At 42.2% G+C, this 108,830-nt stretch overlaps 4 protein-coding genes across 5 annotated transcripts; 1 reads left to right on the top strand and 3 right to left on the bottom strand.

Annotated features, from left to right (window-relative positions):
- Window positions 1–11,999: 11,999 nt before the first annotated feature.
- On the top strand, window positions 12,000–16,226 carry LOC147624545 (putative inactive receptor kinase At2g26730). Its single transcript, XM_086819561.1, has 2 exons — window positions 12,000–13,767; window positions 14,968–16,226. The coding sequence occupies exons 1-2, from the start codon at window positions 12,435–12,437 to the stop codon at window positions 15,996–15,998; spliced, it is 2,364 nt and encodes a 787-aa protein (XP_086675687.1). The 5' UTR covers window positions 12,000–12,434; the 3' UTR covers window positions 15,999–16,226.
- A 21,041-nt stretch (window positions 16,227–37,267) lies between these two features.
- Window positions 37,268–96,906, bottom strand: LOC147624542 (DExH-box ATP-dependent RNA helicase DExH18, mitochondrial-like). Its single transcript, XM_086819560.1, has 3 exons — window positions 94,321–96,906; window positions 37,412–37,568; window positions 37,268–37,330 (listed from the first exon to the last, which is right to left on the bottom strand). Exons 1-2 carry the CDS (start codon window positions 96,614–96,616, stop codon window positions 37,522–37,524), a joined length of 2,343 nt encoding a protein of 780 aa, XP_086675686.1. The 5' UTR covers window positions 96,617–96,906; the 3' UTR covers window positions 37,268–37,330; window positions 37,412–37,521.
- LOC147624544 (pyrophosphate-energized vacuolar membrane proton pump-like) lies at window positions 39,927–41,487 on the bottom strand. Of its 2 annotated transcripts, none has more exons than XM_086819987.1 (3): window positions 40,727–41,487; window positions 40,366–40,519; window positions 39,927–40,280 (listed from the first exon to the last, which is right to left on the bottom strand). In XM_086819987.1, exons 1-3 carry the CDS (start codon window positions 40,741–40,743, stop codon window positions 40,206–40,208), a joined length of 246 nt encoding a protein of 81 aa, XP_086676113.1. In that variant the 5' UTR covers window positions 40,744–41,487; the 3' UTR covers window positions 39,927–40,205. The 2 variants fall into 2 exon arrangements, with proteins under 2 accessions (XP_086676113.1, XP_086676112.1); XM_086819986.1 differs by having other exon boundaries at window positions 39,927–40,275.
- LOC147624543 (uncharacterized) lies at window positions 41,674–46,178 on the bottom strand. The gene is made up of 5 exons (XM_086820024.1): window positions 46,168–46,178; window positions 46,043–46,119; window positions 43,379–43,480; window positions 43,150–43,229; window positions 41,674–43,023 (listed from the first exon to the last, which is right to left on the bottom strand). Exons 1-5 carry the CDS (start codon window positions 46,176–46,178, stop codon window positions 41,674–41,676), a joined length of 1,620 nt encoding a protein of 539 aa, XP_086676150.1.
- Window positions 96,907–108,830: the final 11,924 nt, after the last annotated feature.

The following is a 108,830-nucleotide window of genomic DNA, read 5'->3' as shown; positions in this document are numbered from 1 at the left end:
ATTCTTCACTGGATCTTGGTAAGCATTTTTGACAACATGATTTGTCACATACAAGATGGAATCATACACTCTCTTGAGTTTATAAGTGCTTCAATGGTTGTTGTTTATGCTCAATAAATCCATGTATACATCCTCTACAACATAGGAGAGAATGATTTAACAAATCCATGTATACATCCTCTACAACATAGGAGAGAATGATTTAACAAATCCATGTATACATCTTCTACAACATAGGAGATAATGATTTGACAATTAAAGCTTCAATGATTGTTGTTTGTGTGCAACAAATCCATGCACATACATCCTCTACAACACATGCATGGAACCCATAATCCAAGAACTAGCAAGAATGATGCGAAATTATTAGATTTACCCTTCTCAGCTAGAATTTTGCTGCCAAACTGCTACTCTCTTTTGATGCTTTTGACTTGATTAACAATGCCCTCCTTTGATGTGTTGTTGCCGCTCTTTAATTTGATGTACCAACTCCAAGTTCAACCTTCTTGAAGAGAATGAACCAAAATGCTTTGATTCTTGATGATTTTGGAGCTTGGAAAAAGAGGGAAAATTTCTTGAAAGTTAATTTAGAAAACTAATTATCTCCTAATTTAAGCTATCCTAAGGGTGTATAGCTACTCAAGGATGATGGGCGGCTTTGATACCAACTTGAGATTTACATCTAGAGTTGATTAGGTGTGTAGAAATACATTAGAACAATCAACATCTTAGTATGCTCTAAGCAAGAAAGAGATTATTAATGATAATGCTAATGATAAAAATGATGAGATAAGAGCTTTAGCTAAAAGCTCATATAATTAATCCATTAGATTGACTGCATTTTTATTTGCTTGAGTATATCTCCACCAGCCATTAAACATAGCATTTAAGCTTGCTTAAGTATCCACTAATGTCACATAGCTTTAACAAGTTAATGTCACATAGCTTTACCAAGTTATGTAGAGCTCGACCGGATATGGAGCTCGATCGTTGGAGAGCGATCAGCGAGTGTGTTCGGGGTTCAGGGATGAGGCACCTGGGTCAGAGGAGCATAGGTGCCAAGGAGTGTGGAGCTTATCCATAATTCCTCTACAGGGTTGGGTGGCGAACAAGAGCCCTCCTCTCCTCCCTCATCCCGATGGCTATGCTTGTCTTGCTGACAAGCAATGCAACATTGGTATCAGAGCACATTCTAATGGGCTTTCCGCATGCTACCTTGCTCCAAAAACAAGATAAGATGTTTAGTGGTTGAAAAATCTCATCATTTTTCTTGGGGGCTATGTGGATATTGTTTTCACAGGAGGAGGCAGCATCAAGGAAGTGCTAGCCTGGTGTTAAACAACAAGGAGACAGTGGTCTCAGCGCTAGCCACATCAGCCACCAGTAGAGCAAGGAAAATAGAAGCAAAAATGATAGCCAAGTAATGCATGGCAACCAGAGGCCACACAAGCACCTAAGCACACATGTTGAGCTTGGTTGGGTGGCGTCGTCCGCAACGCGTGTGCACAAAGTTTTGTAAGGCAGCTTGTCCTAATTTGGGTGTTGGACAAAATTCTAATGAGACTATGCGAAACCTTCTAGGCAAGTACACCTGGTGTGCAGGAGTTGTCTCTCTAGATCGCAAAGTTTAGGGAGGTGACAATCTGTCACACTGATAGCACACATGCATGTAGTGTTGTGTAGGCAAGGTGGCAGCCGTCATTTGGGCCACATGATTTAATCCGAATGCACGTTTCAATCAACGATCATAGATTCATCATAATGATCAATGACAGTGCCACACACAATTTTCTTAACTATACGTTAGTTAAGAAATTGAAATTACTTGTTCACATAGCGATTATAAGCCCATGGTCTCATTGGCAAATTGCTTTAAATAGACTGTTTGGGACACAATGGTTTTAGGAGTGTCTATATCATTCCAGGGTTATGAGACCAAACTTGACTTTCAAGTGATGCACTTGACTAGAGCTGATGTGATACTAGGAGGAGGGAGTGGTTAGTCCACTTGGGCCTTAGCCTATGCCATAGTTACTAGAACAATAGCTTTGAGTTTATGCATGAGGATAGTATCATTGCATTGCATGGTAAGCATGATGTGCTGATGTCACCATTGATTTCTTCCATGGAGTTATACCATGCCATTGAGCACAACCAGGTTGATATATTCTTGTACTATTTGTTTTGATGATGTTATTATTTTCGTAGTTGAAATAGAACACATTAATGACTTTGGCAAAGATCCACTATTTGTAAACCCTATTTTATTTGATTGCGATCAAAACATAAAATAGTAGAAAGTCGAAAATGAAAATTTGAAAAATCAAAAGTATGTAATTACTTTAAACTTGTTGATATAAGAGTTTTTCCCAAAGACTTGCCAGATGGTGTTCCCCCATTGATGGTTTTTGATCATACCATTGAGGTATTGCCTGGTTTAAAACCAATAAGTAAGCTTGCTTATAGGCTTAGCCACTTTGAAGCACAGGAGGTGGAGCGGTAGTTGATTGACTATTTGAAGAAGGGTTTTGTTAAACCTACTTCTGGGTTGTTGCAAGATCAGGGTGTCCAGTTTTATCCAGTTTCTGCTGGACTGGGACAATGCTTGGAGAGCAAATTTTAGGGAGCAAGGTAATTAAAATGAGATCAAGCAAATAATAGAAAATATACTTGCCCTTAAATTAACCCAATATAACTTAAATTAATATAAATTAGTCTAATTAATCAAAATTAATTAAAATAATGATGAAATGATAAACAAATGATCTTTCCATACTTAGAGTGAGAGTGATCCAATTTATTTTTTCGTAGACACACCATTACAAGTACACTAGTCCCTATAGGTTTTAGATGATTCACATCAAAAATGTAATTTTACTAATTAGATTATTAATATTTGCAGGCCTTCTGATAGTCTGGAAGAATTTTAAAAAAGAGATCATTAAAAATCCAACCATTGGATTCGCAATTTTCACTAACCACCACATTCTACTAATGTCTCAGTATCTACCCACTCTTTTGATCTACAAGATTGAGGATTTTAAGTGGTAGCTATTGTGGGTACAAAAAGTGGCGTATATTATAACACTTTAAAGACCTTGAAATATTTAAAGAAAATAGACAAATATCTTAAAATTTTCTTAAAAAATCAAGTTAAGCTCCATATTATGTGAAGATCTAAGGTACAAAGTGGGAATCTCATATGAGTTTATATGTAAAAGATATTAGCATTTTATGGAATCAGCTCAAATTTGGGACAGGGTGTATACATTGACTTTGTACCTAAGAAAATGAGGACTTTTGACTATCTAATGCTTAATCAAATTATGCAACTATATTTCCAACTTTGAATATGATGTTCCAACAAAAGAACTTGAAACGAAATTCCTTCATTTACTAGGAGAGATTAGCCACTAAAGGTAAACAAATGCCTGTTTTTTTACTGTTTACAGGGTGCATGAGTGGACAAAACTGGGCACCCTGATCTTGCAACCACCCTTCTTTGCCTTGGGCATTGTCCATTCTTCTGGTAATGAAGAAAGATGGATTTAAGTCGATGTGCATAGACTACTATGCTCTTAATCAGATAACGATTAAGAATAAATATCTAATGCCTAGAATTGATGAGTTATTAGATCATCTCACTGGACCCGATATTTTACTAAGATAGATCTTAGGTCGGGTTACCATCAGCAGGTCCATATACAGGAGTAGGATATTCCCAAGATTGCATTTAAAACACTTATAACATTAACATCTAGTTTTTGAATTACTTAGGAAAAATTTACTATTTGTGAAGAAAAGCAAATGCGAATTTTTTGCTAAGGAGATTCACTATCTAGCCCATATTGTGTCCGCTTGAGGGAATTCGGATGGACCCAGAGAAGGTGGGATCCATTCTCAAATGGCCAAAGCCTAAAAACCTAGAATAATTACAAATTTTTCTTGGTTTGTCGAGATTTTACCGACAAAATATAAATGACTATGCAAAGATCATAGTCCCATTGAGACTGATCAATTAAAAATCAATTCGTTGGGAAGAACTTCAACAAAAGAGATTTGAAAAGCTTAAGGTTGTGATTTGCACTGGCACATGTTTTAAAAATAGTCGACCCTAATCAGCCATTTGTCATAGAAATAAATGCTAGTGGGGAAGCCATTGGGGCGGTTTTAATGTAAGGGGGATGCCTAGTTGCATTTGAAAGCAAAAAGCTTAACTGTGCCCAACTTAACTACTCGGCCTATGAGCGAGAGTTACTTACAATAGTTCATGCTCTTAAAAAGTGGCGACATTATTTATATGATGTTACTTTTGAGGTCCATACGGACCATGAAAAATTCTAGTCAAAATAAGTTAAAAGGTAGAAAAGTAAGGTGGGTGGAAATCCTACAAGATTTTGATCTTCAAATGTTACTAAAGAGGTAAATCTAATGTAGTAGCAGATGTGTTGAGTTGCACGCCAATGGTGAATGAGACTATATTCAAGAACAAGTTCTTGGATTCACTATGTGGTTTGTGTGAGCATGATCCATCTTATTTAAAGGTTTGGCTTGTTGTACGCGCGTGCACTTACTAGTAGCCATTGTCTTCCTTATCATCAGAAAGGAGTGCTAACCTGGAGCATTTAGTCGAGATTTCTGCAAGAAGAAGAGGGAGTTCAAGAACAGAGAGACTAGATAGGTCTCTTGGGTTATGTACCGAGACGGAGAGCTTGGGAGGATGGACCCCCTTCACTACCATTCGACACTGTTTCGAATGGAGGATGGATCCCCTTCACTACCATTTGACACTGTTTCGAATGGAGGATGGATCCCCTTCACTACCATTCGACACTGTTTCGAATGGAGGTGACCAAAAACTATCATGAATTTATTTTCATGGACAAAAACTCTTCTTAAGGGGGAGGAAATGTCATGTAGCTTGTAACAAGTTATGTAGGCTCTACTGGATATGGAGCCCAATCGTTATTGGAGAGTGATCGGCTAGAGTGTTCGGGGTTCAGGGGTGAGGTGCCCATGTCGGAGGACCATAGGTGACCGGGAAAGTGTGGGCAGGCAGGCCATTACATAAGCCCGACAAATAAGCCCAACAATGCGGAGCTTATCCACAATTCCTCTATGGCTTGGGTGGTGAATAAGAGCCCTCTGCTCTTCTCTCACCTCTATGGCTATGGTGTCTTCCTGACAAGCAATGCAACAACTAATCTTTTCTAGATTTGGGCACCGCCTCCCTTGAAGTGAGCACCCATTGGGCATCCTTTCCCACTTCTTCTAGGTGCCTACTTTTAGCCTCCATAGAGGCCAACCTTCCTCATCCTTTGGGCTCCCTTTGACCCTTTGACCATAGTCTATGACTTATGTAACTCTTACAAATGTTTGAGGGTCCCTCTTGGTCCAAACATTTACCACACATCACTTGCTATTTTAACATAAATTCCTTCATATTTTATCTTTGGAGGATGGTTGAGAGCCTAAGTGTCCTACATGGTGCTAAGGAACCATTGATTTGATATACAAAGGGGGAATATTGCATTTGATGTAATCTAGTCAATTGAAGCACTTCACTACTTCCTTCATGTGCATAGAAATTCTTCCATGCTCTGGAGGGGATGGTCAAGAGCCCAAGTGTCCTACACATGGTGATGAGAATCATTGATTTGATGTAGAAAGGGGGGGGGTATTACATTTGATAAAATTGAGTGTAACCAAGACAATTGAAGCACTTCACTATTTCTTTTACATGCATGGCTATTTCAATTTCTTACAATGTGAAGGGGTCAAGTGTGGGAATCATTAATGAGACTCTTAGTACTCTAGTAAAATCTTTTTTGTCCTCTCCTTCAACTTACATATCCTAAGCCTTGTACATTTTTTTTAGGAATTAGTGACATTTGGGTTTTGTTTTGGTAGCTAGTTCCCACTTTTTTTTGGTGTGGCGTGCTTTTATAAACCATCTCCTCAACTCTATCCTTCTCATCCTTAGACTCAATTTACTTATCTACTATTATTTTATGTGCTTCAAATACTTCTACTGGCCAATTGATTTCATATTTCAATACCTAATTGGCAAAGAAAAACTTAATTACCTTTGGAGATCCCAGATGCTCCTCCTTGATGCTAATATTTGTACTCTCCTCTTACAATTTCCACCTTCCATCTCATATTGAAAACATATTCAATTTGAAAATGACACCACATAAAGGAAAATCGTCAATTTGAAAAAGACTCTAGATAAAGGAAAACGTTCAATTCATTAAACTTCACAAAAAAATGATTTGATTTAAGATAATATTATCAATAAACACACACACACATACATGCGTGCACTCTATCTCTCTCTCTCTTACACACACACACACACATGCACGCACGCACGCACGCATCCACACACACACACACTCAAAACTCCCTACAACTTGAATGCACCTCTCCTATCCTCATTCCTCAACCACTAGGATCTTGTGCAGTGTAAGGGTGACAAAGACTGCGTCTCCCTTTGTGTGTACAATAACTTCAACTCTTCCTCTTTGTGGAGGGGCAATGATAAAGGACTTGCATGCATGTGTCCCTCTCCATATAAAGGTTAGGTGGCCACTAGCATAAGATAATTAGAGACGTGCCCTCACCACCAAAAGGAGACCACCAAGAAGAACACCAAAGAAGATGTGAACAAGATAGTTAGAAATGTGCCCTCACCACCAAGGAGAACAACAAAGAAGCAAAAGGCACCCCAAGCCTCACTAAGCCTCTCACTATTTGGAAGGAAGTATCAGTGTATATGTAAAGAAAAACACACACATATGTGAAGATACTCTCTCTCTCTCTCTCTCACACACACACACACACACACACACACACACACACACACACACACACACACACACACACACACGTACACACACGTGAAGATACTTTGAAATGGAATCTATTGGGGCCTACTCTCTCTTGTCAAGTGGAAATTCCTAGAAATGAGTGAAATTAGTGGTGGTGAATTGTTAACACCATTTTTAAAACCAAAAGAGGAGACATCATTATGAATCATGTCACCTTTAGGCAATGTGATGTTACCTTCAAGAATGGTCTAACTTATACTCCAATAATAAATACTATAGTGTATGCAATAATGATTCATGGATAAAGTAAGTTTTATATCTTTCCATTTTATGAAGCTAATTATGCACATAACTTTTATGAAGCTAATTATGCACATAACTTTTATAAAGATGGATTCAAGACATTATGGGATTATCTTTGGAACTATCTTTCATAATTCACAATATCTTGCTTTGTATCATAATTAGAGGGTACATATTTGTGACGCACTTACGAATAAGCAATGATTTCCTTTAGTCATATCTATGAGACATGCATACTTTATCTTATTTGTGCAAAACTTTTTAAAATATTTTAAATGTATAGCTAATAAAACGTTACTGCTATGATGCTTCTTGGCTTCACAATTTTTCTGAGTGCCACTTGTATATTAGTTTTTCAAAACCTTAATCATAAAATGACTACCAGCACTTGAATCACAATGTCAAATTATTAAATAATTATTATAATTGATTGTAAAAAATTTACAAGAAGACAACAGAGAGTGATGGAGCTAAAGAAGAAATTAAGTGACATGAATACCAATTTTATTAGTGGTATTGGTTGATCATATCTTTGGAGTCAAGATTTTTCACTTTACAAGTAGCCCTTACACAATCATTAACTTACAAGTGGTCCCTTAACTAATCATTAACTTACAATTTCATAAGACAATTATTGCCAATTAAGTATTTATTTGAAGATGCTAACTCTGGTGCAAACTTACTTAATGAACATTAGACATTGTTGATGTGCATTCACATTATAATTGCTTAGTTGCAAAAATCAATAATGAGTTTGAATAGCTACCACTTTTTTTTTAGAAGATATCTTTTTATGAGGGGAAGTTGTTAAGAGGTAGATAAGTTGTTAAGATAAGTTTTAAGTACGTGATAAAAATATTCCCTAAATTAACATAAATGGTGGGTCTAAACACTTCAAGTTGCAATCTAGCAATGTCTTTTTCCCTCATAGTAGTGAACGTAATTTTCCTCATAGGTAATGCTTTAAAATCTTTGTAGGGGAGTAACCTTACATTAGCTTATACACTTGATGGCTTGTTTAAACTGGATTCTCACTTCTAAATATTAACTTTGGGTTTGATAAGCAAAAGGCTCTCTCCTTTGGAATACAGGAAGGTATGAAGCTTATTACTTCTTTGTAATGGAGTATCTTAGATTAGCTTATACATTTAATGGCTTGTTTGAACTAGATTCTTGCTTCTAATTTTAATTTTGGGTGAGATTTAGTGACCAAAAGGCTCTCTTCTTTAGAAGGTAGGAAATAAAGGATTTGGCTTTACTATGTGATTTCATGGTCAATTGCTAAGGTGTTGAAGGAAAATCATTCAAAAGTTCAATCTTAAATCTTGGATGAAAGCATGGTACGGTGGATTTAGGCAAACATTGCTCCTCCTTCTTGATTAGACCATCATAAGCATTGAATGAAAAAATGAAGTGCTTTCAACACTAGTTATACTTTAACTAGAGGTAAAAGGCTTCTAAATCTTAATAAAGAGCATCTAAGATGCTTTCAACACTAGTTATACTTTAACTAGAGCTAAAAGACTTCTAAATCTTAATAAAATGAAGTGCTTTCAAGACTAGATATACTTTAACTTAAGCCAAGAGACTTCGAAATCTTAATAAAGAGCACAAGGATGAGTTATTATTCTAGTTAAGCATTAAATGAGAGTTGTTATCTTATAAAATAAGATGACAAGATTTGTAATTTTTTTTTGGTAGAAATATTAAGACATTCTATCATGAAAATTGGGCTTATCAAGTGATGTAAATTGGTTGGTGCATTCATATATGGCATTTTATGTATTATTTGACTAAGCTCAAATATGTAAAGGTGATAAGTATTGGATAAAGTTGGCTAAAAATTGGTAATAGGGAGAAGGCAAATCTAAGTTTCAAAAAGAACATGTGTCTTTGTTTCATCTTTTTCTTTGACATGTGTTTTTGTTTATTCATATTGCAAAAGTCTATAAAAGATATAATGGTATTATTTTTATTTAAATGTTTGAAATTTTAAATGCATCTTGGATTTTTAAAAGTAGATATCATTAGAAAAATTTGTTTTTTTTTCATAATGTGGAGCATAGATTCATTTAAAAATTTTAGTAATAGTATTAAAATAAGTAACAAAGTAGCAAGTGACTAATTTTTTCCCTATGACATGTAGATGTCAACAAAAAATTGATCAAGTTTCCATTTCATGTTATCAAGCTTTGTGATTGGCCCATATGATCATGTGCCAAAAAATCTCTTTAGTTAATAAATAAAACTTTAATCATTTGTAGTCATCACAACTCATCTTCCTTTACTTGTTTACAAAGCATTATCATAACTTGTAGTCATTGTCCTCATCGACCACCTTTGGAAAAAGGTGCAACTAGTTTTATAAAATTTTTGTTTCAAGCATGCCAAATCTATAATTTCACACTTTTGGAAAGGATATATGGCCCAAAGTTTACTTTCATAATAAAAGTAAATGATGCATCTGTCTTAATCCAAGTTACTTTTTGAACTTCTCTAAAAGGAAGCCTTATCACTATTCCTTAAGGGGCAATGTGAAAATGCTACACCGAAAAGAGGGCAATTTTTTACGTGCATTTTAGAAATTTACAAGTATTTTACTCTCAAAATGCTTAAAAATGGGCGTGAGGCCCGTCAAAAAGCAACTATTATGGGCCACATAACTAGAACTTCGTAGTGTTCACATGCATTAGTTAGTAATAAACACCCTTACCTCTTTTGACCTTGTTTTAGATTTGGTACAAATTGTTAGTAAAAGGAAGATTAGAATGTGAAGGGTGACCTAAGTTTTCATTTGAGGTCTAGTACGTGTTTAAACTTTTAAGTCCATAATTAAGATAATTTTTGAAGGCTAGTATTTAAAAAATGTTGGAAGTTGAACCTGTATTCAAAGGGTTGCTTTTGGTTTACCAAGAATGCATGCACATGCATGGGTAGGCACCCACACACACACACAAACACAAACACAAACACAAACACAAACACACTAGGGGTGCCATTTGATAAAATGTATGAACATGAGAGGGGCTTCTAATGATGTTTTTATGTAGTGTGTGTATATATATGCATGTTAGTGCATTTGCTTATATAAGGGAGCTCAAAATCCATGCCAAGAGTATGCCATAAGAGATTATTGTATATGTTCAAAAAAATATGCAAGATAGACCTTGTGGACAAGGAGGTATCGCGAGAGAGAGAGAGAGAGAGAGAGAGAGAGAGAGAGAGAGAGAGAGAGAGAGAGAGAGAGAGAGAGAGAGAGAGAGAGAGAGAGAGAGAGAGAGAGAGAGCACCCACATGCATATGCTTGCTGTGCGAACAAAAAAAATGCATACACTTTGTGCACCTTTGGGCTTTTTGACTTTGGTTAAGAAGGCTCCCTTATGGCCCTTTGGTTACATTCGGGTCGACCTTTGGACTAAAATGCAACCGATCGCATTTTCGACATGCCACTGTCCTAAACGTTTTGCTTGTCTGCTGGGGCAACCATTGCTGAGGACAAGTCCTCTCTTCTTTAAATGGTTGTGTAACCTTAACCTACAAGAAGGGAAGGTGCATTTGGGGGTAAAAGCAAGGCATATTCCTACTTCTTTTTTTTCCTCTTGGGCTTTGCTAGAAATTTGAAAGTACACTCTTCACACCACTAGATGCCATCGCTTGTAGAGGGGGAGATGTGAACCCATCACACCTAGGGACTCTCAAACTCCTTCCTTGCCATCGCAAGATTTGAACCCATCACCTAGGGACTCTCAAACTCCTTCTTTACCCCACCACTAATCTTGCACCCATCATCTATATCATCTAGGGACTCTCAAACTCCTTCCTTACCACCAATGCGCGATTGGCAAAGCAAGGCATATTCCTGGTATTGTAAGACAAATAGTGAGTAGGATACCACGTCAGCTCAAGGGTGGCACTATGTCCGAGAGCACATGGATGAAAGCATGTGTAGTGAAAAGAACGAGGGAGGCTATTCATAAAAGGAGGGCAGCGGGCATGTGAAGAGGGGCTTTAGTCTTTGAGCGAGTTGTTGACTCACTCAAGCAAGGGCGAGGTCTTGTGGAATCCGGCTGCTGCGTCGGGATTTGAAGCGTAGCGTGCTAACAGTCAACATGCAGAGTTCACGTAGTAGTAGAGGCCCAACAACGAGGCCATGTGATGCCACATGGCGCGCTCTGCCTTGAAACCATGAAATTTAGGAGACTGCTTGCCTAGGAATCCTTATAGAGTTAATTCCCCAGAAAAAGAGAAAAAAACCTCTGTAAAAAAAAATTCACTCGAGTTTTTTTAATTTCAATTCAATTTAGTAACGTTGGTACCATAGGGTAGAACTAGATGAATATGTATTTTTTTTATTTGACAGATGTCGGTCATAATGACTGATAAAAGTCGTTGGTACCATAGGGTAGAAACGAGATGAATATGTATTTTTTTTAATTTGACAGATGTCGGTCATAATGACTTCTCAACTGTGTCCTTCCATTTTTTTTCACAGGAGCTTCAATATGGAGGTTGTGCCTTAGTACCCTGTCCACCTGGATTTCTTCAATTATCATGAAGGGCAGATTAAGGTACAAAGCGTTTATACTTTGGAGATTTTAAGCACTGCGCACTGCCAAGGGTTGAAATTTGCAGGCCTGCCCAGCGCCCAGGACTTCAAACTTCTACAAGGTACCATGGCCTTGCTTGGCCTTCTTCATGTGAAACTAAATTTTACTTTGGGGGACCAGTGCCCGGCGCTCTACTAGGGGGCCCACGTGTGTAGGGACCTGGAGAGGAGTGCGTTATGAGCTGGCACTGGGATTAGTTGCTCGTCTTTAGAAACTAAACCTCAATTAAAACCCATTTAAGTGAGAGGTTTTTTGCAATTAATGAAAGAGGCAAACCTCCACTCCGCATTGAATCCCCCATTTACCGTTGCCGGCCCTCCTCTAGAGTGCGCTCAACTCTCTGATTTTAATTCTATCAAACGTGGAGCGTGCAGCTCTGATGATGAAGGTGAAATACTCCATGCTGGTACATGATGACGTAGTTGCATTCTACATAGTACACACACACACACACTAACATCTTTGTTTAGTATGCACCTTCCTCTCTTCGTCTCATGATTTACCACCCTTCTCCTCCTCTAAGCTCTTCCTCCTTATAAACTTCTCAGCCCTCCTGTGGTACTGTGTACTCTAGCTTTTTCGCATAGAGCGCTTCTCCTGTTTCTCTTGTGTTTTGGATTATCTCTAGAGTGCTATTTATAGATGAACGGAAGCTCATGATCAGCGCTTGCACTGTGGGCATCATATCTCCATGCGGCCTTATCGCTCCTCCTCATTTTGTATGCTACTCCTCCTCCTTGGCTTCTTCTGTGATGATGGACTAGCAGATCTTCATGCAGATGGGGAAGCCCTGCTTGGCTTCCTTAATGGGCTGCAAGGAGCTTCAAGGCTACTGAATTGGAGTAACAAAACAAGCCCCTGCAGCTGGGTGGGGGTGCAATGCGCTGCTGCACAGGACGGTGTGCTAGCTCTCAAGCTGCCTGGAACAGGGCTCTACGGTGCCATCCCCGCGCGCACCCTCGGCTTGCTCTCCCACCTGCAGATCCTCAGCCTCCGATTAAACCATCTCTCTGGCCCGCTCCCTTCTGACCTCTCCAATTGCACCCAGCTCAGAAAGCTCTTCCTGCAGAACAATCATTTTTCTGGATCTATCCTCCCCTTCAATGCCAACTCCAACCCTCTCCTTAGCGTCATTGACCTCTCCTTCAATGGGTTCATAGGTACCATACCACCCTCTCTCCCCAACCTTCACCACCTCAAGATATTGCTGCTGCAGAATAACTCTCTCACAGGCAGCATTCCCTCATCGCTTGGCGCCGTGGCTGCGTTCAATGTGGCTAACAACAGGCTTACTGGGAGCATACCCCCTGCCTTGAGGGGCTTCCCCAACTCCTCATTCTCAGGGAATGTGAATCTATGTGGCCCTCCTCTCTCATCACCTTGCCCCTCCCCACCAATTGTCCCTTCTTCACCCTCCACACATAAATCTCCACCGGCCCACACAACACAGCCCAATACTACTCCAGAGCACAAATCAAGAAAGCAGCTCAGCACCCTAGCCATTGTACTCATAATTGTGGCAGATGCAGCTTTCCTGTTCCTCATCAGCGCCTGCTGTCTGCTATGGCATTATAGGAAGCATGGATCAAATACATGCGGAAGCACAGGGACGGCAGAGAAAGCATCAAAAGAGAGGGGGTTCGCAAAAGCTGTGGGCGACATGGATGATGGCAAGGAAGACTACAGCTCTGCGCAGGAGCCTGAGCACAACAAGCTGGTTTTTTTCCATGGAGGGCAGCTGAGCTTTGATTTAGAGGATCTGCTGAGGGCGTCTGCAGAGGTGCTAGGGAAAGGCACATTCGGGACGTCTTACAAGGCAGTGCTGGAGGACGGGCCTACCGTGGTGGTGAAGAGGCTAAAGGAGGCCTCGGTGGGCAGAAAAGAATTCGAGCAACAGATGGATGCTGCAGGCAAGACGAGGCACTGCAATCTCGTCCCCATGAGAGCCTACTATTACTCCAAAGAAGAGAAGCTCCTTGTGCACGAGTACCTGCCCTTTGGGAGTCTCTCTGGTGCTATTCATGGTGAGATTGCCCCTTTTAACTACCTCCATCAATTCCAGCAGATTAATTTGGTTCATTTAAGGTGTTTTAGCCGTGATCTCTGCCATGCCACTGCAATCAAACCTTGGTTTGTTTTCTTAATCCCTTGTTCTGGTTTGCATTTTTAAAATTATGTGTTGTCATGTTTTCTACCGGATGGCAGGGGTTTAGGTGTTTACAGATTCACCTCCTTTCTTTGATCAGTGTTCAGGATTTTTTTGGGTGAACCTTTACGAATGCTTCTCATTAAAGAGAGAGAAATTTTAGACAAGCATTTTTTCATAATTTCATTCAATTATTAATTTTTTTTTGAGAAATTAGAGGAAACGCTTTTTTTCTTCCTCAAAATGAGGTGAATTTTTCAAAAACTTTTCCTTCTTTCTCAAAATAAGGCGATGTTTTCAAAAGTTGAACAGGCTCCAGGATTAAGAGAACCCTCCTTTTCCTGAACGCTGGATTCTAGTCCAACCCTCCTATTTATCCTCAAAGGGGTGAAATCCCAACCCTCTTATCACTCCACAAAGGGATGAAATCCTGACATACCCTATTCTTCCCGCTCACTTCACAGAGGGGTGAAAGAGTGTACTGTTTCACCTTAGAAAAAGATTCTTTGTGGGCCCTATATTCAATCCACATTTCTTTTTCAATAGGTTGGACAGGCATTGTACTATATTTTTTTTTCTCAAAATTGTGCTTTTCTTTTTTGAAGCTCAAATTTCCCATTGGAAAGATACCGAACCTTCAAAATTTAGGCTTACTCTAGAAGGGTACGGACTGTGTCACTTTGTGTTGGTCTGTCTGCCAAATGGCTTCAGCCTTTTAGGCATGTGCCATGATGGGCGGCTGTATTGCTCCTCAGAGCCTGTATGCACTCGAAGAGAGCCTTGTTGCTCTAAAACGTATCCCAAGTTGTACTACACTGCTACTTAACTTTTGCACTTGATCTCCATTGCTGCAGGTTGATGTATGAAGATGGATTTGTTAACTTGTAATAAAAAGTCACAATGTTAAAATGTGATGTGGGTAATTAAGGATTCCGGCTAAGGTTGGTTATGCACAGGCATGGTACCAACCTAGGCTATGTATGAAGTTTATAGGCCAATAATGTGTGGGCAGATGTAATATTCTAAAGCTATTTATACAAGCTTGGCTTACAACTTCTTAAAGCTTTGCATGATGCAGGTCGGAAGAGCTCTGGGGAGCCAGCCTTAGACTGGGAAACGAGGCTCAAGATAGCTGTGGCGGCGGCAAAAGGGTTGGTTTACCTGCACGGCACCAGCAGCAAGTGTGTGCATGGGGACATCAAACCCTCCAACGTGCTACTCCATCGACAGTACGAAGCTTGCATTTCAGACTACGGCCTTGCTCCTCTCTTCTGGGCGGCGGCTAACAACGCAACAGCCGTCGCCGCCCGCATGGCGGCCGGGTACAGGGCGCCCGAGGTGGCCGAGACCCGCAAGATAACGCAAAAGTCGGATGTTTACAGCTTCGGGGTTGTGCTGTTGGAGCTGCTGACCGGTAAGGCGCCATCGCAGACCTCGGCGGAGCAGGGCATGGACCTGCCCAGGTGGGTGCAGTCTGTTGTCCGGGAGGAATGGACCTCGGAGGTGTTTGATCACGAGCTCATGAAGTTCGACAACATTGAGGAAGAGATGGTTCAGATGCTTCAGATTGCATTGGCGTGTGTCTCCCCCACCCCTGCGCAGCGGCCCACCATGGCGGAAGTGCTCAAAATGATCCAAGATGTCAGGCACTTCAGTGATCAAAACACAGTCGATGAGGAAGCCCACAGTACTACTACGACTCGCTCCACTTCTTCCCCTCAAGAACAAAGCGCCCATGATTCGCCAGCAGCTGCATACACTATTGCTCCTACGACCACCACAATAGAGGCAGCAATGGCTCCTACCACCACCACAACAGAGGCAGCAATGTTTTCTATCACTCCTACCATCACCACGACAGAGGCTGCCATGGCTTCCATTACTCCAACCACCACCACATCGGAGGCAGCAATGACATCTATTATTCCTACCACCACAACCACCACAGAGACAGCAATGGCTTCTACCACTGCCTCCACCACAACCACCACAGAGGCAGAAATCTCTTCCACCACCACCACCACAGAAGCAGCAATGGCATCCTCTCCTGATCACATTGAGCCCTCCCAGATAGCTATAACCAAAAACTCCACAGACCAATCCATCTAGCTTTTTGCCTAAAGATGCCACCAGCTAATAACCATCCTCTAACCATCTCCCCTTGCTATCTTCTAGCTTCCCCATTTTTTTCAATTTTTTGAAGACTCCTTTGTACTCCCCTCCCCCTGCTCTTCCTTTTTTTTTTTCCCGAGATCACTACTTGTGCGCTGGCACCAGCATGCATGTATTCTGTCGTTATTTTCCATAAGAGGAATCAAAAGACCCAATTATATTTTAGATTTCTATGCTCTATCATTTAAAATAAAGTGGTATCTTTTTAGCCTTCCAGGTGTAAGTCTCTCTCTTTTACAAATTTTAAGGGACATGTTTTTTTTGCCCTGCCTTCGCAAGAAGGGAAAAAAAAACATGTCCTGGCACATTTAATGTTTTCATGACCATACATCTGATATGTAATTCAATAGCTTACCTTCTTGCTTTCATTTACAAAAAACCAAATTGTGGAAAATATAATGCATAAGCAAATGAATGAAATGCACACTTCTTGCAGTTCTCCATTCAAGGAGGTATTTTCACATTCCATTTGATAAAGTGATGATCCATTAATAGATATTAATATAATTGCAATTCTAACAATGGTCATCTATGTAATAGGTTAAAATGTTTTATTATAGCTCACCATATGTTTTTTATGCCTTTGGTACATAACCTAGACTTCTTGTTTTCATTGATTGAACCATTTGCATTAAGCTTCACTCTATAAATCCATTTACATTCAATGTCCTTCACACTTTGAGATAAATAAGTTTTTAAGTAACATTGCTCATGAGGGCTCTATGTTCTTTATCCATTGTTGAGGCTCATAATGCACTTTACATTTATCGTGACTATTACTTGTGAACTTGCTAAATAAGGTGTATAAGCCAATCTTTGAGTATAAGACTTTTGTTCACGAGATGTTATGTGTATTATCTACTCTAACCTAGTAGTGATTTGAAAGATTTGCATTCGTAGAATGCTCAACATTTATCTTAATTTTTCTTTATGCTACCTAGTTTTATTGTGGAGTATAAAGCATGTGTTGCACAAGAATATAAGGCTCTCTACAAGGCTTTGTTACTCTACAAGACTTTGTTACAATAATGGGGGTTACTGAGCTCCTACCTAGTTGACCATCAAGGATTATAGTGACGGATTACCAAGCTCCTAACAAGTTGACCATCAAGGATGAGTTTCTAATGCCAGATGGATTGACATTTTCAACCAAATTGATTTGAAAAGCAAGTGCCATTAAATTTGGGTAGCACCAATGCTCTCCCAATGCTTTCCACCTCAAAGTCTCATGCTACTGGGTTGCATCGTGTCACTAATAAAAATAGGTGAGAGTGCCTATCCATCTCTACATTATATAAAGGAAGAGTTTCACAAAGTTGCCACGTGGTAAGAATTTGGAGGTTCAAGAGGCAATTTGGAGGTTTGAGGAGAGGTAGGCTCCTATTCCTTAAGAAATTTGAAAAATATCACGATGGGAATTACATACGTGTGAAGCACGAGTCAGCCCACTCGTCCATAAAATAATAAGCTACTTGCAACAATTAATTAGGTGACACAACAATTAATTAGGTGACACATGGCCATTATCTAGCATTTGGGAGTAGTTTTGTACCAATTTTGGATTACCTAAGAATGTGTAAACTAGCATAGTCAAGCGGGAAGGATTGGGCTTCTTTTTAGCCTTGTATGGATGTGTTAAGTGATCTTTATGATATCATTTTTGCAGTTACAAAAGGCCAACCCTTGAGTTATACAGATAAGAATTTTGCACTTAAGATTAGAAAGAGTAATCCGATATGAGGTTCATTTTGATGATACTGCATCTAGTGAGGACTTAAAGGATCAAAGGCATGAAAGTGATTTACATTTTGGGTATGCAATAATGGAAGGAATAGCCAAAATATCTAACAGCTTCATAGGGATAGCCTTGAATTACTTTGGGTTGAACCTTATTATTGAAGATATAACTAGAAGATGAAGAATTAAGGGAGGATGCAATTTCAAGAGACCTTAAAATTGGCTTAGATCAAAGGCCAAGGGCCTATGAGAGAATAGTAACGTTTAGCTTTAAAATTGTGCAAAACAAAAGATGTCTATACATCATCAAAAGCAATAAGAGCTGGAGGAAAGAGCTGTAATACATCTTAGTAATGGAACCTAGTCAAACACCACAAACCTAGAGCAAACTATAGACAAAATTAATAAATCTATGAGATAATTTAGTAAACCTATATATCCTTAAGTTGTAAGAGCCAAGTCAATGGAGAAAGAGCGGAAATATAATTCATAACTGAAACTTTAGTTGCATCAAACTCATTGGAAACTTTTGGTGATACTAGTGCAAGAATGCCTTATGAAATGGGTGAAGCATCAACTCTACTTCTTAAGAAGTAGAATGCTTTATGAAATGGATGAAACCTCAACTCTACTTCTTAAGAAGTAGAATGCTTTATGAAATGGGTGAAACATCAACTCTACTTCTTAAGAATTCTTCAAAACAGAATGTGGGAAGAGGTGTAGAAACATCAAAAGTGAGATGCACGGTCACAATAGGAGTAATTGTAGAACTATGAGAGCACATACTTTTGTATTTTGTGACCATGTTCTATCCACAACAATGGGGTTTAGGCTTATAATGATTGTTCCAAATAAGCAATGATGACTGCAATAGAAAGGCATATAGTTGTTACCAGAGGAGCTAGTGTTGCTCCATAACATTTCATTTTGTACCTATGGCATAATGCTAGCTGGTGGATACATACCAACCCTACCAACCCCTCCAATTGCAACCCCAAATACAATATATATATGTTAAGACCGAAAGAATAAATAGAAAGGGAGGTGGTAAGAGAAGGTTGGAGAGAAACACGAAGTCATCAAATCAAGCCAACTCACGTGGCTAAATTGATGAACATGTTTCATGGTGGTGACACTGATCCTAGATAACATTTAGAAATTTTTTGCCCGTGTGACAAAAGTCAAAGCATTCAATCTCACTATGGATGGAAGAGTAGGTGATTGTATATATCTCTAAAGGAGGAGAAAGTTATCTTTGAAATTTTAAAAGGAGCTTTTTCTTGTTGGATTTTTCTAGAACAAGAGCAAAATGGATTGTAGCAACGCAACATTTGGCAATTGACTTTCATGGAAATTGTTTTGAACAACATCATAGTTAAGACTTAATCCTAGCTCTTTTTTCATTCTTCTTGATTTTTTACATGTCCTCCATGCACACCTAAAGAATTGGGAAGCTCCCCCAACTTTGCAATTACAATTTTGGACTTGTTTGGGGACCACATTTGTTGATATGCATAGTTTATGTGCAATTTAAGAAACATGTAAAAAGGTATAAAGTAATTAAAGAATTAATTACTTTAATTAAATTATTAATTCAAAAAGATATTAAAATGAAAAATTTCAAATGAGAAGGGAAATATAGCCTTCTAATCTATAGCCTTCATGATTTGATTTGGTCTCAATGCCTCACAATTGCATGCATGTGCATCACCATTCTTGCAAGTTACATCTTTGTTACCCTTTGACAACTTATACCTCACAATTGCATGCAAGTTCATCACCATTCTTTGACAACTTATACCTTCCCTCACAATTGCATGCAAGCTCATCACCATTCTCCCATGTCACTTCTTTGTTGCCCTCCAAAAAATTATACCCTTTCATACAATAAGGATATGAGTAACTAATAGTCGCGTTGGGCTTGTAAGCAGACATGCATGACTTGATGGTTTTGAGATCTTCTCCTCTCAACAAGTGCCAATATACTTTCAATAATCTTGCTCCCTCAACATCAAATCATGTCCACATAGAGTGGTGTTTGAAACAACCAATAAAAAAAGTCACATGTTTCTTTTGATATCTTAAACATAGCTAGCCACCATATATCTTTTTTTGGTATGATGTCTTCTTTGTCGCATCTTTTGCATAGGCCATGGATTGGTTCTCATCAAGGTCAAACTAACCCTCTTTATATTGTGCCCTTTTACTATCTAGCATTTATCCATTTAAAGACAATTTAATGGTATCACCTCCCTATCCTCATATAAAACATATCAATGTTTTCTTAGAACATCACATAGAGGATTTCTAGTGTTTAACACGTACCTTGAAATTATGGTACCCCATAAAAGGTAATCATAGCACAATAAATCTTAGTGATAAAAATAAAAATATTACTAAACTTGGAATAGTGTTTTTTATTTGTCTTTAAGCTTTTGTCCCTAGTACTTTCTTATGGTCTTCAACAAAAAAATAATTTCTAGTGAAGTTTGTGATTGACACATTTTGACTCTTTTGATCAAGTTAATGCTATAACTACCTTATCCTTTAAAAAGACATATTTACAACTTTAAATATTTTCCATAGCTTACACTAGCAAAATTATAAGCCACCTATACTTTGTTTGCCTTGTACTACTTTTTATTCAGGGCAGCAAGTTAAAGTTGTATATGTTATAGATCTTTGAGAGTCGAAATAAGATGTACTTTATTTAAGAATGCCTTTAAAATGTCAAGTTCTTCAACCCATGCTTCTCTACTTGCATTGTTGAAGAAGTTCCTATCAAGGATAACATGGAATAAAGAAATTAGAAAAACATGCAATTTTTTGAATAGACTTAGTGTACATCTTTGTCACCTTAAAGCTTGTACTTGTCTCTTTTGAGTACCACCATGCATTGCAAGGCTATCCATTGTAACCAATGTAACTGCTTCCTTTTCTTGAGTGATCAATGCTCATTCCTTGTTATTAATAGCAAGTTGGGATCTTTTCTCTTCTTAAATGGCTTTGAACTTCTCTTCATCTCCCTTTGTCTTAGCAACATGTTATCAAGACTCTTACACAATAATTTATGTGTAGATCTTTTAGAATCAAAGTGAGGTGGTGTGAGTTCTTTAAGTATGCCTTTAGAGCTCTAGTCTTTCATCCACTCTGTCTCCACTTGCATTGTTCTTTAAGTGTGCGTTTAGAAGCTCTTCATTGTTCAAGAATTTCCTACCAAGTCGATATAAAAACACACAAACTAGGAAAGAAATGCATATGGTTTTCAATAAAAATCAATGTACATATTTATCACCTTAAATCTTGCACTTGTCTCTTTTGAGCACCACCATGCATTGCAAGGCTATGCATCATAACTTATGACTACTTCCTCTACTTCAGCCCAAAGGAATGAGTGCATTTAAGTAATACAATACTTGTTTTCAAGTTTTGAACACTTATTTATTACTTGTTATTCACATTTAAGAGGGATTTTTTTCTTGCCACAAGCTCTTTTACCTTCTCTTCATCTCTTCTTTGGCTTACCAACTAGTCATCAAGACTCGTAGACAATTGTTGCTCCTTCTTCATAGTAAGCCTTCGTGTATTCATAGGAGGAAGCTCCACTGATTATTGTTATGCTTGTAGTGCTTATTAAGTTTCCATTATTATTTTTTGCATGAGATGCATATAATGTTGTGCATTTGACAATTGTGCATGCATGGTTTGCCATGCTAGAGCATTTAAACTATTGATGCATAGTCTTTTTAAAAATACCCACGTAGCCCATGTTCCACCATCACCAACATACCTCATAAAGGAAGACAAATTTTAAAATTAAGAATTTGCATGGTATAAGGGATCTTGAGGATAATTCAAAAGTTTTACACAAAAATCAACATACCTCATTTCGTCTATACTATTTGTTGATGCATCAAGTCTTCTTATTGCGCCCACATCTACATACACCATACTCTTCACCAAATTGGATATGTAGAATTTTTTTTTTTGCATTTGATTCGTGATTTTTACAAGGTAGAGTACAATGGAGAGAGAGAGAGAGAGAGAGAGAGAGAGAGGTGAATAGACAAGAAAAATGAGGAGAGGAGACAATGTGCAAGACATGAGGGGAGGAAGGAAAGGAGTCGGATGCATTACACCATAAGCTCAAATGATGGTGAGGGAAGAGAAAACTATAGCATATCTGATAGGTGTGCAAAACTTGAGAGGACTTGCGGAGAGGACACCTGTGCACTGTGTGGAGATGAAGTTGAGGGAGTGAAAAATATGAGGGGAAGGAAGAGGAGGAAAGGGTGGGAAGGAAGGAGCAAGCCATTGAATGTGGACAAGAAATGATGGTTCCATGCATGGGGGAGGGGGGGAGGGGGGGGTTAGGGGGATGTAGAAAGGACCAAGGAGAAAAAGGAAGGGAAGAAGACCATAAATGTTCGGAAAAATAAAATTAGAGGTTATGTCTTCATTTATGTTTATTGAGAAAAAGTCACAAATAGGCATGGGAATGCTTTTTGGGGGCTTGTGTGATAAGTTTTTGGGGAGAGATTATTTAAAAAGTTTAGGTCTTTTTTGCCATGTTAATGATGGGGTAGATAAGTTGGATAGGGCAATGAGAAGGCAGGAAGGGGGGCGGAGGGAGTCTAGGTGACGGGACTAGGGAACTAGGGAGTAGGGAAACAAAAAGTAAGGACTAGGGAAGTAGAGGAGTAGGGAGTATGGAAGTAGGGGAGTAGGGAAACAAAAAACAAGGAGTGGGGACTAGGAAACTAGGGGAGCAGGGAAACAAGAAGATATGGGGCATCTCCCCTCGTTTTAAGGACTCTAATCACTTTTATAGGCTTGCTATAGCACCTTTCTTATGGGGTCATTTTTTAGTCCATTCCAACCCTTATGCCTCAATAACCTTCAAGTTCAATGCCATCTAAAGATAATATATAAAGATAATCGCAATTATGTAATGATGCAGGGGTTGCACACTTATTGTGCTTAGTCATCCCTTCTTAGTGTCAAAAAATGATGATTGAGTGATTGCAGCACAATGAATATTTTGTTGAAAGCGACTACAATGATCTTCTCTCTCTCTCTCTCTCTCTCTCTCTCTCTCTCTCCACCTACACCTGCCGGCATATTGGGCTCTGGTCCTTCACTATATGTGGATAAGATCCTCACCATGACTCTCATCAGTGAATTATGAATACTAAATGTAGGGGGCTAATTATAGTCATTTAAGCTAGGCAACTAGGGCTAGCTAGACTATATCTAGTTGTGCCTAAAGTAGATCGCCCACTAGTATGCCAAAACAATGCATAAAACGCACATCGCACGTGAACAAGCCAAGATAATGGATCATCACGTGTGTCACACCTTGCACGCATGAAAAATCACCAAAGACACTCATAGCGTGTGAACACACCTCATCAAACACCATGGGTGAAAACAATCTTCTTCAAGGTTAGTGTAGGGAACGTGTGGAAAAAAGAAGGAAATGGAATCAGCTAACGGTGGAGATGATGGGGTTGGAAAATGTGAAAGGAAAAGGAGGTAGAAGACCACCCTAGTGTGAAAGGGTAATGGGCTAATGAAGGTGTGGAATGTGAATAGACCCAAAATGTGAAGGGAAAAGTGCAACCCTAAAGATTTAAGCTAAGAAAAAAACCTTCTCCTCACTTAATTCTCATGTGGCAGCCAAGTTGTCTCATTTCCTGCCATTAACGTCTGCTGAGAGCTCAACTAGCTCAGTGATGCAACTTCTCTTTGCGATGATCATAAGTTATCTAGAGTCGACGCTCTCTGTGATGCACTTGATGTGCTAAACGCTCGTGTGGTTGGGCTACAGTCCGCCTGTAGACGCCATTGGCAGCTAGCTGTTATGCGGTAGAGAGTAGCTGCTGAGCCTTAGAAATAGAGCGAGTAGCGACTGCTGCTGCTCATGGCGAAATGCTGAAGCTGAGCCGAACTCGTATGTTGAAGGCGATGAAGCTTGATTGTGAACTCTCTGTGATGCCTGTGTTGAACCTTAAACAAGCAAAGGTAACGAGGAGAGAAACGATTGTGGCATGACCTTCCATTTGTAGTGTGCATTAAAAGTTACTGATAAGCTGGATCTACACTCTCTTTAGTGTCGGTGATATATCCAGAGCACGTGCTACCTCTGGGGGGAAGGTCTTTATGAAGATTTGTAATGTCTCTCAACAAGATCACTGCAAACTTTTGCACGTACTTGAGTTTTGTTCACTGTAGGGGTGATGCTTGATTGTGCTTGTTGTCTCATCTCTAATGGTGTAGCAACAAAAAAGAAAATCTGATCTTCAAGTCAATTCCAATCTCCTTTGTAATGTAGGCCAACTCATATGTGCTCTTTGTAGAGGACAGGTTGCCTCTTTTGTCACAAAGGCACTCTTTTTGTAGAGCAACACCTACTTGAGTTTTACAAAATAAACTTTCATCTCTTCATTCTTCTTGTTATTGCATGAGTGCCGTGTTATCATATAGACAACTTCTCTTCATTCTTCTTGTTATTGCATAAGTGTTGTGTTATCATAGACAACTTGAATAGGAACTTTTTGTTAAGCTTGTAAAACAAACCAATTTTGTATCACATCATTTGCATCCTGCACTTGATCTGTACTTGTTGATTATTACATCTACATCTTGTATTTTGTTTGTTGGAGATTTTTGTTGTTATGTCTTCAAGTACATCATCTAGGATATCAACACAACATAAGTGGATAGACTTAAGCAATCTCCATGAGAGATCCATTGTCAACCTGTTTTCCTTTTTCAATGAGAGCTTAACCAAAGCTCTATGATGAAAAGGCTCATGTATTATGTTGTTGTAGAACTTAATCTTGATTTTATTGTCAAGTTTATCATTAATCATTCTAAATTAAGAATCTTTATATACAAGTTAGGAGAACCTTGTGGTGTATTCGACACACTGGCTCACACCAACGGACTAGGTTCAATTCCCCGTAGGACATACTCTGTTTGTATCAAATAAACAATAATTTACAATGTTTTTTACATTAGGCTGCGATTTGCACTCAATCTTTACCAAAATTGTACTTTCTTTATCAAGACAACACTTCTGTGACTTATTTGCTTGGATTTTTTCACAAAATGAATACTAATCTTTAAAAATTAGTATCAATCCACTTAATTGGATTGTAAACAATCTAATTTGAGAATAATCTTCACAAATCACTATAGTTTAATATTGACACTTCAATTGCTTCTTGGTATTTCATAGTTTTTTGATATTTCAATTGTTTTTTGCAAGAATTCAACAAGACTTACAACAAACAACAAAAAGATGCAGAGCCTGCGTAGGACTTTGACAATATTACATATAACTATGAATCTTTGCTTCAATCTTGCTTTTTGCACTTGAATCTTTAATTCTACATTGATTCTTGAAATAGATCTTCGATGTTCTTCACTTTGCACTAGAATTTTAACTCTGTGCTTGAAATTAGATAACAATGTATTTTGCAACTGTATTATGTAAAGTTTCTTGAAATTGCATCAAGATTCTACACAGTAATCTTCTTCTTGCAGTACTCTTCCAAGAACTCAAAGATTTAATAATTTAGGGTTTTAATCTTAAAGAAATAAGAACTATAAGGATTAAGTAAATAATGCAAGAAATTACTCAAAATTAGTTATTGAAATTTTTGTAAACCTTAATTTCAAAAATCAAGAGTTTTCAAGAAATCAAAATCAGGAACTTTCAAAAATCAAGCAATAAAGTGAATTAGGGTTTTGAAAATAGTGATTAATGTAAATTCAAAAATGATTAACAATATAATGATAATAAAGAAAATGTATTCTTAAAAATCGAATTAATAGGTTTTTGAAAATGATTATCACTAGTTATGATTAAAAAAATATATTCTAAGAATTGAATTAAGAACAAATTAATCTCCTAACCAAAGCATCATGATCTAAGCCAAGAGCTCTGATACCAATACAAGATAGTGGTCCACTCAATACTTGGAGTTGACAAGAAGGGTGTAGGTTACCATCATAGCTTCTCAAGAGAGAGAGCTCACCATGGAGCTTACTCTAGGTAACCAAATGGTTAATGTGTCACAATGTATCAAAAAAAAGATACAGTATCCTAGGGCTGGTGTTTTTTATAGTTCCAAGGTTCCCATATGCCCTACACAACGTATGTGCAGATGTCCCTAAGTCCCATGTGCCTGGGACTATCCCCCATATGTATGTGCTCACTAAAATCCCTTTATTACACACACACAATATAAGCTTGTGTACACATGCCCACACATTGTAAAGCAATCTTGGATTGTCTCCCAAAGAAGCTCACAACACAAAGATGTCCATCACATCCAAGCACACTCATTCTAGGAGACATGTCGATGCCAATGCTCGTTAGGATTTCTTCAGTCTACATGCATGTATCTGTATATTCAATGTTCTCTAGACCTTTCAATGCGACCAACCCAATTTTCTCCTCAAGTGCAATTTTTCAATGCCTTATTCCAAGACCTGCTCTCGATTGTTGTTGCCACTAGAATTTTTATTAAAAATACCTTAGAACTTGTACATTAAGGAATGTGAACCGTGCAATATGATTTTTTTTCTAGAAGAGATTTCTATAAAGGATGAAAAAATATACACAAGGGAGATTTCAAACCAAACTAGGTGGAGATCTCAATCAATCGAGTGTCTTGTGTTACCAACAAGGTCCCGTATGAGTGGAATGGAAGAATAGACCATGATCCTACTCTCTCATAAACTGGCCATGCTTTCTCTCTGCGGCTCTCAAAGATCCTTGGATTTTGGCCCAGGTTGCCATAAGGATATGGATAATATCACTCCAAATCTTGCAAAGGCACTGTGTGTCCAAGACAATAGTGTCCTCCATGGCCTCAGTGCATCTAGCCTTCCAGATGTGCCAGGCTACAATACTAGCAATAATCTCCCATGCACTGTCCAATCTCTATGCCGACTAGGCGTATCCTGAATCTAGCAAATCTTGAAGACAACCCCACTGAGCAACTTCTTGCCTGATCAAAATGATGTAACTCCTGTCGTCCCCCTCATACCTAAGTTTGGGAGTCCAACTGAGTCAACCAAATGATAGCACCAAAAGATATGTAGGCATCCTTAGTAATCTTGCCAAATAGGTGTGCTATCACAATCCAAATCCTCTGTGCTTCCTTGCATTTCCATAGGCAATGATAAACTCTCTCTGAAGCTCTTGCATATCTCGGGCAAGTTGGGCTAACACCAACAACCGATCTCCACTGTGGTTGGTGTCAATCCACCATGTAGTGAAATCCAAAAGAATGAGGAGATTTGTGCCTTCCTGTAAGAGTGCCACAGCCTCCGCCAAAAACTCCTTTGAATGTTGAGGTAATATCATAGGACTCCCAATGAGGTCTAAGGGTAGGGGCTCTCTGAATTTGTCCCAAGACAAGCTACTTGGCAACTGCAGCTATACAAAGGTAAACTTTTAATCGGATCGGTGGATTCCTCACACTATCGCTATAGAAAGGCAAACTTTTAATCGGATTGGTGGCATCCATCCATTCCCACTCACCGGGATCCCAAGGCAAATGTTTGATAGGGCATCCACCAAACAACCAAAGGAAAGAAGCATCTGTGATCATGTCGGGGGGGAGGGGCGGGAGGGGGGGAGTGGTGGGTGTCGATATAAAAGTGCTTCCCTGCTCTGACTACTCTTGTGGGCCGAACCACCGAACCCTCGACCATATCCTGAAGCACACATTTCTCAAACTGCCACCCATCGTAAACAGAAAAGAAAAATGGTACTGTGACACAAAGTTGGGGTTTTGACTTCGGTCACTTCTTAGAATCAAAACACACTTGTATGAAACCTCACAGCCTCCTCACCTCCCTTTCTCTCCCTAGGTTAAGATAAAGATATACACATCAAAGGTGAGTTTATAATTCATGGAAGGAAAGATGAAAGGCTCAGGAGAAGCAAGAATTTCTGCCAGTCTTGCAGCTCGAAACAAGAGGGCAATTCTTTGTTGGAAGAAAATCTTCCAACTCAGGATTATGTGAACGGAAACATACGGGGAATATTGGTAAGGTTCATCCGTTTGAATTGGGCCATTTGGACGGAACATCTTAAAGTAAAAGAATATAGCAATCACTTACAAGAGGATAAGACACATGGGATTTCCCTTTTGATAAGAGATTAAGAGGAATTAATCATTATTAAGAAGAAATAATGACCAAAAGTCTATAAAAATAGAGATACACAGAGAATTGCAAATTTAAATTCATATAGATTGTGCAAAAGAGGATTACATAGGTACGTAGAGCTTGAAGAGAGCTTCGCGCCTATATAAAAACTTTCAAAAACGGGCAACCGAACGAAAAGTTATGAGCATTTTACTACAAGACTATAAAACTGCCAAAATTCGCCTAAAAGTTAACATTCTGATCATCAATGAAGTGAGAGATTAAGAAATTAGTTACATGAGTGGAAAGAGCATATAAAGAGCTTCCTAGCCATATGATCAATTTTAGAAACCAATACTCGAGTGATGAGTAATTACCGGTTGAAATTTGGGTATTGGACCACAAAAACTGCATTTCTCTCTCTATGCATGAAACCTCAATTTTCACATAGCTTCTTGCCTCTCATCTCCTTCATGATTCAAGCTAGAGGATAAGGGTTAACATTGCTCAGCGGACAATCGTAAAGATTTACCTATGGTCCCCAAAGTCTTTCCACATGCTCATTACCGCTAAAACCATTGGTACCTCCAAAGAAGGGCGTCAATAAGGCAAGGGCTACCTTGAGAAGCCACAGGCCCGCCAAGATAATAACTCCTTATCCCACTTATCATGAATCATCAAAGAGGTCCAAAATTGGACTGAGCATGAGGAGCTTATGCTAAATGAGACATTTACATGTAAAGAGAGTGTTTGAATTAGGGTTTGAAGATAAGAGAATGGCAATGACACAAAAATGCTCCATTGAGGAGGCTCATTCCTTGATTTGAAAGAGAGAGGAGGGCTCCTTTTATAGGTGGAGAATCACCTTCTCTTCCATTGTTACAAATTACAACATAAAAATCTTCAACCCTTCAGTGACATAAGAGTAGATGTCACCATCAATTGTCCTCTTAGGCTAAGTCTTCTATTGAATATTAAATTGAAGACTTTTTGACTTTGAAAGTGTGATGAGATAATAGCCAAGTCTAAGTGGCATGTGGATGGAAATCCCACTTATACATGGCGGAATTCTCCTCTTCCATGTAGGCATTCTAGAAGAATCTTTCCCAATTATGCACCTACACACACTCCTCCACATGCCTTCCATACTCCCCAACTTGTAGCCTTATGGTGAATACTACATTAATAATACAATTAAATTCCATGTGAGCATGAAGGCCCACTTTTATTTTCCACATCACTAGCCTATCTACCATACCAAAATATTTATCAAGTATACTTGTGGCATTTACAATGTGTGCACCCTAAATCAAGTAAAACTATTATATTTGAAGATAGAATGCTGTTATTAGGGTAGCCGCCAAGCCGTTGCATCACCACGCCGTTATTCCATTGTGGGCGCCGCAGTCTTCTTGGACAAGATTCCACCTTATTACCATTGAGAAACTATCAAAATATGCACACAATTGAAAATGAAAGATATCAATTTTTCATGTCACAGTACCTCACCCTTCTCCCTGGCGAGGGGAGACCCATAATCTGCAGAGAAACCTCGGTCCCTGAAAAAATCCCAAACCAGAAGTGAGGAGATCCATCCAGAAAATCCCCTATAATCCAATAGTTGGGTATGGCTGCATCAATTTTTGTAAGTGTCACACTTTAGTAGTGCTAGCCAATTTTAAGCTATCTACCTGATCAACCACTTAGGTCATGATGAACAATTCTCATCCTCTAAATAATGATGCCGTGCAAACTTCTACCCAAGATTTAAGCCTATAGTGATTAGCATAGAAAGCCACCACACATGAAAAAATGCATTCGTGAGCAATACCTAAGATTATTCTCCGTGAGGTGATCCAAGTGAATAAATACTTACCGAAGTGTTTCCACCTCCAATCTTCCTAGCTCCAAGTTGTAGTCCCATCTCACCACCATTGAAGAAAACATAAAACAAGTTTCACCAAATCTATGTAGATCTATACTGGAGGAACTCTCAATCTCAAAACCCGCAATGAAGATGTCCAACTATTTGGACTATCATAAGACGACATGCCAAAAACTTATGAAACACTTCCTCCTCTATCTAAGAAACAATGAGCAATCCAATTTCCTATATATGAAGCTTGCATACTTCCACACCTACACACTACTCTTATATTAGGTGTCTGATAGCTCAATGATCACCCTTATACTCATTTGCACATCACTAACTCCAATAGTCACCAAGCAATGCATAGACTCACCGTTCCATGCCACACACTCGTATTCAAACCACCTCTCCAAACTCTAACCATCATCCATGGCTACCTACACACTTGCCACTACTACTGCCAGATATTTATCTTGCCAAGCACCTTCCAACAATCATAATGCCTGGGTGCTTGAAGATACTTCTGTGTGAACACCCTTTAAGCACGGTGTTTGGCGTTATCCCTTTTAGAGACTAATTTGTAATCTCTGTAAAGGTCACATTTGTACTACAAGGGAATTTGTTAGGTATTTAGGATAGTACTACTGTGAGGCCATGTACTAATACCATGGGCACTTTTGTCCCGCCGGGTTTTTCCCATGGCCATCCAAGTGTGAACAGACACCTTAGAGTTAGCTAGTATATAAGTAACCTCATCCATTGTTTAGGGTTGTTGCTCATTTGTACTTTGTCATTTGTACTTGAAGAGAGCTTCATCTCTCTCCCCTTTGAGCTAGCCATTTTCCGTCACACTCTACATCCTCGTGTTCTTCTCTTTGAGCATTATATATGTGTGAGCTAAGACTTCCTCCTCTGTCTTAGAAATAATGAGCAATCTAATTCCCTATACATGAAGCTTGCATACGTCCACATCTCAGAGTCTGCACACTACTCTTGTATTACAACCCTAATAGCTCAATGATTACACACTTAAACTCATGTGCACACCACCAACTCCAATGGTCACCAAGCAATGCATGGACCCCGTTCCATGCCACACACTTGTATTCAATCCACCTCTCCAAGCTCTAACATGCACTCACCACTACTAATGCCAGATATTGAGCTTGCCAAATACCTTCCAACAATCACAATGTCTGGCTACTTTAAGGTACTCCTGTGTGATAGCCGGCAAGTAGAAGCCCTCCTTTGCCTTTGTTGCACCTCATCACACAGCCCATACTTCAACATTCCATGCTAACGACCACCTCCTTGTCACTTTCGAGTAGCCACATCTGGGCGAGTTCCACGCCCAACATATCGGTAATAGCCTTCCTTGCAGCAAATAGCCCATGGCCGCCGCCTCTACGCAGCCACTCCATCAATGCTTCTTCACGTTTACAGTCCAACACAGCAAGGGAGGAAAAAGCAAACGCAGCTTGCGTTTCTTTCCACAAGCTTGTAAATCAACCTTTAGACCAGTAACCCACCCATGCATGGCTCAAAACACACACACACACACACACACATATATATATATAGAGAGAGAGAGAGAGAAATCTCATCAACAACTGCAGCAAAGCTTTCTATTGATGTAGATCTTCAAGCACTCACCGAAAGCAAATCGAAGCCTTGGTTCCAATACTATGTATGGACTGATTGCAACAAGATCAACATAATGAATATATTGGTGAAAGACAAGCGGTCACAATGATCTTCTCTCTCCACGGTTACAATGATCTTCTCTCTCCACCTTCAGTTGGTGGATGAGCTTCTCACCAAGGTCACCAAGGTGCCTTCATACACACGGGATAAGAGCTAAGGCCGTGAGCACAGCCACACCTGCAAAACAAAGAAAATAAGAGATTAAAAAAATGATATGTGCAGCCAGATACGCGGCCACGCACGTAGCCAGTTGGTTGCACAAATGGTCATACATATGGCTACATATATGGCCGCATGTGTTACTGGTCGCGCACGTGGCTGCGCTTGCCCCTGCAATAACAAAACAGAGAGCTCTCCTTGAGGCTGCACCATGCAGCTTGTAAGGAGAATGCTCTGGTTTTTTATTTGTGCATGTCCTGGTATGCACAAAATTTTCGTTCGGAGTACCCAACACATGCATATCCATCTTGGCTATGTTGCCATATATATATAGGCATTGATGTGTGTAAACACACTTAGGACCGCCGGGATACTTTTTCCCTCTTTAGGAGGTTTTTTTTCCCGGCTTGTATATACGCCCATCCTTCTAGGGCTAACTTATCTTTTGTACATTGACACAATCTAATACACTTTGTGTTGTGTGCATTCTTGCTTCTTCTTCTCCAAGCTTTGTGTGCTTTCCTGCAACCCTAATTCCAACAATTGGTATCAGAGCAGGCATCGGCTCCCAGGGCTACGCCGCCAGCACCCTCCGACTCACGTTCTCCGATTGAGGTGAGCTTTCACGATCGCTTGCAGGTCCCTATACTCTGCAATTACGCCTGTAGGGCTTTGCGTTCTCAGAAATCGCAACTGAGGTCGTTTCGGGCTCCGTTTTTGCATTTCAAGTACTGCATAGGTGTTTTCATCATTTTGTGCAGAAATTTCGACAGTGCAGTTTTTTGCAAAATAGACATACGTACTCTATTGTGGACCATGCTACATAGCACGAGTTGTTTTCTGTTCAGTTTTTGCTTCATTACAGACAGCTTTTGCATCAGTTTCAGTTAGTTGGTGGCCATGGCTGATAACAGCAATGATGTATTTCGCATGTTGTCTGCTGAAAACAAACTGGACAGCAACCACCCACTTTGGGCATACATGATGCAGCATGTTTTGGTTGCAAAAGGAGTGTGGAACATTGTGCAGGGTATGGATGTACGTCCAGGTTCTGTGGATGTAGGATCTGTTGAGGATGTTGCAGGTTCTAGCAGCTCTACTGTTGCTGCTGTTTTACCCACTGCTGAACAAGCTCGTTGGGATGGTAAAGATGCGCAGGCTCATGCCTTGATTGCACTTTCTATCAAACGTAACATCACCCTATATATTCGTTCAGCTAAAACAGCAAAATAGGCTTGGGATATTCTAGCTGGTTTGTATGTAGGTCGTAACGAGGCAAAAATCTCTTACCTGCGTAAAGAGCTAGAATTGAAGATTATGCAGGAAGATGATGACATGAATGTTTTTCTTGCTGAGATTAAAGATATCAAAGAACAGTTGATTTCTGTAGGTGAGATTATTCCTGATCATTCTCTTGTGTAGACTGTTCTTGATGCTTTACTTGAGACATATCAGACTTTTGCTTCCACGTGGAGACTTCTTGCTGAGGACAGACCTGATGCTCTCAAGTATGATACTTTAGTCAACAAGCTCTTGCAAGAAGCGCAGTCCAGGCAAAACAGGGCCAGGTAGCGTGCAGTTGATCAAGCATTTATTGCTGCCCAGCAGAGCAGAGAAGAAGTGGTAAGGCAGTCCCTTCCACTGTTTCTTCTCCTATTAGTAGGTCTGCAACTTCTTCTCCTTCCACAGGTAGCAACAATAAGTCTGAGAAGGCTCTTGATAAAGGCAAGAAAAAGACCAGGTGCAACTATTGTAAGGCAAATGATCATGTCATTAAGAATTGCCCTAAGCTAAAGGCTAAAGAGGCAAAGAAGAAAGAGTCAAATGCAGCCACAATAGCAGATGCTTCTACAAATGCAGATTCTGCAAATGTTGTACAGGATGCAGAATGGACGTTTAGCGTGTATTGCCAGTATGACCCATCTGTACATGATGCATGTTTGGCAGTTTCTGTTGACTCTAATGTATGGTATTTTGACAGTGGTGCTACAAAGCACATTACCTCGCATCGTGATATGTTCACTTGTCTTGAGGCTATCTCTAATGGGAATACTGTCACATGTGCCAATAATGCTTCTTACCCACCAGTGAAGGGCATTGGTAAAATTATGCTTACTGCTGTAAATGGCAGCGCTTTCCAACTTTCAGATGCTTTGTATGTGCCAGGGATAAAGAAGAATCTATTGTCTGTCTCTGCGCTTGTTAGACTTGGATTTGTAGTCAAATTTGTGGATGACAGATGTACTGTTCATGATTTGACTTCTGGTGATACGATTATTGCATCTGGCACCTTGTTTCGTGGGCTGTATAGGCTCAATTCTTATGACAAGTGTGTGGAAGATTCAGCAAATGCAGTTTCTGATGAAAAGGCAGTTTCAGATGCAAAACTATGGCATGCTCGTTTTGGTCATCTGAACTTTGCTAGTTTGCTGCGTTTGCAGAAATTTGATATGGTTGCTTCATTGCCCCCTCTTGAGGCACCATTGAAACATGTTTGTGAAGGCTGTATTTTGGGCAAAATGCAGCGTTCTGCATTTCCAAAGGATGGTTCTGTGCGGGCCACTCGCAAATTGCAACTTGTACATAGTGATGTATGTAGGCCTATGCAAACTCCGTCATTTGGTAAACACTTGTACTTCGTGACTTTCATTGATGATTACTCAAGGCATGCATGGGTATATCCACTAAAGCCAAAGTCCGAAGTGTTTTTGTGCTTCAAATAGTTTTTTCTTATAGTTGACAATGTATCCAATTGTACTGTGGGCACCCTCCGTTCTGATCAAGGGGGGGAGTACTTGTCTAAAGAGTTTGATGCATTTCTGGCTAGTCGTGGGATAAAACACCAATGTTCAGTGCCGTATACCCCTCAGCAAAATGGTGTTGCTGAGAGGAAAAACAGGTCACTTATGGAGATGGCACGATGTATGTTCAAGAGCCAAGCTTTGCCACATGCATTTTGGCTTGAGGCTGTCATGTGTGCTGCATATGTACTCAACAGGTGTCCCACTAAGGCCTTGCAGTCTATTACTCCATATGAAGCTTGGCATGGCAGGAAGCCTTCTATTGGTCACTTGCGTGGCTTTGGTTGCTTGGCCTATGCTTTAGTGCGTGTGCAACAACGCAGAAAATTGGATGATAAGGCTGTCAAATGCATTTTTGTTGGTTACAGTGCTGAGAGCAAGGGTTACAGATTGTATCATCCGCACAGCAGTCAAAGCGTATCTTGATTAGTCGAGATGTTGTTTTTGTGGAAGATGCTGTGCAGCCTTTGTTATCATGTACCAAAGAGATAGGTGTGAGCTCACGGGATGTATTTGATACATTGTTGCCTCTGTTTACAGGTGGAAACTCAAATGTAAATCCTAATGACGCAAATATTCAGCCTATGCAGATTTCAAACGACATCATAGATCAGCCTATTTCTGATGCAGATTTACAGGATGTAATTTCTGAGGATAGGGCTGAAAATGAGCAGGCTAGAAATATGCCTAAATGGCTGGTGCAAACCTTGCGTGATAGTAAAATTGATGCACCTATATCTAGTCGTACTCGTTCAGGTTTTCAGCATGCCTCTTATGCATCAGATTGTTATGCTTTGGCTGTGTCTAGTATGTGTGAAGAGGAAGAACCTCTTTCATTTGATGAGGCACAAAAATCAAAAAATTGGTTGGCTGCAATGCAAAGTGAATATGATGCTATAATGAAGAATGGTACATGGTCTTTGTGGTAAAAAGGCCATTGGATGTAAGTGGGTTTTTAAGTTGAAACGAAAGCCAGATGACAGTGTTGATCGCTATGCTCAAGAAAAGGGCATTGATTTTGATGAGACCTTTGCTCCCACTTGTCGTATGACTACCATTCGTAGCATTTGTGCATTGGCAGCTCATAATGGTTGGAATGTACATCAACTGGACATAAAGACTGCGTTCTTGAATGGAGATTTGTATGAGGAGGTGTATGTATCGCAGCCTCGTGGTTTTGTTCAAAGAGGGCAGGAAAACAAAGTGTGCCGGTTGAAAAAGGCTTTATATGGTTTAAAGCAAGCTCCACGAGCTTGGTATGAAAAGATACATGCATATTTGACTGCACATGGTTTTCAGAATAGTCCAACAGAAAGCACTTTGTATGTTAAACTTGTGGATGATGTACATCTAATCATTGCTCTCTATGTCGATGACATGCTGCTCACAGGACCAAATGAGAGTCATATTGCTGATTTTAAGGCTGATTTGAATGCCTCTTTTGAAATATCAGATTTGGGGCATTTGCATCATTATTTGGGGATACAATTTAAGCAGTGTGATGGAGGTATTGCTTTGTGTCAGACAAAGTATATTGAGACATTGTTGCGGAGCTTTGGCCTTGAAGACTACAAGCCTATTGCTACTCCAATGGAGACAGGTTTGAAGTTGAGTCTTCATGATGCTGGAGATCACTTTGATGTCACACTCTATCAGACAGCTGTTGGTTGCCTCATTTATGTATGCATTACGAGGCCGGACATTCAGTTTGCAGTCTCACAGGTGAGCAGGTTTATGCATAGCCCAGGGTCTCAGCATTGGAAGAAGGCAGTTAAAGGCATCTTTCGCTACTTGAGTGGCACCATACATCTTGGGTTGTTTTATCCCAAGGGGGGATCGTTTGCCGCCAGATTTACATGCTTTTTCGGACTCAGATTGGGCTGGTTGCTATGACACAAGAGTGTCCACAAGTGGTTTTTGTTTCATGCTCGGTAGCTCATGCATATCTTGGTTGAGCAAGAAGCAACCTACTGTGGCCACTTCTAGTTGTGAAGCTGAGTACAGGAGGGCAGCTTTCACAGCTACGGTTGAGTGTGTGTGGCTCAGACGGCTTATGATGGCTGACTTGGGTGTTGGACAGGAGTCTGCCACCTCTATCTTCACTGATAGTCAGAGTGCATTGGCAGTTGCGAGAAACCCAGTTTTTCATGCTCGCACAAAGCACATTGAGGTGCATTATCACTATGTCAGGGAGAGACTCTCAGCAGGAGAGATCAGCTTGGCCTATGTGCCAACACAGGACAACCTCGCCGATCTTTTCACAAAGGCACTTCCTCGTGAGAAGTTCGAAGCTTTTCGCAAAGCTTTGGGCTTGCTCCCCTATGTGGACTGATCTACTTCGGGCATGGCACTCCCCTATACATGAGTGCCAGCTCTCGTTCACACCATCACTCCCAGGGGGGATTTGTTGCCATATATATATAGGCATTGATGTGTGTGAACACACTTAGGACCGCCGGGGCACTTTTTCCCTCTTTAGGAGGTTTTTTCCCCCGGCTTGTATATACGCCCATCCTTCTAGAGCTAACTTATCTTTTATACATTGATACAATCTAATACACTTCTTCTTCTCCAAGCTTTGTGTACTTTCCTGCAACCCTAATTCCAACAGGCTAGTCTCTGAAAAGCACGTAACATAACTAAAGTAGAGACATACTTGCAAATAAACAAGACGCTTGAAACAAAATCACGTGTATTTTTGTTCAACTATTTAGTTCAAAAAGTCATTACCTTGTACAAAATATATATGACAAAATAGGGGCTGGTAGGTCGTCCTCCTCATCGTCCCCGCATTGCTCTTCCTCATCTTCTAGATCTTCTTGGTCTCCCTTCACATCCATGCATCAAAAATGAATACACACCCTGCATCAATGTAAGCACAAATACACTAATATCATTTAGTTACTCACCTCTTCGTTGGGAAGGGCCCCTATTGCTTAAGTCCATTGATCCTATGTGATGACCCCGATATCTAGAAAATGATTCCAAGCATCTCCACGGTTCCTACGGTAATTGACCTCTACTTTACATGGCTCTTTACGTGGCTCGACAATCCACAATTTTCTCCTACATATAAGAGACATAAATTTTAGATAAAAGGTAAGAGTTTTTTAGTGGAGTGTACTTACGAATCTATCTTTCCAGGCATCCTTCCTAGTTGACCCCCAATGTCCTACTCCCTGTTGGAGTTTCACTTGATGCGCTGAGGAATGTTGGGGAAATACGAACACTCACTTCATGCAATGCATGGAGCCATTCTCTTTCATGTACCCTCCTTGGAGGGCCATGATTTTTGGCATCTTGTGCCCTTGTATTCTTGCAAATGTAAGACCTCTTGCTCTTGACCAATCTTATGCAATGGATTTGGATCCAATCACCTGAAAAATGATGGTTCTTTGGATTGGGGAAGCACTCGTGTAGAGTCTGGCAGAGATGTAGTTGAGGTCCCTGTGCCTCTGGTCATCAAAGTTGATGAGACAGTTTTTGTATGTACTATTACATAACTACTTCAACTGGGTATCCACAAGGGTATCCTTCTGCATCCATAATAGGCTCCCCTGTGTATTGTGAGACACAATAGTAAAGGCCCTCCTCATTGGCCTTGACATCGACCTCTGGCTCACAAGTATGGTCAAAGCACGGGATGTAACCACACGAGACTCGCCCGCCACTATGTTGACGGTGTGGCGCGTCCCTGGAGCCTATGGACTTGCCACTATGTCGGTGGATTGACTCATGACGCTCTTGTGATGGTGTGTGTGCGTGGGTGTATGTGTGATGAGAAGATTGAAAACTGCTGAGAGGATTGGATGACTGTCAAGTGTACTTGCTGTCTGTGGCATGTGAGAAACAAAACGCAGAGAGAGAAGCTATATAAACTCTGCTATATACACGAAGATCCGAATACAGAAAAGAGTGTGGGGGGCAAGGGTGGTATTTATACCACCCTACAGTGCTGGTTGGCCAGCCCTATCATGCTAGTCACATCGGTGTGGAGAACTTCCTTTTGTGCTTGTTTCCCTGCTTGTTTATGGTCTTGGTTTTGGAAGAGACCATGCTAGTCACATCGGTGTGGAGAACTTCCTTTTGTGCTTGTTTCCCTGCTTGTTTATGGTCTTGGTTTTGGAAGAGACCATGGTATTATCATAAATACGTGCAAAGTGAATGGTCTCGTCCAAAGTTTTGTACTTGTTATTTTTGACCTGTAAACGGTACGAGTCTCGTAATCCTGCTATGAAGAAACCCAAAAGAGTAGTAGAATCCATCTTTGTAGCTTTCATGTGCAAGTCTCTAAATTTCTGGAGGTAGACCTCATAAGTGAGGTTCTGTTAGGTCGTGGTCAAACTAGCAAACTGAGCAATAATGCCATAGTCATCCTCCTTGAAAACTTTTTTAAACTACGCCCAAGTTGTCGGTTTAGGTATGAGTTCTTTCCACCGAAGTAAAGCCTTGCCCGAGAGGAAACCTGCTGCTAACTGAATCTTTTTATCACTGCCATATGGATAAAACTAGAAGTGGACCTGCCACTTATGTAGCCATGTGTCCACAATCTCCTTGGTACGTTGCTTTTGCTCGCCCCCGAACTGCTTCGGAGTGATGTTGGGGCCTAAAGCAGATGCCAAGGTATCCATGCTCGAGAGGGTAGACAGAGTAGTGGTCAATAAAGAGATGGAATTTTGCAAAGTCTGCATCTACACGGCGATATGTGCCTGATGCTCCACGAAAGAAGCCTCGACAGTGACTTTAAACTCCTGAAAATCAGATTTTGTCACGAAATCTTCGAAAAGATCGCCATGACGGCCTCAGGAGCCGGCAAGTCTTCGTGTTCGGGAGCGGGCTCCATCTTTGATTGTTGGGTTGACATTCCGGAAGAGGAGAGGCGAGGAGCAACTAAGTGTTCGAGAAACAAAAGCTCCCAAAAACCAAGAGAGATCCCATGCATAAAAGTCTCTAGAAGTTCACAGGGTCCCGGCTGCCAAGAAAACAGAGAACGAGAGGCGGCAAGAAGGTTGCTCAAGAAATCCTGTTCGGAAACGCACATTGGGTTTTTGTTCCTTGTGCAAGCCGACGTTGCCAAGCGGAGGCAGGCCGGAAATTTGACTCCCTATGCTAGGCATCATAAAAATTTTAATGACACCTTAGCAACCTATACTGGGCATCAAATGACGCCTTCGGGAACCTAGACGGGCTTCGAGTCACTTTCGATTACGTACACAATTCTCGATTCTAAATTTGAGCTATCAAAAAAAGAATATGTAAAGAGAACTACTCGGTAGATTTGTTTATGAGCCCACCAAAATGAGAAGACAATATTTCAATGCTCGACACACTAACTGTTCTAATTGCTAACAAACCCGATAGCCATGCTTGAGACTACGTGCCTTGAATTAATGTGCCAACAATGTAAATAATGGACTGCAGATAACTATATCAATGCACGCATTGAATTTCTTTCATTGCTTAGTAGCATACATTATGTGGCACATCCATTCCTGCTAAAGGGGAATGGAAAGGTGTTGGTATTATGAGCAACGATGCCTAAGCATGAACATAACAACTACAATGGACAGAATTGTATTAGAGTTCAAGAGCAGAAGCATCGAATTTGAAAGTTTTGTGCCTTTAAATCCATGATGAACTTAGCCACCATTTTCCAGTAATACAAATTTCATCTCGCACCTGTTTAGAGATGAAACAAGGAATTTAGCACGAGCGTGTAACAACCTCGAGCAAGGAGAGATGCATCCAGCAAGACGATAAGGTAGTCAGGCAGCTGAGCTGCACCAGCCAGCAGAGAAGCAGTTGTAAGGCCATTAGTTGAGAAGGTCAGTTACCACCAAAGAAGACAGCCAGTTTCACACACCTTTCCAATAGCAGCTGCTGTGTTTCCTGCAGCATCCAGGGCATCAGTTCGCTCACGATTTTCGTGGCTCATTCCTGCCATTTCCGCGATGCCATCGACATTATCATTAATAGGTCCATAGGCCCAAAAAACACCAGCACAACAGCCCTCAAACCTGCAAAAAACAAATGTGTCGAAATCCAGCAAATTAGTGAAAATCTTGCCAAGCTTTTCATTATATGAAAATATTGAGTCTGAGCCAAGAAGTCACTAGAACAACAGATTGGCTGAAGCAATTACTTTTTCCAAGATGTTTTCAATGCTGTCCAACAAATCATCAAACCATCAACAACTAAAATACGAATTGCAAAGACTAGCATACTTATGCAAAATGATCATAATCCATCACATACTCTCCTTGCTTTCATATCTTTCCACATGTCATGAACACATGCCCAATCCACATCATTGACATCTGGTCCAAGAAGTGAAATTCTCATCAATGCCTCAAGAGTCTTTACATCTAAACATTGGCGTTGATATGTCTTAATGACATTTTGCTTAGAGAATCCTCGCTCACATGAAACTGATGAGGCTGGTATCACCAACATGATTTGCCAGAGCTTCATCATGTTTGGATACGTGTTTTGCCATTCCATATTGGTAGAAAAGACACGCCAAGCATCCATCATATTCATACCCTCACAACCATAATACAACACATCTGTAAATGACAATAACTCATTCTTGCAAGCCTGCTTATCCACAAGAAACCCTCCAAATCTGTTCAACAATTCATCAAGCCATTTGGTTACCTTCTCCTCCCTTTCTGAAGTATCACGCGGCCTTTTTGCATCACGAGGGTAATATTGTGGGCTAAACAACTTCACAGCATTGAACAAAAATACATCTGGAAATCTTTCATTTATGCAATCAATGACCTTTTTCACAAAACTCTTCGCAAGATCAACACAAGTCATTACATCACCTGCAAAGGGATCTAAGGGAATCCCTTTTTTATCCTTGCCTGGAATTCTCCCATAAGAAAGCGCATGTGCATATATTTTTCCCTCCTCATTTACATGTTGCAAAATTCCACTTTTGGTGTCAGACATGAACTTCTTGAGGTACAGACTACCTTTTCCAAACTCTTGCAGCAAAAACTTTCTCCTCAATGAAGCTATACATACATCAATGCATGTACAAATGGAAGACACGTCAACAATATCTGCCTGGAATTGCTGGCTCAACATGTTCATGTCATGCAAAACATCGGCAGGCATGTGAATGCAAAAAAGAACCTTATATGTTTTCAGCTTTGCATACCAATCAGGTTGCAGGCATCAGCTGTGTCAATCTAATCATGACATTACCTCTTGCTAACCATCTTACATCATGTATTTGAAGCACCTCAAGAGCTTGCAGATTCATCTCCTTAAGCAAATCTTGAAACTCCGAATGTCGTATGGTAGAAGCAGCTATCCAAGAATAAACCTTGTTAGCAACCTTATCAATATATGAAAGACAACGAAAATGTTTTGCTGCATCTGCAACAGCAAGAGCTTCCCTATGTGCAATACAATGAATGCTTGTAAGATGGGGAATATAACGCTTCAACTTTGCTACCAAACCTTCATTACAACCAAGCATGGAGCTATCGCCATCAGTAGCAATGCCCACCATGCGATGCTTCTCAAGTCCAAATTCAGCCAACACTTTACTCAATTCATCATACTTGGTTTGTGCACAACCATCAGATACAGGAAGCAGACGTGCAAACTCTATTTTGCTCAATCCCTTTCCATTCAATGGTATAAAGAAAAAATATACAATCAAATGTTTCTCCATACCTCTGTCTGTTGATTCATCTAGTGTAACACCATAAAAAGGACTCTGTAGCAATTCAGCAAGATGACGATTTTTTATGTATTCAGAAATGCAAAACATGAAGTCTTTTCCGACTACTCTATTTGTGTAAGAAGAGTAGTCGTTTCGTTTAGGCATGCTTTCCAAACCCAAGGCATAAGCAAGGTCGCATAGTTTCTCATACTTCCTCAAGGCCAGGTCTTCTCTTGCATTGAAGTATGCAAGTTTCATAACTGTTATTACTCTAGAGGTATTTCTACATGTCATCACTTCCATGTGTGCAGGCAATTGTACGCCGCTCTCACTACGAAATCGTGATGCAGCCCATGCATGTTCTTTAGACTTTCTATGCTTTCTAATTGCACTCAACATAATCGTCTTACAGCCATTACCTCTACCCCAAGGACCTTTTAGTTTGTACTGCTCACACCAAAGGCATTTCATAAACTCCTGTCTACCACGGACTATGTGCTTAAGAAAAGCATACTTACGTGTCCACTCTTGCCGAAACTTACGTATTGAACCTTTCTTCTCTGTTTGTGTTGCTTTGCTCTCTTCTGTGCCTATCGAAGTCGCATTGAGAGCTTCATTTTGAGTGCTTTCTCCCAAAATCTCCAAATCTATACCAAGCTCATCCTCAAACTCCTCTACTTCTGGATCATCATACTCGTCATCATCCTCAGAGTCTCCACTGGAACCAAATAGCTCCTCCATGACTTCTTCGGTTACCGTTTTCTTTTTCGGTCTCTCTACATTCATAATGTTATTCACTCTCTTGTTGCCAAAGAATTGTACAAGAGAAGGTTGAAACACCTGCAAATATTTTAACATTGTACATTAATGACCAACATAAAACCCAAATACTAATGATTAGCACAACAGCATATCAAATTCAATCAACACAACTTGTCAACTAAAACTAATAGCATGTCAACTTACCTTTTCACATTTGCTGCTATTAGCCATGCCCTTGGATGTTGAGGGTGCACCAAAAGTAGTAGACACAAATATATTGGGAACTGCAAACAAGTAAGATGAGCCATCAATTTGTCTTTGTCTCTCTATCTCTCCACGCATACACATACACACTGTAAAATATAAATAGCAAATGTAAATTTTCACACCTTAAAATTCAAATGCCAAATAGGCCAGCCGCCAATGTGAGAACCTGCGGTCCTGCACTGTGCAGTCTCTGGAGCCTGGAAGGGAGCCTGAAACGGACAATCTAGGGACTCAGGGAGCGATTCAATTTGTGCAGGTGTAGCTTCCTCTACAGAGTGCAAAATCGAAAAAGCAAACAAAACAAACCAAAATAAAAAACTGGACATAAACCGCTTTTAACGTGCGAAATTCTGAGAAAGGGAGGCATTAAACTGCAAAAATGTTCAAAAATCATGTCACAACTTAGAAGAGACCTTGAGGCTTGGAGTTGAATCAGGATTCAGTCCACTGCAGGCTTGAGCAGCGTCCGACGTCCAGTCAATAAGCAGCAACAATAAAGGCTCGGCTCGGCTCGTGAGTCGTAGCCCGGCCGCTTGGGTGGTGCACTGGTGTGACGCTCGATTAAGCTGGTGGACAGTGGACTAGTTTCGTCAACCACTCGTGACTCCAGACTTCGATTCATTCAAAAGCGATGCTGAGAAAAACAGTGCGAACAAGCGCAGCAGTCTGCAGATGTTAGAGTTAACAACACAAAGGATTTCTATGCACTGTACAGATTAAATGCAGAAACAGCCACAGCAGAAAATTAACAGAGAAGTAACGCGCATAGAAAAATGCCTGCCCAGTGCCTCATCCAAACCTTAATCTACACTTCAGTGCCTTTCCTACCGCGCGATACCCCTCGCGTATTCTTCTTCTGCGCCTGCTTTCTCCCCAGTGCAAGTGCAGGATTATTGGAAGGTTGAACCCTAAACCGGTCGATCTCAATTTGGAAGGTTGAACCCTAAACCGGTCGATCCCGGCTTGTTTGTGTCCGCCCAACTGTAATGGCCGCCCAAGCATAGTTTGTAATGATAGTCCCTTGATGCCCGCCGCTCATAAATAACATTCTATAGCAATTCAAATAAAACTTTTGATATTTTTTTTTTGCTATATTTTGATACATATATGCTAATAAAGAGCCTCACTAACTTTATAGTGTTCAATCCAAAGAAGCCTCCATGATTAAGTAATAGATGAGATTATCTGTCTTCTCTTCTATTGTGAAATTTATGCATTTTCTCTTTCGTGGAAAGATATCCTTATGTGTGAAGGTATGACTAAACAAAACCTTTTACAAGACTTCTTTGCTCTTTCCAAATCCTCAAGCTAGTGCTCATGCAAATGTTTAGGAACAAGGTTCAAGCAACAAGGTCCTATTTGCTTTTCTACGCATAGGCAAAATACCACATATTAATGCTAACCTTGAAAATTTTCTAGCTCTTAGCCTTGCCCTTAGAACAATCTTGTACCAAACACTTCAAAAGAAGTCAAGAGTGGCGAAGCTCTACCCAGATATAGCAAATTTTCATCTTGGAGGATGCAAAATCCAACCCCACTATACACCATTGCCACTAACCCCACATGCATTGTATTTGTCTTGGCTTGTGTAGAAAGATCATCTTGTATGCTTGCATGTGAATTATGGTTAAAACCCACATTGTTTTATGAATCTACAATTTTACATGACTTGTAAAAAAACTCTAGACCAAGGCTTATATTTTTGAAGCTTTAAAAACATGTTTGTGCCTTTCCTCTATATGTAGATCCTTAAAATAAGCAATGTATTCTTCTTCCTTGTGGAGATAATGGTTTTTTTTATTTTACACTAAGTGCACATACGTGCTAGTGATCGCGTATGCACACCCATGCATGCATGTACCTCTACCAAAGGTTCTCTTTCTTTGTCATCTTAATGGATGACCATAGTATAGGTATGGTCACACACACACACACACACACACACACACACACATATATGGGCATGCACACCTAATAAACATTTAGCATAGGATGGTATTCATATAATGATGGTATGCACAACTAATAATAAACACACAAATAGCATATGATGATATTCACAATGTGTATACATTAGACTTTATTTCATCCTTATCACATAAAATGATCCAAGTTGGTGGTATGTTTTTCATGTCTCTAAAGGAGCTTGATTACATGCTTTTAAGCAACGCGCAGTTTTTGGAAAATCTTAAGATGTATTATAAACATATTTATGTGATTATTATGTATATGTTATATACCCTTGACCCCTAAGGGTCAAAAATAGGGTGTCATTTGACACCTTAGCTTCTATTTAAAGATTTCACTTTGACACCTTTTCGTTAATCTACAGGCGTATTTTGACACCCAAATTGGCTCTTGAAGCCCAAATTGGGAGTCAAATTTCAGGCCTGAGCGGAGGTGTTTTGAGCCCAAGCGGGATTTAAAAAGCGGGCAACCTATATGCGCTTTTGTTTTTTGTTTTTTGTTTTTTTGTTTTTTTGTTTTTTTAACTACGCTGGTTGTGTTTTTCACAGCCACACTGGAAGCGTGTAAAGTGCTAAAAAAAACGGGGGGCTTAAAAAAGCGCTGCACCCGACCACCTGTGAACAGCAACACACACACAGTCGACAAGGCTTCTCTCTCTCTCACACACACACACAGTCGACAAGGCTTCTTCCACTCGGTTGTCCCTTACTACCCACTTCTTGACCACAACACTCTCTCTCTTTTTTTCCCACAATGCATACAAGGAAAACACTATGAAAACTGAAAAAAAAACACTAAACCTAAAAAACAACGGTGCAGCTGAACTTATACCTCTTTTTGACCTCTTTCTTTTCCTACCTACCAACTTGCTCGCTCTCCGAGGCTCGATTTGATACCATTGTCAAATCCCTAGAGAAATCCTGAAACAAGACCCGTAACCTGCAAAACAAAGTCATAAACCATGAAGGGGGTGCAGGTTTGACTCACCATCCAACCATGATGGCCGTGGGCTAAGCCCACAAGACCTAGCTGTCCCCACCGAGCCACGAGCTGAGCTAACTAGCTAGACGTACCGACCACTCTCTACTCCATGACGTCCCATACCACCACGGAGCTACCCTCGCGGGCCTCGAGATTGCTGCTTTGCCGGCCTCGGTTGCATGAAGCAAGTGCACGTCTGCACTAGATCCAGGCTCCCAACCACAGAGCTCTCGCATAGCCTCGCAAGACTCTGACTAACTGACTGACTCGGGCCATCCTTTTATAGACTCTTGGCCGATCACCGGGCACCCACACATGGGCGCCTGCCCATCAGTCCATCCCTAGCCCAACTCACCAATCAGCTTGCCTAGCTCCCAACTACCCCAAACCTCGAAGCTACTCTTGTGTGCGTGCTGCACACGGTAGATGCACTCTGTGCACATGACAATCAGGCAATAAGAAAGATTCTACGCCCAAGAAGACTCCTGAGGAAAAAGCTAAGGAGGGTATCACTGGAGGTTACCGATGTCATGTGCAAGACATGCACAGGTATACCTCAAAAGCTAGTCCTAAAGAGGCAACAAGATAAAGACTGACTAGAACCATCAATTTGGAGCATTGTTTGCTATTTTGGCATAGGGGTTTGACCAATAGTGGACATGGATGCTGTCGGGGCCAGCACCCAGAAGAGGAGTAGATCATGTCGGCAGCATATGATTTATTTTATCCAAGAGCTCACCAACCAGCAGGGCAGCAGTCGGCCAGTTCACTTGGTCATCACAAGGCTTATAAATAGCAATAGTGCTCATCGTTTTCTTCATTCAGTCTTGATTTGGGGCTGAGTCATAGAACTAGGTTTTGTTTAGGTATTTTACTACCCTTTCAAGGCAACCTATGGCTGTGGGATTTGCACTAAGTTTCACGGTAAAAAGTCCGCCAAGGCATCTACTTCCACAGTAGCGACCGTAGCATCCCCATCGACACCTCCGACATGAGGCAAAAGGTTTTGGATGTATCACCTGTCAAAAGGTAAAATTTGATAGGCAAAAGGCACCAGGTTTGCTTCAGCCATTGCCTATTCCCATGCAGCCATGGGAAAGTATTACAATGGATTTCATTATGGACTTGCCACGGACCCAATAGGGTAATGATGCAATTTGGACAATTGTGGACAGGTTTAGCAAGCAAGCTCATTTCTTGTGGACAGGTTTAGCAAGCAATTTGGACAATTGTGGACAGGTTTAGCAAGCAAGCTCATTTCTTGCCGGTCAAAAAGACCATCAAAGCGCGCTCGTTGAAGCTCCCACTCCCCCCCTGCTCGCGCTGCTGCCTGCACGCCCTCCCCCCTTCCCCCCCCGCCTACCTTTGTTTCTGCCGCCCTCGCGCTTGCCCCCCCCCGCCTGGTTCTCTTGCGCCCCCCGCCCGAGCGCTGTAGCGCCCTCCCCCTGCCCTTCTCCATCGCGCCCCCCCTCCCTTCTTCAGCGCCCCGCCCCCCTCTGCCACCAGTCTCCGCCCTCTCACCCTTTCGCGTTGCTTCCGCCCCCCCGGGGTTTTTTTTCTTCGCCGCCGCCTTACCCCCCCTTCTTTCTGTTTTTTCCGTCCCCTGGGGTTTTTTTTGCCTTTCGCCATTTGTGTGCAACTTGGCTCTTGCAGGACTCTCCGCATTCACTCCGCCTTCGACATAGCTTCAGACTCTGATGGAGGCTCCTCCCGCCCCACCTCAGAGGGACTCTTCCGCAGCCCCCTCGCCCGCCCCTGAGGATACCCCCATGACGTGTTCTCTTTCGCCAGAAGAGGAAGCGAGCCTCGCCGCATAGGTGGAACGCCTCTAGGCACATTCCACCATCTGCCGTATAGTCGGCACTTGCCCCAGCAGAGGGGATCGTCGGGGCAGGGAGGGACTAATCTATCACGGATTGACCGCTTCTATGTGGGCGACAGGTTAGGGGAGCGAGGGGGCTCCGTTGGCATTCTCGCTGGCACCTCTTTTTCAGACCATGCGCCAGTTATTTTGACACTTGAGGAGAGGACATGCGAGACCAACTTGCAGTTAAGGATCCCAGAGAGGGTACTTACAGATCCTAGTCTTGCTGAGGACATTGAGAGGATTTGGCATGACAGCTAGAGCTCAGACCAGGATGCAGCAGGCCAGTGTGCCTAGGGACTCATCGAGCTCAGCTCTTTTTTGCACGCTGCAGCCTTGACACGGCTGGGAGAGACTCGCGAGCACGAGCGTCGGTTGAGACGTAGCCTTGCTTCGCTTCAGCGCCTTCAGGAGCAGCAGCCTACATGTGAGTGGGTGGTGTCCCAGCAGCAGCTGAGCCAGGCACGCCAGGAGGTTAGAGAGGCAGAGGAGCAGAGACATGAGTTCTACTATCGTCGCCAGGCCTCCCAGTGGACGCAGAGCGATTGGGGAGTTTTTTGAGATTACTGGACCCCGCCATGCTCAAGCAAGAGTCCGCCAGCTCAGGAGGCAGGACGGATCGGTCACTGATCCCGGGGAGATCAGAGCCATTGCCACTGAGTTCTATAGAGACCTGCTTTCAGCGGAGCCAGCCACTGAGACTCGGGATGCTTGCAGACAGATTGTGTGGGCCCATGTGCAGAGAGGAGGGTCATAGATCGTATGCACACAGTTCTGGGTGAGCCTCTTTCAGAGGTTGAGCTTGCTGAGGCCTTGAGGGTCCTTCCTCGCCATAGTTGCCCTGGGGAGGACGGATTGATGCCTGCCTTTTTTATGCGCTATTGGGACCTTTTGGGGCCAGGCGCACGGGCTTTCAGTATGTTTTGGACACTGGGGTGATGCCACATAGCTTTTCAGAGGGCTTGATCTTTCTTATCCCCAAGGGGGAGGGAGTATCAGATGATATTCGGCATTGGAGACCTATTATGATTCTCAATACTGTCTACAAGGTCTTAGCAAAGGCCTTGAGTTTGAGGATCCATGGGGGAGTTGATTCATGCTACCTAGACAGGATTCGTCAAGGAGTGCAGTATCCTTGACAACATTTTCACCTTCTGGGAGGCAACGGCTCGAGCTAGATTTCTCGGTGAGGAGGACCTGGTTGTGATGCTTCTCGATTTTGAGAAGGCATATGATAGAGTCGATTGGGGTTTCTTAGAGGGCACTATGCTTCGCTTGGGCTTTGAGCCAGTTTGGATTCGAGGAGTATTCCACAGCTCGCAGCCAGGTGCGCTGATTGGTAGGAGGACGGGGGCCGAGTTTTGAGTTGACCAGATCAGTCCGTCGGGGGTGTCCTCTTGCCCCGTTTCTTTTTCTCTTCTTTGCTGAGGCTATGAGCATGTATCTGACGGCGGCAGAGGAGGTTGGTTTGAGAGGACTCCAGCTCCAAGTCCGGGAGGAGGACCTACTCGATGCTGAGTTTGCTGATGACACGGGTTTATTTTTTGCATGGCCAGGAGGCCAATCAAAAGCGAGCAAAGCAGTTGCTTCAGGTGCCGCTTCGGGAGCATTGATCAATTGGCGCAAAACAGTGGCCTTTTGGATAAGTAGCGCTCCCACTCCGGCCTTTTGGATCAGTAGTGCTCCCACTCCGGCATGGAGCCCAGACCCGGGTTTTAGATGGATTCCTCCTGGCACAACAGTGCGGTATTTGGGATGCCAGATTGGACTAGATTTGTCACCTGAGTAGCAGATTGCCCCGCTTCTTATGAGCATCTGGAAGAAGCTTTTGTATTGGAGTACAGCTCGACTATCCTTGGCTGGGAGGGTGGTGGTGGCAAATCAGGTGCTTTTAGTGACCATGTGGTACATCACGTGATCAGGAACTTTCTTTGGTCTGGGCGGGATGGTCAGCCAGCCCGGGCTAAGGTTGCTTGGGTAGTTATTACACTTCCGTTGGCCCAAGGGGGCTTGGGCATTATAGATCCAGTTGATCAGAGTAGAGCCTTATTGGGGAAGCTTATTGTTCGGGGGCTGCTTCCAGGCGCGCGCTGAGCCTTGGAAAGAGCTTCTTTTTCAGCGGTTGCAGGCTCGGGCTCCCCCAGGAGGGGGCACTTGGGCACCAGAGATACGATGGATCTTCATAGAGATGAGGAGGACAGGCCTCAGTAGAAAATGGGAGGACAGATTTGCCTTGAGCATCCTGCGAGCTTGGGAGTTGCTGAGACCGGGACTCTCTCAGAGACCTCCTTCTTGTGATGAGGAGCGGGCCAGACAGCCGCTCATCTGGAGCCCAGCGGTACGCACAGAGCAGGGTCATATGCTGGGTTCTCGGCCTCGTCTAGCTTGGGGACCATTAGTGGCAGGCCCAGCACGTAGTTTTGGAGACTCGCAGGACTTCTACGGTCTCCCAGAGGAGATCCAGGTGGAGAGGCTGAGTCACTTCAGAGGGGGGCTGATTATGAGGGATGACATTCAGGAGGCACTCACACAGGAGTGGTTCACGCCTTTCGAGCCAGTGGCCCCACGGTGGATGGGAGCCTTTACACAGTTGGAGATCCTGATTGCTGTCACAGCTTGCACTGAGGATGGTAGATGCCTCTACTATGAGATCTAGGATGAGGGCAGACTTCAGAGAGTGGAGGCGGAGTCGCCTTTGGTTGCAGAGTGCATCTTTCAGAGGATACGGGTAGTGGTCGCCGCTTCCCAGAAGTGGCATATTGATCCAGACCCTGCAGATGTGGACTCTGATTGACGCATATGGGCATATGCAGTGCACCCCTTGGCCCGGCTCCAAGTGGGACCTTGGCGAGTACGAGTGGCATGATCCTTATGCATCCCCCGAGGCCACTGACATCACCTTTTTCCAGTACACTGTTCGGTTGGGGGGGAGATATTTTGACGGCGAGAAGGATGGTCTCTCCAGCTGCATCGGAGCATTGATGCGGCTATAGGGACTCTCACAGGAGTTCCTGGAGGATTTTTGAACCAGGCTCTGGGCTAGTCGACAGGCACGCAGGATCTCGACTTTCCAGTGGTGGTGGACAGGGGCTCTGCAGTTGGCACCTGGCTTGCCTACAGCGGTCTTCCGACGGGCACGCAGGATCTCGACTTTCCAGTGGTGGTGGACAGGGGCTCTGCAGTTGGCACCTGGCTTGCCTACAGCGGTCTTCCGACGGCCTGCGTCCGATGTGGCCACCCTTTGGAGACACAGAGACATTGCCTATGGGACTGTCCTCAGCAGTAGATTTGGCTGCGGATGCTGCGCATTCTGGCTCCCCTCTCTCCAGAGGGCATGTATATGTGGGGTGCCGCTGCTTGGTCGACTTCGTCAGGGCCTGCTATGGGCTACGAGACGGAGCAGGACAACTAGGCCATTAGATTCATTAGGGGCCAGCCTCGCCTCGTTCCTTCACCGGACTCGTCCGCTCGCCGCCGCGGCGGGCGGCGGCTGGACACAGGAGAGGGATCTACGATGGGAGCTCCTCAGGAGCCTCACTATCTGGTTCACCTGGAGAGCCCGGTGTTTCAGGGCCTTTGAGGGGAGACTGGAGCCAGAGACTGTTTGGGGGATTTGGTAGGAGTTGATCCACACCCTGCGAGGACAGCATGACCGCATCCCGAGGGCAACTCAGATGAGGCGGTGCCAGGTCTTTCACACCACTTGGCGCAGCGGCCCCTTCTATACCCTACACGCGGGTTCCCCCCGCTGGCACTATAGGCCACCTGTTTGGCTTTTCCCCCTCCTATTGTATGATATAGCCCCTCAGTTCTTTGTACTGATATTTGTATTTTTCTGCACCTAGGGAGAGTCTCCCTAGCTGCCTTGCTTGGACCTCTGCTCTGTTTTCTTATGAGCAGGAGAGGGTCTTTTGTAACCCTACGGGCATTTTTTTTATATAACTAATGAAAGGATCTTTTCTGAAAAAAAAAAGACCAAAGCTGAGCATATGGTTAAAATATATCTTGCACTAGTGTTCAAACATTATGGAATGCCGAAGTCCATTGTAGGGGATAGAGAACCTAGGACTACAAGTCTCTTTTGGCGGGCCTTATTTGATAATATGGGCACCAAATTGGACTTCTCATCAGCTTATCACCCTCAAACGGACGGGCAAAGTGAGGCTGCAAATTCAACCGTGTTGGATCTCTTGAAATGTTATATGGTGGATTAGAAGTCTTCTTGGGAAAAGTACTTACCGCTTATGGAATTTGCATACAACAACACGGTGCATGCATCTACGGGAAAGGCCTTGTTTGAGATTGTTTATAGTAAGGTGGTTTTGCCACCCATCCTTCGCACAAAGGATGAGATATTTGCAGGAGGCTGATGAGTATGTAAGAGACTTGGATATTGCTTTTGCTCGTGTGCGGATAGGCATTGCAAGGTCACAAGACAAGCATAAAAAGGCTGCCAACAAGAAGGCAATTGGATGTTAAAGAAAATAATTGGGTATTGCTGAAATTTGAGAAAGCAAGACTTGCAAAGAGGCTGGGCAAAGAGGGTGGGCAAAGAGGGTGCATATCCTAAGCTTGCAACTAGGTACTATGGGCCTTTTCGAGTGATCGAGAAGATCAATGAAGTGGCTTTCAGATTGGCATTACCTAGTCATTGGCACATACACAATGCTTTTCATGTGAGTCTCCTTCACAAGTATGTAGGACCGGAGCCCAGTGAGACGGTCGTGTTGAGGATCCACCAGAAGTAGATGAGCTTGAGGAGATCTTGCAGCCAGAGCAGATTGTGTATCACAAGGAACACAAGCTTGCTCTTCTGCAGGCAAAGTTGTCAGGCATTACCTTGTGAAGTTTAAGAACTATCTTCCCATTGATGCTAAATGGGTAGATGAAGAGTTCTTCAGAGATTGCCCGCATGTGCTTCAGACATATTGGATGCTTTTCAATTGCGGACATTTGTTTAGAAGCCGGGAGGGATGTCACCATTTGGCCACCCAATTGGTCCACCCGTGCTTTCTTATCATGTATGTACATTGGACTAGTGTCCATGGCAGTTGTATATGCTGGGGATTGATGCCACTCATGTAATACTGTGGACTTCGCTTTCCGTTGGGACTTGTGCCTCCGTGTACATGCCCGAAAATTTTTGGTGGATTGGTGTTCCATTGGGTCTGGTATCTCGTGTACTTGCCTGGAGCACGTCTATTTTGGTATAATCTCATGAACGGGGATTGTCCATACCAATGCTGCATTGCATAGCATCTTTATGTGCTTGCTTGCAATTGAAATTGCATGCTGTTTTCATGCTTGCTTGACCAATGTATAGTTCCGGGTAAGGGGACCCGCCTGCGAACCGTGCGTGTGAAACAGTCTGCTGACATGGTTATGTGGCATGTGATTGACAGGTGGTAATTATTGGTCATAAACCTAGCCTTAGGAGTTAGCACTATTATATAAGTGAGTGTGTACACACTTCATTAAGTTTTGGGCGACCAAAACTCACTTATAAATTATGACGAGCCTGGTGTTCACACACACTGATGTCCCGAGGTGGACCTAACCCAATGTCCACCGCCCAGACCTTATCGCCTTTGAACAAAGGGAGTAACCAGCCATGTGTCCACTCTATCTTGCTCCACAAAACACCTGCCTGGCTGCCACCTACACTGCACAACTCACCACCTCACTCCTCCTCTCTCTAGAGATGGGCGCCTCCTTCATGGGGGCTGTTGGGCTGCATTTTCTGCACTTTCTCCTTTCCAACTCCATTTCCAAGCTTGCTAAGGTGTTTCTCAAGCTTCCAAGAGTGTTTTCAGATGCTAATCACTCTCCTACACACTCCCAATGACTGAAATTCAGCAAAACAACTCTCTTTATCGTTGTAATTTTTGGTCTTTTTGCTGAAAACCCTAATTTCAGCCCTCCTTCTCAAGTTGAACCATAGGGGAAGCTTTCCCAAGGTTCCCTTCATCTTCTTGAAGACTTTTGTCGCAAAGAAATGCGACAAATCGAAGATCTCTTCACTCCAAGGACTTCAACCCTTGGAGTGAAGAGATCTTTGATTTTGCTAAAAACCCTAATTTCAGCCCTCCTTTCTCAAGTTGAGCCATAGGGGAAGCTTTCCCAAGGTTCCCTTCATCTTCTTGAAGACTTTTGTCGCAAAGAAATGCGACAAATCGAAGATCTCTTCACTCCAAGGACTTCCATCGCGAAGACTTCCGTCCCAAACTCCACGTGGAAGAGAAGAAAACTGGTCAAACAGTACCAGAAGGCTGTGTTGATGAAGCCAAACTGAAGGGCGCAGCAACCAGCATGTTCAATCCAAAAAACGTAGCAAAGGAAGCTGCAGATATGAGAGAAAAACGCAGAGGCAAAGTGACCAGGTTCAGTCCAGAAAACGCAGCATGAAAGAGCTGCAGATCTGAAGGAAAACGCAAAGAAGGAGGTGCTGAAAACAGTGCTGAATCTGGGGCAGCAAAGAGTTTGCTAAACCAGGAGCGATGATACCATGAAAGAGTGCACAGAGCGGAAGCAGAGTGGCACTAGAATGTGTTGAACATAGAGTGCAAGAGAGAGAGAGATATGGAGAAAACTATGCTGAATATACTGAAGCAAAACAGTCCCAAACAAGAGACACTACAAGTCTCATAAGTGAGGGAGCAAAATATGTACAAGACTGAATGATCAATGAGAGGCCAGCACCCACTATTTATAGTAGAGGTAAGCTGGCCGACTAGAGCTGCAAAACAGGCCGACTGGAGCTACTAGACAAGCCGACTGGAAAATGCCAGAAAAGCTGGGAAAAATCCCAAAAAAATACTAGAAATAGGGGTGGCCAACCCACAAGCAAGGGCCATGCAAAAGGGACCAAATGGGCACCATAAAAGAGCAAAATCTGGGGATGAATGTGCTAACATTAAGTGCCCATGTTTCCTACCATCTGCTCTCTATTGTTCCACCAACACATGGTAGCAACAATTTGTAAGAGAGCACGTAGGACAAGAGAACACTACACAAGGTATGTGATCTTGTAATCCGGTTCCTCCCTCCTGCTACTTGCTTCCATATTCAAGCATTAAAGCTTACCAATTACAAATAGAGTCGATGGGGTGGCGGCCTGTTTTCTTCAGGACAGCAGCTTCCTTTGCTACGTTTTTCCTCTCCCCTGGGTTTGCTCCTTTGCAAAGGGGGTATTTGGTGTTGCAGGCTTTGTGGCACTCTTGGTACCTGTGGAGGACACTTCTACTTGAGAGTTTGTGCATTTTTTTTCTTGAGATTGAGCCCAAGCTTTTGTGATGGCTGCACCGACTTCTCTTCATATTGCTGAGTTGGCCAAGTTGGATGGTTCCAACTACACCCTATGGAAGGTAAAGGTGAAATCGGCCTTGTGTGGCGTGGATCTTTGGGATTGGCTTGTTACACCGGCCAATGCCACCCCTCCCACCCTTGCTTCCGGTGGTGCGACTCAGGCATAGCTTGATATTTGGCAGAATGATCGACACGTTTTCTCCTTTTTCTGATGTTGAATTGTCAAGATTCTGTTCTCTCTCATGTGCGTACAACAGATGCTGCACATGAAGTTTGGAAGGCTTTTGCAGATCTCTATGAGATTAAGTCTCCGGGTCGGATTTTGGCGTTGGAAAAGCAACTTATGAACTTATCAATTTTTGCCTTTCCATCTTTATCTGCTTTCATCTCAAAGATGAAAGATCTCCGGGACGAGCTTGCTGTTTGTGGCAAGGACATCTCCACAAAGGACATGGCTAGTCGGCTGCTCTCCAAACTTCCAGAGAGGTTTGATGCATACTTTCAGTCTCTTGTTCCTTCTCCTCGTCCTATTCCAGTTACTTGGGAGGAAGTTCTCCCCTCCGTTATGCAGATTGAGTCTCGCTTCGAGGAGCGGCGGACTGGCACCTCTCGTGGCCCTGATGGAGCTTTGGTAGCGTGAGATAAAGGGAAGAATCAACAAAAGAAAGGAAAAGGAGGTTCTGACAAGAACTCCAAGGATTCCGACAAGGATAAAGACAACAAATCTTTAAAGAATAAGGACATTGAATGTCATTATTGTGGCAAGAAGGGTCACAAGTCACCCCAATGTCACAAGAAGAAGCGTGATGAAGCAGCAAAGAACTCTTCCTCAACGGCGGTGCCTCAACCCAAGAAGGATGATGGCATTCTTCTCTTACTTGCTCTTGTGACTTCTCAGTCTCACGGTCTTGGTGGATTGTTGATAGCGGTGCTACTGCTCATATGACACCCCATCGAGATTGGTTCGAGGACTTCACTGCCAGATCAGGCGAGATCACTCTGGGTGATTCTTCTTCATTGCCAGTGCATGGACATGGCACTATCCCCATCTTCCGTTCTGACGAGGACAAGAGGTACTTCTCTAACGTTCTGTATATTCGAGATTTGGCTTTTAACCTTTTGTCAGTGAGAGTGCTCCTACAGCTCAGGGTGCGGAGGTGATCTTTTCTCATTATGAGATTACCATTCGTGAGATAAGGCGACTGGTAGCATCTTGGCTCAGGGAGTCTAAGATAGTGGTCTTTACAAGTTGACCGCTCTGCTTTCTTTTGGTGCTTCTTCTGCTCTTTGGCATGATCGGTTTGGCCATTTGAGCTATCAGCTTCTGCAGTGAGCTTCGAAGGATGGGTTGGTTGAGGGATTACCGACCATCAAGGCTCCGTCTACTGCTTGTTCCTCTTGTTTACAGGGGAAGCAACATTGAGCCGCCTTTCGAAGGAGGCGACACACAGATCTTCGACATCACTTGCTCTCATTCATTCAGACTTATGTGGTCCTATGAGTACTGCGTCTTTGAATAAGGCATTGTACATGCTCGTGATGGTGGATGATTTTACCAGATATACTTGGGTTTTCTTTCTCAAGACCAAGAATGAGACTTTTCAACACGTCTGTGATTGGAGAGATGAGGTGGAAGAAGAGACCGGTCACTTGGTCAAGGCTCTCCGGACCGCCGATGGAGTGGCTGAGTTCACATCCCAGGAGTTTAAGCAATATTGCCAGACACATGGCATTCGGAGACAGCTTACTACATCATATACTCCATCATAGAATGGAGTTGCAGAGAGGAAGAATAGGACCATTATGGAGATGGCTCATGCTATGATTGAGCATTCTTCATTACCTCAACGTTTCTGGACTGAGGCGGCTTCCACTGCTGTCTACATTCAGAACAGGTCTCCTACTGCTGCTGCTCTTCCTGATAAAGCTCCATATGAGGCTTTCCATGGTGAGAAGCCCTCCGTTGTTCATTTCCGGATATTTGGGTGTATGGCGTATGTTCATGTGCCTAAGGAGCATCGCTCCAAGTTGGACTCAAAGTCTCAGCGCATGACTTCTCTCGGATACAGCACTGTGTCCAAGGCATATCGTCTTTATGATCCTCAGGCCGGTAAAGTTGTTGTGAGCCGTGATGTGGTGTTTGACGAGACTCCTACATCTTCAGAGGGAGGTGGTGAGCTTCTTCTTCCTTCACCTCCCGTCTCCGTCTCCGCCTCCTTCTCCTCCTTCTCCTGTTCCCGTTGCTTCTGTTACACTTGCAGCAGCAGGCTGAGGATACTCAGTCACATGATGATGACCCTGCTCCTCCTTCGGCAAGTTTGAGCAGATCTGTACCTTGTTGGTATTATCAGATAGTTCGTCATTCTGTGTTACGCGAGATTCCTTTTGCTCCTCCGCCTGGTTCTCTTCAGCGTTCTTCCAGAGTTACAGGGAAACAAATTCATGAGGGCAACATGTTTGTTAATTATGCTCTTATGTCTACTATCATTAATGGTCCTTCTGATCCCACTTATGTAGATGAGGCTCTTTCACATGAGCCTTGGCGTCATGCTATGCAAGCAGACCTGGATGCTATCGAATGGAATGGCACGTGGATTTTGGTGCCTCGACCACTGCAGCGTATGGTGATTGGTGTGCGTTGGATCTTCAAATCAAAGTTCCGAGCTCATGGAAGCTTGGACAAGCACAAGGTGAGGTTGGTTGCCAAGGATTATGCTCAGCGCCCTGGAGTCGACTTCAATGAGACCTTTGCTCCAACGGCCCGGATGACTACCATTTGCACCGTTCTTGCACTTGCAGGACATCATAGATGGCCCGTTTTCCAAATGGTTGTCAAGTCGCCTTTCCTGAATGGAGAGCTTACACATGAGGTTTATATTGATCAGCTGCCAAGATTTGTTGTTTCGGGCAAACAGGATCATGTGTACCGACTGAAGAAGGCTTTATATGGTCTGAAGCAGGCTCCGCGGGCTTGGTACCAGCGGATTGATGAGTTCTTTCAGAAGTTCGGCCTACGCCGTTCTCATGCACATTCGAACCTTTATATCCTCCTTGAGAGGGGGTTGATTGTTATCATTGTGGTCTATGTTGATGACCTCATCTTTACAAGTTCTTATTCTGTGCAGATCCGTTCTGTTATGGATGCTTTGGAGACAGAGTTTGAGATGATGAATCTTGGCCTCTTGCATTATTTTCTTGGCTTTGAGATTTGTGGCAGACCTCGAAGGGCATTTTCTTCTCTCAGCAGAAGTACACTCGGGAGATTCTCGATAGATTTCAAATGACTGGGTGCAAACTAGTATTTTCTCCAATGGATATTGGTGAGAAGCTTTCTTCACTTGATGCTTCTCCAGGGACTGATCAGGGACAGTATCGGGTTCTCGTCGGCGGTTGTTTGGTATGGTTGACCTACTCCCGATTGGACATATGCTTCGCAGTCAGTTTATTGAGTTCCTTTTCATCCAAACCCCGTTAGCAGCATTGGCGGTGTGCTTTCAGAGTTCTTCAGTACTTACGTGGCACTATGGATTTTGGCATCTTTTATGGGACGCACTCTTGTTGGATGGTCTGACTCAGAGACTTGGCTGGAGATCCAGATACATGACGTTCGACCACTGGTTGTGTTTTTTCACTTGGGTCTGGAGCCATTTCTTGGAGCAGTAAAAAGCAACCTACTGTGGCGCTTTCCTCTACCGAGGCGGAGTACCGTGCAGTTTGTTATGTTGCATGTGAGGCAATATGGTTGCGGAGATTATTGGAGGAGCTCGGCTGTCCTCCTACCGGATCTACTCTTCTTTGGTGTGACAATCAAGGTTGCATCACCATCGCCAAGAACCTTGTGTTTCATGCTCGTACGAAACACATTGAGATTCAGTATCACTATGTTCGTGAACGGGTTCCTGCTAGAGATTTGCGTTTGGAGTATTGTCCTTCCACAGAGAATGCTGCAGATTTGTTCACCAAGCCAGTTTCTCAGGCTTCCTTGGCTCCTCATCTTCGGATTCTCGGAGTTTGTTCAGCATCTGGTGTTGAGAGGGGGTGTTAGCACATTCATCCCCAGATTCTGCTCTTTTATGGTGCCCATTTGGTCCCTTTTGCATGGCCCTTGCTTGTGGGCTGGCCACCCCTTTTTCTAGTATTTTTATGGGATTTTTCCCAGCTTTTTTGGCATTTCCAGTCGACTTGTCCATTAGCTCCAGTCGACCTGTTTTGCAGCTCCAGTCGGCCAGCTTATCTCTACTATAAATAGTGGGTGCTGGCCCCTCATTGTTCATTCAGTCTTGTACATATTTTGCTCCCTCACTTATGAGACTTGTAGTGTCTCTTGCTTGGGACTGTTTTGCTTCAGTATATTCAGCATAGTTTTCTCCATATCTCTCTCTTTCTTGCACTCTCTGTTCAGCACATTCTAGTGCCACTCTGCTTAGGACTGTTTTGCTTCAGTATATTCAGCATAGTTTTCTCCATATCTCTCTCTTTCTTGCACTCTCTGTTCAGCACATTCTAGTGCCACTCTGCTTCCACTCTGTGCACTCTTTCACTTGAGAGGGTAGTGTGGATTGCAAGTCTACATCGACAACCACTTGTTTGCAATAATGTATTCATATGCATTGGTATGGAAATCTGGTCAGAAATGCCCATGACACTATGTACTTGATTCTCCCAAGATCAATATACCTTATTTGAGAGGGGTTGGCCGTTTCGGCTCATTGTGTGTCTCTTGTCAATTCAGCAATTTACTTCTTGTATTTGAGCAAGTGTCCATCAAATCTTAGTGTATTTAAGTGTATTGATTAGCATTGTGTTCAACCAAGTTACACTCTTGATGTCTTTTGTGCTGATGTTGGTGTTGAAACAGTCCCATACTCTACAGTACATGCTATAATAAATGCTTGAATGCCTGAATAATGTTTGAAGCCTTTGCTTAATGCTCATAAATGCCTTCTTAATGCTTGTGAATGCCATGTCACTTGTACACCTACTGGGTGTGCACATGACATTCCCCTCTGCTAAACTATGGGTGGTACACCTGGCAACCTTTGGACTCCTTTGCCGATCCTCCTCACTAAAACCACTGCCCCCCTCTAACTTCTTCTGTCGGGACTGAGGTCTCAACTCCAGGAGTTGAATCCTTTGAGCCAAAGACTTCTTCACTGCGGGAACTGAATGGCAAATGCTGCTAAATCTGCTTGGAAATACCTGAGTCACCACTGACTTGTCTGTGGAATCCTTGCACACACTATCTCCGTCGTTCCTGAACCTCTGAACCTCCTGAGACGATGTTGGAGCAAACTTCCGTCTTCTTATGTGGAAGAGAAGCCTCTGCTACCAGTTGAAGCCCAAAACTCCATCTACTCCTTTGATGATGGATGTCATTCTTCCCCAAAAAACTCATGGGTAAAACTTGTATGCCTTGCAGATGCGAGATGTTAGACTGACTGCTAGGATGACTACTATGCTGATTCAAATCATCCACATAAAGAATAATAAGAGTAACTAGCCCTCCCTCTCTGTAGATGTAGGGATTAGGATCTGAATCTGATCTCTGAAAACCAGTCTGAATGAAAAAGCTATCAATACGTTGGTACCATGCTTTGGGTGCCTGCTTGAGACCATATAAGGCCTTCCGTAAACGGTAGACCATATCCTCTGCTCCTGGAATAAGGAATCATGGGGGATGCTCAACATAGACCTCCTCCTGTAGAGTTCTGTTGAGGAAGGCGGACTTTATGTCCATCTGATAAATGGGCCAATGATGATGAGCTGCGAGAGCAATCACTGTCCTGATGGTGGTCATCCTGGCCGTAGGTGCAAAGGTTTCCTGAAAATCCATGCCAGACTTCTTGGCATAACCCTTGGCAACAAGAGGAGCTTTGTGCTTATCCAATTTGCCATCTGAACGAATGATACTTGGTCTTATAAATCCATCGGACTCCAATCACCTTCCACCATGTAGGCCGAGGGACCAACTCCCATGTCTGATTCCGCTCAATGGAATCCAACTCTGCCTCCATAGCATGCCTCCAAACATCCTGTGATAGAGCCTGCTCAATGCTAGTCGGCTCACTATCTTGTAAAACTCGCAACATGAGTGCATAGTTCACACTCAAATTCCCCACATGTGTCTGACCCTGCTATATTGAAGTCTCTAGGATCTCCTCAAGCCATCTTGGCTAGTCTTCGGAAGCTCGATAACTCCAGAATCCCGGACTGTCTGAAAGAACCATCTAGGTACACGCCATGCCCTAGTAGGGCGATCCTGAGTGACCTCTGCATCCTGATGCTCCTCATGGGCCCCCTCAGAGGAGGGTATAGGTGCTATCTCCGGTATGGGTGCGGGAGGAGGAATGCATGGCAACATGGCTGGAATGGATGGAGACTGAGAAGCAAAAGGTTGAGCTGCCTCATCAATGCCTCTGGACGGCGAAGAAGAAGTAGAAGAAGCCCCCTGTGAGGGACTAGGGGTAGTCTCGACAAAGACCACATCTCGACTGATCTCCACCTTCCGAGTATCGGGGTCATAGAGCCGGTATCCTTTATTCGTGGTGCTATATCCAACGAACACTAGGCGCTTGGATTTGGCGTCCAACTTCGTCTTGTCTGCCTTATGCACATGTACAAAAGCGTCAGATCCAAAAACTCAAAAATGAGCGACGGAAGGATGCGTACCATAATAAGCTTCATAAGGAGTCTTGCCACGAACGGCAACTGTAGGAGACCGATTGCGAATATGAACCGTAGTAGCAACTGCTTCGGCCCAAAGAGGCTTTGGAAGCCCCTTATGCTCCAGCATGGTCCTTGCCATCTCCACAATGGTCCGGTTCTTTCTCTCCACAACACCATTCTCTGATGGTGTCCCAGAATTGGCAAACTCCATCTGAATGCCATGGGTAGCACAATAGTTCTTGAACTGATTTGAAGTGAACTCGCCACCAAGATCGGCTAGATGCCTGGTGCTCTAATACCATGTCAGAGTGCATGCAGAAGCGGTACGGAGACGAGAATGAGAATGAGAGAAACACGAGATAGAAATCTGAATATATGAATCAAGTACGACAGCCCTGCGTGGGGCAGTGTGTGGCTCTGTGGGTAGGGCTTGTACTATGGATGGAGAAGAAAAGTGAATGAATGAATGAGTGAGAGCATGGGGGCATATATATACCCCCTCTAGGAGCTGGCCGACTGGTCCTTAAAAGAGAACAAATGAGGCCAAAAATAAATAATGCTAAAAGCCCATAAAAGGTGCCTAAAATGCATGATAAAAATAGCTAATGCTGCCTAAAATAATCAGAGCTCTTATGTCCCCCACTGACTCAGTGATGGAGCTCACAACCAAGAGATGATTCATGCTAACAAGAAGTTCACTCAACAAATGGTTTGCAGTGGTGCTTAGCCCATTGCATGTTTCGACAAATAAAGTCGTGGAATCTTTGTGGACCAAAGCTGAAACAGAACCCTTTTGAAGCATTGAGACTTTATGCTAACAAAGGACCGGTGTTGGTTATTCTACACCTTTTTGTGGTTGAACATGATGACATTGCATTGGAGCAGTCTTGAACCAAGCAAGCCATGTTGTGGCCGATGAATGTCAAAGACAACAAGGAAGCAGATGCATTATCTCGGAGACCCTTGAGCCATGCGGTTTCAATGGGTTACCATATGGATTTCACTTTGATGAAGGATCCTTATGCTACCAAAGAAGACTTCAAAGATGTTTTGGAACAGATTACAGAATAAAGATTTGGTGAGTTTCTATGTCATCGAAAAGGGTTTTTCTTATGATGCAAACCCATTTATGTGACAAATGAATTGAGGCCAAAAGTCAACAAAAAAAAAGCCATGCTCCACCTTACGCAAGGCAAAGAAGCATACTGATTACAACTCAAACTTTGGAAAGCTACTTTTATTGGCCTTGTATAAGAAAGAACATTCAATTATATGTTCGAGAATGTTTGGTTTTGTTAGATGGTCAAGTTTTGATCCGCCAAAGCTAGCAGGATTATTGCACCCATTGTTGAAAGAGTATTGCTATGGATTTACCTTTGGATTACCAAAGTCAAGAAATGGAAATGATGGTATATGGACCTTTTCAGGATACCAAGAAGATCAACCATGTATGTCATCGGTTGGACCTTTAAGATCATTGAAAGATATATAATGTTTTCCGTGTGACAGTTTGAAACCATGAACTTGTTTTGAAGGATCCACCAGGTGTGCAAGAGCCAGAACAGATTGTGTTTCATTCTGTGAGAAAAAGAGGAAAGACACTGGTTAGAAAGTTTCTCTTGGACTTCGAGAATTATTCGTTGTTGGACGTGAAATGAATGCCCCCTCTTGCAATTGAGCCCACACGACTGTGCCAAGGAGAGAGAGAACCCAAAAACATGTTGTTCAGCCTCTTGTACCTCCTGCAACCAGCCCACATGCAGCCAATCGTGAGAGAGAAGACTGCACCCTGAATTCGGCGCCACCTGCAGTCTTGTTTACACCTGCGCAACCTAACAGTCATGCAGCCCGACTGTCGCCAGAGAAAGAGAGATATTCAGTCAGTCTGCTGTGCGCCTCCTGCAGCAGCAGCCAGCCCGCATACAGCTAAGCGAGAGGGAGCCTAGTTCAGTTCAGCCCGCCAAATGTCAAAGAGAGATAGCGAGAGAGAAGTAGGCCTGCCTTCCGCTTCTTGCCAAGAGACCCTGCGCTGCAATTGTGGGTGTCGCCTTTGTGGGTGTCGCCTGTGCTCTCTGGCGACGACCAGCCATCCAAGGAGAAGCGCCACACCCCTCAACTCTACCACCCTTCCCCTTTTTAACAAAAAGGAGGCGCCTCTAAAACAGCCAGCTTTTCTCCAAAAAGCAAAAGCTAGAAACAATAGCAAAAGCACATCCTTCCAAATATTATTTTAAATCTAAGGTTTTAAAACCTTATAAACTTTAAAATCCTTTTGTCCCCTTCACACTTGGGCTGGCCACACATAGGTTTCCTTTTCAAATCCAAATAGATGCCATTCATACAGGTGCCCGTGCCCACCTGCTTTCTGTCCAAAGAAAAACACAGGGTCGTAACACGAGGCAATCATGCCAAATGACCCATTGGACAACAACGATGCCAAATATCTTGTACTTCGCAGTCGGGCGGTCATTGCAACCAGATGGCCCAAATGACTGGATTGGATTTTGCAATCGGGCAGTCATTGCGACCAGATGGCCCAAATGACTGTATTGGATTTCACAGCCGGGCAGCCATTGCAACCAGATGGCCCAGATGACTATTGATGAACTCTCGGGCAGTCCTAGTGACCAGATGGCCTTGAGGATAGTCTAAGCGGTCCTAGTGGCCAGATGGCTCATCACGGTTTCAATGAAACCAGACAAGACAATCCATGAACAGAAGGATCATTACTTGTGCATTGCATACTGATGTATGTTTGAATTTCTTTGACTTTGTGTGCTGTTTTTGATGCATGGACAATGCTTGGATTTATGGCATGTGATAGTCCACTGGACCTGGCCAGTACCTGGAATACCCAGTAGACGCGAATGATGCATACTTGTTTGTTGACTAGCGTGTGTCTAGTTTTTGCAGGAGGTAACTATGCATTTATTTTATCTAGCACATGTGACAGGCCATGAAGATGTACCATCAAGAACAAGGACATCGGTCAAAGAAAAGGCATTGAGATATTGCCAAATGAGCAGATGACACCATAGATATGGGAAAAGACCAAATGCACAAGCTCACCAGATGGGGCTAGTACCTTCAAACATATGGAAGTACTTCATGTACTTGGAACACACGGATATACATGGAACATATGGATGTGCTTGGAACACTTATAGTCCGCAGTTGAGGACAACTGCGATGTAAGAGGGAGGGAATGTAACTATTTGGCCCTCCTAGCTCTATTTCACATGATGAAACCCATGCTGGAAGAAGACATGGGGACAAGATCCATAAGGATTGATTAAGAAAAAGCACCAATCTTGGTCAAAAAGCAAGAAAAAGCAAAAAGTCAAACAGGGTTGACCACGAGCCAAGGACACCATTGGAAAGAGGAGACTAAGCCAGACCAAAAAACTGAAAGCCGCTTTCTAAAAAAGCAGCTCTAGGGCCAAAAAGCAAGGCCCTGAAATTGTAAAAGCACAAATCAAGAACTTTGGCTATTATTAATAACATTTAATAAAAAGACAAAAGCAAAGCAAAAGCATTACTTTTTGGCAAAAAGCAAGGCTTTCCCAAGTATAAAAGAAGCATAAGCCTCTCTTGAGCATCAAGTTGAAGAAGAAGCTCTTCATTTCGTTGCCTCTTCGTTCAAGCGTGGAGATTATCTTCTTCATCATCTATGAACCAAATCATGGAGTTTTTCATCGCCACCCCGCTGATTTTAGAGTGCCTCCAACAACTACAGTGCCACATCACTATCTTTCTGTGCGACTGTACGGATCCGTACAGCTGTACAAATAGAACATTCCAGAAACCCTAAAACTGCTCAAAAAACCCTAAAAACTATTTTTTGGAGGTTTTTATCCCTCGAAAACCATTAAAATAGGTTTATTATCAGTTTTCTTGCCAGAAAGAGCTTCTCTAGGGTTTTCATCATCAACAAGGCTATAGGAATTGTGGAGATTATTCATGGGATGAGGGAGTGGATTTAGAGCTTGGACATGGAAGCTTGAACTTGAGCAAAGACATGAAGAACTTGGACACAAAGTGTGCGCTTTTGCCGCACAGGTCGTAGCTGGGGACTTACCGAACACCGTATGCGAGCCACGAATGGCTGCAAGCATACAACCAGGAAGGCAAGCTCAAAACAGAATGCAAAAGGTGTGTCACTCACCGCTTAACTGCCGCCTTGAAGGATTCCCGCGTCGCAGCCGTGAAGGAGGAGCCGCCGTCGCCGCTCTACCGCCTCTCCGCCGCCTCGTCGTGCCGCTACACAGTGCGCTCGATCGCTCTCACTCTCTCTCTCTCTCTCTCACACACACGGGAGAAGGAAAACAAGGAGATAAGGCAAGAGCACTCTTCTATTCACAACACATGAGAATGAGGATTTTAGGGTTACATTTGACTCTTATAGGTGACTTGGCCGTTCACACTTGGGCGCCCATACATGGCCGGCCGACCCTAACCCTTATCCTACTGATATCCAAGGTGCGCCTCTCATCGGCGATCACCCAATCCCTTCATCCTTAACATATGGTGCCGACAAGCCCGGCCCATGACTCAGAACATTTAAATTAATGACGTAAAACATAGTACGTCTTAATGTCCGCCATGGGTTAACATGCCCCCCTTCCTGATGTAGATTCCGTCCTCGGAAGCTATGGTATGGTAAGCTCGATAGGGCTGTTGTGGTTGACCGTCTGCAAAACAGGGAAAAGAGTGAAAGTATGCTGGAATTCAAAAGATATAAAGTGTATAAATTCAAGCATGTTAGACCACAATGGATATTGCTTATGAGAACTTAGTTTAAGGGTCACATGAATGAGTAAGTGTAGCAAATTAATAGGAGTTTAAAATTATTGAAAGGAATTCAAGAGTTAGCAAGGTGTCAAAGGTTAATCAAGGTTTATATAACTGGCCTAAGTCAAGGAAAATAACCAAGCTTAATAAATAAACAGATGACCACACTGTGTCTACTCTAAGAACAAGTTAATACCACGCGTCTAGGGACACAAGAAACATCAGAGTTACAGGAGCCTTTTGCCTTTATTTATTTTTTTTCAATGCACGTGACAATTTTTACACAATGGCGACCTTCCTAAGGCAAAACTAACATCGATCCTGGTACCATGTTTAACACAAGGCATTATCCAGGAATCTATTAGCTCACTTTAGGCAAGGCTACCCCCTACCAACCAAGGCATCGGTTTGGAGTAGAATACTCCTCGCCTACCAAGTGTCAATAAGGCGATAGGCCAACATTGAAGCACATCATAGACTTGTATTGCCATTTATTGTAGGCTTGTTTTTTTTTTTAAAATCTATTTCTTTTGATCTTCGCTCCTGAACTAAAATGTGTTCTTACATCCTTTCGACAAGGGGTAAAAGCTATGTCCTAGAGGTCAACACACACACAGCCAGGTGTTCAAACATTAAGATGGTTTGACCCTAGACCTAAGACAATCGTATTCCAAGGTTAACTAAAGACATCATGCTGCCTAGGAATATTTCCAATAAAGTTAAGCTCATTAATGATTTACACTAGCATGCAAGTAACTTCAAAAACTAAGTAGTACATTGACAATTTCCATGTGGTCATGCATTATAGTTTATGCAATTGATTGAACAGTAAAAACGAAAGAGAGTGGGTATGGAAGAATTACACCTGTAATTGGAGATCTCCTTGATTTGACGAGACAGCTTGCAATTTGATGTAGATATATTTTGATGAACGTTGCGGCAGTCTCTAGACTTGTAAGCGAACCCACCTCAAAGTTTTTAACCTGTACAATCAACTAACAAGCACTATACCTCGAGAGGCACATCAGTGTGAAAATTTCAAGACTTGTTTAAGGAATCTGAACTAGAAAAAACTTGGAAACGCTAACCTACCTACCAGTCACCACACTACTACTGAGGATATGGTAAGAGGATGTTGTAGAGTCCTGGCTCTAGCCCTAAGGCTAAGCCTCTATCCGCATCATCCAAACAAATAAAGTCAACCTCAGTAGTGCCATGAGTTTCATCCGTCCATTCATCATTGTCAGATATTTCCTTTTCATTTTCCCATCCACATAAACTCATCAAAAATGTAACCATGCGGGGATAGTCATCTTGTGGAAAAGGAAAGCATTGGGCTATCGGGGATATGTCCTCTACGGAGTAGGGGTCAGTCATGGTCAATAGGCGAATTAGCCATTCTAATTCCTCAACATTTTCTTCTCTGGCTAGTACATCTATATGATCCCATTCAGTTTCAATTACAGGATAGCACATGTGGAATATCTGAGAAAGGTATAGATGATACCTCTCACCAAAGGTAGGAGTGGATGAAGTGTATGATGATCGGGCATCTGCCATATCTGCAAACACAGATATAGCATCAGTAGGTTTAGACAGGTCAATCTAGTTCTTGATTGTATACGGATATTTCTCTTGTTTTGTGCTCTTGCTCTTTTTACTATTTTTTGTTTTTCTTTTCTCTGTTTTTTATGTATGAAGCTATATATATACATCCCCTTAAATTTGGCAATTACATGGTCAGGGGAGAAGGTTAAGGAGGAAGCATTAGAATGTCGAGCGTGAGTACATGCTCCCCCTTTCCTTGGGTAGATCATATTATTTGCAATGATGTTGCAGCCTCTTGGAACCAATTTGTCCAGCGGGTCATAGGTTGTGATGTGGGCAGATAGCTTTTTATGACCCTTGTGGCCACATCCAATTGCAGAGATGGTAGTGTACGCTCCCATTGACGAATGGAGGAAATGGTTTCCGACGATACTATTACAAGGGGAGACGTAGACTCATCGGTTTTTTGTTGGGTGTTGGCAAGAGTAGGTGTAGAGCATGTAGAAACTTTAATATCAGCGTGTGCCTGGCATGAGGAGCTAGAAGCTTCATGTGGCTCCCCCCTTCCTGAGCTAGGTGGTAATGATCGATATCGTTTGGGAATCCAAACTAACTCTGGAAGAAGTGGTGCGGAGCACTCTGTTACCTTTCCCTTACCACGATCTTGAATTATCGTTGGGGTGGCAACAGTTGGTTTGCAAGGTTTCACAAGTGATGTAGAGGGATTCAGCTTATGTTTAGGGACCCAAATCTGGTCATTTCCCTCGTAGTACCCTTGGGCTACTAGTAATTTTTTAGGGATCCATCGTGATGTTACATTGCCCTTTCTCGGGTGGGTGGCTGCTTTCCTTTTACGAGGCTTCTTGGTGGTGGCTGAACGAGATTGAGCAGGGGAAGTAGCTATTAGCGAAGCTTTGGGGACCCATTTGTATGTACTCTTTGGCATAGTAAGCAAAGCTTTAGGGACCACCTTGCCTGTTTCCACTCTTGGCGTTGAAGCGTTAGAGGGGTGGCCAACAATCGAAGATGGTTTTGCCACTGGACTTTGTGATTTTTCATTATCTAATATTTGAGTGGATGACTTAGGTGCGGGATTTTGAGCGGTCAGACCTAGTGTTGGTTCTTGCGTTGTGACTTGTTTGGTTGCCCAATCGATATTGCACTTGGTGGCCATCATCCATTTGCGCCCTAAGATTATAGTCCCTTCCATGGTGCCAGCTGGCATAACCAAAAAGCTTTGAATTATGGTTCCCCTGTCATAGGCAACCGGAGTGTGCAGAATTCCTGAGACGGGGGTTTTTTTCTTGTTGATTCCTTGAACTTGGATAGAACTCTTGGATAGAGGTGGTTTTCCCAGTTGACACCACACGCCATATGATAGCAAATTGTGTTGAGCTCCTGTATCCAATAATGCATTGTACAGCACCTCCCCGTAAGGACTCCGTAACTCAATTGGGTATCTTAGAGGTGGGTCAGATTCCAGTGCATCCTCCTCTGCTTCCTCGAAAAATACTTGCGTAATTCCCAAGTTGGCTTCTCGTTGTCTCCTAGCACGCTGTTGACGTTCTTTAGCTTCGACTCTCGCTTGTATCTTTTTAAGCTCAGCTTGTTCTTTAGCTGCCTTCTTTTGATGGATTGCGTGTAACTCCTCCTGGCTCAGGGGGTCATAGTATCTTTTGAATTTACTCCCATTAAGGAATCCAATGGTTTCAACTCCGTCGAGAGTCTCCACTCTGATGGTACCTTGCGGGGTAATTTCACATACTCTATATGGTCCCTTACCAGCATATTTGAGCTTCTTCTTTTCATTTCGCACTCCATACATCAGGACTTTATCCCCAACCTTGATGTCCTTGTCCTTTAGATGGCGATCAAACCATTTTTTCCTTCTATCCTTCTCCACAAGGGCATTGTATACAGCCAATTGTCTTTCTTCGTTTAGCCTCTCAAGGATATATAGACGCTCTACTAAGGGATTACCATCCCAACCCTCTTGAGTAGCAACACGAAGACTAGGAATGACAAATTCCCATGGCATGACTGCTTCTTGGCCATATACCATTTTGAATGGTGTGCAATTAATAGCCACTTTGTACGCAGTACGATAGGCCCATAAAGCTGTCGTAAGCTTTAGATCCCAATCCGTGCGATGAGCTTCAACTGTCTTTGTCAAAATAGAGATTAAAGTCTTGTTGGTACTCTCGGCTTGGCCATTCGCTTGCGGATAGTAAGGAGTAGATTTATGATGGGATATCATGAAATTTGTTGTGAGCTCCTTAATCACTTCATTTATAAAATGTGTACCATTGTCGCTCACAAGTTCAAAAGGACAACCGAAGCGTGTGATTATATTTTCAAAGAGGAACTTGGCTGTTGTCCTTGCATCTGCCTTACGTGTCGCTTTCGCTTCAGCCCATTTGGTCATATAGTCAGTGGCCACAATAATATAGCGAGATTGTGTGTTTCGGGCCACTGGGCTAATCGGACCTACAAAGTCTAAACCCCACTTTTCAAATGGTTGGTTTACTTTGATTGGATGTAGGGGCATCTGATCTTTCCTCTGGGGTTTCTTGTATCGTTGGCATTCATCGCAACCCTTCACAAAGAGTGATGCATCTTGGAACATAGTGGGCCACCAATACCCTGATTGTAAGATCTTTCGCGTAGTTAAGTCTCCTGAGAAGTGACCACCGGCTACGCCCATATGTGCCTCTTGCAAAATGTATAGATACTCATCCTCTCGGGCACAACGCCTAAGAATGGCATCCTTTCCTCTTTTATAAAGAGTCCCTGCTATCAGGCAATAGGGTTCGCATTCTTTGATCAGCTTCCGAGCTAGATCTTTACGAAGCTCCTTGGGTGGAAAGCCATTAACCAAAAAGTTAACAATCTTCTCACTCCATTCAGGCATTGTCTCCACCATGAACAGGGAGGTGTCAGGTAAGTCATCATCAACCCCCGTAGGAGCCTCACCATTAGGTATGCGAGACAAATGATCAGCCATAACATGTTTTTTGCCAGGTCTCACAACAACAGTGAAATCAAACTCAAGAAGAATCAATAGCCATCGTGTGATTCTTCCTGTGGAGCATGGTTTGTTTACCAGATACAACAATGCTTGATGATCTACATAGAAAACAAACTTGGTGGCAAGGAGGTAATAACGAAATTTCCTTACTGCATATATCATTGCCAACCCTTCTCGCTCCGTAGTGGTGTAGTTCATCTCAGCATCGTTCAACTGGCGACTGGCAAAGCTAATGGGGTAGTCTAGCTTGTGTTCTCCAGGTTGAGTTAAAACACACCCAATAGCAAAGTTTGATGCATCAATATGCACATGGAAGAGTAAATCCCAGTTAGGCATTCTCAAGATTGGAGCACTCGCCAAGGCCTTCTTTAATAGCTCATAGGCACGGTCACATTCTTTGGTCCAAATAAACTCGATGAGAAGCTTATACAATGGTCGAGCTATCTCGGCGAAGAATAGAATAAACCTTCGATAATAACCAACGTGGCCCATAAAGCGTTGGACTCCCTTGTAGTTGGTGGGTGGTGGCAATTCCAAAATGACCTTGATTTTACTCTCGTCCGTGGAAATCCCATTTTTGGACACTATATGCCCTAAGATAACTCCATGTTTAACCCAGAATTGGCATTTGAAAGGATTCAAGGAGATGCGATATAACCTACACCTTTCAAATATTTTCCGTAAACACATCAAGTGCTCATCCCAAGAGGAATGAACACAAAGATCATCTAAGAAAGCTTCACAGAAGTCCCTTAGATATTCCTTAAAGGCCGTGTTTATCAATCGTTGGAATGTTGCAGGTGCATTGGTCAAGCCAAAAGCCATGACGCGAAAGGCAAACACTCCAAACTCTGTGATAAATGCTGTTTTAGCTTGGTCCTCATCTGCAATTGTGATCTGATTGTAACCCGAGTACCCATCTAAAAAGCTATATGCCTCCTTGCCTGCCACTCTTTCAAGCACATGTTCAGAATATGGCAAGGGGTAATGATCCCTTCTGGTGGCTGCATTAACCTTTTTGAGATCAACGCACACTCTGAGTTTCCCATTCTTCTTTGGCACGATGACTATCGGAGAAACCCATTCTGAGTGCTCAATCGGGTATATAAATCCACATTTTACCAGCTTTTCAATTTCCTCTTGTACAATCTTTGCATACTTAGGATTCATTGGGTAGGGACGTTGCTGGACTGGTTTAGCAGTGCTAATCATTGGAATCGTGTGTTGCACCACCGAGGGTGGAACACCCTTCATGTCATGATATGTCCATGCAAATATGTCCTTGAATTCTTTAAGAAGCTTCGTAAGTGCAGCTTCTTCTGCCTTGGTGAGGTCTTGAGCAATATAAACTGGTTTAGACTCCTCACCCGGATCTGCTAAATCTATCTCCTTAATTACCGCAGGGCCATCGTAGACACCGCTACTCCCATTGGTAGGCGTTCGTTGGGCTTTTGTGTAGACCACTTTACGTTCCCCTGTGGTGAATGATTTGAAATGCTCGGGTGCGGGGTGCAAGTCTACTGGTTCTTGTTGTGCCAAGATTTTTTCTTTCAATTCCGCTTCCTTTTGTTGTTGAGCCAACTCTTGGTTCTGCCGCCTTCTTGCAGTACGACTTAGTTTCGGCTTCTCTTCGATTTCTAATTGGGCGACGTCATGAGGTTGCGGAATACACCACATGACACTTTGGAGGTATTGTCCCCAATTATCCGCTATCTTCCGATGAGCATCAATGGCTCCTACATAACTAAGCCATTCTGCAGTAGATCTTTCTTTGTTTATTGCAGTGCGTACATTAGCTCGATAGCGTTGGCGCTTATGTCTCGTTTTCTTCTTACCAAGTTTTTGATTTTTGTTTCTATCAGATTCGGACTCACTTGGTCGATCTTCACTTTCGGACGAACTGCAGGAGATCACTGTCCTAGGCCTTGAGCACCTTGCTTCCACATTTGGGCGAATGTTTGATTCATCCCTCCCATCAGGCTCAGGGTCAGTTTCTTCTTGAGATTCATACTCAGAGTCGCGTTGGTCAGAGTCTTCGCTACTTCCAGTGTCAGTGGAGTTGGCCACTTTCTCGCCATCAGGGGTCAAGTGCATAACACCTATCATGTTTATTGGCACTAACAGTGGCATATCTTGCCCCTCAGGTGTTACCCAACTTGTACCTCTATTTCCCCATGTGTCTATGGTTGCCGCTAGGTGTACCCAATCCACGTTATCCGACTCAGTCATACCTGGTAGGACATCCATATAAGGAGAATCTTTCCCATCATCAGTCTCTTTTTTGCATGTATAGCAATACCTTAATGGGGCGGAGTGAATAGTGGTATCCGATCGATTATCAATGATAACCTTGCTTCCTAAAGGATGTGCACGACCATTCTCAAGATCAACTCGAATGACAGAGTCCTGGAATTGTAGGTAGACATGGTTTTTCGACCAGTCATGCACCATTTGTGCTTCCCTCATGAAAGGACGTCCTAAGATCATTTGATATGACATAGGATGCTTGGAGAAATCCATTACAATGAAGGTATGTTTTACCTTGTATCCCAGGACCTTGATCTTAAGGTCCCTTAACATTCCAATAGGTTTAGCTATGGTTCCGTTTGCCATCTTAACCACTATGTTTGTGACTTCGAGGTGAGGTCTTCCCATAGATTCCCAACAGTTTTTAGTCACAATGCTCACTCCAGCACCACCATCAAGGATTCCCTTTAGAGTTAATCCCTTGGTAGTAATGGGGAGGGTGGCATTAGATTCGTCCCCTTCAAAGTACTGTCCCAACTTGTTCACAGGTATTTCCACGACCGAGTCTTTATCTAGGTTGGGTTGTAGATCCCAATGTTCCCCTTCATCTTGAAGCGTGTCGGGTCTATCCATATTTGCAAATTGTGGTAGCCCCGCCTTTAGTTCTCCATTGAGAAATGCTCGAAGAGCTAAGAATAGCTCAGGATCTCCATATAATTTGGATATGATCGTGGTTCTGATCTCAGAGGACATGAAATCCATTAGCTTAGACACATTCAACGGTACTTTTCGAGACATCGCCCCTTGACTAGGGACTGGTGAAGATGGAATCAATTCCTCTTCGATGGGGTCAGGCATTCCCTCACTAAACATTCTTTCCAGTAAGAAGGGTGTTTGCCCACTTCCGGATGTCCTATCCTCGCTTTCTTCCCGAATGATACTAGGTATAGCTAACGGTTTATGGGTCCGATGAGGCTGAACTTGCGTAGGAAACACTGTGTCTGGAATTTTGATTTTTCTCGGGTTTGGCTCCAGTTCTCGTTGTGTTTCTTCCACCAAACCCCTTAAGTGTTGCACTTGTTCAATCTCCTCAACTGGGTTTGGGTAAGTTCCAATCTTTTTCTTGAGGGTTTTTGGCCCACGTGGCTTGTCTTGGGGAGTCTCAGTCAGTTTGGGTGGTCGAGAGGGCATTGACTGACTTGGTTGTGGGGCTGAGGAAGTTTCCTTCGGTTTTTCCTTATTTATGTACTCGTTTGATTCTCCTTCATTGAGCTCCCGAGTGGGTTCCTCCCTTAGGGTAGTGGCTTTGGTCCCCATGGTTTCTATTGAGTCGGAATCATCTTCAGGATCATTCATATACACGGGGTCGTCTCCTGTCCCTATGTTGGTCTTTGAACTGGGCTTGGAGCTCGTGGCATTAAGCGATCTCTTTCGTCGTGTTTTCTTTTTCTTTGCCTGAGCGATTGATGCAGTATCCCTCTCTTCAAGAATGTAGTTTTGATTTTGAAGCATTGATCGTGTAACTACATTCGCGGGTACAACAGGTGTGGTTCCTCGTGCTTGGTTGGTGACCTCAACCAAATTCAATGGCGTAATCTTGGGTGCATTAGGATTATGTGGACATTGAGCAATCAAATGGTCTATGCCACAACGATTACATGTAAGTACCGGCATTCCCGATGTGCTCCCTTGATTTGGTTGCATTTGAGTAGCGATCTTCTGTAGCCTATTAGGGCACTCCGCTACACGATGTGGTCCACCACACTCGTAGCATTGAAGAGGTGGTCTCCTTGCCATGGTATTAAGGTTTTGCCCTCTTGTGGCGAGAGCAGCCGCTTGATATACAGGCTTGACTTGCCCAAAATGATCCTCCATGTAGTACTGGGGAATCATTTCAAACGTATCAATCCCGTATGGAGCAGTGGGGTCTATCTCCTCTTCATAATCCCCACACGCACTATGTGACTCACAACCCATCTGGTTTATTGGGGTAATCCTTGGATGTGGAGGTTGTGGTCCTAGCACTGGCGGTGGTAACGGCACAGACTGGACTACATTCGAATTCCTTGGAACTATGTGCTGTGACGGTTGCTCGATAGGTTGTGCAGGCATTAGCGCGGGTACTTGAGGTGTGTTTGACCAAGCTAGTGGTGCCTGGTGTGCCAACATTCGCTTAAGTGTTAGGCAATCTTTAGATTGATGGCCATACTTACCACATGCATTGCAATTCCCATTGAATTTGACTCTGAATGTGGGACATTCACTCGTGCTATGTGGTCCTAAGCACACCGAACACCATTGTTGCTCTCTCCTTGGGTACATATGGCTATTCTGAGGAGCTCGATTACCCCTAAAGTATTCTTGGAGAGCCTTAGTAAGGTCGGTCACAGACATTTCAGATATCTTGGGCTCCTTGGTAATAGGTTTTACCGTCATTGGCTCGTGCCCAGATACTTGTGAACTAACGGATTTTGTTTCTGAAGACACCTTTTTACCTGCAATCATCAAGTTGTCTTCTAACTGGATTGCATTGGCAGTGACTGCTTCCCACGTTGTAAGACCTCTAATGACTAGGCCATTGTAAATGTCCTCGTGGCGCAATCCTCGGATGAATCTATCGAGGAGTTGGTTATTATTGAAGCGTTCATCGGGAGTGCAGCGAGAATTTAGATGCTTCAATCGACTTATAAAGTCTCTCACTGACTCCCCTTCCTCGCGTTCAGCTTTTTGGAGTTGAGATGCTACTCCCCAAAGCACACCCTCGCGTATGTATTCTTTCAAGAACAATCTCTTGAGAGTGGGATAGTGAGTGCGCTCTTCAACCCTTAAGGTTCGATACCAATCTCCAGCCTTCCCACTCAAGGTTAAGCCTAAGGCTTTACACTTATGCAGCTCATTGTGCTCTTCCAAGGAATCACACACGTGTTCAAAGACTTCAATGTGCTTCCTAACATCCTCGTTACCACTGAAGTTTTGAGTGAGCTTAGCCACTTGTACTGCCTTGCTTCTAGGTTCTCTCTCAGGCATACCCCGCATGTTTTCCGCAATAGATCGTCCGATCGTCTGAGCAAACGCTGCGAGATCACCTAGGTGAGCAGGCATAGTTGGTGGAGGCACTTCTGGGATAGCCTGGCTGATAGGAGTTGGCGTTGGTCTGAGTAGGTTGGCAAATGACGTAGGATATGATATGTGGCTAGGCCTAGCTCCTCTTGGATAAGGGTGGTGATAAGGCAGTCGTGGAGCATACGCCATTGGCATACTAAGAGGCGTAGGATCTACCTGAGCATGAGTAGCGATAGGTACATAGGGTCGATAGGCACTGGCACGCACTGTTGTAGGTACTGTTCCACTAGCTAGCGGTGTCGTACTAACTACAGCGGTAACAGGTGCACTTTCAGCTATGCTCATCATTGGGGTAGGCATTGCGGATTCCCTAATGGAAAGTTGAGCCAAGGTTGGAAAGCTAAAGTTACTACTCGTGGGCTCAACCTGCATTGAGACTCCAGGCGAAACAACATATGAAGGGTCTATGGGACTCACCGAGGGAGTCTCCAATTGTGATAGGGTTGGTTGTTTGGCCTTGCCCGTATCCAAAAACCTCATAGGGCCAGTGGAAACTAAGTTCACTCCCCTATTTTGCCTCTCAATTTGGATAATTCTATGAATCACCTCACATATCATGTGTTGTTGCTCCTCTAGATTAGTGGCGCTAGATGTAGATCGTAGGACTTCTAACCAACCTACATGGTATGTGTAACCTGTGTATAGGTCAGTTAGAGTCTCTGTGTGTAGATCATATTCCCAATTTTCATTGAGAAATATCCCATCTAGACTTGGTGTGCCAAACGGCTCTCTTGAAGTGGACGCAATGTCACTTCTTATGGGTTGGCTTCTAGGGACCTCTACTTTAGGAAGAGCATCGGAAGTTGGTAGCTCAGTAGGGCCCTCATTAAACGAAGTAGGTAGAATATCCACATGGACACTCTTTGGGAGGGTAGGGTCCACATAAGATGTGAATGGCGAATCTACTACCCCTCCTTCCTCATTTACTTCGCTTGTCGCATGTTCAGAGCTTGTAGCTCTACTAAAGGTCTCTATTAGACGACTAAACATGCTAGATCCGGGTTGTGGGGCCCACACTGGCATGTTTTGGCTTGTCTCCTCAGGGTTCTTGGTAGGGTGCCCTTCCATGGCTTCTGAGTCAGAGGACGAGTCACTATCCACTATTCGTGGATCTTGGGTTGCACTCCCTTGGGTTCCAGCCGAAGGCCAAGATGCCAACGTGGAGGGATGGTGTGAGCCTGCGTAAACTGAAACGCTTTCTAGTGGCTCAGGCTCTAGTACCCGACCAGAACGTAGATGCATGTGACGTGGGTACCCTACGTGCGTTGGTAACTACCCTTGAAACTCACACAAGTGGTTTCTTAGGTGTTTCGCACCCCGTTTTTACTTGTTTTTGTGTTGTTTTTAACCCGTTTTTGACCCCCTTACTTACGGTCGAACTTGGACTAGGGCGTATGATAGCTCGAAACGAGCGTATCGTTCAAAGGATCCTAGTGTGCTTTACAGCACCGTGTTCGCCTATCTAGAGCTCCTGTAGTCCTCAAAACAGTCCGTTTCCCTTGGGGGGAAGGGGCAAAAGCCTATTTGCTTGTGGAGGAAAGGGTGAGGGCTTTATCCCACATACTCACTTTACTCCTTGGGGAGTGGGCTACATATAGGGCACAACTTCCCATAAGCTCTCACTTGAGAGAAAGCTATGGAGGCTCACTCTCCTATATATATATATCAAAAGACCGAGACCGAGACCGAGACCGAGGCCGGGGCCGGGGTCGGGGTCGATTGGGGGTTTTTTCTTTTCAAATTTTTTTTCCAATTGAAAAATCTTTCCTCCACATGTTTGGTTTCTTCTTTAGAAATAAAATTTAATTTTTGATTTTTAATTTTTTTTAAATTTTTGTTTTCTGTTTTTTTTTTTTTTTGAGATAGGTTTTCTAGGGTTCCTTTACGGTTCAGCCTTTAGCCTTGGCCGCCACGCGGTTCAGACGCAGCACAGGTCTCTGGGGATTCAGAAATCCCCCCTCACACACAGAAAACCAGAAAACAGAACGCGCGCCCACACGCGGAGCGGAACTATAACAAAAGAAACAGAAATGCAAAAGACAAATTGCAGAAACAGATTGTGAAACACAGAAACACCTCAACAACAAACACACAGTCGCTTTCCTACAGTGTAGATTAAGCTTCGCGCAGCAGCCGAGCTGCAAACTGGAGCTTGGTGCAGGGCAACTCCCCGGCAGCGGCGCCAAAAATGTGCGCTTTTGCCGCACAGGTCGTAGCTGGGGACTTACCGAACACCGTATGCGAGCCACGAATGGCTGCAAGCATACAACCAGGAAGGCAAGCTCAAAACAGAATGCAAAAGGTGTGTCACTCACCGCTTAACTGCCGCCTTGAAGGATTCCCGCGTCGCAGCCGTGAAGGAGGAGCCGCCGTCGCCGCTCTACCGCCTCTCCGCCGCCTCGTCGTGCCGCTACACAGTGCGCTCGATCGCTCTCACTCTCTCTCTCTCTCTCTCTCACACACACGGGAGAAGGAAAACAAGGAGATAAGGCAAGAGCACTCTTCTATTCACAACACATGAGAATGAGGATTTTAGGGTTACATTTGACTCTTATAGGTGACTTGGCCGTTCACACTTGGGCGCCCATACATGGCCGGCCGACCCTAACCCTTATCCTACTGATATCCAAGGTGCGCCTCTCATCGGCGATCACCCAATCCCTTCATCCTTAACATATGGTGCCGACAAGCCCGGCCCATGACTCAGAATATTTAAATTAATGACGTAAAACATAGTACGTCTTAATGTCCGCCATGGGTTAACACAAAGCTTGGACATGAACATGGAACACAGAGCTTAGACATGGAGCTTGAATTTTGGACAGGGATTTGGACTTGGACTTGGATTTGGATTCATTGGACTTGCAATCCATTGGATTTGGTTATTGGATCTGGTATTAGCCCGGTGAGAGATACTTGTGGATCATCCCCGTGGTGTGCTCAACATCAGAGATCTTGTGCGTCGACATCGACATCGACTTGGATATCCTACATCTGCATATTTGTTTGTTTTGTATTCATTGATTGTATTGATCTTGGCCAGCGTGCCCGTGGATTGTTCCTAAATAAATTCCTGAAAGGGGGCGGGACCTGTTCCTTGCTCAATGTGGTGTACTGTGCAAGATCCCCATTCCCCTTTCTCTCTCCCCTCTCTCTCTTTATATTTTTATCTCTTGGACACGTGGTTGAGTCTGTCACTGCACGCCCCACTGGGCTTACAGATATTCCCAAGACAGCCCAAGAAATCCGCTCATTTGTGGGTCTTTCTCAAGCCTACAACACGCATATGGACAAGTTTTCTGACCTTGCAACACCTCTCACTAACTGGCTCAAGGGCGTGAAGACTCGTCGCCACAAAGTGTCTGTCATGGGAAAGGCTTTAGAGGCATTCCAAGCCATGAAGAAAGTTGCCTCTAAGTCACCAGTCTTGAAGTTGGCATCATGGGATGATCCTTTCGAGGTGATTACAGATGCTAGTAACCTAGCCATTGGAGTTGTTTTACAGCAAGATGGTAGGCCAGTGGCTTATTATAGCGAAAATAATTATTTGGTATATGACAAAGAGTTTTTGGGAGTGATGACCGCTCTTAAACATTGGAAGCACTTTCTTTACACGAGAGATTTCACACTTAAGATTGAATAACGCTGAAAATAATTATTTGGTATATGACAAAGAGTTTTTGGGAGTGATGACCGCTCTTAAACATTGGAAGCACTTTCTTTACACGAGAGATTTCACACTTAAGATAGATCATCGGGCACTTAAATGGTTGCAAAACATACACAATACCCTATGGAGTGATAGGCAATCCAGATTGAGTCGATTGTTCCAATAATTTGGGGGAATGATTGAATATGTCTTTGGTAAGAACAACCCCGTTAACCGATGATCTTAGTCGAAAAGACACAATTCAAACATTGTAGGAGTCCATTGTGCTGGAAATTCAAGGCAAGTACTTAGACAGCATGAAGGCACAGTATCTGGACGGGAAAGAATTTAGGACTCAGTATCAGTTGGCCCTTAGTTCAGACCAAGCCACTAAAATATATAGGATGGCTGGTCGTTTTTCAAGAACCGTCTTTGTGTACTCAAAGAAAAGCGCCAAGTCCTTCTCTATGATGCCCATGACTCTCTTGTCGTCCGGAGGTCATACATTAGGGAAAAAGGGAGCTCATTTTGGGGCCTTTTACGGTTTGGAAAAATAAGCTCTCAACCAATGAACAGAGGGCCAACGTAACGTTGGAAATTCACAAAAATAAGAGAAAATAGATAAAAGAAACAATATTTTATGTAGGTACAAGCGTGCTACATTAATGTGGAGATTGGTTTTTTATTCTCACAAGATCTTTGGACATGAAGATAGAATCTAGTCTGACATTTTCTCTGACAAGGGCCTTCCCGCTTCCACCTTCCTTTGAACTTTGAAATGTTGTGCTGTCTTTCCTTCGACGAAAGGTCTACCATTCTACACCACTGCCTCATTGTGCAGCAACCTCTTCTTTTCCAAAACTGCTCCCTTGATCCTGTTTGGCTTAGAGTAAGATGTTTCTTGTCAACTGTCTGTCTGCCCACTTTCTCTTTCTTGAAACTTCACTTTGTTATCTTGTTTACATTACTTTGCTGTGGTTACAGATTCACAAGGTCTCCATGGTGAATAAAAACTATGGCCGTTCTTGTGGAAGACGCTCTGTGGATGATAATGCTATGAAGGCAGAATTATATACCACATCCTTACCTCGTCGACCTGCTTCTTCTATTTCTTCGGTAGAGAATTCAAGTACAGTCAAAACGGAAGGAACTTGGGAAAGGTTAGTGTTTCGAAAGGAGCATGGGTGCTCATGCAACCTAGCAAAAGAAAGAGACCCCAGACAAAAAACATTTTCTTGGCATCATGGAAGGGAAGAGTACGAGATTTTAAAATCACCAGAGGGAAGATATCGGTGAAAGAAGTTTTGATTCAGCATGTGTACATGCATTAAGAACTTGTCTTGCGAGACTATCCAAATGATCTTCCGCAACACATGCCTAATTGTATATTTTTCTATTGTGGTTTTGTTCTTTATAAGGTGTATGGATTTTTAAGACAAAGCTTTCTTTGCTTATTGACATTCTTGTGTTATTTTATTTCATATTTATACCCTTCATCGTATGAGACATGGCAAAACATCGATTGTATTCTGGGATTTATAGATGTTTTGCATGGATCGATAGGAGAACAACAATACCAAGGTCGATGTGCAACAGAGCTAGCTCAATCCGGTATATCTTTTACTGATCATTTTTATCAGTTGTGGACAATGCAAACACACATGGTGTGTTAAGAAAACAAGACCTTCCGGCATGGAATTCAGTGGATTGGCCTCTCCCACATTTTAGTGTTACAGAGGCATATAGGGCCAAGCTTTTCAAAGAAGTACAGAAAGCTCTGAGGCCCAATATTGCCACAAGGATAATAAAAATTTCTTTATGCATGCCTCTCACAGTTTTTGTAGACTTGTTTAATACCTTTCCAGTGAAGGTTTCAAAAACAATGTTCACAGTTAAAGCAACAAGTCTGGCATGCATGCCACAATTTTTGGATAAAGGTTGGGATAAGAAGACATGTAGTTCAGTGTTTTGTGAGGTTGTCCAACCTTCTATGCAACTAAAGTACATGGTTGCATCACAAAATTCCATTTTTTCTTTTTATTATAAGCGCAGTCGAATGCTAGGTACAAAACTAGTCCCAATGGATCAAGATGAAGATTCTTTTGGTGCAGAAAATAAACTTCTTGATATTGATGTTGTTGAGAATGGTGATGTGCTAGTCAATATCTCATTAAGACAATGTTGCTCCCTAGCTCAATTGTGCAATGACATTCTATTTGAGACAGAAGGTTCTATTTCAAAGGACTTTTTATTTATCTACAACAATAAGAAGGTATACCATGTGACTTATCCTAGTCTCATTAAGCACTGCTATTAGTTTACTTTACCCTATTGTTTCATATTGCTTTTTTGCAGGTGCTCAAAAGAAGAGAGAGTTCAATAAAATGCAAAGACATTGAAAATTTGAAAATTGAGATAACATAGACTCCATAAACAAAGGTATTATATTCAATAAAGTTAAATTCTGTACAGAAGTGTTTAATTATATATGTAGAACATATTCTTGACAACAATTTTCTATTTATCTACAGGAGGCTGATCTAGAGACTGCTCTATATGGTCCAAGCTCACCGTATCATCTTTATTTGGAGAATCTATTTTTTGCTGCTCCATCCTGTCGTGTACAGTCTCTTGGTGCTGCTCCATTGTCTCCTCTACTGCCCCTGGAGCATCTGTTTGGAGAATCTATTTTCTACTGCTCCATCCTGTCGTGTATAGTCTCTTGCTGCTGCTCCATCCTGTCGTGTACAGTCTCTTGCTGCTGCTCCATCATCTCCTCAATAACATCAGCAGAGCAGGAGGTCCTTGTTCTTGTGGCTTCTCCTCATCAGCACTAGGTCCTTGTTCTTGTGGCACCACATCTGCATCATCTGTGTCATCAAGGTGTATGACACCTTCTCGGACTTTAGAGCTCTCACCCAACTCGACAGTAGAGTTGGTACAATAGGTTTGGGGGAGGCATACTTCAAAAACTTCCAAGTTATATCAGCTCTGAAACTATATACATAGTTCGAGCTGAAGCTATCTTCTCTCATCTGATATGATGATTTAGAACACTTTGTACCAATATCAAATTTTTTGAAGCTAAATGAAAATTATTTTTTCTTACAAGCTCTGGCTGTCCTATCTCAAAATAGCTTGAAAGTATATATATTTGGCACTAATCAGCACTCTCCAGCCGCCGCAGCTACTTGAATCATCTTGTTGTGGTGTCTGGATAGTTGGAAAGATATGTTAGAAACTGTTAATATCTGAACAAAATAAAATTATTCAATAAGTTCAAAGGCATAGCATGAAATAGACATCAGTAGAGGGAACAACTTTCTACCTCTAAATTTATTGGCTCTATTGAATCCAAAAGATTGACATTAGGAGGACAGTGATCCAATGCATCAAGAAGTCTTCTAATACAACTGCAATACATATAATTCAGTTAGTGTGCATTAAATCCAAATAATGAAGTTTAAAGTTAAAAATAGCACACAAACCACTTACAATTTCACCTCTCTGTGTGTGTTTCTAAGAGAGTTGAATAAAAAGCATTGCTTCTGCTGGATGTCAATAGAAGCAAAGCTCCAGTGGTCACTGCATAAGGAAAAAAGCATTAAGAAATCAAAGGCTACAAGAGTACTCAATCTTGAAGAAAAATCCCAAAAGAAGCAGCCACCCACATACTTGTTATGGTATGGAAGTAGCAAAATATCAACATGATCAAAATCATAGTGTCTGAACCAATTGGAAATATCCATGGGAGTTTCCTTTGGATCTCTTAACTTGAAGAAAATTGCAGGATCAATAATATGAACTATATGCTGTACAGCATGGTTCAGCCAGCTTCTCATCATGCTACATTGGACAAAACAATAATTAGGGTAAGGTGTAAGGGAGGAGGTACAATAAGGATTGTTTTGCAAACAAATGTAAAATAAAAGACACTTACTAGAGCATTGCAAGAATGATAGTATCTGAGCAATACTCATTCTTATGAGCCAATGCTGCCAAGCATGCTTTTGTCAAGTCAAAATTATTCTCTGAAAAATCATCTTCAATATGGACAACTATGTTAGGGCCCAGCTCCTGCAACCTTCTCTGTATCTGCAGCTTCATCTGTACAGTCTCCACATCTATAGCAAATTTGGATTCTTCTATTTGCTGCTTCAGTGACTTCTCATAAGCAGCTTTCCCTCTGCTTTGAGTGGGTCACTTCAACAACCTTCACCTTATCTGCCTTCAATTTTCTTGTAGGTGGAATTAATAATATGTCTCTCATTTTTATGTCCTGCCATTCCACAGGATGGACCAGCTTGTCATACCTCCATCTCACTCTGGACAAAGTGTTGAAGTCCTTGGCCATCAGAGTTACCTTGTGAGCATGGGCTGCTACAAGCATTGCATCTTCAAAGTACTTCTCCAAGTAATCCTCTGCCATTTCTTGTAAGGAAAGAATGGCAGTCCTGTTCCACCTAAAACCAAGGTGCCAACTATCACAAATTTCTCTCACTAGCCTCTGAAAAGGTGCCTTGGGGATTGCAAAGCCTATAGCTTTTTTTTGTTTCCTGATCTCCTTTAGCACACCTGCAGAATGTTTTAATCTCTTGGACTTTTGCTGCAGCATGCTCATTGGCTTCCCCTTCCTACCATGTGCAACTCTTCCCTTTGGAGGCACACTAGATTCCTTGATATCAGCCCCAGCTGCTGCAAGCCCTGGCCCCTTGTTAGACCTCCTTGCAGTTGCCTTGGTTCTTGCCATCACTTTGAAAAAGCTGCATACAAAGCAATCGAAAAAGATTACAACCATGGAGAACATGGAATTATAAAAGAAGGTAATGACAAATTGGATAAAGCAAAATTGAACAATTTGTAACAAAACGCGATTATGATAATTTGAAATTTCTAACAGCTCATCATCGCGTTTTTCTGCATATACTTGAAACAACATGCCATTGGGATACCTTCAAACAACTGACAGAGGCAGGAAGGATTTTGGAAGGTGAAAAGGTTTTTGTGCATATAAATCATATTGTCTCCATTGACAGGCTGAGGTACCATGTGAATAGAAGGTTTGACAGCCTGCCTGAGGAATATAAATTCAGCTGTAACTTGCACACTAGAAAGTGTAGAGTGCTTGAGGAAACCATGGCATTCCTTATGTACATTGTCTTCCATCAGCAATCTCTAGAAGAGCAAGGGCAGGAGGCTGAAGAAGAAGATATATCTGTAGGCGGAGGTAAAAGAGGATATTCCTGTGGCAACATATATGGCAGAGCAGGAAGAAGATATCAACCTCGAGGATGAGGGGCTGCAAGTGGCTGCTCTTGACCTTGTTCAACTGAGGACTGAAACTCTTAGGGCAGCACAGCCAGTTGAAGATTTTGATGTTCAGAGCAGCAACTATGCAGTGCCCATGCTTCCAGGTGTCTTGATTGGTGGTAAAGATTATGTTTTCCTCCATGATATAGAGTGTATGTTCAATTTGAGGGAGGACTATGCCATTTCCCTTATTGCCTAGGCTTCAAGGCTTGACAAGGAGGTTGGCATAGAGGATGACCATTCACTACTGGCTTTGGAAACAACTTTTGATCCAGAGGCCCTTACTATTTGTTTCAAAGAGGCTGAAAATTTCCAAGAGCCAGATGAAGCTGCCTTCCAGCTCACCCAGGAAGCTATGAATCTCTCAGCACTTCATAAGGAAAAGCTTAAAGAAGAGGCTGGACTGGAGGGGAGAGGAATAAATCTTTGGAAAGATGAACTTCTTGCTTGCTGATGAAAATGAGAAGGTATGATATTATTACTTCAAATCAAATACTTTATCTTGTGTTTAAATGTTTCTCTCAGCACTTCATAAGGAAAAGCTTAAAGAAGAGGCTGGACTGGAGGGGAGAGGAATAAATCTTTGGAAAGATGAACTTCTTGCTGCTGATGAAAATGAGAAGGTATGATATTATTACTTCAAATCAAATACTTTATCTTGTGTTTAAATGTTTTGTAGTTATGTATTATTGTCTCACTCCAATCTTTTGATACATGGCAGCTACAAATTGAGGATGACACATTCCTCTAGAGAACAAGTGGAAGCAGGCCGGCTGGGTTTGGCAAAATGTCAAGCCTAGCTCATTATATTCATGATCTAGGCAGTGCTAAGATCTTGATTTACCATAGGCAGTTGAGCAACAATGGAGAAGCCATTGTTTACTTCTTTAAATGTTTGTCTAGGGTTTTAGGTGGACATGATCTTCCATGGCAAAAGGAAAAGATCATTTTAATAGAGAGGTTGTCCGCCTTGGATATATTTGGGGATTATGTGAATAAGCAGGCCTCTAGGGCCTCTTACTTTTTGTCTTACACTTCTTATGCATTAGCATGTGGTGTTAAGGAGCCCAAATGTCTGGAGGGCTATGGAAAACACAAGCTCATAAGGTTTCGAGAGCCACCCATGATTGCATGAGGCCACACAATCCAAGAAGAAGAACACGTGGAGAGAGCTGAAGACAAGGATACCCCTCTTAGATAAGCAACAGAGGCAAGCATTGATAAACAGAAAGTCGACATCAAGTCAACAAGGAAGAAAAAGAGTCCAATCAAGTTCAAAAAGAGAGTTCCGACTGGCAGGCCTTGGGAGTAATAGGATTTAGTCATCAAATATAGCACAAATATTATGTTGAAGTTGAACTGATTTGTACAAAGTCTTTGATCCTCATCAGTTCCTTGTCCGTACGGACGATCAGTACCCTTTTGCATTTGTCCCATCACCGTACGACACTTCAGTACTCTTCCCACACTCAGTAGCTTCTAAAAGTGTTTGACACATAGTACCTTATTGGTAAGGATCAATAGTGTGTCTAGCATAATTAAGTAGTATTGATTGAATTTTTTGTGTGTAGCTCATGGATGTATTGATGCTTGTTAATATAGATCACATGTTTCACAAAAGAAATACTTTTGATGGAGTCTCAAAACATATAGGCATAACACTAAGAGTCACTTGTTCCACAGAATAAAAATCTATTGATTGAGTTTGAAAACATGTGGACATAACACCAATAAGTTACAAACTGCTATTCATGTTTACTTGTCCATTTATGGTTTCTAAATATCTTCGAATCCCTCCATTGTCTATGTCTCTCTGTTGCCATTGAATTGTCCAAAGTTTGTCTTCGTCTTTGCTTTTGGGCTAGAATAAAAGCAAGCTTGACTTTGGAACTAGCAACTTTTCTTTTAGCATGCAGCCTTTGTAGAATGCCTCGGTAAAACCATTGGAAGACTTCCTTCAGACTATTTGCCTTTTGACACCCTCCATAGTGTTGTGTGTGTCTGAAAAATGCATTACGTGCCATGTAGTGAGACTTCTCCATGCCTTGGGTAGACCAAATTGCTGGGCATCCATACTTTTTGACAAAATAGGGAAGGTGGTTGTAGATGATATGCTGTTTTCACAGAGACATAAGAATGCATAGTAAGTTATAAAAGAAAAGAGGATCACACTTAAGTAAAAGAAGAAGACATCACTTTACCATGTAGTGAGTTATATTGCAGGCTGCCCACGCGTCTTTCATTGACTTCCCAAAATGTTTAATTGCCTCTTCAAAGTTCTTGTAATCACTCTTTGTCCATGTTACATTGTCATAGAATATGAAGAGTTGATCAAGAGACCTCCACACCTTTGCCTTCACATTTCGTGCTTCCCCATCTGCCTCATGATCTTTCACGGCATTATGGACTTGCTTCCACAATCCATAACTAATCCTTGAAACTGTTCTACCTTGCCTTACTTGCTTACTACTGTGTTTGGGTCGAGACAAGAATCTTCTTGCCTTAACACCACCAATAGAGGGCTTGATTGGTACCTCCTTGCCATTGGTAGACTTTTTAAAATCCTTTGTGATATGAACATCACCTCCATGCAGACCTATATCGGATAACACTTTTTCCAATGCATGAAGAGCATCCTTTCTATTTCTTTCGGGACGGAGTTTCCAAGCAAATCCAATATACAAAAATACCAATTTCTCAATAATTCGACATAGAGCATGCAATGTGCATATGTGAACATTACATAGTGGAATGTCAAGAATGGCCTTGAAGTCAGGGTCAACTAAATATCTCTATTAGGTGCTCTCTTCCACCATTTGGAATCCATTACTTGAGTTGATTCTTTGCAGTAAAGACAAGGAGACTTTGAGTTACCTCCTTTACTAACGTTATACATGCACTTAAGTGTTTTAAGATCCCCCGCCATGTGCCACTCTACTTGAAAATCACCTTTTCCTGCAACATGGAGATTCTCTCCTTGCACTTGTCTTTTAATTATTCTTGGTATTTCCGTGTGGTGAAACACCCAATCTAGTGTTTCATGGTCTTCTGTCTTTACCTGTGATTATACAAAACAAAAGTCTTACTATAAAAGATTTGAAAACATTGACTAAAATCAAGTATGAAATAAAAAATGATCATACCTGGAACGAGCCCAACCACCATATGTGTTTCTCCGACTGCACACTAAAATACATCGAACTCGCTTCAGTCAATGATGTATCAAGTGCTTCATTCATCAATGTGATAGTAATCCTTGCCATTTTCTTTTCCTTTACAACCTCACACTCATCCAGTTTGATAACAAATTTCAAAATGCCTTTGCACTCTTCAAATGTTATTCCATAAAACTCGACCATTCTTCTTTGAAGTTGTTGTAGATCTACAAATATATTGTTCCAAGGGTCATACACAGTGGTTCCTTTACCACCATGAAATATTTCTTCAATATGGATATATTGTCCAATAAACTCATCTATACTTTCATTCAAATAACCTCTTATCTTCCACACTGTTTTGCTGGATTTGGCAGTAAAACTCGTTTAATCCTTTGATCTCTCAAATTTGAGGATATCGCATGGAAAATCGAACTATATCCCTTCCTGCTAACTCCACTAACATCAAGAGCCTCTTGGATTGTAGTGCCATCAACTTGATTATTGGATATAAAGTCCTCTACAACATTGCGTTTGATTGTTTTGTATTTTTTTTCTTCAATCAAACCTTTTGCTACACCACATTGCTACACCACAAGAAAGCAATCCTTTCATTTGTTTAACTGGAAGAAGGTTGGGATCCATATTTTCTTTTGCAGGCTCCAATAGTTTCCTATAGTAACAACACAATATGCCTATATTATTCAACACTCCCAATCCTGTTTTGCGTTAATGGATAAAATAGATATAGTCATTTGAGAGCATTTTTGAGTATAAAAAATAAAAAATTACAAACTAACCTTGCTTCCTGAATTCTTCGCTTGCATCCACCAGTCCCAGCCTTCAAATTTGCAATGTTTTTAATCTTCCTGCTTCGTTATCTATCTCCAAGCACGGTTCTCTTCCTTCTTGATCTTGTCAACTCTTTTTTACTCTTTGAATGCTCCTCAATTTCATTCTGCAATAACTGCTGCTCCAATTTTGCACGAATAGCTATCTCTTGAATCCTGGCCCCCTTTTCTTGTAGGTACATTGTTTTATATGTTTCTGCAAATGCAGACTGTGCTGAAATATAACCAAGAAGTCCATTTTGTCCATCGCCCGCAAACCTCAGTAGTGTGGTTGGATTGACAAATGGAGGTGTAGAGTTTTTTACTAGACATTTTGGATATATACTTCCATCACACCATAAGTCAATATGTTGGAGCCCTTCTCTTCTCATATTTTCCCGTTGTTGAGCATTCAACACCGTATCCTTTCGTCTTTTTTGTGTTGGAGCATATTATTCTTCTAAGTCGATGTGAAGATGGTGTAATCGCTTCTTCTGAGATTGCAACTCACTAGTATCGACCATTTTTTGTGCTTCTGAGGTTACAAAGTTTGCTTGTCAATCTCATAGTCTTTTTGTAACATGAATCGTGAAAGTGTGGCGGTATCCATACAATCATTAAGTTCAGTGATGGATTCTTTATGAGAGGCCTGCACACGTCGTCAAAAGAGATGCGGAATCTTCGAGAAACAAAAAAAAATTAAGGAGATATTTAATGCAAAATCGTGTTATCTTATTCTTTTCTGAACTGACAGTTCAGTAGTCCTTACTGACAGTTCTGAGCCACGTTTCCATATTTTATTATTTTTGAGATCTTTTAGGAGAGAAATAAATCGAAAAATAGTGAATTTCTTATAGGGCCCCAAAATGAGCTCCCTTTTTCCCTAATGGAGGTATCAACAGTACCTTGGAGAAGTTAGAGAGATTATTTTACTGACCCAAAATGCGACTAGATGTCTACCAACACAAAATGCGACTAGATGTCTACCAACACATCCAAGCATGTCAAATATGTCAAAAAGTGGAAGTTCTGTATACAAAACAAGCAGGGTTACTTCAACCTTTGCCTATTCTAGAGAGACCTTTTCACGACATCAGTATGGACTTCGTAGGCCCTCTTTCCGCCTCAGGTCGATCTAGCAACACAGAGTGTATGACTATTGTGGACAGATTTGGTAAGTTCTGCATGCTCATTCCATGCAAGTAGACAGCCATAACCGAGGATATAGCTCGCTTGGTCATTTGGTTTTCATACCCCATTGGCAGTTTGCCACAAATAATAACATCAGACGGAGATCCTAAGTTCATGTCCCATTTTTGGAAAGCGTTGTTTGACAACTTTGGGACTAAGTTGCAACTGTCCAATGCATTCCATCCACAAACAAATGGCCAAACAGAAATATATAATCAATTGGCCTTTGACGTTCTCAAATCATACTGCCAAGACCAGCAGTCGAAATGGGAACAATATCTTCCATTGGTTCAGGCAATCCTGAATGATACTCACTCATCGAGTAGCATTTGGTCGTCGATTCTCATCTCTTTTGACGAGATAGGTATCACCATCTCTAGAGGCCAATAAGACAACCGAAACATACTTGGAGATCATTGAGTCAGTTAAGGAGTGCCTTGCCAAAGCTCATGAAGCTTATACCCGGCAAGCCAACCAATCCAGGCGAGATGTCAACTTTAAGTAAGGGGATTGGGTGTATCTTCACATCATGAGGCAACGGCTAAAGCAAGTGGACAAGCATTGTCCCAAGCTTTCATTCCAAAGTTGCAGCCCGTTTCCCGTCATTCAAAAGTTAAGTGATGTCTCTTTAAAGTTTAAGTTGCCTGGAAGTTCGACTATGCACATGTGTTTCATGTTTCTTGGTTGAAGCAATATGTAGATCCACCATTGCAGCATAGTCACCAGAAACGTTTCGGGGTTTTTGACGTTTCGGGGTTTTTGTTTCGGTCTTCAGCTAAGAAACGCCAAGGTTTCGGTTTTTTTTCTATATACTTTTGCATTGCTAAAGTTCCAAACAATAGGAACTTTTAACATTTTGAGAAACTTTTTTTTTTGAGAAACCAAAAAAATTAGGAGTTTTTGAAACGTTTCGAAAGGTTTCTTGTGATTCGGGGTTTCGGGGTTTCTCACTCCAGAAACGCGTTTTCATGTGACTATGCATTGCAGGATGTATCAAAAGAGCAACAACCAGATATAACCAGAAACAATTCTCCTCCACTGATGGAAGCATGGTTTTGGTCGAAGAATACAACAGTTTTATACAAAGTTCAAGGACTGAGGAACCCATGAAGCAATATGGCTGGATGAAGAGTTCTTTCAGAAGTACCCCCAATTATTGGCGGACTACTTGGAAGCCCTGAACCTGCCACCAACTTAAGCAAGAGGGAATGTCACGTGCACCCTACACTGGGGTATACGGTGACACGGGGGTACACAAGTAATACCTTTTTCTAGGAATATGTGTACAATAGGAATATTTGTTGTACACTGTGAGCCCTCAGTCCAAGTACAGTTACGCATGAGCTACGTAGGTCAATTTCCAAGCTATAGACGTTAGTCTGGAGTCAATCCTCTTAACCCACTTGGAGAATTCATCAAATAGACACATTTCACAGTCAGTCTTACCAACTGACTTACCAGGTAGTTGCATTAGCAAGCATGTAGTTGCATTAGCAAGCATGTAGTTGCATTGCAAACATGTCTATGGGCCAGGGGCAAAGGCAACCAGTCCGCACCCTGTAGATGCCCTATATAGGCAATCGACCAGCACAAAATGCAAAGAAGCATCTGTCGGCCAGCATATGGGCTTGCTTTAGGGGCTACGGCAGCCTGTCTTGGGCCCTGTGCAGACAGCCAGCAAGCTGGCAGCAGCAAACTCTTAAGCGCCAGTAATTAAATGCTATTAGGCATTTTTTGCAATCAGGAACTGGCCGACCAGCTCCTCCTAGGACTATATAAGCAGGCGCATAAATCAGGCATAAATTCAGCAAGTCTCAAGCAGATTTTCAACAGTAAAACAGCAGATAAAAATCCTATCCTCTCCACGCTAATATTGAAACTCCTCTTTCATTCTCAGCCAGCAATGTGCAGTCCTACAGCTATCTGGACTTGCATAAGTGGTCCCCGAAGAGTCTTTTGCAGAGCCCTTGAATTGGTGAATACTCAACCGACGTCATCCTTGCGTTAGGAAATCAGATCACTTGTTCTCAAGCATTGTATAGGTGTTCTCCAAAGAATTAACATAAGCAAAAATCTGTGAATTGGATGCTAAAGATCTCACCACATAAAGGTATAAAGAAGGCCTTGTTGTGCGTTACCACGATCAACCTCAGTGCATGTAACATCAAGTGTTCCTATGCAGTGCTTAGAGCTGAAAGAAGACTACACTAATTCTGAGATATTATTGCTGCTACCCCATTGACCCATCATGCATGGATGAAACCATTGCCCATGTCTTGATCTTTTGTTGGTGTCGTGACCAATCAACATTGTATCAGCATCAGGCTCATCTATGCTAAGTGCTGTTGGTGTCCCAGGAGAGGTGCACAAGGTCCAAGGAGAGAAGCGCAACCTGTGTCAAGACCCCCACAAGCTGGTTGGTGTCTCCTTCTAGGGGAGATGAGAAGAGTGTGGGACCACCTAAAGCTACAAAAAGTAGCTATCCTTTCTGCTCGAGCGAATCTGTTTGAAGTACTGGTTGACAAATGTGGGGTAGCTGGGAAGGAGGTAAGGAGATGGTCCTACCGGAAAGCAAGAGGAAACTTTAAAGGAGGACGTGAAATCCAATCCAGTTCCTATCATGAATATGTGGGTCGAGTTCGCTTGATTTCCAAGCAAGTCCCGAGATGGTGGCTGGAGTAGACGGTATGGAGACTACAAAGATGGAGGCTATATGGGTGATGAGGATGCTGGATGATATGGGGCACATAGTTGGACAATATGATGTGATCCTCTCGAAACTCAGAATTCCAGCCAAGCTAGTTGACAAGGAAGGGATCAAGTTTCTGATTATTTACAATGGGAAGGTGATGCGTGAGGCCAAGTTCTTGAAGGGCAACAATGTTCCAAGACCTCATTTTCTGTATGTTAGTGAGATTAAAACCAAGAAATAATGTAACAAGAGGTAGAGTAGATGCTTGCATTTTGAGGTATTGATGAAAGTGGCTCTTGGTTGCAATGATGTAAGGAGGTATGTAGGTCTCATAACTTCATGTATGTAGGTCTGATATATAAAATGATATAAATCATTTCCCAAAAAAAAAAAACTTATCTCAAATAAAGTCCCAGAAGTAGCCTGCTTGATTAGACCTCATACTTGATGCATTTGTGGAATTAAGACAAGGGCAAGCTCTTTACAAGCGTCGCAAAGTGCAAACACTGCTCAAAAAAAATTCTTAGTCCCAAGAACTTGAAACAAAAATAGCCTCCAGTTATGAACATCTTGATACACCTGGACAAAACGGTCCAATAAATTAAGACATTCACACCAACCATAGCAAGAGTAAGTTCATGAAGGTGCTATTATATTCGATCCCATTAGCCAACGCTCTTGATGCTGCACGGCTGCCTTGTCATTAGAATGCCTCCCATATAATGGGTTGGCGAATGTTTGAATCTCTTAAATACTTAACTGTGTAGGTCCGTCAATGACTGCCCAAGAGTACGCGCAATGGCCATAGACATGCTTACCGCTTCCTGTTTCTGAGGGAAGAACTCAGCAGGAAAATGCTGGCTCAGCCATAAGTACAGTGACAACAACTGATACTTCTCTTCAAGGTCCATGAGCTGAAAGTCGATTCCCGGAGACCATGAAGGTTTCCCTACTAATAGTTGAAGGGGAAGCTTCTGACTGTAGGAGCTGGCATAATGAAGAAGTGCCCCCATGGATTTTTGGCTTCTTGCATTCACTGGTGAGAAGCAAAAGGTGAACCTTTCTTCTAATGTTAGATTATGTACCATGTCAATAACCGAGGCAACTTTCCTGAGACCTTTATTCTGACAAAGAAAATAGAATGCATCCACACGACTTGTTTCCACGAACCGCTCTAGTAGTTCAGAGAACTTTGCATGTGGCATGTGCTCTGCAAATAGCTGGAGTTGCTCACAAGAGGGAAACAGACCTGCACTACATGCCTCAGCAAAAGGTTCCTCCAAGCAGGTAAGAAGATGAGGAAGATCTGACACATGGAAAGTGGTCACAAGCCCTTCAGGATAAAGACTTCCACGCCGCCCAGCTCTTCCGGCAATCTGCTTTGTCAATGCTACTGGTATACGGTTCCTCAGCTCACCATCAAATTTCTCAAGGGTATGAAACACAACTCTTCGTATGTTCAAATTGAGACCCATGCCAACCGCATCACTTGCCACCAGTATGTCATAACCACTGCCAGGCTCATTGAACAGCTTTGCTTGCTGTGCCCTTGTTTCTGGTGGCAGAGCCCCATAAACTACACAGCATCGCTTATGTGTGGCTCGTTCCACGGCCCGTTTGATTTCGAAAATATCCCTACGAGAAAAAGCAACAATGCAATCCCCTGGTTGAACATTACGGAAGTCCCCACCCAATGTGTCAGTGTCAACAGCTAGGGGTTTGAACCGCTCATAAGCATACTCCTCTAGCTCATCGCCAGTTGCAGAACACATGCTCCTTACAACAGTTAAAGCACTAGGATCCCCACATAGATGTATTTCCTCAGCTTGTAGGCCTAGCAATGCCCGGGTCCAAGCCCAGCCTCTATTGTCATCATTCAACAACTGCACTTCATCAATCACGGCAACCTTCCAAATCTGTTGCATTGATGCCATTTCCACTGTGCATGATACATGATTCGAAAAGGGTACTTCTTTCTTTTCTTGCCCAGTAATGAGGCTGCAAAGAGCTCCTTTTCCATTGGCATAGTCATACACCTCCATGGCTAGAAGGCGCAAAGGGCTACAGTAGATACCATTAGGCTCTTGCAAAAACCTCTGCAATGCATTGTAAGTCTTGCCACTATTTGTTGGACCATGATGGTAGATTATCTTCCGTTTGATTGTGCGGGCAGGTGCAAACAATGCATGAGGTTTGGTCATATCGGCTGTCCGGACCAAAGCTTGAAATCTTGTCATTTCGCCTGGAAACTGCCGGGTACAAAACTCGACAAACATCGGGAAGAGAACTTTCTCTCTTACATCTGAAGGCTCCAAATCTTGCAGCTGCTTCCGCAATTCCTCTGAGCAATTCTGGAGAAAAAATCTCTGAAAACCAAGGGCAGCTGAGGGAAAGAGTGCATCGTTTATGAAAAGAGCAGCCTCTGGAGACTGGCTCGGTTCAAAGCAGTCCTTCAAAAACGACATGATGTTATCTTTGTGAGAACTTGGGGTTGATTCATGGGTTGATTCCCTTGAACACAATGGGTCACATGATGAAGGCTTATCATCATCATGAATAAACCCTGATGGGTCACATAAATGTGTTATTCCTTCAGGTGAAGATGGGTCATCATGATGATGGTCTGACTTTCCACCCATTAGGAGCTTTTTCAAAGCAGTGTTACTTATGGTTACTGCCTGTCTAGATGCATGAGATATGACTTCTGCATTATGATCAAAACCCTCTAAATCGAATGCAAAGTCCTCAAAATCTTCATGATGTGGCTTTGGTTCAATGCCACAGCATGCGCTGTATGTGCTGATATGAAGTTTATGTGTGGCAACTTCATGTGTATTTCTAATTAGACTGCTTCTTGATGTTGTAAGCTTCTGTGCGCTACTGGATTCAAGGAAAACAAGCGGATTTGCATCAAACAGAACATGGACTGACCTCTCAAGCCGAAATGGGGCATGGTACTGTGCAGGTCCGGGGCGAGAGACCTTTACCAATTCCGAAGCTGAACTCCTTGCTCTCTGGAGAAACTTTCTCATGGTGGAAATTCTGAACCTGCCCATGGCGCAACGTCGATTGCTTGCTTCTACTGCACGTCCATTGGTATTTGGCTACACATTTCCAACATGTTCATCACCGTTTCTAAACAGATTTTTACTGCACCTATTTAAGGGCGTTTAGACTTTGAAGTTTACACCTTGGTTTCCATTGGGGTAAGGTCTCATGATCGAGTCTTACTTCCAGCTCTCATCCCTAAGGACAAATAAAAATCTCGCATTAAAAAAAAAAAAGAAAAAAAGAAGCTCCACTGCCCATTGCCCGTCTTTCCTTATTACGACTACCATTTTGTAGAAATGCCGCCATTGCCCGTCTTTCCTTACGCGACTACCATTTTGTAGAAATGCCCTAAGAAATAGATTGAAAGAAGTAAATTAGGGTGTTTTCAAGTTGAAACCTCCAAAGAGTCTCCTTTGTCTATGTTCACTCCCATCTTTCATTATGCTTGTTTTATAAATGCAAGGTTCTTCATATAGAGGGAGTCATACTTGCTTTTATTAATGCAAGGTTTGTGAGTCATACTTGGTATCCATCCTGGATGGCAAGACGTCATCACTAGATTGATCTATGGCCCATCCAATCCATAAGTCGTCTCAGTCTCTCCTATCGATACTCCTCTTAACATATCCATTAAACAAGGATGCTCCTTGGCTCCTCTATTATTTGCAATCGTAGTTGATGGCCTTGCATGGCTTATTCAAAAAGCAATGGATGCACATGAAATCAAAGCCATACAACCTGACAAATGGCTATAATAGTCTGTAGATGATACAAATGCATTGCTACATGATGTTCATGCCGTTCATACTTTTTGGGAATAATGTATTAATTGTAGTAAAACAAGAAGTAGAACCCAGCTTCTCCCCACCATAATTTCTCATTGTTTTTTGAAATCATGTATTAATTGTAGTAAAACAAGAAGTAAAACCCAGCTTCCCCCTACCACAATTTCTCATTAAGCAAGGATGATATGAGAATTAACTCTTGTTTAGTGGGAATTATATTTCTTATTTTTTTATCGAGGACGCACGTGTATACCGATACGTGTAATTTGATTTTTAGGGTTGTCTATATCTCATGACGACATTGGGATTAACTGATGTGTTCAATTAATTGTTTAACTAACGTGGATTGTGTCTACGAGTATAGGTAACAAGATGTCCAAGGGTACCGATTTAGGTGTTGCATTGCATGAGATGTGCAAGGGTATTGATTGAGGTGTCACACTATACCAGGGTACCGATTGAGGTGTCGTATGGATGGTGGATTGAGCAGTGGTGCGTGAAGATGGAGATCATTTTGCTAAATCATATATTAAAATTTCATAAATTATTTATAGTCTTTCATGTGGTTAGGTTATTTTAATATGCAAGTGAGGACAAGGTTATTTCATGTGTAAAGGCCCATTAGCATTTATATTTGGGCAAAGGTTTTGATATATACAAACCTTAGGAGCTTTAATATGGTTAATAATATGTAAAGTAAAACCCAAAAGTGGGAAAAGCAAGCCTAATGTGACGCTTCATAATTTCGTATAAATATTTTTCATAAATTCATGTTATAGAAAGTGTGTAGAATGTTTTGTTAGGACATCTAATGTGTTGTGACAAAATTTTGTATTACAGGAATTGTTTTAGTTTTGGTCATTTTCAGGTAGTTACCATTTTTGTTGGTGAGTTTTGATTAGATTAGAGGTAGAATTAGGAGAAGTTTTGTATGAGAGAGATTTTCCAGTGAAAATTTTGTGATTTGCATTGTTTCACATCCGTTTAGTGACTCCAAAGTGGTCTTTGAGTGGTTTTGTGCTAAAAATGTGCCTAGGTTTTCATGTATATATTGCAGGTCCTAAACGGAGGCCAAGGACAAAGATTTAGCCTTGAATGAACAAATACAAAGTTGAAGAGGAGGATCCAATGTTCGAGATGAGCTATTGAGCATCCTCATCGGATCACCGAGGCGTAAGTGGCGCACCCAGAGAAAAGGGTTGTTTTCCTAGTGTTTTGAAAAAAAAAATGTAATCTCATGGGAATGATGACCGCGTGTGAAGAAAGCTTCCCGGACACGCTTTTTCCTAAAAAGGCGACATCGTCAAAAAAATATGGCACGCAGATCGAGAAAGCTCCATAAAGGGCTACTTTTGGTTTTCGGCGTGAAGAAGAGGAATACATAGAAAATCGAAGAAGAGAGAGAGTGAGAGTGCGTGTGCGAGTGTGAGTGCGAGGTTTTCATGAGAGTGAGAGTGCGAGTGAGATAGCTCAGAGGTGGTTGGGTGGTTCAAGCTCTTTCCTCCACCAAGAGTGCTTTACATCAAATTGTTGTAAGATTTCTTGATTATATACAGAATTGTTCTCTTTCTACCTCAAAAATTTGTGCAAATTCTATTTTCTTGAATTGTATTGTGATTATTGAGCCAAAGCTTCACACCCAAATTGTATGCATAACTATTATTAGCTCCTTGGGCTATTTTTATGAAATACAATTCTCTAAATACTCAAGTCTTTCTACTCTATCTTTTGTTGCAAATTTATTTCATCCATGCTTTAGTCAATTTGTATTTAATTGAATGATCATATTCTTTGTATTATTTAAAATTTGTACTATTCTTCATCAAGTTTTTTTTATAAAAAAATCCTATGACAATGGTATCAGAGCTTGGAATACTAGAGAAAACTCTCTAAAATCCTTGGGGTAGAGAAATGAAAAACTCAAGGACCTTTGAACAAAAGTTGGAAGGTTCATGGGAAATTTGTGGACCCTTGAATGAAGGTCTAGATCAAGGGATGAGAGTAAATCATCACCTTCTTCCTGAAACCACCCTGCACAAGTAGAAAACCATGCTTCAAGATTGAAAGTGGTTTTATTCTATACTTTGTCTCCCTCAAATCCAAAAATATGGATGGATTCACCATAGTCCAAAATCCCTTTCCCCACTCTCTGATCTTCAAAAGATTAATGGAGCATGAAATCCATCATGGATGGATGATGGCTATGCATAATGATTTTTTTTTCCAAATTCACCTTTTTGCTTTTCCTTCCTCTATATTGCGTTGAGTGCTGGTCACTTTCTGATCGCCGCCTTTGAGCCCACCTTCTCCCTTGCCTTCTCCAATTGCGCTACTAGAAAACTCTCTCTCTCTCTCTCTCTCTCTCTCTCTCTCTCTCTTACCACAGTAACGATGATAACGTGGGCACGAAATTATCTCCCTTTGTTTCTCTTAGTGCCGTTCGTGGAGAAAGACTTGTTTGAAGGTTCAATTTAAGCTTTAGTTAAAGCTTAATCCTAATATATATATATATATATATATATATATATATATATATAAAGCCTTTTGTTCCTTAATGCGCCGGCCCCACAGACAAAATTCCGTGGGACAGACCTTTTTTTTATAACCTTGTTAGAAGCTATTAAAAACATTTGTTTATTTTGTAAAACTAAAGCCTTTAAGCTTTAGAGATTTCATATTATCAAAAGCTTTTAAAAGCTTTATGTCAGGACTATGGTCCTGCGGAAGTCGAACCCTAGCATAAGTTAATAGCTTTCGGAGTCTCGAGAGTATTATTAGTGCTAGCGGGGTTCAGGGGTTAATGGGCGTTAGGGTTTGGTCGATGTGTGTACACATCTAAGTTAGCACGGCTCTTAAGTAAGATGGGCGGCCGGGCTAGGAGGTGTGGACACAGGCCAGGGTTTTGGTATAAAACCCAACGAGAAACCCTAACTCGTCATTATATGGTTGGGAGGTGAACCGACTTCCACCCTCTCTTCTTCTCCACGCCTGGGCTATGGCGGCTTGAGGAAGACGCAGCCGTAGCGGAGGCGTTACACTGGTATCAGAGCTAGCGGCGACCGGCGTGACCTGCACGAGAAAAAGAGCTCAACGCTGCAGCAAAAGAAACGAGCGCCGCCGCCCGTACGGTGACCTGCACGAGCGCAGCCTACACGCGTCCGCGTGAACAGCCCACAGCGAGCGCCGCCGCCTACCAGACGGCCACCACAGCGGACGCCCAAGGCGGCGACCAAGGCAGACCGGCAGTCCTCGAAGGCGATCGGTGAGCGATCGTTGGCGCGCCGTTGGCGAGCGCACGAGAATTCTCCCTTACTTGAGTGGCACAAGGGGGAGGCTTCACCATCCAAGGAGTGGGGTTTTGAACCCACAACCTCAAGCTCCAAGGCAAGTGTGCTAGCCACTTCACCTTTTCACTTGTGTTGTTCTTCTCTTCAAAAGAGCTCTACTTATTCTTTCAAGGGAGGACACAAACTACAAGGAAAGTGACACAAACTACAAGGAAAGTGACCTTTTCACCTTCAACTTTCCTTCTTTCAATTTGTGAGAGGAGTTTTCTATGCTCCAAGTTTGGAAGTTTTTGGTGGACGGATCTTCAACGACATGCTACATGCAACACACTTTTTTGCATGCATGTGTTGATTGACGACTCAAGTGGTGATTTCTTCTCGATTTCCGTGCATGCAAGAGGAATTCTTCTACGACGCTTCAATTGGAGTTTGCTTTTGAAGGTAATCCGTTCTCTATTTGTAAGCACGTGCATACCATGGCCTCAGCGGAACCGTCTCATGTTCACTTCGATTTTGAGAATGATATGCATGATGTTAGTGAGGCACACCCTTTGGGTGGTGGTGTGGGTGATTCGCGAGGCCGTTGCGCCTAATCGGGATGACAACATGACCGATGCCGAAGGGGGTGCGAGTCCAATAGATGATTATGGTTTGGTAGACACAGTAGAGTTTGGGTGTCTCACTTCAAGGGTAGTTGCACTTGAGCGCACTATAACAAATGTCAATCCCAATCTCACAAACATGAGCACGCTTTTTACTGAATTTATGGCACGTTTTGCAAGTGGATCGGCGGCAAGTGGAGGGCCTATTCTGATAGTTATGCCTCCTCTTGTTTCAAATCCTATAGTAGAATCTATTGCACCATCTACAACGCAGGAAGGGGCTATGTTGAAAAACGTGAAGCCGCCTTTGTTTAAGGGAGAGGAGCGCGATCGTAACAAGGATGCGGTCCATACATTTTTGCACAAGTGGACGGACTTGCATCGCTTACGCCGCACTCCCGCTGCTGTTATGGTCACTGAGACGAGTCTCACACTTGAAGGTAAAGCCTACAAGTGGTGGATGAGTCTACCTATTGAAACTCGCCCTAAGACTTGGGAGGAGTTTGCGGCAGCATTTAAAAAGGAGTTCTTACCGCAAAACGAGAAAGATCGGAGTTGGACAGCCTGGGACAAGTGCAAGATGGAAGGTCTTACACTTAATCAGTATGTGTCCAAATACCGTGAAGTCATTCTCAAGCTAGATGGTTTGGACGACTTTCAAAAGGTTCGTGGGTTTGTTAGAGGCCTTGATAAAGAATATCAGGCAAAGGTTAAAACCCAATATCCTAAAACTTTGGAAGCGGCTATCCAAAGTGCCCTTATCTTTGATGACACCATGGATAAGAAGGGCATGGATAGACCGGCCAAATTCAATGGCTCGCAATTTAATGCTAATAAGCGTAAACTTGCCAGCAATTCTACTGAAAACACAAAGAAGTCTAAAGGGTGAAGTGGTCCGTTGTCTCCACAAGACTTTGAACGGGCCAAGAAGGAGAAACTATGTTATCATTGCTTAGGTAGTGATCATGAGAAGAAAAATTGTCCACAGTTGCCTCGCAAGAATAAGGATAAGGAGAAGGCTGTACACATGGTGCAAACACTTCCCTTGGATGCTGATCCTAAGTATTCTGCGGTAGAGGTTTCGCACACTGCCGAGATGCATGAGTGTAATCTCACTGCATCTATGTGGCAAGAGACAGTTGGACCACATGATTTGGTCCGTATGCATGGCTCCATTTATGGTCATCGAGTACGTATTCTCATTGATGATGGTGCCACGCACAATTTCTTGAACTATGCATTAGTTAAGAAATTAAAGTTGCCGGAGACAAAGAGTTCTCATCGTTATGTGGTGTCCACCATTCAGGGGGATGATCACGATGTGTGGGATACTCTAGTACGGCAAGTGCCTGTGTTTGTGCAAGAACACACTATGGTTCTTGACTTCCAAGTGATGAATATGTCTCGTGCGGATGTCATCTTAGGACGGGAGTGGTTGTATGGGTTAGGGTCATCCCTCAAAAGGAGTTATGAACATAATACGTTTACGTTTGAGGCCAATGGTAAGCATGTTTTACTTATTGGGGAACGTGATGTACCCCCAACACCACTCATATGTAATGCCGAACTCTCTTTTTTGGAGCATAGTAATCAAATAGAAGAAGTCTATTTTTGTTATTGTGTGTCTCAAACTAGTGGGTTTAATGTGCATGATGTTTCTTCTTCAAATGAATCTTCCTCAGCGATGCCTTCTTTCTCTTTACCTTCTTCTAAAATCTCTTTAAATAATCTTAAGCAACCAGTTAATGCTTTGCCTTTGCAACAACTGTTACAAGAATTTAAAGATATTTTTCCTAATGAATTACCAGAGGGTTTGCCACCCGAACGAGCTTTGCCTCATCGCATTGATGTCGTTCGGGTGGCATAACCCTCCTAGCCCGGCCCGAACGAGCACAATGGTCCTACGGAAGTCGAACCCTAGCATAAGTTAATAGCTTTCGGAGTCTCGAGAGTATTATTAGTGCTAGCGGGGTTCAGGGGTTAATGGGCGTTAGGGTTTGGTCGATGTGTGTACACATCTAAGTTAGCACGGCTCTTAAGTAAGATGGGCGGCCGGGCTAGGAGGTGTGGACACAGGCCAGGGTTTTGGTATAAAACCCAACGAGAAACCCTAACTCGTCATTATATGGTTGGGAGGTGAACCGACTTCCACCCTCTCTTCTTCTCCACGCCTAGGCTATGGCGGCTTGAGGAAGACGCAGCCGTATAGCGGAGGCGTTACACTTTACATTCTTATAAAGTTCTTATCTCATTCATAAGCAAGCTATATTAGTTGAGAGCTAATAATATGGCTATTTCTAACTATTAAATCTACCCTTTTTGAGTTATAAATTTAAAATACCTTGATTCAAATTTTAGTCGACCATTAATTTTCTTTAAACCAATGCTTTAGTTTAATATTTAATTCCCTTTTAAAGAAAAAAGAGAGTACAGATTTACTTTAAAGCTTAAAGTATAACATAAACAAAGAGTTTAACTTAAAGTTTATGTTTCTTGTTTAGTCAAGTTTCATATTCCATTTTTTAAATAAAATTTCTCTAGTTATGTGATTGAAACATTTATGAGAACTTTATCTCAATATTTTGACAAAAAACACTTTGTTCACAAGCTAATTTGCCAGGATCCTTAAACAAAATTTCTCTTACTTGGACTTGGACTTTACATCAATAATGGCTAATATGTCTTGACACTTCTTTTGGCCCTTCGAGACACTTCAGGACCCCACTTTTACCTCTTAGTTGAGAAACTCATCGACCACGAACCTCCTCCTTGGACTTTTCTTGATGGATGGGAACCTCTTATTAAATGGTCACGTGGAATCGCTTGGGATTCAACCACCCACAAAGGTCGTGGATTTTGACATCATAGCCGTGACCCATAATGTTTTCCTAGATGCCTTGTCCAAATTACACATTCTTTTCTTGTTTAATATGGTATTTGAAATTCGCATCCACATCCCCAAAAATTACTTAGTAGCTTTCCCAATTATAGTCATTACCAATCTCATGAACACTTTTCCCCGTCACCTTTTCAGATTGTGTGAGCAGGGCTCTTGGAACCCTTGACCTTAGGCAAAAGATGCACACAAATTCATTTTTGTTTAACCTAGTTTTGAATTACAGACTCTTGAAATATACGTTTTTCATTCTTCATCAATCAAGATTTATTAAAATTGTTGCTAGCTTTTCATTATATTTATGTTTGTGCTTAAATTTTGGATGTATTGAAAAACTCAACTCTATATATTGTACACTTTCAAAAACCTTCAAAAAATGAGGCCAAAATTAGTTGTAATACACCACACCAACTAAACTCAGGGAGTTCTCATGTAAAAATGTTTATGTCTATATCATTATGACTCGGCCATCACCCCACGATCCTTATCCGCAAAGTGATGAAATGAATATCATGTCACCTTTCAATTATAAAGAAACAACGGTCCTCCATAATCTTAGATGGTGGTGGTCGTGTTCGCGTAAACACCGAGGATTGTTGGGAGGCCAGGTAAACTCCAACACTCATCGTAGAGGCACAAGCCTCATGGTCAAGCTTTTTAATGTGAACACAATTAAACCTTTTTAATGTGAACACAATTAAACCTTTTGGCATCCTACATAATGCAACGATTAAGACCTTTGGGCTAAGCTTCCACCACAAATTCATGGTGATGGATTTTTAGAGCAACTTCACATCGGCACAAAGGGAAAAAAGGTTTTAGAGATTGAAATAGAAAGAGCCCTTTTAGAGACCTCCCAGGTCCCCTAGTGACATTACAAGACCTTTGTAAAAACATTTTAAGTCAAGTATTGTATACATTTTACAATGATTAATGGTGTTTCAACCTTACACAATGGTCCCTTTTCTTTACATTTATTTATTTTCTATAGATGCTTTGTTAAAAATTGTGGTACCAAAGTGTGCATTTCCTTACAATGATATTAAGTGTGTAATGCGTCTACATTTTTCATTCTTGAAGGTTTTCATAAAACACCTTATTTTAAAAGATAATAATGGTGGTTTCTATCTTCTCAGAGGTAGAGCCACATTCATGAGCTATTGAAACCAATTGGGTCTTTGTGCTATTAGTGATAATCACTTGTTAAAAAAATTTCAAGTGATAATCACTTGTTAACAAATTTTCAGGTGCATATAATACTGGTTACTAAAGTTGTAACATGCACTTTGAGTTTATTGATTCTACCTCCTAATTACTATACATGCAATTTTATCATCTACTCTAGTGACCCAATTTGTAAGATCATTAACCATTTCTATGCTGCCATAATTGTCTTGCACTAGTTTAACGCCATCAAAGCTGAGATTATTTACTTATGAGATCAATATTGGTTGTGGTTCATGATCATGCTAATTAATTTATTATTAACTATAAATAGTGTAAACTTACCACCTCCTTATGCATACATAAACCCATGACTATAGGTTATGTCATTTAAATCTATCACAAAATCAAAAAAACATATTTTCTTTGATGGAATTAAAGAGATCTATGCCTATGAATTTCTAGGCTCACCCTATTTTGTTTTAAACATCATGTACCAACTAAATCATATTGCATTTTGTTAAGATATTAAGCTCAACTAGTGTTACAGATATTGACCCCACCTGGGTGATAGCTTCTGCACTTATATCACTGGCATGGTTGGTGAGATTATGGTTGATATACCGCCAATGGATGATAGGCTATGTGATAGCCACTTTAGAGTACTAGAGTTACGGCATAGTTATAGCGCTAGCTCATATAGTCGGGTTCACACTATGGACCAACTATTGTATGTTATTGTAGGAGAGTACTTTCCCTTTATGTATGTACTCTTAGTTATATGGTTGTAGAGAAGAGAAGAAGATGGAAGAAAATTTAGTCATCCATCTCTCTTTTGTGTCTTCCATTCTCTTATGTGTGTGTTTTCTTGCAAGGAACTCAAGATCTCCCTCTCCCCCACATTCTCTTTATGGTATTAGAGCTCCAATTTGTGTGACAGCTAAGGAGGCAAGAATGAGCAAGAGGCAAGAATGAGCAAGCAAGGAAGCGATACATGGGTAAGAGCATCATCATCTCTTCCCCTTGTTATTTAGGCACAACACCCCCTCGATAGCTCCAAGTGCTATACATACCTAATTAAGGAGCTGTCTTGCAAGATTGGAGGCGCCTTTGTGCTACAAAGTAATTTATACTACTGTTTTATGGCTAGATTTGCGTTTTAGTCTCCATTCACTACAAGGTATTTTTGACAGTTTCGAAAAGTTCTGGTAGAGAACTATCTTTGGTCAAAATCTGGTTATTGTAGTGAAATAGTGCATTTTGGGAGTGCAAACAGTGTTTGCACATGTATTGTTGATATTAGGTGTATGTACATGTACTCTGGGTCAGATCTGGTGATATACAGATTATGTTAAAGTATCATTGTAGCAGTCACAGAGAAGATATTGATGTGTTACAGGTTGCATACATAAATTGTCTATTTGCAAGTTTCTAATAGGCATAGGTAGAGGTCATGGTTGAGGCCAAGGTGGTGGTAGACAAGGAAACCAAAATTCTTGACAACAATATTCCAATGATTCGCAGCCAGCAACAATCATACATAGGTGGAAGAGGCCGATCTAGAGGTAGGGGGAGCCAAAGAGGCTGAGGTGGTTGGCACAAAAATCGGAGTGCAAATAGCATAAAGTCCTATTATTGTGGCAAACCAAGGCACATGGCAAAAGACTACCTCAAAAAGCAGAATGATATTGAAAGTGGAAAGTTATAGCAAAACAATAATGTATCATCAAAGTGAACATGGTGGTGGTGATGATAGACGTGAGCAGTTGTTTACGATGCAGCACATGCTCAGTTCCATAACAAGAGATGTGTCAAGATCTAAAGATATATGGTATGTGGATTTTAGCGCCTCTTGTTGAGATATCGAGCTATGATGGACATTGATGACCCTCCTGGGTGATAGCTTCCACACTTATGCCACTGGCATGGTTGGTGAGATTATGGTCAATATGCTGCCAATGGATGATAGGCTGTGTGACAGCCACTTTGGAGTACTAGAGTTATGGCATAGTTATAATGCCAACTCATATAGTCGGGTTTATACTATAGACCGACCACTTTGTATGTTGTAGAGAGTAATTTCCCTTTATGTATGTACTCTTATTTTTTAGTTATGTAGTTGTAGAGAAGAGAAGAAGATAGAAAAAAATTCAGTCATCCATCTCTCTCTTGTGTCTTGCACTCTCTTGTGTGTGTGTGTGTGTGTGTGTGTGTTTTGCTTGCAAGGAACTCAAGCTCTCTCTCTCTCTCTCTCCCCCACATTCTCTTTACGATATTGGAGCTCCGATTTGTGTGAGAGCCAAGGAGGCAAGCAAAAAGCAAGTACAAGCAAGCAAGGAAGCGGTACAAGCAAGCAAGGAAGCGGTACACAGGCTTGGAGGAGCCTATGTTGTTGTACATAGAACTTTGTGCTGAAGTTTTTCAGCTAGAATCGCATTTTAGGCTTGTCTCGATCACTTTTCTATCACTACAAGGTATTTTTGATAGTTTTGGGAAGTTCTGGTTGAGAATTGTCTCTCGTCAAAATCTGGTTAGTGCAGTGCAGTAGTGCATTTTGGGAGTGCAGACAATGTTTGCACATGCATTGTTGACATTGGGTGTATGTACATGTACTTTGATCAGATCCGGTGACCTATAGGTCATGTTGAAGTACTGCTGCAGAAGATATTGCTGTGTTATAAGTTGCATACAAAAATTGTATGATGTAGGTTTTTGATTGTTGCACGAAAACATGTTTGGTGAACGGAATCAATCAAATTGTTAGTGAGAAGCTCGACAAGAAAAACTTCCATGCCTGGCAGTGCAGAATGACCAATTTCCTTATGGGTAAAGGATTTTGGGACTATGTCGAAGGAGACAATGAGGAGCCTCCTTAGTTGTCTTCTGAAGAGAATGCCACTCCAGTAAACATAAAGGTATTCAAGGATTGGAACCAGGGTGCAAGGAAATTCATGTATTGGCTTTCAATTAGTGTCAAAGACACGATGATAGGACACATGCAGGATGGGCCAACATTCTAGCAGTTATATAGCAAAATATGGTGCAGATGTTCCAAATCTACACAAAGGCAAGAAAATTGCAGCTAAAGCAAGAGCTGTATATTGTGGTAAATAAAAGCATGTCAATCAATGAGTATGCTTTAAAGCTCAAGGGCATTATTGAGTCCCTTGGGTCTATCAATGTATCAGTGGAGGATGATTATTTGGTGAGTGTCTGTTTGAATGGGCTTGGCAAAGAGTACAAGCCATTCAAGACCTCGTGAGTGTCTGTTTGAATGGGCTTGGCAAAGAGTACAAGCCATTCAAGACCTCCATTATTTGGTGAGTGTCTGTTTGAATGGGCTTGGTAAAGAGTACAAGCCATTCAAGACCTCCATTGCAATCAAGGAGAATATTCCCAGCTTTTGGGACTTGGTGTCTATGCTAATAACAGAGGAAAAGTCACTAGGTGTGAGGAATCTTCATCATAAAGCAAGAACACATCGG

This window comes from Cibotium barometz, chromosome 25, assembly GCF_041138505.1.
Source record: "Cibotium barometz isolate CiBa-2024 chromosome 25, ASM4113850v1, whole genome shotgun sequence".
Lineage (NCBI taxonomy): Eukaryota > Viridiplantae > Streptophyta > Polypodiopsida > Cyatheales > Cibotiaceae > Cibotium > Cibotium barometz.
Note: the sequence above shows the minus strand (reverse complement) of the source record. Positions and strands in the feature narration are given on the sequence as shown.

Coding starts and splice junctions, on each gene's coding strand:
- LOC147624545 (XM_086819561.1), top strand. CDS start 12,435: ATGCGGCCTTATCGCTCCTCCTCATTTTGTATGCTACTCCTCCTCCTT. Junction 13,768..14,967: donor TCTCTCTGGTGCTATTCATG/GTGAGATTGCCC, acceptor TGCATGATGCAG/GTCGGAAGAGCTCTGGGGAG.
- LOC147624544 (XM_086819986.1), bottom strand. Junction 40,276..40,365: donor CAGCAGCTGCTATTGGAAAG/GTGTGTGAAACT, acceptor GGTGCAGCTCAG/CTGCCTGACTACCTTATCGT.
- LOC147624543 (XM_086820024.1), bottom strand. Junction 43,481..46,042: donor CTCGGAGAGCGAGCAAGTTG/GTAGGTAGGAAA, acceptor TGCACTCTGTAG/AGGAAGCTACACCTGCACAA. Junction 43,024..43,149: donor ATAGCAGCAAATGTGAAAAG/GTAAGTTGACAT, acceptor AAATATTTGCAG/GTGTTTCAACCTTCTCTTGT.
- LOC147624542 (XM_086819560.1), bottom strand. CDS start 96,616: ATGGGCAGGTTCAGAATTTCCACCATGAGAAAGTTTCTCCAGAGAGCA. Junction 37,569..94,320: donor GTCATTGACGGACCTACACA/GTTAAGTATTTA, acceptor TCTTATATGTAG/GAGAAAATTGTGGATTGTCG.